Source organism: Pleurodeles waltl, chromosome 8, assembly GCF_031143425.1.
Source record: "Pleurodeles waltl isolate 20211129_DDA chromosome 8, aPleWal1.hap1.20221129, whole genome shotgun sequence".
NCBI classification, from domain to species: Eukaryota; Metazoa; Chordata; class Amphibia; order Caudata; family Salamandridae; genus Pleurodeles; species Pleurodeles waltl.
In genome coordinates this window covers 1,238,496,316-1,238,640,494 of record NC_090447.1, presented here as the reverse complement: position 1 = coordinate 1,238,640,494, position 144,179 = coordinate 1,238,496,316, and positions in this window count along the sequence as shown.

Here is a 144,179-nt window from a genome sequence, read left to right as displayed (position 1 = left end):
GCAGGGGCTGCAAGCCGCGCAGGAGTCTGCTGGCAAAAAGGGGGGGGGGTCAGCCAACATAATTGGGCAGCATTCCGAGGTGTAGCTGCCTCCTATAGCCCCTGGAGCTCTGTGTATCATCTTATCCTTCATCAAGGATTGATGTGGGCAAGTATGCAGTGCAACTTCCGCAAACAGGATCCGTCCTGTAGCAGAAGCTATCAGACAGGGTATATGCGGGGACAAGGGGAGCAGCGCTGTGGTAGTTGGGCAATTTGAAAGCAAGAGTTATGAAGGTATGTGTGGGAGAAAGGTAGGATGTCCAGGTCTTGCAGGGTTAATAGGGAGATGTATGGAAGGAGAAAAGAGCAGGGGAAAGGGAAGAGGGGTAGAAAAGGGAGGGAAGACAGTGGCAACGGACAGAAACAGGAAAAAAGGGGGGGAGACAGAAGGGAGGAAGGGGAGGGAACTGGTATCCAAATAAGAGAAAAGAAAAGAGGGAGAACATCAAATTAAGAATAAATATAGGTGGGAGGGGAGAGGTGGGGAAGGGGTGAGGAAGGAGAGCGAGACCAGACGGACAAGGTGCATGAGGTCCGCTGGGGGACGGCAGTGGCGACGGTGGTACAGTCTAGACGTCAGTGAGGAAGGGAGCCCACACCTGAGCAAAAATGGCGGCCTGGTCCTGGAGGATATAAATGACTCTCTCATGTGCAGCTAAGCAAGTCATCGTCACAATCCATTCCTCGGGCGCAGGGGGAGTTGCGGATCTCCAGTGCCGTAGGATACATATTTTTGCAGTTGCCAAGGCTGTATGCAAAAGCCTTTTTTGTGGTCGCGATAGAGCCGGGAGGGAGGCTGTATCATGCAACAGGAGCAATGAAGGGGGTAAGGGAGTTGGAAGCAACATGGATTCAGTCAGGACATGTTCAACCGCTCTCCATAGAGGCTGTACCGACGGACAGCTACTGAGTACGTGGAGCAGATAACAGCGCAGATCTGCGCAGCACCAACACAACGCATGTGGAAGAAGGCCAGTCCTATGTAGTTTCACCGGGGTCCAGTATCAATTGTGACAGTGTTCAGTCTCCAGAAGTCCACCAAGCCGTTGTCCTGCATTACGTCAGACTGTATGGCATCTCGAGACAGATTCCAGTCTCCACCAATAGTGTACCGGAAAGCTCCAATCTCCGTCAAAAGGCAGTTGATGCGGATACAAAATTGCCTCTTAGGACCTATTGGGGCATAGACAGAACCCACACAAAGTGAAGAGCCTCCTAATTTCAGTTTGGCACATACATATCGCCCCTCCGGGTCGACCCATGATTTGCTGACTGTGAAAGGTAGGCTCTTTTGCAGCAGTATCGTAACACCGCATGTCTCCACAGCACCACTCTGTTCGTCTGGCGGGGAGGGACTAAAGCTGGACAGCACAGTCCCCACAGTCTGTAGGAGAGCATTGCTAAATTGCAGCTTATCAGATTCAAGCCTGGTCAAGTGGGTTTCCTGGAGGAGGCCTATATCCGCCCGCTTCGTGTTGAGATACAAGAGTATTTTCTTCTGCTTAATGAAATGGGTGAGTCCGTTAACGTTCCAAGAGACAACCCGTAGCGGGGTAGGTGAGGCAAGGACCCTGTGTGCGTGCTCTCTGTATAAGTTGGAGGGCTTGTGCGTGACGGAGAAGGCAGGCTATGATCGTTCGGGTGTGGGTGGGTGTGTAGAGTCTCCTAGGGCCCAGCCTGTGAGCTATTTGGAACTCCAAGGGTGGATCGAAGGTGATGCCAGTCAGCTTGGGCAGCGTTTCTCGCAGGAATGCATGAATGTCCGCTCCCTCAATATTTTCAGGAAATCGTAGGAATCAGACGTTGTCCCTCCGGCTCCTGCCCTCCAAGTCTGTCAGCTTACTGCGAAGAAAGAAGAGTTTTTGGTCTCTATCCTGAAAAGAAGCAGCTTGGGCCTCCACTGATGTCACCCTTTGTTCCAACCCTGAAAGCTTGCAATATCCATAGGGATAGATTTCATTTCCGCAGTCAATGCGACCATTGTGACATCCATCCACTCCAACCTGCAGTCAACTGCCGAAATTTCCTGGAGGATACAATCCATGGTGGGTTCCTGGGCTGAGCCCGTCATGGCGTGATATGTGGCAGGTGGCAGCACTGCCGAAGTAGGGGGTGGCCCCTTCGTCTGAAGTAAGGCCTCAGAAAAGCGCAACTGTCTCGCCGGCTTGCCCGAGTTCTTGTTAGACGACCGGCCGCCTGGCATCTCTGGCCCCGTCACAGAGCCTAGCAGCGGTAGTGTGGGGGACCAAGGGTCTCAGGAGTCTTCTCCTGAAGTTGGAGTTGACCAATTTCTGCGTGGCCGGATAGATGGGGTGGGGGGAGGCAGAAGGGCCCCGGCCCCCACAGCAGTGTGACCAGTAAACAGTCCCAGCGAGGCCCGCGGTACAGCCCGTGCTCCGATGAAGGAAGAAGGTCGCAGCCCAGAGATAAAGAGGCGTCTGTCTGCTGCGGAGGGAATGTGACGACAAAGTGATGGCCTCGGTCTCAGCGTGCAGGGGCAAGGGTATCCTGCTAGGTGGAGAACACCAGCTGCCCCATGCGTCGTGTCCTGGGCCGTCTCCTGACAGTACTTGTGGTAAGCGATGTGCCCCTCCGCACCTGGCCCTCACAATGGCAAAAAAAAAAAAGTGATGGACTATATGTGTCGTCCCAGCCGTGCGGTGCCAGACCCCCGAGGGCTCCGGCGAGCCTCCAAGATGACGGCTATGAGACCAGGACCCCGCGTTGCCACTCCATCAGTGTAGTGAATCTGCCAGGCTCCATCCCAGGCAGCTGGGAGAGAACATAAAGTCTGGGAGGTAGTCCAGCGTGGAGTGCTACTCAGGTCGTGGGGGCAGCCTCCTTCCCATGCTCCCTGGCACTGCACCCGACTCAGTTGGAGGCCTTTCCTGCCAGGGCTCCCAATTGTCACAGGTAGCAATGGGCATGCAAGGGTACCGGCTCCAACAAGCGTGTCAGGGTACCCACCACCAAGGAAAGTCCGATGTGCCCATCCGTCCTCTGTCGTGGCCCCTAGCGGCCCACAACCTCTCCCCGTAGCACCAAGGGGCCCCCCGGCCGGGGGGAGGCAGTAGGCACAGGGAGAAAGTGATTGAATTCCCAATGGGGGGGTGGCACCCCACCGGGCCCCCAGCATAGCGCGGGTCCTCTTGTAACACCCGGTGCCAGCCCCTCTTCTGCAGCTGTAAGGGCGGCACCAGGCCTGGTCCGTAATTCAGGCCACAAGGGGTCGAGGATCTGGGCCCCCACCGCAAGCCGCACACCAGCGGCAGAGAATGAAGCTGACCAGGTCGGCAGTGGGGGGCCGCCGATGCGCAGGTGCCTAGAAGTGCTCGTTCTACGCCAGGCCCATTTGGCCGCATTCGGGTGCGCCGGGCTCTAAGAAGCACTGGAGGACGCGGCTCTGGGCTCCGCCCCAGGCTGCTTCAGCACGACACCAATCTATCCGGGATCGCGAGCCCGCAATGCCCCCAGGAAGCGTTGTCACTGCCTCGGCGCCCTCCGGTCGCCTCCACAACCCCGAGAAGAGGCTCCGTGCCCCCACAGCGTCCCCGTCCCCGGCCCAAGCCCATCCGCATCATGGAGCACACGCTTCAGGCGGCCATCATGTCCTGTGACCAGGCCACACCCCCTAGGACTTCTATTAAACACCAAGTGGGTGATGAGAAGCAAAATAGGAGATCCAGAAACGTCTAGATCTGATCTCTCCTAAAGAACTGCAGAAATCTGTGATGAGGAGAAAAGATTGGTGCCAAGTGATCTGTTTTGCTGGGCAAAACATCAAACAGTACATGGAGACTCAGTCCCTGTGTCCTCGGTCCTGTGTAGTTATGAGGGGACCTAGAGGGCTCCCCCGGGCCAAAAAAATATTCAGCCTGTAGGTCCCATAATAATTCTGCGAGAGCCTGCCTAGACCTCTGTGTGTGCCCATGGGATCATGAAAAGTAATTAAAAAACCCTCAAGCACCAGTGAACACAAACAATGACGATTTTACTCACCCTAGACCCCTAATACACACAGCCTATGACCTTTACTGAACCCTTTGCAGGTAGCAGACCTCTTGTGGGCAATCACATGAGTGGCCAAGCTCCTACTATGGACTGCCTTTGCTCTGTGAGCAAGACTTCAAAGAGCGTCCACTCACTTCAGACACCCAAGCCCCCTTAAATGGCAAATCCTCTTCCAGGCACAGGCTTTTCCCTCTGTTGATCTTTTCACAGAGATCTGACTTCTATAAACCTAACCACATTTAGATTGTGAAGCCCTTACTACACATATGCTTCGCTCCATGCACATCTATTCATGTGGTGCCTACTCCTTCCAGAAACCCAAGCCCCTGAGGTAGCCAATCCATACTAAGCACAGCCTTCACCCTGTGCTCAACTCTTCACAGAGAGCCTACTCTCACCAGACACCCAAGTCCCTTTAAGCGGCCCCCTTACTACACAGAGGCTTTACTCTATGCACATCTCTTCATGTAGGGTCCACTCACACCAGGCATTCATTCCCCTTTATGTGGCTGTTAGAAATGGGGACTTTGGCTGGCACTCAGGTTAACCCCTGTCCAAGTAAGGACCCTCACTCTAGTCAGGGTAAGTCACACACAATCCAAATTATCCTGTGCCCACCCTCTGGTAGCTTGGCACTGAGCAGATAGGCTTAACTTAGAAGACAATGTGTAAAGTATTTGTGCAATAAATCACGCACTAACACAGTGCAAACACCACAAAAATACACCACACAGGTTTAGAAAAATATAGAATATTTATCTGAGTAGATTAAGGTCAAAATGATCAAGATTTGATAGTTCAAGTTGAAATATCACTTTTCTAATGATAAGATGAGTTTTAAGTTCTTAAAAGCAACAATGGTCTCTTGCAGCACAAAGTACCTGGTTTGCGTCTAAATTATCCGCACATGACCGCAGAGGAGGAGATGTGTGGAAAACGGGGAGGTGTGCGTCAGTTTCTCCGGGCGCATACAAATGATGCGTCAATGCTTTTCCATTCAGCAAGGACTTTGTGTCGATTTCCGGCGTGCAGGATTGGATCCTCATCGGGTTGCGGGGTATTTGGACGCCCTGGGGACGATGCAGAGAAGTCCTGGGCATGCAGGACAAAGTCACAGGAGCTGTGTCGATCCAGTGGGCGATGCGTGGAAATTTCTGTCACACAGCAGGTGCTGCGTTGATTCCTCTTGCAGGAAGTTGGGCTGCGTCATTCCAGCTCGGTGACTCGTCGATCCGGTAGGCTGTGCATCGAAGTTCCGGTCGCAACGCTGGCACTGCGTCGATCTCCACTCGGGGAGCCAGGCTGCGTCGTTCTGGTCCGGCGATGCAATGATTTTCTCACCGCAGGGCAGGCTGTGCATCGATTCCGGGAGGCTGTGCATCGCTTTTCACCCCACAAGGAGTTCTTTGCAGAGATTAAGGGGGTTATTCTAACTTTGGAGGAGTGTTAATCTGTCCCAAAAGTGACGGTAAAGTGACGGATATACCACCAGCCGTTTTACGAGTTCCATAGGATATAATGGACTCGTAATACGGCTGGTGGTAAATCCGTCACTTTTCCGTCACTTTTGGGACGGATTAACACCTCCTCCAAAGTTAGAATAACCCCCTAAGTCTTTTTGGCCCTGAGTCTTCAGTAAATAGGAGTCAAGCTCAATTTAGGCCCTTGGAGAGCACTTCTCAGTAGAGCCAGAGGTCAGCAAGGCAGCAGTCCTTGACAGCAAAGTAGTCAGGTGAGTCCTTTGGGCAGCCAGGCAGATTTCTCTTAGCAGGTTGCAGGTTCTGGTTCAGAGTTTCTTTTCCAGGAGGTATCTTGTCAAGAAGTGTCTGAGTTGGTAAGCTCAGGGACCCAAATGTGCCTTTGAAGTGGGGGAGACTTTAAAGAGTGGCTTTGAAGTGCACAAGGTCCCCTTTCATTTCCATCCTGTCTGCCAGTGTCCCAGGAGGGGGTTTGGAAGTCCATTGTGTGAGGGCAGGCCACTGTCCTTTGACATGTAAGTGTCAGGCCCTTCACCCCCCCAGCCCAGGAAGACCCATTCACTATGCAGATGTGTGCAGGTGTAAATGAACATCCTTTGTTTGGGGTTGTCTGAGTGAAATGCACAAGGGAGATATCAACTAACCCAGCCAGACGTGGATTGTAAAGCACAGAAGGATTTAAGTGTATGGAAATGCTCACTTTCTAAAAGTGGCATTTCTAAAATAGTAATATTAAATCCAACTTCACCAGTCAGCAGGATTTTGTATTACCATTCTGACCATACTAAATATGACTTTGTTACTCCCACTCAAACAGTATATGAGGGTAGCCCTAATAGTAGCCTATGAAAGGAGCAGGCCTCACAGCAGTGTTAAAAAGAATTTAGGAGTTTTACACTACCAGGACAGATAAACTACACAGGTACATGTCTGCCTTTCACCTGCATAACACTCTGCCCTATGGGTTACCTCGGGCCTACCTTAGGGGCGACATATGTAGAAAAAGGGGAGTTTAAGACTTGGCAAGTACTTTTAAATGCCAAGTCGAATTGGCAGTGAAACTGCACACACAGGCCTTGCTATGGCAGGCCTGAGACATGGTTAAGGGGCTACTTATGTGGGTGGCACAATCAGTGCTGCAGGCCCACTAGTAGCATTTAATCTACAGGTCCTGGGCACATGTAGTGCACTTTACTAGGGACTTACAAGTAAATTAAATAAGCCAATTGGGTATGCCAATGTCTCCATGTTTTAAGGGAAAGATCATATGCACTTTAGCACTGGTTAGCAGTGGTAAAGTGCGCAGAGTCCTAAAACCAGCAAAAACAGTGTCAAAAGTGGAGGGAGGCAGGCAAAAAGTTGAGGGTGACTACCCTAAGGCTGTCAGGTCTGACAGTGCCCATGTGTCTACTATGCACAGCCTTCCTACCATACTCAATTCTTCATGGAGAACCTGCTCCCTCCAGACACTCAAGCCCCACCTAGGTTCGCCGACCCCTACTATACACAGTCTTCACCTAGTGCATGACTGTTTACAGACTGCCCACTTCCCTCAGACGCTTAGGCCTCCTTAGGTAGTCAAGTCCAAATGACACAAAGCCTTCACCATTTGCAGAACTTTTCATGGAGGACCCACTCCCTCCAGAAATAGAACCCCCATTAGGTGATGAAGTCCTTACTATGCACAGCCTTCACCTTGTGCACAACTCTTCACAGAGAGCCCACTCCCTCCAGACACTGAAGCCTCCTTAGGTGGTCAAGCCTCTACTACTCACAGTTTTGTCTTGTACAGAAATCTTGATGGAGAGCCTACTCCCTCCAGACACCCAAGCCCCATTAGCTGGCCAAACCCCTATTACACAGAGTGTTTGCCCTGTAGTGGATCCTTTGTAGGTAGCCGACCTTTTGTGCACGATCAATGAGACATGACTGGCCAAGTTCCTACTATATACAGCCTTTGCCTTGTACAGAACTTTTCATGGTAAAGCCACTCCCTCCAGCCAGACACCCAAACCCCAATAGGTGGACATTTCCTCACTATGCACCTGTACTGATCCTTTTGCGAGTAGCCTACCTCTTGTGCATAATCAATATTGTGTGGGTAGCCAAGTCCTTACTATGCACAGCCTTACCCTTGTAAATAAGTGTCCACAAAGAGCTCACTCCCTTCAGACACCCGCACCCCGTTCACTGGCTAAATTTCTACTATGCACAGTTTTGCCCTGTACAAATGTCCTTGTGGATAATCCACTTCCTTTGCAGCTGTCCGGCCTCTTGTGGGGAATCAACCAAGAATGGGTAGAAGGCCCTTGCTGCGGTTGATATTTGCTCTGTATATAATATCTTAAGAACACACTAATGTGTTTAGACACCAAAGCTCACTAAGGCTCAATGAAACTCCCCTAAGTGTGAAACCTTCAATACGCATTGCTCCAGTCCTTTCTGACATGTTCTGTTGAGGAGCAGGTTGGGGTAGAGTGTTTTTGTTAAAAATGTTAGATTGGTCCTGCATTACTCCTACAGTAACAGTTAAATACCCATAATAAGTTTGCCAGTACAGTACCACTGGAGTACTGATAACAAATGAATAATAGAATTTATTTGAAATCATTTGTATAATTGGGAAGAGGTGTGGGTCTGAGAAGAGCTGTTGTGTTAATAGTGTGTTGCGCACACATATCTAGAACTGGATATATTCCTTTAAGTTGTTAAAGAAGATCCTGATCCCTTCTGCATGCTGTTGTAATTAAAGGGAAAAAGGCAGATTTACAAAGAGATGATGCAACACAGAGCAGGGAAAGTTGCTGTGTTTTGTTGCATAAACTGGAGAAAGCACAAGTGTGCCAAATGTACAAAATGTGGCAAAGTTCTGCTCTCTGCTTGCACTGGCATACTTTCTGCATCCATGCTCCAATGCTTATACTCTTAGTTCAACTTTGTCTGCTTTCTGGCCAGGATAGTTCTATGTTGTAAGGCAATTTTTTCTCTATATGTCTGTTGCAGAATACTCTATTTCACCAGTGTCAGAGAGGAACTCCTGTGTCAGGGAAGAATAGAATGTAGGTGCAAATCCTTGTCTTTAAGTTCTGTAGCTATGGATTTGAGTCACACTCCATGAATGAATGCATGGGAAGACCCTCACACCACCCATAAAGCATCTCCTTGATGCAAACTAACACAAGACTGCACATTGCATGCATTGCATTACTTTTGATTACAAACTAACACAAATTGCAATTTGTGTTTGTTTATAAATACCAAACTGAATGTTGTGTTGAGCCTGCTTTAAAAAAGTATCCCAAACCTGGAGCAATATCTTTATAAATGTGGCACAAATATATTTTTATATGTGTGCTTTTCACTTATACTAAAAACACTGGACTTGCCTTTAATAATTGCATGCAGACAGCTATAGCAGACTATCATGACACATTCACTTATGATATATTCACATAAGCAGACACACATGATAATGATTACATTTTTCAATTCATGAGCCAAGAAAGGCGTTTTTAAAAATAATCTTTTTTTTGTAAACGTTTACATTTTTTTTAGGGGTTTCAACTTAAAAATAAAAAAAGGGATCTGAACTTGGAAAGTAAGCACAAAAAACTATTTCTTCATGGGGCACTGGTGTTCTGAGACCAACTTGTCTCTTGCCCCCACTCTCTGCTCTCTAATTAAACCATATTGCTACTCTGCTCTCTAATAAAAACCATATTGCTACACCTGCTGCAATAAAGGATCATGTGCTGGTAAGCGCGATTCATTTTGGTGTAGTCCTGCAGCGCTTGGTATGGGACACTATCCCCTCATGAAATGAAGGGTCGAAGCCTTGAAGGGGATGCCTCCTGTGGTTCTCGTTGGCGCTCTGCTCTAACAAGGTGTATGGGGTGGCTTGCCCACATGTGCTTCCACATACCTGAAGTGCCATGGGAGTTCTTCTTTGAAGTACCACTTGATAAGCTCTTGTCACAAGTGGTATATGTGATGGTCTTGGTTGAGACCTTCTCCCCCGGAGAGATCATGAAGAACTGTTAGACCAGAGACTCTGTGGTGGCACTAGTATTCTCCTACTGCTCCTCCTGTATCTCTCTCATCTCCACATGCCATATTTGGAGGAAGTGAAACCCCACAAAGGTTGAAAAAAAATGCAGAAATATTAGAAGGGCCCAGACAAGATGGAACCACACCCAAGTGCTAGTCCCAAATGAGGTTGAAATGGTGGCATTGTCCTGGAAATGGAGAAATACAGTGATTTAAACCAATCAGAAATCTTTTGAAGCCTGGCCTTCATTTAGCCCTACCCCAAAGCCTATGGCTAGCCAATTCAATATCTGCACTGTCTTGTGAGCAAAAGGGATTGGCTGCAAGCCCTGTCACCACAGATGGACAATTTCTGCAGTGAATGGGCTTTTTTTCAGGGAAAGGGGACCTGGAACCTAGTTTTTGAACCCAAAACAATTCCAGTTTCGAGAATCCTGTTATGGGGTTCACTTCGATGGACACAAAGTGGACAACAGAAATAAACATTCTTTCATCTCTGACTTTTTTTAATTGGACCTTCAAGTTATTCTCAAACATACCTTATAGGAAATTTCAAGGACTCTGGGTCTCTTTAAACTTGGATTCTCAAAATGTCTTCAAACATGGGTTTGAGGGCAGTTAAAAGATGTCAGGTTTGAGAACCCAGGTATGGGGTTTAGGAACCTGATGATCAACATAATTTTGAAATAAAAAAAAGATTAGGAGAGGTCTCTGGGGGTCAGGAGATGATTTAACTTTCTCTTATAGCTCCCTAAATTTTCGTCTTCTTTATTTTTTTGTGTTACAGGGATGGAGGCCGAGCCATACATCCTGTAACGGCTGCAAAATAACATTTTTTCTGGTGCCCAAAAATTTGGAGATTTTGGGGCTGTAGGCCCAGCTTTGGGTCTGTGGCTCTGGAATGGATAATGGGGAAAAAAGCTCCCTCATCCAATGCGTTTTCTCTATTTTTTTAATTGAGGCTTCTAACTGTCCTTCATTCTGAGTTTGAAGACCAAGATATGTTTAAAGTGTTAACTTTTCAATGCTCACATGGCATATTTTTTTATCGGTAATATCTACTTTCATGCAAACAATTTTTGAAAAGTGTGCTGGAAAAAACAGCGAGATGAAATCCACAGGTTCATATGTAAATGTCACATGAAACTTCCCGCCAAATTATGAGTGATACAATTATTTGAAATGATTCGTCGAACAGTGTTATCAGCAATCCCAAAGAACACATTTATGCGTATTAAATGGTCAATTTCGTATATTAGCTAAGGGAAAAGAGGCACATTAACACTGACTGACATAGTTTGGTCAATTTATTTGGTTCGTAAACAAAGCAGCTTTACTATGAGTGCAACATTTGCGAGTCCGATTTAACTTGCAAGCCAGTACCCGGATGTATCTGGCCAATAGGTTTCCTGAATTAACATTCAAAATCTGACTCGGCAGTGAGTCATATATGTACACATTTTAGAGATTTTATTTCACCAAATAAAAAAAATAATACTTGGGCTGAAAGTTAGGTAATGGTCTGAGTTTCCTATGAATCTAGCCATCAGTTTTTGATACCGAGATCAGGAAAAATCCCTTCTGGGATTTGAATGGGAAACAGAACCGTTGCTCCTACCACAATAGCTTTTGTCTTTTCACCAAGCGGAATATGCACATACATTTTAATGAGTAAATGTAGTGCATGTTTTATTTCATTTTATGTAGATTCGTCACAAAGGGCAAACACTATTTATAATGAAATCAACATTTTATTTGGAATCCTCTACCATGTCCACAAAGTCACTGTCATTAACTGTTGCATTTGGGCACACAACACAGAGTTGCATATACTCAAAAAGTATCTGTCGGTTTTTAAAAATGAAGCAGGCTTTAGGGGTTCTCCTTCCCTCCGCAGGCACTTCCCTCGGAATGCAGCGAAAACCGCTTCTGCTCTTTCCTTTTGATATCAGGGTGTAAATCTGCTCTCGCCTGGAGACTGACCACATGCCTTGACATGCTCATATTAAAGTGATTACTTCTGTCTGAGAATCTGCACTCTCACTTAGACAGGGCAAAGTTCAACGTCTAAATACAGACCGAGTGCATAAAGGTTAACTTGTTAAAGAAATGAACAACCAATCTCTCACGTGATTTTTGTACAAATTGTGGCAAAAAGTAGCACCAAGGGAAGAATGGCGAACAGCAGTGTAGCTGAAGGACGTCATGCATGTGGTTTTACTTAGGCTGAAAAACTCTAGGCACTGCATATTATGGATCTTTCCCTAGGCACTGCATCTCACGCCTATGTTAACACATTCATAAGGCTCCTTCTTGTGTACTTCATCAATGTTGTTCTTGGTTTGGAATCAGTGCTGGAATTAGAAAAGTTTACTCCTGGAACCCATAAATTGTCGTTCAGGGTGTGGCACGGGAAAGGGATTGTGCTCACAAATGGCGGAGCTTGAAACACAGAATCAGACAGTCGACTTATACATTTATTTTAAAACAATCTACTGCAAAGAAATTGTCAATATGGACATATGTGGCACTAAAACTATTCTAACAGACTTAATATGCCACAAAGAGGCTGCATTTTGAAATATCCTACAGTGTTAATATACCTGCTGCAGATATCTGTGCATGCCCAGCAATTGTTCGGGGCTTATAACAGCAGTAAGAGAACTCTAGTGGTTAGTGCAGTTCTTGGGGGGTTCACTGTTGTCACAGTTTTGACTCATATAGTCACAAAATGGCTAGATGTGTCAGCTGCAAAGCACATCGTGTAACATGCAGGACATAGATTTGTATTTTATGTAGATTGGTAAGTGGGCTAGTGTTTCTGACACTGAGATCATTTTGTTACTTCCAGTACATAAGTTGCAATCCTTCTAATATAGCACTGTGATGTTTTTACCCACATCAAGGAGGTGGTTGCAAACTGTAAGTCATGGAATATAGGGCCAGATGTACGAAAGGATTTTACCCATTCTGTGTCTATGGGGAAAAGCTTTCGTACATATGGCCCATAATCCTTGTTGTTTTCTTTCTCAATCTTTTGTAATTCTAAGATTGTAAAGAATGGTTCCTTTAGGAAGTAATGAAGTCTCTTTAGTACAGACAATTGCAATCATTGTGTTACATTTTATACCTTGACTTTTTCTTTCCCCTGACCATTCACTCTTAACATATGTGAACAATGTCTAAAATCTGCCTCAGAGTCATAGTTTCTCTAAAGTACTTGTGCAGTGATAAGCAGCATGCCCTAGTTTCCTTGGTATCAAGTTGGTAGACTTCAGATGACTCCCAACCAAGATGATAGTTGAACAATAGAAGTGCTGCTAACACTTTAAATCAGGCCTTTGTTTTGGGGCTGGTTGGAAGTAAAAATATAACCCCTCACCCCCTTCACTGCTTGGAGGTTGCTGCTTGTAATGGAATGAAGGCAACGTGCGGACGTTGGTTAATTAGGCTCCTGTGTCTGAAAATGACACCAGGACAAATTCATTATGTTTCCATGCATCAGCTGGATCTCAGAAATAGCTGCTGCAACCAGGTTCTGGCAGGATCCCATTACTTTACAGCACTGCTAGAATTGTATATTGTGCTTTAACACACAGAAGGTGGGTGAGAGATCTTAGGAGCCCTGTTCTTTTGAAAGAGGTGCACCACATTCACAGAGACACCAGAGACATTTGATATAGGATTGGACCAGTTTCTGAAATTTGCCAAGTTGACGAGGATAGTCAAAGAAATATGGGTGGATTTCCCAGTAACCTCAGAAGAGACACGGCCAAGAGCATTAGGGGTCCTACTGGACATGGGTGTCAGCAAAAACAATAGTGTCTCAACTTCGTTAGGCCTTCAGAAAGAAAAAAGAAAAGTAACCCCAAGGAAAAGATCAAGTGGGAGGAGGACCTGCAGGAATCCCTTACCAATAGTGAATGGGACCGGACATGTCCACAAGTCCAAAGAATATCTAGGAGCCTCCCCTTATAACTGATACAATTTTAAGTCCTACACAATATTTACGCAGCTGGGCAATGTGTTTGCTCAAGGTGTGGGAGGGGAGAGACTATTGGATGGCAATAGCTCAGCAACTCAGATGTGACTGGTATCTACAATGAAATATCAATCAAACATTGCTTCCTACTCATAATTCCTCACCCTAAAGCCAGAGAGTAAGCAACATATTTTGACACTGGGACTGCAATTTTATGTCAAGACCGGAGGCTTTATTATACATTCTTTTCTTACTTTATTTTCAATAGCAGCAGTCAAGAACTACAGCTCCCAAAAGGATTAGCAACAGGCTAGCCAATGGGAGCAAAACAGAAACCATCACTAAGCCAATCAGCACAATACATTGACCACAGAGACTACCCTTGACTGCAAGCAGCCCTCTTTTCTTGCTGCTCGCAGTCAGGATAAGTACTCTTTTTTAGTCTTCCGTATTTACTGCCTGTGATATAATATAGTAGTGTTTATTTAGTTCATATTTGTGCATATTTATATTTATTGCCTGTTGATACGCGTTGCGAGCGCTTTATACTGCCCCCCCCACACACTTTAGTTTTCTTGTTTGGGGACAGCGCGCGCTCTAACTGTCACGCGTTTGAATTTACCGGAGTGGCTGCGTTCTGTCAGCGCGCTTCATTTCTTAGTGCGTCTGACAGACGGGAGTGCTCCCCTGCCCTCTCCGCTCCTCGCGCAGCTCTTCTCAGTCACGAGCGGCTCCTCGGGACACCGCTTTCATCCGGATTTAAGCCTTCCGGCTCTGTGCTTCTTTCTGATGTCGCTTCCTTCTGCCGGAAGCAAATTCTGAACAGTCAGCCTTTCGGCCCGGCTTTCTTCGTCGTCCCCGCCCTCGGGGAGGAGCTACATTGCATTGTAGAGAGCGTGTTGCTCTCATTAACCCCTGCCTGCCCAGCAGTTTTTTCTCTTCCAACAATCGATTTTCTTTGCTTTTCAAGGGTTTATTATTATTATTATTATTGTTTATTCTATATTTATTATGGAGCTGGATAGTTCCCCCTTGATGCCGGATTTCAATGAGGATGAGGAATCCTTTTAACAGGATTTAATTAATTTTATTCAATCTTCTGTGAAACATGCTTTAAAAGCATCAATGGACAAAATGTCAAAAAACATTGAAAATTCTGTAATGTCCATGGTGTCCAATTCTATGGCCCGTTCTGCGGGGGAAGGCAAAAAACGAAAAATAACTATATCTAAATCCGGTAAAGGCGCGCAAACGGAAAGTGAGCTTGCCTCACATCAGACTGAGGACTCGATTCCTCCCAGGCCTCCTGCGAAGGAGGGGAATATCTCTAAAAAACCGGTGTCGCAATTAATATGTAAATCAAAAACTAAGCATATTTCTGCACCAAAAAAGATTGTTATTTCAAAAATATTGGACACAGATGATGAGGACATGGACGATTTATCACAATCTGATAATCCTGATGATGCGTTTTCCCCATCCTCTCCTCCCCCAAAACGTATTAAACTTTCTTCCAGTATGCCTTCTTCCAGTGTTGTTGATTCAGAGGGTGTCCCCATGTTCGATCCGTCCCTGATACAACATCCCAACTCCACCGAGTGGCTCCCTTTGGACCACATGGGTGAATATATTTCTTCTTGCTTGTGTCTACCCTTGGACAAACAGACACGGTCGAAACTAAAATCAGAGTGTCCTAGACCGTCGTTGGATTCCAACATAACTGTAACTCCGGCTATCGACCAGTCACTCATTATGTTTTTTACCAAATTCGGTAAGGATCCCTGCAAGGGGGTGGACAAGGCCTGGACCACGTGCCAGGATAAACTCCTGGACGTGGTTGGTCCCCTCGCAAGAATATTTGATTTAGCTGAATCAGCCAGATTGGAAGATTCTCCAATCGATCCCTCGGATCTGTCCCTTTGGACACAAAGAGCCTTCTGTCTTTTGGGAAATGCGAATTCGTCAATCATTCATGAGAGACGTAAGGGTCTCCTCCTAAGGATGGACCCTAAGCTGGCTAACTTGGCTACTGTGGATCCCGGCATCCAGGCCGATGGTAAACTTTTCGGTGATTCGTTCATCAAAGACCTTAGCTGTTTCGTTTCTATGTTCTCGTCTCTGGACAAGGCCCAGCAATCATTAAAGAAGGTCTTTAACCAACGGGTTTTTGCCCGGGCCGGTAGAGGTAGGAGCCACTTTACCGGCCGCACATACCGAAATCAAGGCTCAAGAGGCTATTCCAACTCCTTCGGTATCTACTCCCAGGAATTGAAACCCCACTTCTATCCCCAAAGATCAAGGGGCTTCTGCAATTGTGGACAACGCTACTCCAAGATGCCCAATAACCAATGTAAGCCAACTTTCTGGCCTTCCCGTGGGAGGTCGGCTACGTTTTTTCCGTCAAAAATGGAAGTCGATTTCTTCAGACCCATGGGTTCTAAGCACTGGTCAGGGATATTGTATCGAACTCCTCTCTCCTCCTTTCCAGTCCCATCTACCTCCGTTCCCAAGATTTTCTCTCGAAATGTCCTCTCTCATTTCTTCAGAAGTTCAATCCCTTCTAGACAAAAAGGCCATTCATTCTTGCACTCCAGACCCTTCCGGCTTTATCAGCTCTCTCTTTCTCGTTCACAAAAAGAACAAGAAGCTAAGACCATTAATCAACCTAAAATCATTCAATCAATTTGTCGTCTATCCACACTTCAAGATGGAAACTATCATCCATCTCAGGGATATTTTACTTCAATTCGATTGGTTGATCTGACTAGATTTGCAGGATGCGTATCTAACCATTCCTATTCATCCTTCTCACAAAAAATTCTTACAATTCAATTGGAATTCAAAAACATATCATTTTTCCTCCCTTCCTTTCGGTCTATCTTCGGCACCTTGGTGCTTCACGAAACTGATGAAACCCGTTGTGGCTTACCTTCGATCTCTGGGCATCAGACTTATTATTTACCTCGACGATATCCTTATCATGCACCAAAGCAGATTTTCCCTTCTGTCTCATCTTCATTCAACAACCATGCTCCTGTCGGAACTGGGTTTCCTTATAAATCACGAAAAATCCATGGTGATTCCTTCCCAACAAATAGAATTTCTAGGCTTCCAGATAGATTCTGTTTCGGCCATTCTTCTCCTTCCTCTTTCCAAGGTTGCCGCAATCAAAAGAGAGTTGGCCATAACACTTCAAAAAGACGCTATTTCCCTCAGATCTCTTGCAAGGGTCGTAGGCCTTCTCTCCTCTTCGATCCAGGCCATTTTCCCAGGGCCTCTACATTACCGTGCACTACAGCGTCTCAAAATTCTTCATCTTCGGCGAGGTTTGGCCTTTTCCGACCTCGTGTCTCTAGATCAAGAATCTCAAATGGAAATTCAATGGTGGATATCCCATTTAGAGGCCTGGAACGGCAGATCCATCTTCCCATCTGTGCCCGATCTTGTGTTAGAATCAGATGCAAGTCTCACGGGCTGGGGCGCCAGCTGTGGTCCGATATCGACTGGCGGTATATGGTCCGCAGAGGAGTCCAAATTGCACATAAACTGTTTAGAGCTTCTTGCAGGCTCCTTTGCGATCAGAAGTTTTACAAAAAACAGGGCGCGAAGCTCCATCCTACTCCGCATGGACAACATTTCCGCCATACGATACATCAACCACTTAGGAGGGACCAGGTCCAGGCCGTCGCTCTTCTGGCCAAGAGCCTCTGGGAATTCTGTCTTTCTCACAAATTTTCCCTTCTAGCCGAACATATCCCAGGGTCCTTGAATTCCACTGCAGATTTGCATTCTCGCCATCTCATGGACTCCAGCGATTGGAAACTACACCGGTCAGTTTTTCTTCAAATCTCAAGGAAATGGGGTCCTTTCCATGTGGATCTCTTTGCGTCCTGACTCAATACTCAGCTTCCACATTTCTTCAGTTGGCGTCCGGATCCTCTGGCCATCGCTACGGACGCTTTCCTCCAAGATTGGTCCCGGACTCTCAATTATGCCTTTCCTCCTTTTTTTTCTAATAAACAGAGTCTTGAACCAGGTCAGACGTCAAAATGCATCTCTTGTCCTGATAGTTCCCTTCTGGCAATCCCAGGTTTGGTTTCCACCTCTTCTCGAACTAATGGTAGATTTTCCAGTTTTGCTTCCGACGTTTCCGTCCCTTCTCCTGGACCCTTTCGGTCATCCCCACAATCTAATTCTCAACAACTCTCTAACCCTTTCAGCTTGGAACATCTCCGGCCTACCCAACAGTCCTTCCCTATTTCGTCAGAAGCTTCGGAGTTCATTAACATTAACAACGCATGGGCACCTGGCACAAGGCGAGCTTACAGATCAGCTTGGGCTCTTTGGTCAAGCTGGTGTATGGGAAAATGTGCCAATCCCTTTTCAACAGATTTAAATTTAATTATCAATTTTCTAGCGGCCCAGGCGGGTATGGGTAAATCTTATCAGACAATAAACCTTTACAGATCTGCTATATCCATGAACCACTCAAATATTGACGGCAAACCAATCGGAGTTCATCCCTTGATTTGTCGTCTCTTAAAAGGTGTGAAACTCTCCAGACCTCCGACCCCCAAATATTCCCATGTCTGGGACGTTTCCCTAGTTTTGAATCTTCTTCTCTCCTGGCCAGACAACTCAAGTCTTTCTCTTAAAATGCTTTCTGCCAAACTAACTATGTTGTTATGTTTAATTTCAATTAAACGGGTATCGGATGTTAAATCCTTAGACGTGTCCGCCCGGCAGTTCTTACCCTCGGGTGTTCTATTCCATATTTCCAAATGCACCAAAACCAATTTACAGTCTGTCTTCTATCCTTTCTTTCCTGATAAACCAAAACTGTGTGTGAGTCTTTGTCTAAAAGAATATGAAAAAAGAACTGATAACCTGAGAATGTCCTCTTCCAATCAACTTTTGATTTCCTTTCGCAAACCACACAATCCGGTGGCTTCTGCAACTTTGGCCCGGTGGGTTAAATGGATTATGTCCATCGCGGGTATTGATATTTCTGTTTTTGGAGCCCATTCTTCTAGGGGAGCTATGGCCTCAAAGGCTTTCTCTCTGGGGTCTAGTTTGGAGGACATTCTCAGGTCAGCAGATTGGACTAATGACAATGTTTTCAAAACCTTCTATTGTAAACCTATTAGAACTTCCTCTTCATTTGTTATCGACAAGCTTTAAACTTGCATAATAGAGCCTCCGGTCTTGACATAAAATGTAGATTTTCCTAGTAATTTATGACGGAAAGTCTTAATTTTATTAAAGACACGGAGGCGAATATTATCCCACCGCAGTACTTATACTAACACGTATTTTTCTTTCTCCCTCCAGCGACTCCTGCATTGCCTCCAGCTTCGGGATAACGCCGTTGGTTTCATCTCCTCCTTTGTCAATGGGAAACCCCAGGATTCTGCTTTCCAACCTCCTCAAGATCAACTTCCTTCTTCAACGTCATCCTGGTTTATTGCTGGTGTTCAAGACCTTTGTTCCGCTTCCCTCGCTCTAGCAATTGTTGGACTTATCTACCCATTGCTTTATGACTCTATTTGACTTGCTCGTCTAAGAAAAGAGGGCTGCTTGCAGTCAAGGGTAGTCTCTATGGTTCATGGATTGTGCTGATTGGCTTAGTGTTGGTTTCTGTTTTGCTCCCATTGGATAGCCTGTTGCTAGTCCTTTTGGGAGCTGTAGTTCTTGACTGCTGCTATTGAAAATAAAGTAAGAAAAGAATGCATAATATTCGCCTCCGTGTCTTTAATAAAATTAAGACTTTCCGTCATAAATTACTAGGAAAATCTACATTGTATGTGTAACTCAGTCAATAGCAGCAAGGCAACTGACCTTTAGCTCTACAACCCTGAATGCACCTGATCTCATCTGATCTTGGAAGCTAAGCAGGGTTGATACTTGGATTCGAGACCAAGACAACAGAAGCAAAGGTCTATAGTGAATCTCCATGACTTACTCACTGTAAACTAACTCTAAATTGTCATGATTCTGTGAAGATCTATACACCCTGAGCCCAACCACTGAATCCAGCTTGATTTTGTTTTGTGAAAATTTAAAATAAAAACATTAAAATGCTTTGAAAAGCAAATTCTGAAAAGGAGGCAGAATGCTTTGAAACACAAATTCTAAATAGGAAGCAGAAGATGCCAGCAAGATGAATATGCAAATTAAGCACTCACTGCGGTCAGAAGTTCAAACAGCAAAAAACCTACAAGGCCATCTTAGCGTCTTTTGATTTTTCTGAGGCCCATGCATTGTGTACAATTAAAGTGGTATAACAACATCATCTGTTATTGACAGTGATCAGAAATTTAAAAATTGTGGCATTATGTCCTATAGGAAAAACAAAATTTGATTCCAAAGTGCCCTACCACACATTGTTAAAAATATTAGATTGGGTCCCCTCAGTAATGACGAGGCCACAAGGCCAATTATAGCTGCCTTTGCCCCATATCGAAATATACAAAATTTAGCAGCATCTGATCTGCACCCATTATGCAATGATTTAGTTAGATTATAAACACGCTTAACACAATTTGTAATGCAAACATTGAACACTTGGCCAGCATGGGCTGCCAACCTGGTGACTATTAATGCTATTATGGGTAAGGTGCCAACCAAACAGGAGGAAATTCCATTTTGAATTGGTCAAAAAAAAAATCAGCTGGAAGCAAGGTTTCCCTATACGGGACCCCGAGATAAACACAGAATTCTCATTATGTGCTTTCCCTTTAGGATGGTACCCTCTATTGATGATTGTGCTACTTGGGGCACAGTATTTGCTGCAATATATATCATAACTCATGGTAGACCCTTGCTTGCGATTCTGCTGGAGCTGTTAAAACAAATGCAAAACATGGCGTGCCTGGTGGCAAAAATAGACATCGCTCGATTATGGAAATAGCCTACACCCTCGTCGCTATTGGTGTGCCAAACTGGTGTTGACTGGAGTGCAAAACAAGAAAAAACAATCTATGAATCACGCGAATGTCCGCAGAAGCATGACAAAGTGTCAGGGAAATGGCAGGCTTACCACAGGTTGATGCTGCAAGTGGGTTTATCTCAGCGAGAGGCACGGCATATGTTGCTATAGAGCTGAATAATCATCATTTAACACATGAAATAAAAAAAAATTGCTTGCTGTAAATGTTGAAATACAGGGAGTGCAGAATTATTAGGCAAGTTGTATTTTTGAGGATTAATTTTATTATTGAACAACAACCATGTTCTCAATGAACCCAAAAAACTCATTAATATCAAAGCTGAATATTTTTGGAAGTAGTTTTTAGTTTGTTTTTAGTTTTAGCTATGTTAGGGGGATATCTGTGTGTGCAGGTGACTATTACTGTGCATAATTATTAGGCAACTTAACAAAAAAAAATATATACCCATTTCAATTATTTATTATTACCAGTGAAACCAATATAACATCTCAACATTCACAAATATACATTTCTGACATTCAAAAACAAAACAAAAACAAATCAGTGACCAATATAGCCACCTTTCTTTGCAAGGACACTCAAAAGCCTGCCATCCATGGATTCTCTCAGTGTTTTGATCTGTTCACCATCAACATTGCGTGCAGCAGCAACCACAGCCTCCCAGACACTGTTCAGAGAGGTGTACTGTTTTCCCTCCTTGTAAATCTCCCATTTGATGATGGACCACAGGTTCTCAGTGGGGTTCAGATCAGGTGAACAAGGAGGCCATGTCATTAGATTTCCTTCTTTTATACCCTTTCTTGCCAGCCACGCTGTGGAGTACTTGGACGCGTGTGATGGAGCATTGTCCTGCATGAGAATCATGTTTTTCTTGAAGGATGCAGACTTCTTCCTGTACCACTGCTTGAAGAAGGTGTCTTCCAGGAACTGGCAGTAGGACTGGGAGTTGAGCTTGACTCCATCCTCAACCCGAAAAGGCCCCACAAGCTCATCTTTGATGATACCAGCCCAAACCAGTACTCCACCTCCACCTTGCTGGCGTCTGAGTCGGACTGGAGCTCTCTGCCCTTTACCAATCCAGCCACGGGCCCATCCATCTGGCCCATCAAGACTCACTCTATTTCATCAGTCCATAAAACCTTAGAAAAATCAGTCTTGAGATATTTCTTGGCCCAGTCTTGACGTTTCAGCTTGTGTGTCTTGTTCAGTGGTGGTCGTCTTTCAGCCTTTCTTACCTTGGCCATGTCTCTGAGTATTGCACACCTTGTGCTTTTGGGCACTCCAGTGATGTTGCAGCTCTGAAATATGGCCAAACTGGTGGCAAGTGGCATCGTGGCAGCTGCACGCTTGACTTTTCTCAGTTCATGGGCAGTTATTTTGCGCCTTGGTTTTTCCACACGCTGTAAAGTTGGTTATTAAATAAAAAAACAAATACAAAACAAATACGGGGCTGCCTCTGCCCTGGACTTAAGGATGAAATTAACTGTTAATTGTGCCACAGTATTCTACATTATCGTAGGAAACATAAAAGAGGAAGCAGCAGCATTGGTGGTTTGCCAACCTCTCAAGCAAGTTCCTTTGATAGCTCAAGAACGTGAGCTACCAAAGATAATTGCCGAGATTTATATGTGTATAGGTTGCAATAATTTGGGGGCCAGACCAAATAAGCCACAGCTTAAAGGTAATCCTTTGAAGGATAATGCCAAGCAAGCTCAGGAGAAACCAAAATCAAATCAAGATAAAATCAAATCACGGGGAGAATCTCCACAGCCAGGCAGATCTGAGAAACATTATAATTTACATAACCATGATAATTTGAAACAGCCTGACAGGTATTAGTATACTGAAACATACCGTTCTTGTTCCTTTTAGGATTCAGCAGACAAACGGTCAGAGAGAACAGGGCAGTCAGAGCGCAGACAAGAGGAGTATGTGAAACCAAAAACACTCATCTGATATCATCATAAAGAAGGAAGACAAACTTCCTCAACAAAAACCCAAAATCAAAAAGAAGAAGGTTGCAGGAATTTCAGTGCAATGTGGCACACATATTGAGAATTTTACTGCGGAACTGGACGTGGGCAGTGATTCTGCTGGACAGCGAGGCAGAGATCACAATAGTTTACCAGAATCTTCAAGAGTTTCTGGATGTGTAAGTAACTAACAACTACATAGAAGTTGAAACCCCAGATATGCGAGTCATCCCTCCAGAATGAGTTTACAAATTAAACATACAAATTGAGGGGGACATAATGCGCACAATTAAAGTAATTCTCTGGGAAATATTAACACTTAGCTATGACATTCTCTTGGCTAAAAAAGATTGGCCACAGAGCTTGTTAAAACTCTTCTACAAGAGGAAGTTGTTATTTTACTGTCTTTCTCAGTCCTTGTCAGAGAGCAAGTAAAGCTAGTGTATGGTGGAGATTAGACTCTTGCACAAGCCCAGGCACTATACCACAACAACGTGGACTGGGATAGGGACTCTCCTTATCATGTAATACCGATAATGGCCAGTCCGCAAGTGCGACCACAATACCCCATAAAACATGAAACAGCCCTGTGAGGGAAATTCTCTCACAGCTTGAGTACTATGCAGTAATTGAACCCCTTGTTTCTTCTATGAACAATCCTTTGTCCCCATTAGTAAAACTGGATCATTCATATAGAATAGTCTTAGATTATAGTCAGTTAAATAGTCACATACACACATTTGCAATACAAAACTCACATAGTACAGCACTAAGGAGCAACATTGTCCTAAAAAAATAAAATACAAAACAACCTTACATATTTCCAACGGTTTTCTCTGCCAAAACATCGAGCTTGATAGCAACAATCTAACTGCTTTTTCCACCCTCCGCTCTTAGGGCCAATTTCGCTGCCTTCGCCAAGGATATAAGAACAGTCTAGGACTGTTCTCTGCCTGTGTAACATTGATATTGCATGATATTGATCTAGAAGCATTGTCTTATGCAGATGACATATATCTGACGGATGATGACTCAAATACACATATAGCCAGAGTAGAGCACACTGAATTGTGATTTGTTGAATATGTTTAAAACATATGCTTAAGAAAACAAAAATTGCTTTTCTCAGTGTTCTATTTTTGAGATATGAGCTTTCAGATGAAGGGAAGAGTTTGACACCACACTTCCTAGAGACGTATGCACAATTACAACCACCAAACATCATCAACAAATTACAATCCTTGTTAAGATTATTTAATTTTAGCACAACGTACATACCAGATTATGCACAAAAGCATAAAACCACGTTCTGACTTAATTCGTACAGATTTTTCAAACAAACATTAAACACCGGAGCACACACAAATACTCAAATCATCACAGGCTAACATGCTTAAAGCAAAATATTTACAGACATGTGAAAAGATAACAAATATGGTCATCCAGATAACTCTGGGTGCCACTGGTTTTACCTGTGTCACATTCAATGAAGGTGACACAGTGCCGATTGCATCCAAATCACCTTTATATTCCAATGCTGAAATGTGTTTTGCATCCACTGAACAAATACTGACTGCAGTTCAGATGGCAGTCATTAAGGAAAGACCACTGGCTCTGGAAAAATGCATTGTTCTCGTAACTCCAGTTCCAGCCTTAGAGGCTGTCACAAAGAATAGTAGTCCAAATTCAAAAGCCTTACATCCATGAAGGATACAATGGGCCACTTCCTTGACTGCCACTGATGTAGACTATGTATGTGACCCTAAATTGCAAACTCACAAGCTTCTCCAATACAAACTGGAGTACCCCATGCCCATTAACATTATGCCTCTTGATCAGTATAAATACATTAATTACACTGATGGGTCAGTTCAACTTGCTGTAGGTACCAAACATCAATACTCTGCGGCTTGCGCTGCTGTTTATGGACTAATGAGGGATGGAATAGTTCACCCTCAACAAACATTCACGCAGTCCCTTGGGGATTGCACTGCACAACTAGCTGAGCTAAAAGCAATGATTTTGGCACTGGAACATACAGGTCGTGAATTCCCAACACTTATAGTGTGTGATTCGTAATATTGTGTCCAGTTATGAAAATCTGCATTACTGGCACCTTAATGGATTCAGGGACTCTAAATAAAACACTATCAAGCATAAAGTGCTTTGGGGAAGGTTGCAGAACTCAAAGACAAACTGCCATGGGTTCATGTAATATCTACATTGGGCAACAAAGTATTGGAATACACGTAATAGGAAGTTCACTGACATATGAAGCAGCCAAATCTGCTGTTGATAGTGCAACTGTAGCTCCGATTGTTCGCTCCCATACGAAGGTGGATGAAATACTGCCAGCTGTGAACACCTCAGCTGATGGCACCCCTTTACTAAAAGAACATCTGGCAAAATATTCTTACCAATTAGGTGCCCAAAACATTCCTTATGTAACTATTCCAGGGGTGGGTGATCATGTGACCTCCAACCAAGACCATAGGCTACAATTAATTCACGCAGCTCATGAAGGTGTTGCTTTTGCCCACGCTGGTGTAGCACTACAATTTCCTAATTACAAATATGCAAAGAAGTTTATCCTCACCTGTGACATCTGCCAACAAATTAAAGGTTCCCGGTAAAGCACCTACTGCAGGCACCCCTCTTAGTTTCCGACACGCCTATACAGTGTGTGTACCTAGACAGTTGTGCTCCCTTGAATTCTGATGGTGCATACAAATACACTCTACTTGATGTACATTCTTGATCTAGATTCCTTTGGGTGTGGCCACAACAATCAGCTGACACTCAAACTGTTGTTTAAGATTTGCAAGTCTTTGTTGGGATATATGCAGTAGTTGCATTCCACTCGGACCATGGCCCTGCTTTTGCCTCCAAAGCAAACAGGGATACCATTGGAACCCTGGGTGTAGCTGTGCATTGTTTTTCTTCCTCCCATCATCCCAAAGGAAATTCAATAGTGGAGAGAAAGAACAGAGGTTTAAAATAATCCTTAACAGCTAGAGCATTAGGTTCAGGTCGTAGTTGGATCCATCACCTTTGTAGAGTCCAGACAGCATTAAATAATCTGTCTAGGAGATCTTTGGCTGGACGTACCCCATATGAAGTCCTGTTTGGCATTCCAATGTATCTCCCTGATCTTGATGATCCTGGTGCAGTGGCAGCAGAAACTCATTTTGACATAAATGAACATCTCACTGTCGTACAGAAACTCCAAGACTTCCGAGATGCCCATTCTACTACACATACCACTGATGTGGGAAAGAGGAATTCACCAGTATCTACAGGTTGGAATCCAAAAGTTGAGGATCTAGTTGGAGAAAAGATTGCAGTGAGAAAAGAATTTGGCCCATCATACTGCGCACCGGTGCCAGTCCTTGGAATTCTAGGCACCAGCACTGTCATCTTGTCACCACTTGCTGGTTGTAAAGAAAATCGCTTTTTCTCCCTTGGTCAAGTCAAACTGTGTCATTTGGCTGATCCTACACAGTAGACCTCGAGGATTCCTAGGTAGTTCTCTATCCCCTCCATCCCCTTTCACCACCGTACAGGAAATACCTCTTCAAGTATTAAATACCACTGAAATTATTTCACCTAGGCTGGGGAGTGTAGAGAATTAAGTTTTATAGATTCAGATTACTGCTACATGCACCAGAAATGCACTAGAAATACGTCTAGAGTCTCCAACTACTTCTCAAAACAACAGAGTTGTTTATGATGAACCACCTTTAGAGGTATCTACCAGTTCCCTATCAACTGCAGCGGCTCCTGTCTTAGCACAGAATGCTTCTGGGTACTTTGTTAACACTGACAAATTCTCTTAAGACTCTACTGAAGCTTCTCCTCATGGTGTACATACGATTTTTCACTGGCTTAAACACACTTACCTGGTCCATCTGTGGTTCTATCTGTCAATTACACTCACCTTGCTTGCTCTCTCATTGTGGATTGGATTTGTGATTATCTTCTTTTGCTTATAAATGAGCATTTTCTTCCTGAACGCTCTGCTGTTGAACTGGTAGATGAAGTACTGAAGCCTCATTTTTCTTCCCACAAAGTACGAAGAGGCTTGTCCCTAGTGAACATTTCTGCTGTTCAAGTTCCTAATGGGATTGTTTGGGATAAGGTTCCATATGATAGATTTGGTCCTACAGAAACTATTCAGATTCCATATGTTTTAAAATTTCTATGGACGATATCACAACACCATGGGTTGTGTCTGATGATTGGAATGTGAAAACAGTCTCATCAATGCTTTCTGAGCTTAAATACTGTTCTGTACTTAAAAGGGAAGATATGTACATGAACTCTGCAAATTATGGAGAAATGCATTGCGCACCATTACCTACACAGAGCTAGTACTCCACATACAATTTTTAATTTTACACAATGGGAACACTGTCCAACTCTACCAGTGGGGGGTTCTAAAACATATTCAAACAAATTTATATACTTTTCTGAGCATGATGTTACTGATCCAGTATCTTATTATTCCAAATTTCCTTTCTCTAAAGTGAGGAAAAACATGCTGACCGCTACTAAATTCATTTAGTCAGTAGTTCCCAACTAGCGAAAAGGGTTTTGAATATTGGAAAGAAACAATTGATTTATCATTGGGGAACAAAAGATTGGCAAATACAGGGTATGGATGCCTTATTTAAAGCATGCCTGATTTCATTACAGATGATTTTTCTTAATGACACTATTCAACAGACAACTTGCCTAGGTTTGGCAAAATGAAAGACATGAATGTGCCCAGTATCCCTCAATTGCCAAATTTTACGTTTGGCAACATTTGGTAAATTACATAGAAAATCAGCTCAATGGTATGGTCAGAAATGGTATATTTAATTCAACATTTTCAGGGCCCAATGGTTGGTTATTGCGACCAGTGGACACAAATGGTTGTCATGCACATTTTATTATCTCTTTACAGGGTTTTGAAGCAAGCAGATTGGACCCACGTTATTTTGAGAAACAACATGCAGGGATTTTCACTACATACAGCATATAGAAATTATGTCAGCAATGGTTGCAATATTCCAACTTGACAGCTGTAAAAGAGCACCTCTCTCTCTTCTCTGATGATATGGACTGGCAAGATTTCTTGTTAGGTCCTAGATCACCACGTTCCAAAAGATTCTTCTATGCAATATACGATCAAATCTTTTGCAAATGTAAGCTGCTGCTCGTTTAAGACACATAGACCAGGCACATTTAGAGAAAGCATTAGTCGTTGTCGATAATAGGATGAAGACATTGTCCAGTCGCATCTACACACTTAACAACATTGTGCCATCTGCAATTGTTATCATACAAAATTAAATGTTTTTACTATATGGGCAGAGTCAGCTTGGATCCACATGGCAGCTGAGTTGGACATTGCAAGTTCTGATATCGTGCCATGTTCCCTGGAAGCACATGAACTCAAAAGATTTATTCTTGTGCTTCAATCTAACATGCAGACAATAGATAATGACAAAGAATGATGCAATGTACACAGTGCTTAATACGAAAAGTTGCCTCTCACAGTAGCTGAAACACCATCAGCAGTGTGGTTGGTACATGGGGTTCTCTCCCTGCCTGCCTCCATGTTTCAATTCAGATTGTGTCTGAAACATTTTCTGTCAGGCAGATTTGAAGCTTTAGGGAGAGTTTTATACATGAGGGGTGGGATCTGCCTTTCGATTACAAATGCATGAGTGGGGAAAAGGAATTGTTTCTCAATGGTAGTGATTGTGAAACCTCTGTAAGCCACTCAATGATTTGTAAACAGGTGACATGGCATGGTGTATGGAATATGTTGGTGGCTAACGTAGCTTGTTATTGAAGGTAGATCCCGTACCCGTGATACACCTAGTGTTTCAGTTACTTTCAAATTGAACTTTTGAAATGTTGAGTGATCAAGGCTGCTATGGGTTGAGAGCAGGTGACCCGTATGTGATTTCCGTTTCCCAAATAGTGACCTGCTGTGGTAACATGCTATTTCCCCACACATATGCGATTAGAATAGCGAGTTTGTAGCCTTCAATCCCTAATTTTTATGTTAACTTCGACAAGCTATGCTGACTAAAAGCACTATTGTTTCAAAAATATGTGGCACTTAAATCTGCCCGTGAAACATTTGAATTGCAAATGGCGAGTTCATCCTCTGAAATACAGTTGCTTTTAAATACCGACTTTCCAAGGCACTTCAGTGAACTTGTGAGCCACATTTGTAATGCTTCTAACACTGCAGGTGTTGTGCACTTTTTTAAAGCCATTAGGTCAGCACTTTCCAGACTGTCTCTGGAGTAATTTCATCCTTTATACACTCCCTGTTTTTGGATGTTTTTGGAGGCATACAGTTTGTATTGACATTGATTGTTGGTATTTTACTACTACTGTTTTCGCTCCACAATGGATGTCCCATTTCAAAGCCAAATGGTGTGTTGTAAGTGCACGATACAGCACTTTGGAGTATCTTTGTTAAAGGAACTAAATGACAACTGCTTTTTGCCTTTTCGACCAATATGGTTCTACTGTGTGCAGCTTGTATTCTGCTGTGTATGGTACCCTTTTGACTGCACACTGGATGTGTGTCTTGCACAGCAATTGATATCATCTACGGACATGGTTCTTGTAATGCTCCCATGGAGGGTTAATTTCTGGAGTTGTCCTATGAGACTATGGTTGCTTCAAGATGCCTTTTATGAGCCATCTTATATGAATATGAATGCCACGGTCCCAATTTTTCATCGGGCTCAACATTTGTGGGCATTGCGCAAGATGCTACTTCCTCTGTAGAGTCTGAAGCTTTGGATCATGTATGTTCCTTCAATTTGCTCACTGAGGCTTTGATAGTTCTGCTGTCTGCTGATGCAGGATCCTACTTGATCACCCCTTCCATTGATGTTTTGGATGACATCATGGCTGCCTCCAATGTCTTTTAACTTGGCCTTTGTTTTTCAGGAAGTTGACTATTTTTAATTGGCTCCCTTACTTGTTTGTTCTTCTTGTTGGTGTGAACATTTTAGGTTGTAGACGGTTTATTATTTGTAGTATTTTAAATTGGCTATTAGGACTTGTCTTCTCCAACTAGCAAGGGAAGTGTGTCATGATGACCTCTAGAACCCTAGTAGATCACCCCTGTTTCAGCTCTGTTTTACAGTTCAATATTTTATTCATTTTAGCAATCATTTTTACATATTTTTTATCAGCTTGCATTTATTCTATGAAAATGAAAGCTGCTTGTCTAGTTAAACTTTGTACTTTCTGTCCAAGGTTAAAGAACACTGTACACGATATGGTAGGTGTGTTGCCCGTTTGGGAGGCAGCTTCTAACACATAGACACAGCACTACATTGGAACTGTAATTCCAAAACAGTATGGTTTATTTTATAAATGGTGCACAGACTTGGGTGTGCAGAGGGCATTCTGGCCACCACTATCCTGGGACGCTACCCTGCGACATGCAGCTCAGCTAATGCTGATCTATCAACCTCCTTAGAGGATTCCATCTACATCACTGACTAACTCCTGACACAGTTGCCAGGCATGGGGTTGTGGCTAATCCTGTAAATCGGGCCAAGCAAAAGGGTACACCTGCTTTGCTTTCATCGTAAACATAGTGTTAGGTAGAAACCTCTAGAACATCTAGAACCTCTTACATCGTGGATGGATTCTTTATCTTTTTAATCATGTTTGTAATGCTGATTACCTTGCTTTGTTTCATTTACCCAATTGTTACAGCTCACTCTTTATATGCAAGATTATGATTGTTTCAATGAATGTATTGAAAACTCATCCTGCATCATGTGCATTTTGCCTTGGGATGTGTGAGTAATAATATGAAAGGGTACGATCTCTTTCCACAGCTTTCCTGGGGAATCAGAGTGTCATCTTCAGGTTGCCATAATCACCCTCCATTCCGGTAGGTTTGGGGGTTCAGGTGTGGCATTGCAAGCTAGCCAGGAGTTAGGCTGAGGGCTACTAATGGTGTGGATGGACTCAGTCTCCCACACTCTGACATTCTGCCATCCTAAACGTGCAGTTCTATTACTATGCTAGAAACCATGTAACACCATGGCTGCTTTCAATGATGTGAGTGTATAATATGGGTGATAGCACTATTATGCTTCTACATTAATACAAATATGGTGTGAACAGTCAGTGGCTTATGTTCTACTGCCGTGCAAGTTTGTAATAGACGGCTCAGTGCCATGCCATTGTGTTTAGAGCCAAAAAAGCAGGCACATACATGAGTGATTATGAGACTGGCATCACATTTCACTTGAGTGAGATCTGGCCCTGCAGTTGGAGCTGGCTCTTTGGAACTGGAGAACTAGGTTTGAATCCTGGCATCAGCTCAACACGCAGGGATCCTGGACAAATCACTTAATCCCTCATACTTAAACATTTGCTTATGTAAAGCACTCTAGGGCCAGATTCAAGGTAAACAAAACAGCAAAAAAATAAGAAAATGCAGGCTGGTAGAGTGCATGCTTCAATGACCCACTCCCTCAGAAATGTAGGACAGAAGTTTCATCACAAGTCATTTGACTGTGGCAAAGTCTTAGGCCCATATTTATACCTTTTTAGCGCCGAGTTTATGTCATTTTTTGACGCAAAAGCGGCACAAACTTACAAAATACAATTGTGTTTTGTAAGTTTGTGCCGCTTTTGCGTCAAAAAGTGGCGCTAAAAAAGTCTAAATATGGGTCTTATTGTGTATATAGATCTTAGACTTCGTGCATTCGATTGGGTAATATTGCTGATTATATTTTCACAACACAATATTTGTGAATGTCCAAAAAATTGCAAATCTGTGTACTTTGCAGGTTTTGGCCAAGTGCATTGGTGTTGGGCTATTGTTTGTGCACCCAGACTGAAAAAACCGAAGGGGCATATTTATACTCTGTTTGCGCCAGATTTGTGTCTTTTTTTCACGCAAATTCAGCGCAAACTTAACTCCATATTTATACTTTGGTCTTAGTGTGTATATAGATCTTAGACTTTGTGTATTCGATTGGGTAATATTGCTGATTATATTTTCACAACACAATCTTTGTGAATGTCAAATAAATTGCAAATCTGTGTACTTTGCAGGTTTTGGCCAAGTGCATTGGTGTTGGGCTATTGTAAAACACATAAGGGGCATATTTATACTCTGTTTGCGCTGGATTTGCGTCATTTTTTTTAACGCAAATTCGGCGCAAACTTAACTCCATATTTATACTTTGGCGCTAGACCCGTCTAGCACCAAATTTATGGAGTTAAAGTCATTTTTTTACAGTGGAAACCTACCTTGCGTTAATGACATGCAAGGTAGGCGTTCCCGGGCAAACAATGACTCAAAGGCATTTGGGCCTTATTTATACTCCTGTGCAAAAATGACGCACAGGAGGGGGAGGGCTTTAAAAAATTACTCTAAACCGGTTTAGAGTCATTTTTTAACGCTTGGGTCAGGGCAGGCGTTAAGGGGCCTGTGGGCTCATTTTCATGGTCTATGACCATGGAAGCAGTCTACAGGTGCCCTTCCCTGCCCCCAGGGACACCCCCTGCCACCCTCTCCCACCCCTGGAGGACACCCATTGATGGGGGAACCCACCTACGGTAAGTAGAGGTAAGTATTTTTTTTTACGTAGAAGTGGCATGGGGGGCCTTACTTGGGCCCCCCTACATTCCACCCTGCCCAGTGGCCATACCCAGGGGACAGAAGTCCCCTGGGCATGTCCATTGGGCAGAGGGCATGACTCCTGTCTTTGCTAAGACTGGAGTCATTTCCATGGGGGTTGTGCGTCAAAAAATGATGCTAGTCAGGTTAGAGCCAACATTTTTTACTCTAACCTGACTTGCACCATTCTTTGGCGCACAACCCCCAGTCTTCCCTACGCCTCCGCTGCCCGGTTACCATCATTAATTTTGACGCTAACCAAGCTGCAGCGCCGGCTACCATCATTCCATAAATGGCGCGTTGGAATGGCGGTAGCCGTCGTTATACTTTTTGACGTTGCGTCAAAAAGAATAAATATGGGCCTAAGTGACCTGAAGAACCTCTAACACTTGCAGCTGGCCTTGAAGGACTGAGGATCCTCGATAGTTGTTCCTGATATGTCAGAGGTATTTCTAAATAATTGTATGGTTTGTGTAGCTATGGAATGTTGGCTGCTGTGTTATGTTATATTAAAGTTGCTTCTATTGCGCATGACTCATCCCAAAGGGGTGTCTCAGCTTAGTAGCTATAAAATGACAAAAGCAGCAATACCATTAAAAGAGAAAGGTTTTAAGTAATTTCCTAAATCTAAGATTGACGAAAGGAAGTTGGAAGAGCATTTCAACATAAAGGGGTCACATGAGAGAAGGATCTTCGTCCCGTCCTGATTTTATTAACACTGGTAACAGTAAGGAATCCTTTGTCACGAGAGTGCAGATTTCTGTTGGACAGTAGGGGACAAGTCTTGAGGATAAATAGTGTGGTCCCTTGCCGGTGAGAGCCTTATGTGTGATACAGCAGATTTTCAAGGTAATCCTTTTATGGACCTGAAGCCAGTGAAGGGGATGCAGTAAAGGAGTGGCTGATGTCCTTGCTGGAACACTGTATAATAGGCGAGCCGCCGTATTTTGTACTACCTGTAACTTAGCAAGGATTCATTTATGGAAGCAAACAAGGCATTTCCACAATCCAGGCAGCTCACAATTAGTGATTCAACCAATGTCTTCCTAGTAGAAGGAAGAAGGGGAAAACCCCGTCTTAGCAGGCAATGTAGATGGAAACAAAAACCCATAGTTTTCTGAACATGCTCAGCCACGGAGAGAGATTGATCCAAATAGATGTCTAAATTCTTTTCAACGCTTTACCATGCTTGTAGGGTTGGGTGGAGTGCCAAGTTCCAGAGGCCACAAACTTGGTCTCCAGAGGTGAGATGCCTTTACAAATAACATGATCTCTGTACTACTTACGTTGAGCTGGACACAGTTCAACGTCATCCATTCCTCAATTGCCCTGAGGCCCAAGCCAAAGAGTTCCTTTACTTTAGATGGCTTCCCGTCAAAAGATAGCTGTAACTGAGTATCATCAGCATAAGAATACATTTCTAATCCATATTGTCTGACCAGCATGGGCAGGGTGGAAGTGTATTTAGAAGGTAGGACATGTACTGATATGTTTTACTTGTCCTAACAGTGATATACTACCAAATTCGTTTTTCACTGTTGCAAGGCCTAGTTTTCTCATAGGTTAACATAGGGGCTGCCATTGAATAACTTTTAAGTGTAGTTTCCCTTTGGGAGCAGATAGAGATCTGGAGTTTGGGGTCTCTGAACTCACAATTTGAAAACATATCTTTTTGTAAAGTTGTTTTTTAAATTGGTGTTTGAAAATGCCACATTTAGAAAGTGGGCATTTTCTTGCTTAAACCATTCTGTGCCTCTGCCTGCTTGTGTATTTCACATCTCGGTCAGACTGACAGTTGGGCTGTTTTGAATTCCCTCTAGACAGTGACACAAAGAGAGCTGGGGTGTAGCCTGCATATCCTGAAGGGCCATCCGGGCTAGAGTGGAGGGAGGAGTGGTCACTTACACCTGAAAGGGCTGTACCTGCCCTCACACAATGCAGTCTCCGACCCCCTGGAGTATGTCTGGGGCCATGCCTGGGCATGGCAGGATCTTGTGAACAATAGAACAGAGACTTTCCTTTGAAGAATGCCTACTTCAAAGGCAGAAATGGGTAGAAGTTGTGGACCCAAAACCCCAGACTTTTAGAATCTTTCTGGATCAAGAGGAGCCTCTGCAAGGAGAAGAGCTGGATGAGGAGTACTGCCCCTTTGCTGTGTGTGCTTTGCTGGGTTGGCCACAGTTGCTGCTTCTGCCTTAAAAGAGAGCAAAGGGTGAACTTTGCTGTGTATCCTGCTTGAAAGAGTTCTCCAAGGGCTTGGAGTAGAGCTTGCCACCTATTGGAAGTCTCAACGACACCAAAGACTTGAGTTTCATCTGCCTACAGCACTGGGAACTGTGTGTTTTGTGCTGTTCAGGAAGAAAAACCACTACGCCACCGCCAACGACGTCCCTGGCCGGCTCTGTGACCTGCTAACGCCGCACGGAGCCACACTGCCTTGCTTCACACCGCAACCCTGGTCTCACCGATGCCACCATCTGATGCCGCAATTGAGCAGCTGCTTGCACCGTAACCTGTGGGCCCGCACTACGGCATCGCCTTGCTCACACCACAGCCTGGGCATCCCCGACACCGCTGCCTGCACTGTGGCCTGTGGACACCGCTCATGAGGTACACGAAGCACCATCCAGTTCCGCACCGCAGCCGACACCAGGACCATCGACTCCAGAGTTGTCACCAGACATCCCTGTCTGCAGCACGACCCATGGACGCCGCACGGAGTCCGTCCTGCGCTGCACCGCTGACTTGGGCCTAACAACGTCAGTGCTTCAGCAATGACACCTCTGCTGCCTGCACGATGACCTGGTGACACTGTATGTCACATCACCCCGCTTCACACCGCAGCCCTCGTCTCACGGACGATGCTGGATGCTGTCACTGAGCCGCTGCCTGCACTGTGACCTGTGAGCACCGCACATCTCACCTCCCCACCTCACACCACAGCCCTGACACCATCCACACCAGCGCTCCTGACTTCATCAGCCTGGAGTTCGATCTGCAATGCGTGTGATTTGAAGCGCCCGACGACCACTGCACAAAAACAATCCTTCGAGGCAGGGGCAATACCAACCCTTGCTAGAGTAGTGGTGCATGGTGCCAGCCTGACTGGAAGGATGTAGAAATTTATGAACATAGGAGAGGAGTGGAGGTCAAGGGAATGATGCTGCCAGGATTCTGTACAAGTGTGAACTAGGCAGGTGCTCAGTGCTCGCAGATTTAAGGCATGATTGTCAACTCATAATGTCACTCACTCTTAAAAAGGATTATGATGAAATAAGGAATAAGCTATCTGATTTTAAAAGTACAATGCTGTGCATGTCAAAATTATTTTGTAGAGAGTACCACCAATCATTGTTTTTTATCTTCTTTCTTAAGCACCCCAGGGCAAGAGTGCATCTGGGGACAGGCCGGCTGTCACCAGCACCACGGTGAGTGTGACTGGTTCCACCACCAGTGCTGTGGCTGTGGCCAATGGTTCTGCTGCCCTTGTAAGTAATGTTTATTCCCCACTACTAAATTATGCTCTTGTGCATACTTACTAGCTTTTTCATGTTGGGTGTTGTTTGTTATCCCTTCATTTGCCTGTGTTTTTTTCAATATAACTTGTTTTCACTGGCTGGCTTCCTCCTCTGTAACTTTAATCAGCTGCTCCTAAGCTTTCATAAGCTTCCCCTTGCCCCTCTTACACGTTTCTTGTGTAGTACTAAGGGTGGATAACATTTTTGGTAACATAAATAGGATCACACAGCGAGGCCCAAGTAGTACTCAAGTCACCATGTTGGTGGTGTTTTTTTTTTATTAGTCAAAACGTACAGGGGCATAGACAGAGTTGTACTTATAGTCAAGAGGACCCCCATTGTTGTCTTATACTATTGATATCCATGTCACTGCAGCTTGGCAAAAAATAAATACCACAATCAATACCATACATCTTTTGCATTCTCTTTTATCCCTTACCCAATTGTAACCTTACCTTATGCCCTTCTCTTATTCCAGAATCCTTCTAATTCTGATTCTTTTTTATCCCTCAATTAGTTGGAAAAGATCCTGGTTGACATAATGGCTACCTGTTTTTTTATAATATTGTCAAGCATTAAGTAACACACATCTCCCAAAGTAATTACTTTCAGAATAAGATACTGATAGATAGCTAACCTAACTGTGGTGGGGTATTGCTGTTGCACATTGTGCAAAATAAATACTTAGGTGGCTATCTGGTGTCAGAAATTGGTGCATTGTGTTTTTACCAGGTGCACAGACTACCAATAGCAAACTCAGTGAGGTGCAGGCAGTCCAGTAAGATGGAGAGGTCCCAGTGGTGGCCGGCACATAAGGTAAGTCACCTTTCTTTCTTATTGACAATACTGTATTAGTTCAGCGACACAGATATAACGCCAATGTTAGAAATGGGGTCTTTGGTTGGCAGTCAGGTTGCCTCTGTCCAAGCTAGGACTTTCATTCTATTGAGGGTAAAGGAGAAACATAACTGGTTAACCCCTGCGCACCCCCTACGTAGCAGGAAGGCTTAACCCAGAGGCAATGTGTAATGTACTTGTTCCAACACACACAGTAATACAATGAAACATTACAAAATGGACACCACACAGGTGTAGAAAAATAGTAAACATGTATCTAAATATAACAAGACCAACATATGATAAAAATCCAGAATACACAATTAAAAATATGACTTTAGCAATTAAAAACACAAAAATAGTACCTAGAGGCACAAATGCTGCAATCTGATGTTAAAGCTGCTTTGTGGCAGAGTCGTTTCTCACAATGTGACACCACTGGTGCCATTTACGTAGTCACACGGACCGCCAGGTACAGTACCTTAGCAAAAAGTGTGGAAAACAGGTCAGTGCACGGAGTTGGGAAGCAAGGCATTGCTGGATCTGATGTGGCATCTGTTCCGGTGCTGCGGGGCGAAGGAGAGGAGGTGTCACAAAGAGGCGTTGGGTCCTTGCAGCAGAGCGATGGAGGAGAGGCGGCGTCGGTTGTGAGGAGTCGGTCCCTTGGTACCTCTGGCAAAGTCTAAGACTGGCGAAGTCACAATGTTGCGGGGCGACCTCATGGGGTCGCGATCACGTCACAGGGTCATGGGCGCTGCAAAGGAGTCAGGTGTTATGAATGTTGGGTGTGTAACACTCCAACACACAGGTTCATGATAACATCAGCGGCTGCAGCGACGTTGGACCTACATTGACGGTAGGGTCATCACGCCTCAGCGAGGTCCAAGGACCCAGGTGTAGGCGGCATCACAGGCTTAGTGCAGCGGTTCCTTAGCGAAGTTGCACAGAGTCGTCAGGCGTGGTTTCACAGAATGTTCACCAGAAATACACTTCCAGGGAGCCAGGAACTGGAATGGCACCCTCTGGCAAGCTGGAGTCCACAGCATGCAGACTCAGAGACTGGTTGGTGAAGACTTTGCTGTCCCTGAGGCTTCAAAAAGAGGAGGCAAGCTCAGTCCAAGCCCTTGGAAATACCTCTCAAGCAGGAATAAACAACACATTCCATTCTTTGTCCCCTTTCACAGGCAGAAGCTGCAACTGCAGGATAGCCCAAAAAAGCACAGTCACTGGCAGGGGCAGCACTTTTCCTCAGCTCTTTAGCTCTTCTCCTGGCAGAGGTTCCTCATGAATCCTTGAAGTAATCGAAAGTCTGGGGTTTTGGGTCCAATACTCATACCCCTTTAAGCCTTTGAAGTTACCCAACTTCAAAGAAAAGTCTCTGTTGTTTACAGGAACCTGCCTTGCCCAGGCCCAGCTCCAGACACACACCAGAGGGTTGGAGACTGCTTTGTGTGAGGGCAGGCACAGCCCTTTCAGGTGTAACTGACCATTCCTCCCTCCAGCCTCGCCCACAAGGCCCATCGGGATATGTAGGTTACACCCCAGCACCCTTTGAGTCACTCTCTAGTGGAGGTGCACAAACAGCCCAACTGTCAGTCTGGTCCAGACAAGGAACCCACAAACAGGCAGAGTCATAGAATGGTTTAAGCAAGAAAATGCCTACTTTCTAAAAGTGGCATTTTCAAACTAACATTCTAAAAACCAACTTCACTAAAATATATATTTTAAAATTGTGAGTTCAGAAGCCCCAAACTCCGCATTTCTATCTGCTCTCAAAGGGAAACTGCACTTTAAGGATATTTAAAGGCGGCCCCCATGTTAACCTATGAGAGAGATAGGCCTTGCAACAGTGAAAAACGAATTTGGCAGTATTTCACTGTTAGGACATGTAAAAACACACCAGCACATGTCCTACCTTTAACATACACTGCACACTGCCCATGGGGCTACCTAGGGCCTACCTTAGGGGATGTATAAAATGAGAAGGTTTGGGCTTGACAAGTGGGTACACTTTTCAAGTTGAATTGGCAGTTTAAAACTACACACACAGACAATGCAGTGGCAGGTCTGAGCCATGTTTACAGGTCTACTGCTGTGGATGGCACAATCAATGCTGCAGGCCAACTAGTAGCATTTGATTTATAGGCCCTAGGCACCTCTAGTGGACTTCACTAGGGACTTACTAGTAAATCAAGTATGCCAATTATGGAAAAGCCAATTGCACATACAATTTCACATAGGAAGCACTTGCACTTCAGCACTGGTCAGCGGTTGTAAAGTTCCCAGACTCCAGCACACAGCAACAACCTGGGAAGTAGAGGCAAAAAGTTAGGGGAGACAACGCCAAGGATGCCAGGTCTAGCACCACCCATCACCTAGAGTCCAATCTGCAATGCACAAACCAAAGAAAAGGTTTGTTCCCCAGTGCCCATCAGTCTGTTTTTCTGTCCCAGCCTATCTAAAAAAGTAAATTATATCTTGGCATGTGATATCTATCTGTGCCACATTTCCCTGCCCATGTGAAGTTTTTTTTCATGTTTTCCATCACAGATTGAGGGGTCAAATATTTTTCACCCCGTCAATCAATGTGACAGAGAAGAAAAATAACTGAACATGATCATTGTGACACCCAACTTTTCCATAGATAAACCTCTTTCTAGCCCAATCCCTATAACTTACTTCCCTCTGCACTCATTTTCCCCAATGCCAAATGTAGGTTTTATTATTTCATGAGAATGATCTGTGTTAGAGGCCTGGATGTAATGCAGGACCAAGAGCTTGCAGATGGGATACTCTGTGACAAATAAAATATTGCATTTGCTGTACTACAGCTAATCATATTCTTCAATCACTGTCTACTGTAATACAGTGGTCCATCTGCCAGACGCTATAAGCCTAAGCCTATAACATAAAGTTTGGATGTAGGAAAGTAGAATGGAAGAGGGAGTTGGAGGGGAAGACCAGGATCAGTGGAATTATAAGTTCATAACTTGCTATAGCTGCACTGCACCAAAAACATGCTGGGGAGTAGGCAGACTCGCCAGCATGGCTGCGTTCATGTTGCATGGTCAAGTGTTAATTGTACAGCATATGAGATATGCATATATATGCCTTGCTCATTACTGGCAGGTAATTCGTTTTTAACACACATAAAGTGTCTGTTCAGTTTCAATATGAAACAATTGAAACCAAAATAACATTTTGAACTAATTATGTTGGTGCTCTGGGCTGGCTTAATTATTCCTTTACATCAGTGATATGATGTGATGCATGAGCAGGAAAACTTGGCCCATGTTGTGTGACTACTATATCATCAATCATCACATCCAATTCCAAATCAAATTTCAATGGCCCTAGAGGAACGGCAGTGTTCTGCTATTGTGCTGTGACACTATAGACAGGATAGACATGTGTTTGAGCTGAGCAACATAATTGGAGTTTTTTTTATTTTGTTCCTCTTACGTCCTTGATATACCTACTCCTGCTGCTGGAGCTGGGGACTCCCAGCAATTAGAGCTGGTCCCAACATGGCAGAAGATAGCTGCTTGGTTGCAGAAGCAGAGGTTAGAGACAGTGGCAGCAGAATATCGTTGTTTAGTGGCTCTGAAGGAAGAAGAAGAAGAGGCACAAACCTTAAGTACTGCAGGGTGCCAACCAGGCCCCCTCCAACTCAGCCACTCTACCTCCAACTGTAGCCAGGGTTCACTGCCACCCTTACACCACCAGCCTCCTCTCCTCCTTAAACTCATCAACAACACACCTCCTCTACTACTTCCTTCAAGAGCTAGCGCACCTGAGATGTGAAACAGGCCAGCTCATAAGTGTCTGAAAGGGTCTGTGGGTGGGTGTGTGAGTGTCTGAGTGGGGCTGTGAGTGGGTGCATGACTGTCTGAATGGGTGTGTGAGTGTGGCAATTTTTGTTTTTGCTTTTTTCTCATATTCCCAAATTTGTCACTATGCTAAAGAGGGGCGGCACTGAGCATTACAAGGGATTCGCAAATTCCCAAGTCATGAAAATAAAAACCTAGTCCTAATTTTAAAATTCATAACCTGTTACTGTAACCAATTAGCTATATAATTCATCGGGGCAGAGTACGTCTATCTTGAGCCCTAATGCCACCTTTCAAACACTTTTTCACCACATTTCGGCCTCTGAGACCATTCCCCGTTATAGAAAATAGTGGCTACAACTTTCAGATCAGGTTGCGGCCAGTCAATGTGAGTGTTTCTGTGACAAAAGACTTCTCAGTTACGCCGCAAGTGGATCCGCGCAGGTCCACGCCGCCAGATATACAACTTTGATTTTCTTTTAATATTTCAAAAACTACTGAACAGATTTACAGCAAGTAATAAAAAGCATTCTTTCTGGACCAAAAGCTACTATACTGCCAAATTTGGGGTCATTCTGTCCAGCTGTTCGGGCTGTAGTTGTGTTTAGAATCCCTATAGGAATTTTATAGAAAATGCACCCTTTTGGCCCCCCTTATTTATGAAGATCCGTCAAACAGTGCCAAAGATATAGGCGTCAAAAACGCTTTTCCTATGGTCCTAACTAAAACTACCTATTTGAGACCACCAGTATATAATGTGTGTATATATATATATATATATATATATATATATATATATATATATATATATACACATAATCCAAAATAGATGGAACAATCTCCACCAGACGGCTGCACTTATCCCTTAATCGTCTCCAAATCGTGAAAACAAAGCAAAGTTCGAAGTTTAAAATTTAATTTCATCAGTTTTATTCCATGTACTGGTGTCACAGTTTCCTGCACAGAATGTCAACGCGTTTCGGCAAACACCTTCTGCTGGACCATATATATACACTGAAAAAACAAACGTTACAGGGACGTTATAGTTAGGAAATAGAATTTTAAAAAACATAGAAATTCACTTAAAAAAAACAAAAGTTACAGGGAAGTTATAGTTAGGCTCACATTCTAAACATACAAAACCATAGAAATTCACCTTGGGTCCATGTGCAGTGGGGTTTGGTCACAGGGCGTGGCCTGTGGTCAGTCCCTGCGGCCAACCCCTATAAATGAGTGCATGAGAGTGTGATTAGGTCTGCAAAAACCTGCTTGAGGGTGTGACTGGGGCTGCAAATGGGTGCATCAGTCTGTGACCGGATCTGTGAATGGGTGGGTGAGGGTATGACTTGGTCTCCGAATCTGTGCGAAGGGTGTCAGTGGGTCTGCGAATAGGTGCTTGAGGGTGTCACTGGGTCTGTGAATGGGTACATGATATTGTGAGTGGGTCTGTGAATGGGTGCGTCAAGGTGTGAGTGGATCTGCAAATGGGTAGGTGACAGTATGAGTGGGTCTGCGAATGAGTGCTTCAGGGTGTGAGCAGATATGCAAATGGGTGCTTCAGGGTCTGAGTGAATCTGTGAATGTGTGTTTGAGGGTGTCAATGGGTCTGTAAATGAGTGTGTGTTATTTTGAATGCATCTGAGAATGGGTGCACAAAGGTGTGACTGAGTCTGTGAATGAGTGCATGAGTTTGTGAGTTCATCTATAAGTATAAGAATTACACTATTAATAACTCTGTCAATAGTTTCTTTATTGAAGCCCATATTTGAGAATGAATTGTAACATTACACGGGGGCCCCGCTCTGTTAGTTGAGGCGTATTTGTGGATATCACACGTCTTTAAAAAAATTCATTTTAAGGTCATAACTTGACCCCCCAACTCTCATACATCTTACCCTTGGGGTCAGGGTACCTCCACCCTAACTCCTTATGTCATTTTTCACTACAAATATCAACCCCAGGGACCGTCACCGGTAACATAAAATGGAGGATCCAACTTTCTACTCAGGTTGTGGCCAGCCAATCACAGCATTCCTATTATCTCGCTCATTCGTGAATACGCCATGATAGCCTCCAAAACATTGCAAAACTTTTGCTACCTCATATATCAAAATTTCTATTCCCTTTAATATCTCCTAAACTACTGAATGGATGTACACTAAATAACCGAAAGCATAATCTGCGTACCAGAAACTAGCTTTCTGCCAAAATTGGTGTAATTCGGTCAAGTGATTTGGGCTGTAGTTGCGTTCAAATGTCTTATGGGAATTAACATGGGAAATGCAACTTTTTTGACCCCCCCCCTCCCCTGTATTTTTTCATGGCCACCACTTGATGGGTCACCCAAAAACTTTCTGTGTGCAACAAGAATTACTGGGGCACTTTTTTTAGAAAATTTTGTAAAGATTTACCAAACAGTGCCAAAGATATAGGCAAGTCAAAAATGCTTTTTTCTATGGAAACATGGTTCTAACCATAACTGACCTACTGGCGTATATATATATATATATATATATATATATATACACACACACATTGTTAATAGGGACATATATACTTAATCAGACTGTAAGGAACTCACACTTTCCATGCTTGAAATTTGTCCACAGCTTTGAAACATTTCCTATGCTTTCACACAGTAAGAGTGTGAAAACCTTGTGGGTTGTTAAACTGAGCACTAATATGTGACATTGAAGACATACTAAGCACTATGAAGTAAACATCAATCAGGATGTATAAATGGGCTACATGAATAAATAAAATATGAAAAACAAAAAATATCATGTTTTGTGGGAAGCTCAACTGAACTGTTGTAATTTGTTATATGCCTGTATAAGTATAGACTAATCCAAGGTCTGTATAGACTTAGGCCCAAATTTAGGAAGGCCTAGCGCCACATTAGCATAAAAAAAAATTACGCTAATGTGGCGTTAGGCGTGCACTTTGCCACCCTTTGCGCTACATCATGCAAGCATCAGTCTACAAGATTTCATTGCACCATTTTTGGCATCATTTTTAATGCCTGCTGAAAGCAGGCGTTAAAAGGGCGTACCCATTGGAATTAATGGGCCTCCTTGCACTTTGCTCCACTAGCGTCAACTATCCCATTTTAAATGTGTTACAAAACTATTCTGAGCAGTTTAATTCGAGACGTTTTCAAAGGAGGCTGATGTGTGATGTGTGGTAGCATGTGGCTGGATCCCTGCTTTTGCGTAGTAAACTCTAGCAGTGCAATATGTAACATACTTCGTGGCTCAACAGACCATTATGGATATTCAAGGAAAATTAGTTCAGAAGAAACAGCAAACAACAAAATCAAGTTATTCTTTTTTATTGTATAGGTGGTGGCTGTAATTCTGCTTAAGCGATCTGCCTTACAAGACAACTGTACTATATCACTGCTCTAGGGTAATTTTGTCATTTTTAGGTCAGGCCTAAATGCTAAAAACTGTCTCACCCGTCTCATGCACTAGAAACAGTATAAAATAAAACTAGATTTACAACTCACAAAGGTTCATAGGTTTTCCATTGGTCTGTTCAACTGTCATTCACATCTTCTTCTACCCACTACAGCATATATATCATGATGGCAATGGGTCAGGCCACTTTAGTCTGTGTCTGTCTTATACTGGGAGTGGCAGCAGTTTCCCTATCTAAAAAAGTATTCTTCAGTGACAAGGTAGCTTTGTCAAATACTTTTCCTTTCCATTTGTGTCCTTCTCTTATTTGTTTTCGTTATTCTCATGTCTTTAAATTAATTTTCCTCTTACGTTATTTCAAAGACAATGGTACCTTTTCTTTGCTCCAACAAGATTCATATTTGCCTGTGTTGTGCATTAAAAAAGGTTGTATGTCTCTTCTAAGAATACCTGTCTTCTAGGAAGAACTTTATACATATGTTTACATCTTTTTATTGCAAGCGCGTGGCTGCCGATTTTAAATGGCATATTTTCTTTTCTTTTTGATGCATATAGTTGCATGAACTAAATATAACTATTGCAGCAGCTTACCATGGCCAGACCTATTGGCTTTGATAGTGCTTGTCTTACATGTCAGGCGCGCAGTCACAACTAGAGCGTGCAATAAAATATCCTTGTTCTGTACATTATTTTCTGGATGTGAAACACAACAGGCTCTAATCGTCAATGGAATCCTCAGCACCTGGGCACGACTGATGTAAACACAATTGTGTGCTGCTAGTGGCAGAAAGTACACACTATAAATACATATCGCATAAAGAATTAGACACGTTTTTAATGAGTCTTTCTTCCTTTATGAGGCTGCGACTCAAATGCTGTGCAGCTTTGGCAGCCGTGGATTTAAGAACATGTTAAAAATGTAGTGTGAATTTAAAGGGCTTAATATTTCAGTTCTTTTACTTTGCCCAGATCAAACTCCATGGCTTGCAGCCCAACCCTTTTGAGGTAAGCTTATGCTATAATACATCCTGGCCTCTTATAACAGCTAAACACAAGGTTTGGGTAATTAGATGCAGAGTCTTCTCAATTAGCTGCAGAAATCTTTCGTGGGCGTGTAGCTCTTTTGAATTTTGGGTCTGTAACTGGCACTTTAATCTTGGATGGCTTAACTTGGACGCCAGCTTGAACTGAGCAACAGAAAAGTGAATGGCGTGGGCTCTAGAGACCCTATCATCTTTCCTCCATTCTGCACATCCCCTTCTTTATCCCTTAAACCTATTCTCTGCCTCCACTTTATGTAACCATAATTATATATCGTTGCCAATTTCCGGTTTCGGCCTAGTCTCTCTTCCTTGAAATACATCTTAATTCTGTAAGCCAGATATCACTTGCCTCTTGTTGTGCTATCACGTTTCTGATCCCCACGACATTTCTATAGCGATTACAGGGCTTACGTTTCTCTATCCTCTTGTGTCCTTTCTTGTTGAAGTGATCCCTTTTTGGATGCACTTGCTATCTTTTTTTTTCTCACTATTACACCTGGTGTGACTAGACTCACAGCACCTGCCAGGTAGGTTCGTCACAGTTGGATGCCATAATATTGTCATTCAATTCACGAAACACTGCTCTTAAAAACACTCCTTTACCCTCTGTCCACATTTCTTTTCCCACCTGGCTAATCGGCAGATTGCCATTTTATCATAAATATTGTTATGCTTGACGCATTTAAAAGGGATACTCCTTTAATTCACTTTAGATTTTCAGGCTGTATTCTCTCACTGTTTTGTTATTTGAGTATAGCAGCTCTAACGTTTAGATTGAATGGGAATTATCCTTGTATCTTTGCTAAATTGAAATTTATACAGAAGAAAACCACCTAGAGCTCAATCCACTGAACATTCAGAGAGAAAAAGACATTATGCTAGATTGTGTGCAGTAATCACTTGATCATCTCCCTCTTGTACTTACAAGAGGAGGATGGTGGGTGGCTTTTGAGATGAGTCATGGTGAGTGGTAAGAATATATAAGTATGCAAGCATGGATGAGATTTATGATGTGCAAACCTAGGGGGTTCTGTTCTTGTTACTTACCACTGATTGTGAATCCTTCCTCATTATAGGAGTATGTTTTCCATTCCTCTCCTTCCTTCCTTCCATTAGGTGCTACAGGAACATCTGTCGTGCTTGTAGACAGGAATGGATTTGTATCTGCAGTGCTTTTGCTTCCAACGTTACAGTGGATATTTGCCAGTAATTTTCATTACTTTGACTCCTGGGGTTCCACATCATAGTCCTAAATTACCTATCCATTCTCTTCCCTTTATTTAGGTGCTACAGGAACCTTTCTTGTACTTGGAGTCAGGAAGGAATTTGTGTCTACAGTGCTTTTGCCTACAGTGTTATGGGTGGGGCAAAGGTAGGCATCATGTGCAAGTTTCTGTTTCTTGTCTTTTGTTAAAGGTTTAATAGGGTAAGCAAGGACACTCTTTATGGGCTGGGGCAGGACCTCAATATTCAAGGACTGGGGCGAGGAAGATGGACGGGCAGATAATAGCATACACACTGTAGGAGATGGATAAGATGCTTCTTTTCCATTATCAAGCCATTTCCTTGAGTACCACCAACAATATATCCGCATAGGAGACCCCATCATGACCCATGCCATTCATACCTATGTCATGCGATCTAATCCTGTGGTAACCTATAGCAAGTAGGGATATCTTTCTTGGTAGGAGAGCGAATAGAGGGCATGGAACCAGGGTAGGGGAGGGAGGCTGTATATAAATTCGCATGGGTATGAAGGTGTGTTATTTGTGCCTTGTGATGTGGTCAGCACACTCTCTCCTTTTCTCACTCATTAGTTACCTCTGGTGGATCTTTGCTTCGCAGCAAGTGCGTGTGTAATGTTTAAGTAGCATGGTCTGAATCCTGGCAAGAGTTCGTTGGGCATACAGTGGTTCAATTACTGTGATAAGTGCACCTCTGCAGTAGTCTCTTTGTCAATATCTAATAAGAGGGTCGAGTGCGACATCGTTGTCGAGCAAAGTGCTCTAATAAGGCCTGTAAGTTCCTTAAAGGCCCATGTTGAGAGGCAGCTATGAATGTGTGGTGCGATGGGGCGTGAGCGGCCAGTGGCTGTCAGTCTTTGGTGGTGGGCTTAAAGAAATGTTTCCAGATTGCATCAAATGTCGACATGCATACATTCAGTGTATCTATGCCCCTTTTACAGTCATGCCCTTGAAACAATTGGAGTGTGTTGGCACCGCAAGGTTTTTCAAAGTTGCAGAATGAACAGTTTAGCTACAGAGAATGGTGGAGAGCTATAACCTCTTAGCCGCGTTCAGTTCAGGGGTGTCTTTCATGGCTGCCTCCCATGTTGCTATGTACATAATGCCATGATAGTACTGTAGCGCGCATGATGGGGTTGGGCATTTCATTTGTTACTTTGGCATTACAATTAAAAAAGGTTTTTGAGGATCCCCATCAGACTACAGCAGGTACTTCTCGATATCGACTCCTAACTGATCATTCCCACAGCTTGGCAGTATTTGAGCTATATAGGTCAGTTGGGGGCCGGGTAATACGAAGACGTATGTGTTATGCGTTATCCCTCAGCCACCGTTGTTGCATGTAGCTTGGCGGACTTAATTATGGGCTTAGCTTCCTCTAACATACATTTCTTAATCACAGACTCAGTTTACCATGCTGTGGCTTTAGGGATCCTCGATGGGAGTATTTCAAAGATGTAGGTGAATCTTGGCACCACTGTAATTTTCAAAACCTGGACTCTATCCCTAAATGATGGTTGCAGGGGGCAGCTGCAAACATAGTCCCCCGATGTCTTTTGTGTAATTTGTGGATATTGGCAGCTAATTCCCAGTTGATTAGCATGCCTAATTACTGCAAGTTCAGTGGTACTCGTTTGAAGGGGTATTTTCCAAATAATACTTTAGTGGTAGCAATGGACATCAGGAGTGCTTCACCTTTACTCCAGTTAATCGTAAAACCAAAGAACACTGGGAGCTCATCAGTTATATGCACGATAGTCGGTATCACGATCAATGGAGTGTCAGGGGGATGTCACCCGCAAAGAGTAGGATTTTTTAATGGTCCTACACGAGTTTCAATGCCTTTCACTCTAAATATTTGTAGTTTGCAGCTGCCAGTGATTCGGGTGCCATTATGAAAAGGAGGAGGGATAATGGGCACCTCTGGCGTGTGCCTCATAAAATCAGCAATGTTTGCCAGTGGAGGCCTTTAAAGGCTAGTAAAGCAATAAGGTTCACATATCACTGGATTTCGGAGATGACATTTCTTCCTAATCCATTCCTTTCAAGTGTTCTGAAAAAGATAGCCCCGCTGCAAATGGTTAACTAATGTTCTTAGGTTGTCACATTGGTACCAGCAGTGCACAAATCTCACCTATGTGGGGAGTATTAGGTCCATTATCAATGCGCTTAGTCTTCTAGTGTGTACATTCGCTTACATGTTGATGACAGTGTTAAGCAGCAATATTAGCCTAAACTGAAGCACCACAGGTGGTGTTTCCCGGGTGGGTGGGTGGGTGGATGGGTGGATAAAACCTCCAAGTCATTGCAGATGGCAGGGATAGCAGGCATGGATTCCTTGTGTTTCAACTGCAAGTCTGCCAACCTTTCCCCCATTCAGTGAATTTGAACTGGGAAGTAAGATATGTATTGAATTACTATTTAGCGTTGGTGAGGTTTTGAAGGAGTTGAGAGTTAGGGGAGGCCTTACCTCTGAGGTCCCTAACAGTCCAAATGATATTTCTTCTTCATTCCGGGCCTTCAATGTTTGCAGTGTTGAGTTTCTCATCATGTTACCCCTGACACATGTCTTACTGGCACTTAACCCTCATTATCTTGGAAATGTTGCCAGGGAAGGGTGTCTCATAAGGGAGAAATGGCGCACAAAGTACTTTAAGGTACATTGATTCAACACATAAATCTACAACAGTGCACTACAGTGGGGATTACACCCTCAAAAACCCCTACATTGATTGGGCTAGTCAATCAATTAAATATTCAAACAATACTGTGGCACTCGGTCAAATTTCAGTTATCAATAATACTTCCAACAGTTTCTTCAATATCACATTCTGTACAATAATACATCATTAGTAAAACCCAAGAAAGGCATTGACACCGCTATACCTAACGTTAGACAAAAATCTTCACTTAATATCTAATTCCTATCTTAATTCCTTAGTATATACTCCCCTCACATAAACATTTTAATAACTAAATCAAATGAATTCCACCAAAGTTTTTTATTACAAATACAAATCATATCATCTCCCCTCTCATGTATTCTGTGTCTTTCCACACTGCTCATCAGAGACAGTAGTGAGTCCATGTAGTAAGCCACACGATAGTTCCTCATTGGCATTCTTTGTCCATTGGTTTTACTAATGATGTATCATTGTACAGAATGTGATATTGAAGAAACTGTTGGAAGTATTATTGATAACTGAAATTTGACCAACGAGTGCCACAGTATTGTTTGAATATTTAACTCATTATCTTGGAGAAACTCTGTGAAGTGGAATTGTAATGTTGTCTTTTCTTCCAGTTATCTATGTTTATGTGCCATTGTTCTGTATGGTATATTGCCAAGTCTCAGTCACAAATAGTCATATCAGTGCATGCCACTGAAAGGTGTTGGGCTAAGGCCATGGTGAAGAAAAAAAATCTATGCACATGCAGATGCCATGAACACATGATTCAAAAGTGTAATCACTTTCTTGGGGGTGCGTAATTTGCCATATGTCTATCAGTATGTGGCCATCTGTCAGATCCTTAACTATACCTAGATCAACCCTTCTGCCTAGGTCTGTTCTACTGGACCTTTCCAGAACAGGGGTAAGTGTAATATTCTAATCGCCCTGATCGCCAGTTTGCATTTGCCAAATTCAAAAAGTGTTCTAGACATCTTTACAAAAAGATTATTCATACCCTTTGGTTATGTTTATGAAGCTTACTACTACAAGTGATTTCTGAATTCTGGGTAGAGAACTTGACACAGACATATATCCATGTGGTGTCCGTCCAGGTCTTCAAGACTGTTAGCAGTAGGATTTTTTTGATCAAGATCAAAACATCCCCTATTCTCATGTGTAAAATAGTTTTGTTGGTCTGCATCAATGAGCATCGAATTGCATTCATAGAGTGCCTTTGCAACCCAGTTACATCTTACTTTAGCAGTGATGGAAATGGCCCTTTTTGCAGGGTTATCCCCACTCTTTTTGCCCCTTTCCTCCTATTGTTTCTGGCCTGTTTTTGTTGGCTTTAAGACTCTGGGCACTTTACCACTGCTAACCAGTGCTAAAGTGCATAATGCTCTCTGTGTAAAGTGTACTGTTGATTGGTTTATCCAAGACTGGCATATTTGATTTATTGGTAAGTCCCTAGTAAAGTGCACTAGAGGTGCCCCGGGCCTGTACATCAAATGCTACTAGTGGGCCTGCAGCACTGGTTGTGCCACCCACATTAGTAGCCCTGTAAACATGGCTCAGACCTGCCACTGCAGTGTCTGTGTGCAGTTTTAAACCACCAATTCGACTTGGCAAGTGTACCCACTTGCCAGGCATCAACCTTCCCTTTTACTACATGTAAGGCACCCCTACGTTAGGCCCTAGGTAGTCCCATGGGCAGGGTCCAGTGTATGTTTAAGGTAGTATATTTACTAGTGTGTTTTATATGTCCTAACAGTGAAATACTGCCAAATTCAATTTTCACTGTGCAAGGCCTAGCTCTCTCATAATTGAACATGGGGGCTGCCTTTAAATATCCTTAAAGCGCAAATTCCCTTTGGGAGCAGATAAAAAATGTGGAGTTTAGGGTTTCTGAACTCACAATTAAAAAATACATCTTTTAGTGAAGTTGGTTTTTAAATTGTCTGTTTGAAAATACCACTTTTAGAAAGTAGGTATTTTCTTGCTTATACCATTCTGTGAATCTGCCTGTTTGTGGATTGTCTGTCTAGGTCAGTTTGACAGTTAGGCTGTTTTGCACCTCTCTAGACAGTGACACAAAAGGGGGTGGGGTGTAGCCTGCATATCCTAATGAGCCATCTGAGCTAGAGAGGAGGGAGGAGCGGTCGTTCACACCTGAAAGGACTGTGCCTGCCCTCACACAATGCAGTCTCCGACCTCCTGGTGTGCGTCTGGGGCCCGGCCTGGGCAAGGAAGGATCTTGCAAACACTTGAGACTTTGCTTTGAAGTTTGCCAACTTCAAAGGCAGAACTGGGTATAAGAAGAAGACCCAAAACCCCAGTCTTTTAGAATCTTTCTGGAATCAAGAGGAACCTCTGCCCAGGAGAAGAGTTGAAGAAGGAGTACTGTCCCTTTGCTGCGTTGCTTTGCTGGACTGGCCTGCTGGTGCTGCTTCTGCCTCATAAAGAGTGCAAAGGGTGAACTTTGATGTGTGTCCTGCTTGAGAAAGTTCTCCAAGGGCTTGGAGTAGAGCTTGCCTCCTGTTGGAAGTCTCAAGGACACCAAAGACTTCAGTTTCCTCGACCTGCAGCACTGGGAACTGTGTGTTTTCTTCTGCTCAAGAGGAGAAACTACTGCGACGCCGCCAATGACGCCGCTGACCTGCACCGTGACCTGCCACCGCCGCACGGAGTCGCATTGCCCCACTTTGCATCGCGACCCTGGTCTCACCGGATTACTTCACCGAGTCGCTGCTCGCACCGCGACCTGTGGGCCCTGCACTCCGGCTTCGCCTGCTCACACCGCAGCCTGGGCATCCCCGACGACAACGCTCCTGCTGACACCGCCGCCGCTGCCTGCATCATGGCTTGTGGACACCACTCGTGAAGTACACAAAGCACCGTCCCGTCCCACACCGCAGCCCGGGTCTACCAGCGCCAGCATCATCGACTCGTGTGTCGTCACCAGGCATCCTGCCTGCACCATGGCCTGTGGACACCGCTTGTGAGCGTCTCAAATCACCGTCCCGTCCCGCACCGCACCGCTGGCCTGGGCCTACTGACGACATCGCTTCAGCAACGACGATGCCTATGCCTGCACCCTGACCTGTGGACATCGCATGTCGCACCGCCCTGCTTCACGCGCAGCCATGGTCTCACCGACGCCACTGCATGCCGTCACCGAGCCGCTGCGTGCACCGTGACCTGAGGGCACCGCACGTCACATCGTCCCTCTTCGCACCGCAGCCCCGACACCATCCATGCCGGCGCACCTGACTTCATCAGCCTGGAGTTCGATCTGCAATGCATGTGACCTCAAGGGCCCGACGCCGCCTGCACCGACTCCGGAACGGACACTGCGACGTTAGCGACCCCACTCTCCGGAGCTCACCGCGAGGATCACGATGCCCTGCAAATCCAAGGTACTGTTTGCGGGTCTTCCCGACACCGTAGCTGGCCCGCAACGCCGCGGCCGGCCTGAACTGTTGGTTTTGTTGAACACAACGTTGTGATAGCCCCAGGTGGCGCTATTGCCTTCAAGGAGCTATATTTTTTGAGTAAATCTTGCGGAATTCATATTTTTATTACTGTATGTTGGATTTTTATCATATTTGGTCTTATTTTATATAGATACATATTGGCTATTTTTCTAAAACTGGTGTGGTGTCCTTTTGTAGTGTTTTCACTTACTACTGTGTGTTATGTGCAAATGCTTTACACATTGCTTCTGAGATAAGGGATATTGGTGGTTGGGAAAGTGGGGGAGGGTAGTGAGTCTGGTCAGGATCTAAGGTAAGTATCAAGTATCAAGACAGCACCAGAACACTCTAAACCTTGACCAACAGTGATCTTGAGTAAGTAATAAGCCAAAACAATAAATGCCACCCGGAGCAAAATGCTCAGGTTGCTTCCCCCCAGGACCTGCCCTGAAGTTGAAATGAACATTTAAACATCAACAGCAGGTATGTGTATAAGGACCTATACTTGTTGCAGAGCCTGTTATACAAACCTTGCGGACAACAGTGTCAGTATTCACCACATTCTATGTCTCATACACTGCCTGCACATCATCCGGACCTGCATGTCCAGCATGAACTGAAACTCAAACCAGCCAAGACAGAATTCCTGTAATTTCCACTAACAACAAGTAAGAAACAGTACAAACCTGGCTCGATGACCTGAAGCTTCATGCCTTCGAATCCCAACTTTCATTTAATGTTTAGTCACTTGGATTCTCCCTGGACACCAAACTCAGTCTCAAGGAACACATCCCCAAAAAAACAAAGCTGGCTTGGTGCCAACTCTCTCTTCTAAGGAAAGTGTAGCTGTTTCTTCTAGAAAGAGACTTTAGAAATGCTGTTCAAGCCTTTGTACTCTTGCATCTGGATTGTGGGAATGCCCTGCTCTATGGCCTCCCAGACTCCACACTGGCACCCCATATGGGCTTTCTACATGCCACAGCCTGTCTCATCCAGGGCCTTAAGAAATATTATCACATCATCCCCATCCTGATAGAACTCCACTGACTCACATTGCTGGTTCGCACCATTTTCAAAACTGACTACATAATTTACAAAGCCATCATGTTAATCTCTGCTGGTGCCTGGTATATCTGCATGCAGCTAGGACACCATAACACTGAAGTCTAAATAATGTAAAAAAGGAAAAACAAAGCAGCAGGCCTTTTCCATCTATGCCCCTAGAATCTGAAACAACATCTGATATCCATCCGGATTGCCTAGCTCTGCTTCAAGTTAAGAAAGAATTGAATACTTCTCTTTTTCAAGCACAATTAGGCCCTGATTATGAGTTTGGCGGGCAGTGGAGGCCGCCCGCCAAACTCTTTTTGCCTTCAGGCCACCTGTGTGGCCTGAACCCCGCTGGCCCTATTAGGTGTTCACCCCAGGGCCTTAACATTGACACTGGCTGCTAAGGGAGCCGGCGCCAATGTGGTGGTGCGGCGGGTGCAGCAGCACCCGTCGTGCATTCCACTGCCCGTAATTCGGGCAGTGGAATGCGCGATGGGGCTGTGCATGGGGCCCCTGTACTGCCCATGCCAAGGGCATGGGCAGTGCAGGGGTCCCCAGGGCCCCCGACATCCCTGTTCCACCAGCCTTTCCATGGCAGTGCAAACTGTCATGGAATAGGCTGGTGGAATGGGGACTTGTAATCCCCAGGGCAGTGCAGCAACGGCGTCAGTGGCCTGACCGCGGCGGCTCCGCCACGGTCATAATGTGTTGGTCGAACGCCAGCCTGTTGGTGGTGGGTCCGCCATCGCGAGTCTGGTGGTCATGAGACTGCTGGACTTGTAATATGAGGGTGTAAATCACAATGCATTAGCTATGCACAACCAAGGGCCAGATGTAGGAAGGAAGCAATTTGCGAGTTGCAAATTGCGAGTCCTTCCGACTCGCAATTTGCAACTCGCAAATTGCTATGCAGTACGGTGTCTCAGACACCGACTGCAACTCGCTATGGGGTCGCAATGACCCACCTCATGAATATTCATGAGGTGGGTCGCAAATTGCGGCCCCATAGCGAGTATAGGCACTTGCTAACATGGAGGCCTGCTGTAGTCAGCAGGCCTCCATGTTAGCGACCTGCTTTTCAATAAAGCAGTTTTTTTTTTTTTTTAAATGTAGCCCGTTTTCCCTAAGGGAAAACGAGCTGCATTTCAAAAAATCCGAAACCTTTTGTTTCGGTTTTTTCAGGGCAGGGAGTGGTCCCTTGGACCACTCCCTGCCCTGAAAAAATATTTTGGGGTCCATTCACAAAGGGGAAGGGGTCCCATGGGGACCCCTTCCCGTTTGCGAATGGGTTACCATCCACTTCAAGTGGATGGTAACTGCGACTCCATTTGCGACCGCATAAGCGGTCACAAATGGAATTGCATACCATTGCGAATCGCAAATAGGAAGGGAACATCCCTTCCTATTTGCGATTCGGAAATGCATTTTGCGAGTCGGTAACGACTCGCAAAATGCATTTCTGCATAGGAAACACGCATTTGCGAGTCGCAAACGGCAAATTTTGCCGTTTGCGACTCGCAAAGTGCTTCCTACATCTGGCCCCAAGCCCCTTCTCCTAAACCTGGTTGCCTTTATGCTTGTCTTTGACCCAGTACAGTGTTCCACTGACTTTTGACTAGGTTTGTGCTGTAAAAATAGTAATTACTAGAAGAAGAAGCTAAGTCAATGATGCCTGCGTTTCTGGGATATTTGTAGCTGTTGGAAGGCCTTTGCATCACATGTCAATTATGTGTGGGACAGGGGCTTCCCGTACTCTATGTAGTGTGTGGAATGTGTACAGGCAGAGATAGGGTTATATCCATTGCGTAGGCCTCCAGATCATCCAGGAATTTTTGAGGTCCTCTGAATAAAAGCAAATTCCTGTTCTTTCAATCAGTCATGATGAGAATAGTCACCATTTCCAATAGGTCATACCAAATGTCATATTTCATCAGTTGTGGGCATAGGGCCAGATCATTTCTCATTTTTAAGTTAGTCTCTTGGGAGAAGTCTTCATAGGTGTAGATCTTATGGTTGCTGGCACCATGAGTATCTGTCTGCTATGTTGATGTCTCAAAAGGTACTACAAGATGTGTCTTGAGGTCCTATTCCATGGGGATGTTTCAATCATACTCTGTGGGCTCTCTGGAACTCCAGTGGGAGTGAATAGGTTATACCTATGTCAGAATAGGCACAGGAAACGTAGCTTGTCATTTTCCAAGTTTCCTGAAATGTTTACATTGTTGCAGTGTTCTACGTCAGCAGTTTTAGTTTTCAATTGCTAGAGTTCCTCCTCCCAGTCTGGCATATTGTGATTTTATCTAGATGATCATTCACAGATGCCTGCCTAAGTGCACACCATTTAGTCTGATCTGGAATGACGAGATGTCCTCCTGCGTGGACTTGGTTTGCTCTGGGACTCCATCCCCAGGCCTAGGGGGTCATGGTATCCCTACTCAGCCCCCCTATGTCCTTTTTACCTTATTTTCTAGGACTTGGCACAGAGTCCTGGGTCCTAAGGTGGCTGCCGCCACCTTGGCATTGATGTGGTGGCAGCCAATCAGATTTCACCATGAGATTTGTCAGCCAGGGGATCCTCGGCAGCATGAAATAATAACATTTTTGTTGAGCATTAATTGCTCAAAAACTACTGTACAGATTTACACCAATTTGTTTGTTGGAGTTTCCTAGAAAAAGCACAAAAAGTGTATCAGGGGAGGGTGTACAGCGAAGAGGGCATACTCCTTGAGGGAGATGAGGTGAAGTCTGGATCTAAGTCCACCTTTAAGAAGTGCACTTGCTAGCTGTCTTGTGGAGACGTTCTACTTTGCCTGCTTCCTCTCATCCTGCCACGTTTTCATGAGGTCCCCCTGATTGTTACCTCCACCTCCAATGGATTGTCATGATCTGTGTACTCCTGGCAGGTGGATCCCATCTTTGCTCCACTGAATTTTTAAGCAGGCAGACCATGTAGTTATTTTTAATGGTGAACAACAATGGTAGCTATAAGGTCTGTCTCTCGTCAGTGAATGTCCTCTTCCACTTGAGTGGGACTGTCTGTCTCTTGAATCTTTAGGCACTGCGTGGTATCCTGTTAGTTAGGCAGTTCAATGTTAAGAGGACAAAGTCTAGGGTGTGTTCTGTATTTAGGTGTTTGGAGTTTAAGGGGGTCATTACAACATTGGCGGTAAAGGCGCTTACCGCCGTGCAGAAGACCGCCATTACACCGCAGCTGCGGCGGTATTCTGCCACAGCTATTATGACACACATCCCGGAATCCGCCGAAATTCAGACACCCACACAACACTGCCACACCAAAGGTCAGTGATAAACTAGCGGAAACAAATCCTCCACGCCAACAGAAACACGCCCATGCTATTACGACCCACGAATCCACGCGGCGGTCTTTCAACCGCGGTATTCCATTGGCGGTACACACCGCCGCGCTCAAAATACACACACATCTCCAAAACACTGCCACATTGTACAATTACAAATACACACACCTGATTCACATACACACACCACTCCCACACACCCAACACAATATAAAACAGAGACCCACATCACCCACAAACCCCTACGACCAAAAAATCACGAACGAAGGCCAGAGAGAGAGCACAGAATAGACAACCCCATCACACAGAGGCACACAACACCATCACCCACACAACATCCACGCACAAAACACCACACACCACTACACCCACCACACTCATCACCACATACACCACCCCACACATCACACACACCACCCCATGTCACGCCAAAGACACCCCCGCTTCTCCGAGGAGGAGCTCAGGGTCATGGTGGAGGAAATCGTCCGGGTAGAGCCACAGCTATTTGGCTCACAGGTACAGCACACATCAATAGCCAGGAAGATGGAGTTATGGCGCAGAATAGTGGACAGGGTGAACGCCGTGGGACAGCACCCAAGAAATAGGGAGGACATCAGGAAGAGGTGGAACGACCTACGGGGGAAGGTGCGTTCAACGGTCTCCAGGCACAACATCGCGGTACAGTGGACTGGCGGCGGACCCCCACCTCCTCCCCCACAACTAACAACATGGGAGGAGCAAGTCTTGACCAACATGCATCCAGAGGGCCTCGGAGGAGTCGGTGGAGGATGGGACACTGGTAAGTCAAATCTTAACTATCATATCCCCCACCCTACCTGCATGATATCACACACCCTCACACCCTCCCCTATCACTCCAAATCCTCACTAATCTACCCATAACACAAACCACCCATCCCAACACCAAGCCCTGCATGACACAACTAAGCATGGACACCCCTCACTAAAGCATGCCCACTGCACATACCTAGAACACACCTTCAACCATCATCACACAAACCCACACACAGGAATGCTTGCACTGGGGTACACGCTCACCCACCCATTGCACACCATTACACACACACATGCAATAATCATGCTCTTATGCCCCTGCAGGAACACGAAGGACCGTCACCACACCAGAGGGTCCAGACAACACCACTCCACCCCCAGAAGAGGCCGACAGTGACGAGAGCAGCTCTGCCCTACTGGATCCTGATGACCAGCCCGGACCATCGTGGGCCTCGGGACAGTCGCTTCCCCTTGCACAGGCACAGCCCAACACCGACCTTCCACCCTCTGGTAACACCAGCACAGCACCCACCCAGCGGGCCCAATCCTCCGTACCCAGGACAGGTCAATCAGCGGTGTGTCCACCACTATAGGGAACCCAGGATAACCCGCCACCCCAACAACAACAAGGACCTGGGGGCAGTGGTAGTGGGCACACGGTCCAGGGGACGGAGGCACTGGAACACAGGGGAACTGAGAGGGCTGCTGTGCGACAGGGGACGGACAGGCCAAGGGATCCCACTCTCCACGAGGCCCTATCCTCCATCATGGGAGCATACCACCACTCCCAGGAGACGAGGGCCACGGTCCTGGACAAGTTGCAGGAGACCCTGCGCCTGCAGGACGAACTGTATTTGGGGTTCAGGGAGGAGCTCAGGACCATCAGCTCTGCTCTGGGCACCATTGTAGGGGTGCTGAAGGACATACAGCAGACCTTGAGGGACACCTTGGCACTCCAAGGGGCCCCTGACACTAGCCAGGATGATGAACTGCCCACCACCTCCGCCGGCGCTAGTGGACAGGACGCCCCGCCACAGGACCAACACACCAGCACCCCACCCCCTGCAGATGGACAACCACCACGCAAGCGGGCCCTGAGATCCAGGAACAGGACAGAGCAAGATGGCAAGACCCCGCCAGGAAATTAGACCACCCTGATTGTCACCCCACTGTCCCACTTTGTTACCCTGTCCATACTTAAACTGCACCAGCTCCACTTCCTATGCCCAGATGGGCAGTGCACCTGTGAGACTAATAGACTGGACTCTGCCATGGACATTCCTCCGCCATCACCCATCCTCATTTTACAAACCCCTCACATTTCAGAAGACTTCAATAAACACCCTTGAAACACAAAACAATCTGGAGTCAGTCTGTGATTTACTAAATATGTATTATCAATGACAGTGTCATAATGGGTTTACCATTGTAAGGCTAACATATCTAAGTCACACATCACAAGCACTTGAAGGATGCAAGCAGTTGACACGTAGGTAACCACACCTGTGAAACCGTAATGGAAAGGTACAACTCAGTTTCCAAATAGTGATTGAAATCGAGAAACAGGATAGAGGTAGACGTGTGAAAGTTAATGTAATGGTAAAAATGAATATGTTCTCACCTGTGTCTCACTGGAAATATTGCTGTATGACTGACTCCCTGTTGTCGTTGTCTTCTTCCTCAGCATCATCCTCATCACTGTCCACAGGCTCCACAGACTCCACAGCTGCTACAACACCGTCATCTGGATCATCCTCCTGCAGAAAAGGCACCTGGCGTCGCAATGCCAAATTAAGGAGCATGGAGCAGGTGATGATGATGTCGCACACCTTCTTCGGTGAGTAGAATAGGGAACAACTTGTCATATGGAGGCACCTGAACCTGGCCTTCAGGAGGCCGAAGGTGCGTTCGATCACCCTCCTAGTCCGCCCATGGGCCTCATTGTACCGTTCCTCTGCCCTGGTCCTGGGATTCCTCACTGGGGTCAATAGCCAGGACAGGTTGGGGTAACCAGAGTCCCCCAATAGCCATACACGGTGCCTGTGGAGTTGACCCATCATATCTGGGATGCTGCTATTCCGCAGGATGTAGGCGTCATGCACTGAGCCAGGGAACATAGCATTTACCTGCGAGATGTACTGGTCTGCCAAACAGACCATCTGGACATTCATGGAATGATAACTCTTCCTGTAGCGGTACACCTGTTCACTCCTGTTGGGGGGGACCAGAGCTACATGGGTCCCATCAATGGCACCAATGACAATGGGAATATGTCCAAGGGCATAGAAGTCACCTTTCACTGTAGGCAAATCCTCCACCTGAGGGAAAATGATGTATCTCCTTACGTGTTTCAGCAGGGCAGACAACACTCTGGACAACACGTTGGAAAACATAGGGCGGGACATCCCTGATGCCATGGCCACTGTTGTCTGAAAAGAGCCACTTGCAAGGAAATGGAGCACTGACAGCACCTGCACGTCAGGGGGGATTCCAGTCGGATGGCGGATTGGTGACATCAGGTCTGGCTCCAACTGGGTACATAGTTCCTGGATTGTGGCACGGTCAAACCGGTAGGTGACGATGACATGTCTGTCTTCCATTGTCAACAGGTCCACCAGCGGTCGGTACACCGGAGGATTCCGCCATCTTCTCATATGTCCCAGCTGACGGTGCCTACGAAGGACAACAGCGACGAACCAGTCATTATTCCTCCAGGTATGTCCCCACAGTTACACACAAGACTACACCACTCACAAAACCCTTCCTGTATGTGTGTTGAGTGTAGGCCTAGCTATGTGTGACGCACAGGTAAATGAAGCCATGTGGGCCCCTGAAATGGCAGCTGCCTGACCTCTAAACTGGGACAATTGGATTGTGGGGTAACAGCGCTGGCGTTGCACACCGTCGCGGTAGGCGGTCGTAGACCGCGGCACAATGCTGCATTGGTTAACATTGGACCCTATGGGTCCCAGGAGCCAATGAACAGGTGCGCCGGTGGTGATGATGCGCCCAGCCGCGGACGTCACCGCCGCGGACATCACCACCGCGGACGTCACCGCCATTTTCTATCTGTTCAATCACTAGATACCTGACCTTCGACAGGAGAGGACCTACACTGCAAGTGCTGCTGTGATCTCGGTCTGGAAGCGACGATGGCTGCTGCGTCTGGGGAAAGGGCCCCTGCCTTCACTGCACAGTAGTTGGCAAAACTGGTAGACGGGGTCCTCCCCCAGTACACGCTACTCTACGGTCCTCCAGACCAACACGTTAGTACACAGGGAGCACGTTGTATGGGCTAGGCCTGGGTGGAGAGGACTGGTTGGAAGAGGGAAGGGGGCAGAGTTCAGGGAACATTAATGCATGTGCCAAATGGCAAGGGTAGGGAGGGGGGACACTTACACCTTTGGTGCAGTTGGTAATGGCTTCTCTTCTTCCCTTGTGCATGTCATGTAGGTCAGCGCCCACCAGAAGAGGGACATTTGGCGTGCCATCGCCAAGGAGGTCCGGACCCTGGGGGCCCCCCAGAGACGGGGCACCCACTGCCGTAAGAGATGGGAGGACATTCGCCGCTGCAGCAAGAAGACGGCGGAGGCTCAGCTGGGGATGGCCTCCCAACGTGGGAGGGGTGCCCGTCGCACCATGACCCCCCTGATGTTCCGGATCCTGGCGGTGGCCTACCCAGAGTTGGATGGGCGCTTGAGGGCATCACAGCAGACACAAGGGGGTGAGTACAACCTCATTCTGCTGACTTTGCGTGTAGTGGAGGGGTCTGGGTGGGGGAGGTGGGCTGTGGGTGTCCCTAGGCCAGTGCGAGTTAGGTAGGCAAGGCCCCTCCGTAATGTAGGCCATGTGGCACTCTACCCCACCTCAGCAGAGTGCCAAGTCGAGGTACAGTTGTCCCTGTGGCATACATGTGCGCAGATGTCCACCATTGCCATGTAGGCCATATCCCAGAAATTGCATTTGCAGAGGGCAGGAGCACGGCGTAATGCAGGGGGCTGCTGCGTCTGTCTTGTCCACCAACGGTAGCGGTAATCCATGCACTAAAACTCTCTTTCTTCTGTCTCCCCCCCCTTTTTCTGCTCTCCCTGTCCTTTTGTACATCAGCATCAACAGGCGGAGGTACAGTGGCACCGGAGCACGAGGGAGCTGCATCCCACATGGCCATGGAGGGCCACACCACAGACTCTGAATGCACCAGTGGGACGGAGGGCTAGGGGAGCTTCACGTCGGCCACCGGATCACCAAGCAGCGACACAGACTTGTCTGCCGATGGGGGCTCCCTTGTGGTGGCGGCACCATCTGTGCCCCACACCTCTACAGGTACAGCCGCCACCTCCCCTACCAGCCCCGCCCTCCGAGCAGCCCCTCAGTGTTCGCGCTGTGCCTGCTCACCCAGGAGGGTGGGCATCACCTTCGCCCCAGGAACCTCAGGCCCTGCCCCAGTTACCCCTGCTGCCCTCAGTGAGGAGGCCATTGACCTCCTCAGGTCACTCACTGTTGGGCAGTCTACCATTGTGAATGACATCCAGGGTGTAGAACGAGAGTTGCAACACGGTAATGCATTCCTGGAGGGCATTCATTCTGGTCAGGCTGTCCTTCAGCGAACCCTGCAATCTCTGGCCTCAGCACTGATGGCAGCCATTGTCCCTGTCTCTCGCCTCCCCCCTCCAACTTCCTCCGCCCAGACCCAATCTCCTGTACCCCAGCCCATCCCAAGCACACCTACAGACCAGCATGCACACAAGTCATCACACCCAAGTAGCTCAAGCAAACATAGGCACCACACACACCACAGGCACTCACGCAAGCCTCACCCACGTACAGACACAGCAACATCCACTGCCTCCACTGTGTCCCCCTCCTCCTCTTCTCCCTCCTCCCTCCCAGTCTCGTCTACACACACACCTGCATGCACCACATCTACAGGCACCATGAATCGCACAAGGACACCCAGCACCACAAGCCGCTCACCTGCACTCACCACCTCCACTGCCATTTACACGTCCCCTGTGTCCTCTCCCAGTGTGTCTGTGACGCCCCCTCCCAAAGTACACAAACGCCGGCAATCACTCACCCAACATCCATCCACCTCACGACAGCCTCCAGTACCTGCACCTGCACCCAAAACACCTAAAGTGACACCTCCGACAACCACCTCCTCTTCCTCCACTCCCAGACCCCCTCCAACTACCCATCCCAGTGTTCGTCAGAAACTGTCCCTCTGTAAAGTTGACCTTTTTGCCCCCACCCCACCTCCTCCAATTCATCAGTCCCGTCGTAGCGCCTCAGCCAAAAAGCCTCCAATACCAGTGGTGCCTCTTCAAGGGCAGGCAGTAGGACCCGGAGCCAAGGCACTGGCAGCCCACCCCCTGTAAAGGCTCTAAAATTGGAGAATGGACGACGGGACCGTGTTAAGACTCCTGGTGGGAAAACAACTGACATGGGTTCCAAGGGGATTGGAGAGTCAGCTGTGACTCCACCAAAGGTGGGGAAGGGCCAGAGGAAGTCTGCCCAGCCTGTTGTGAGTGTCATGGCGGAGAAGTGCCCCATCATTTCTGGCGGTCGACACACAACCGCCAGCACTGTCGTCACTGGTCAGGAGACCACCGCCAGAGTCACAGCCCAGGAGGGCACAAGTATCGTCACTGGTCCAGAGACCACTGTCAGAGTCACAGCCCAGGAGGGCCCAAGTATCATCACTGGTCCAGAGACCACCGCCAGAGTCACAGCCCAGGAGGGCCCAAGTATCGTCACTGGTCAGGAGACCACCGCCGGAGTCACAGCCCAGGAGGGCCCAAGTATCGTCACTGGTCCAGAGACCACCGCCAGAGTCACAGCCCAGGAGGGCCCAAGTATCGTCACTGGTCAGGAGACCACCGCCGGAGTCACAGCCCAGGAGGGCCCAAGTATCGTCACTGGTCCAGAGACCACCGCCAGAGTCACAGCCCAGGAGGGCCCAAGTATCGTCACTGGTCAGGAGACCACCGCCGGAGTCAGTGCCCAGGAGGGCACAAGTATCGTCACTGGTCAGGAGACCACCGCCGGAGTCAGTGCCCTGGAGGACCCCGGCTGCCACAGCCCCGCTGGGCAATGATGGAACGTCATGCCACACACCAATGCCTAGTGTAGAGAACGTCATGCCACACACCAATGTCCGTAGCAGAACCGCCATGTCAAAGCACCGCTGAACAGGGCAAAGACCGCCATGTCAAAGCACCGCTGAACAGGGCAAAGACCGCCATGTCAAAGCACCGCTGAACAGGGCAAAGACCACCATGTCAAAGCACCTCTGAACAGGGCAAAGACCGCCATGGCAAAGCACCGTTGAACAGGGCAAGCACCGGGTAGGAATGAATGGGCCGCCACATCAGGCATCCTTATCCCATGTGCAGCTGGGACAGTGACAGCACAGGAACTTTCACGGGGAGACTCATACAGTCTGGGCACCATTCCCCCCCAGTACCACTAGAAACCTGCATCTACTTGAGTGACTGTGGCTTTGCACTCCCCAGGATGGCACAGTGGGCACCCCACCCACTGTAGAGACTTGAGAGACTGTGGCTTTGCACTCCCCAGGATGGCACAGTGGGCACCCCACCCACTGTAGAGACTTGAGTGACTGTGGCTTTGCACTCCCCAGGATGGCACAGTGGGCACCCCACCCACTGTAGAGACTTGAGTGACTGTGGCTTTGCACTCCCCAGGATGGCACAGTGGGCACCCCACCCACTGTAGAGACTTGAGAGACTGTGGCTTTGCACTCCCCAGGATGGCACAGTGGGCACCCCACCCACTTGTGAGACTTGAGAGACTGTGGCTTTGCACTCCCCAGGATACATCAATGGGCATGGAGCCCTGTCGTGGATCTGGCTTTGCAGTCATCCGGCTGAGGTGCCCCCCCTTCCCTTCCCCCTGAGGTGCCTGTAGTATTTCTATCTGATGCCCCGGCAGTGTTCTCTCCGATTGTGGTCAGGTATCCTTTGTGGGCCTCGCCCATGCATTTTTGGACTGTTGGTGCATGGACATTGTTGTGTACATATCTGCACTACTTCTCGTATTGTATATAATTATGACTGATTTTCAAATAATATATCTGTATATTTTTGTGTGACATGTATATTGCCACATTACAATGTTTGACTGAATTTTGCATTGTCTTTTCATTCTTCCGGGGGGATTGTGGGTTGTTACTGTGATTTTTGTGAATGCATTGGTGTGTATGTTTTAATATGCGAGGGTGGGGGTGTTTGGTGGGTGTCCCCCTAACTTTTGCCTCCCCCATCCCCTATGTCGTAGGTGCAGTACTCACCGTTGTCTTCGGCGCCTACGTAGCTGTTGGTAGTAGAGGAGCAGAAACACAAGGACAGGTAGTATTTGTAGTTCCGGCTCCATGGAGTCCTCGTTCCTCGTGGGATGTGTTCAGGTGAGTGTTTTCCCATAGCAAAAGCTGTTTCCGCCGTGTTTTTATCCACGGAGAATCCGCCCCGGAAAAGGTGGCGGATTGGCGGGTTGTAATACTGTGGGCGGTACATTGTCTCCCGCCTGTCTGTTGGCGGTGACCGCTGCGCTGCTTGTTTGCACCGCCGTGGCGGGCGGTGTGTTAAAGTGGCTGTCTTTGTTGGCGGTTTCCGCCAGGGTCATAATTCCCTTTTTTGGTCCATCCGCCTGTTTGCAGTATTTCTGCAGCTTTAACACCATCCGCCAGGGTTGTAATGACCCCCTAATTGTGTATCAGGTATTTATGATTTGGGTCATGTGTGTGGTGTTTTGCTATTCTCTTCCCTTCTGAGTGCGCCACCCCATGGAGGAGATGCTCAGTCTGTTGGCCAAACTGTCCACAGCCAGTGCACAGAACTCCCCAAACAGGTGTAATTTAATTGGTAGAAGGCTCCATGTATGGATCCATACATCCTACTATTGGGTGGTGATTTTTACACAAATGTATTGAATACCATCTGAGTGAAATATTCCACATAGGAAGAAATCTATATATGCGGAAATGTCTGCATGTAGATTTCCCCTGGCTGAAGCTAGTTATCCTGTCAGTAGAGGAGGGAGTTACTATTCATTTACTTAACCCTTGCTATGATTCAATTTCATGCATGTTAGCTTCACCTAAGAACACAGAGTTGGTTGCATTAAGATGCATGTAAGGTATATCCTTTTCACTGTTAAGAATAAATGCAACACCTTAAACCCAGCTTTTTAAGATATTTCATCTTAGCTTTAGATATCCATTTTGACTTCCAGATGTCAGTGTCCAGCTGAGTGGCAAGTCAGAGCAGTAAGATTCAGTGTCTCTGTTTTCTCTCTTATCCCATTCCCCTTCCCCCTATTTGTGCTATTGGCCAACATAGTCTTATTGGTTGAGGTTAGTTTTGGATGCTATGAGAGACTGAAGTGTTTGTAGTTCCCACTGGATCCCGAATACAAGCTTAGTGGTTTCTGACACTGGCCCATGTCACTTTCTAGAGACTGAAGATAACCAAATTACAGGGAAATGGTGTCTGTACAAGTGCTTTCATCTCCTGCCATTCTTATGTCCAATCTCTACTGGGGAAAATATTAGGAATGTATATCAATCATGCTCTATCTCACCCAATTCTTCAATTTACCTTAAAACACTGCAAGCAGAGAAAAGGCGGGAACACTCAGCAGTTTATTTGTTAACCTAAGCAGCTATATATAATAGAGCGGCTGCAGAGCTGCCCCCAGTTCTCTTGAAAAAAACTGTGAGGAACATTACAAAAGGGAAGAGGGAGAGTTTCATGTGGTGAGGGAAGGTGGCAGAACACCAAGTAATACTTTGAGTTTTGAAGATGACAATGCTGTGAGGGAAGTGAGTGTTGGTGGTAGTAAACTAGGTAGGAGATATAGGTTGTGGAGTAGGTTACAAGAGACTATATTTTATTTTGAGACCAGTATGTGGAAGAATGCTAAGCTCCAGGAGCTCATTTCTAGTTCACGTTCTACAAGATAAATGTGTGGTAATTGGAATTACCTCACAGGTATTCTGTCCTGAAAAGATACAGCTATGCTAGATTTCTGAAAACCATATATAGCACACTACATCATTACATCATTCAACAAAGTGGATGGTTACCTCTAATAAGAAACTGGTCCTGAAAAAGCTTGCAGTAAAGACATCACATCACATTAGTCTCTGTTTATGGTTCAAAATGTCTAAATAGAGGAGTCATACTACAACTTCTGGTTAAAGCAAAATCATACTTTCTTGAGTGGTACGTTTTGTGAGTGAGGTGACTAAGAGTTGCAAGAGACACAGTATGCATGTTCTGTCATCTTTGCATTTCTACTAACTCTACTCGTCTTCCTCTGCACTGAGGACAGTGGAAACCATCCAGGCTGAGGAATGAGTGAGTATGTGAAGCCAGGAGGACCTGTTGTCAATTCCATCCATGATTAGGTCTCTCCTAAAATAGTTCACCAAATATCAGCCCCAGATTTTAAAGCTTGCTTCTTACATCACAGTGCAATCTGTACCACTTTGAAGGTGTGTAAAGCAAGAAGTTATTTTGTTAAGCGTGCTGAATCTATTTATGATGGCAAGGAGTTTGCTAAGTCACATAATCAACCTAAACCTTTATTTGTATTTGATTACTGTTGCACACCTAGACTAAGACTAAAATAGAAAAGCAGGTTCCTGAGGCTGTCTTCACCTGTGTGGCAAAAGAGAGTTCATTATGAAATCTGACCCCCATATTCCGGGCCTGCATCATAGCGGCAGTGGAGAACCAAGTTCCAAGGCTAGCAGGCCCTGGACCAAAGGGAAGGAGAACAGCAAAAAAATAGGACCCTTGTTTTAGTGGTGTCTAGCTTGTGCCATCTCTGTTTCATCTAGTCTGCCATTCGCAACAGACAAGATTGAAATTCTGGTTGTAAATTGCAGCTGTCCTCAGGAAAGGACAGCAGAAGCTGAATATTGTCCGCCTAAGACGCTACCTTTAACTCCAAAAGCTGAATAATGTCTGCCAAATGGAGCCATGTAGACATTAAAAAGGATCAGGATTAAGGCAGACTCCTGCGGGATACCAAATGGAAGAGGCTTGGAAGAGGATAGGAATGGAGAGAGACAAACAGGTTGGGCTTGATCTGATAGATATAACTGCATTCATTGCACTGCCGAACCTCCAATGCTGCATCTAGATAACCGCTGAAGCAATGTACAGCGTGAGACAGTATCAAAAGGGGCAGACAAATCAAGTAGAATCATTATGGCTGCCTGCCCATGATCCAGGCTTAGAGGGTCTGATTTAGATCTTGGAGGAGGGGTTACTCTGTCACAATGGTGACAGATATCCCATCTGCTGACATCTAAATCCAATCGGAGATAAAGGGATCTAGATTTTGGCGGACGGTGTATCTGTCACTGTTGTGATGGCATAACCCCTCCGCTGAGATCTAAATCAGGCCCTTAATTTGATAATCTCAGAGACTTCCAATAATGCTGATTCAGTACTGTGACAAACCACACTGAGACTCATGAAGAAGATTATTATCTTCTGGAAACTGGATAAGCTGACAATTTACAGCTTTTCCCAATAAGTTAGAAAGAACTGGTAGCAGAGAAATATGCCTAAAGTTGGAGAAGACCTCAGGGTCTGCAGAAGTCTATTTCAAGAGAGGTAGTAAATAGGCACCTTTCCAGCAGTTAGGGACCCTCGCTTGACACCGGGAGTTGTTCAACAAAGGATTGATAGTGTGTCCGACCGTAGATGAAACAACAGGTGGGCAAATATCCAGTGGGGATCCAGAGCGGCAATTCACAATGAGTAAAGCAGAATCCATTCATCAAATAGAGTGAAAGGGGGTAAATGAAGGGCCAGAGGAACACAAGGGAAGGCAGGGTTCACTGATTGAAGCAGCGGAAACCGCCTCCTGCAACTCTGGGTAGATGTTTTCAATTGTTTCCTGGAAAAACAGCAAGAGATTCTTGCAGAGCTCCATCAATGCCAGAATAGTCCAACAACAGGCTTTAGGGGACAAAAACGAATTAGCAATTTTAAAAATCTCTCTTGGGCCTATTAGAGTATTCCCTGATTTGATTAGAGAAAATCAGATTGGGATTTGCAAATAGCCACAATGTACTCTCTAAGGGCCTGTTTATATGCCCGTTTCTGATTGGCCTCATAATCCTTCCTCCACCGCTGCTCCAGATTCTTACAGTTCCATAGGTATATTTTTCTACAATAAAGTTTAATACATATGTGACACTGCTGACAGACCTGGTTTTGGGCCACAGAGTCTCCACTCAATAATATAACAATGGCATATTATTTCAGGATCAGTTGTCATCTGAATCTGAAATGCATCAAATCTGAAATACTTTCGAATATAATGTCTTCAAAGCAGAGTGCTTGCTTATTTCACCTTTTATTGCTTATTAATTGGTAATTTCTTGGCTGAAAGTTATAGACACAGTAGCAGTGGAGTTTGCTAAGTCTATGGGATTCCTATTGGATTCCATTGGATTCTGTTTGCCTTGTTGAAGGGGTTTGGAAATCTGATAATATTTTTCCCATTTTCAAATCACTTAATTCACTACTATATCCACTTTAAAAAGAGACATCTTACCCACAATTCCGAAACTTGGAAGTTAGTTTGCTTCCAAAGCTGTCATTGTGAGATGTCCCAGTAACTTGAGCTCTAAGGGATCATTGATACCAAGGTTAACAGTAGGACAGGAAGGCCGAAGTCACCAGGGATTACAATTGGTTCCCTTGGGGTCCCCCTTGTATAGGAAGAATTACCAGGAGAATCAGTAATTCTCGGTTAAATTCCTCTTTTCTCACTGGAGTTTCACGTGTTACTATTGTTACTGCTGCTACTGCTGCTACTGACCCATTCAAATTAAGGGTCTCTTGTAATCAGGACCTAGGGCGGTTCTCACTGTGAGCTGCTGACAGCAGATATTATCAGAACGAGAAAAATCACAAATTCTTTCCAGGGCATTTTGAACTTCAGGCTTTCTAAATCCTGTTTTGGCCTGGTTAAGTAAGAAATGTTTTGGTTTGCATTACATTCAATGCGGCTTAGTGGACAAATATTGCGCATATAGGGAACTGTTTTTGACCCCCTTGGTGACGGGTTCAGGTCCCCTGGGGTTACAAAAATGAGTACCACTGTGTTGTGAGTAGTATATATAGCTATACCTTCACTCATCAAACTAGAAAGTGACAGTTGCCCCGCCCCCTCGGAAATGACGTCACATCCGTTACAAGGACTTCCAGTGCCCATGAGAGCCCACCCTGGAACTGATGTAGGTGTAGGGGTGTTAGGTGGGTTGTGACATCATGGGGTCACGTGTTAGTCATGTGCCAGGGTTCTAGCCCCTGTGTCTAGGTCTATGGGCTGTGGAAAATGGAGGCCTATGCTGGTGTGCACCCTGTTTCTGCGCCTAAGAGTACAAGTCTGGAAATGTCCGACAGTCAGGTCCATGTGGCTGCTGGGGTGCCTCCTCACAGGGCAGAGTACTGGAAATGTAAGGTCAAACCTCCACACTGTTGGCTAATCCAAAAAGAGGGGCATGGCAAATGTTGCATAGGTCATGACACATGGTTTGCGTTACGTGTAATCCCTCAACGTATCAGAGCCATCAAGGAAAGCATGTGAATGCTATGTGTTGTAGAGGAGTACACCCTTTTTGAATCACTGAATACATATAAGGAGCCGGCTAGAGCCGTGTGGAGAACCGTGAACCATAGCTGAAATAGGTTGTTAGGGCATTATGAAGAGATACAATCCTCTCACCAGAAAAGCCGCCTCCTCAGGGGCCCAGAACACTATCAATAGATGTTATTGGACCCTAACACCTTTGGTGTTGAATGGCAATGCACAGCCAGTTGCCTCTAAAGATGGGGGTTCCGACGTTACCGGATTTTAAGAGGAACTTTGCCATCGGTTTGAAAAGCTCAGCCTCAAGGATTTGCCACAACTGATATCCCCTATTAAGCCTGACAGCAGCGGCAGCGAAGCCTCGAAAGTCAAATTAAATGATGGAATGAACTTCATCGACACTGAAGATGATGAAGACAGTATAGCACCACCAAATTCTCCCGGCTATGAAGATATTGGCTTTCAGGAGGACCCTGATCCTGAGGTAGTCGTCGTACAGCAGGCAAGTGTAAACTCCGACGCCGCTTATACATCAATGGACTCGCAAGATTTCAGAGTAGCCGCAGAGTGTAACGAAAATGATGAGGTTAGTAAAAAACCAAAAAGCTCTATAGATACTTATCGTGTATACACTGATATCATACTTTTAACTAATAGTTTGTCTTTTTCTTTCAGTTTGAACAGTAGAAAACAACTGCAAAAAGAGTTGCACTAGAGGGGTCTGCGCCAAAGGTTAACAATGTAAATTTTTACTGCTTATGCTGTTCCAGACAGGCTGATAGTATTAGAAGCCAGAACAAAGAGCTGCATAAGAAATGTGTTTGCACCTACAATAGCACAGATTTTGAAAGGGAAACTCCAGGTGTACCATATGACGCCATATGGCCTGTTAAAGGTTTTCTGGCGACCGTTGTGAACACATGTATTAAACGTGACTAATATAACCTCTATTATGGACATAAAATTAACAAACCACAGCAGGAGGCTCACGAGTGTCTAAACGAGTTGGACACAGCAAGAACAGTTAAACACATATGTAGCAGGCTAGACCCGCACAAAGTATATAAGTTGTTAAGGGTGGTGTACGGGTTGTCCACAGTGAGGAAATATGTCCACACTGATATGATTAAGGTCTTGGCAGAAGCAGTCAATGAGATACGATACGCGGGCGAGCCCTGCTCAAAACTCGAACGTATGCAGGGGATGTGTACCTATTTTGACAAAAGACTGATAGAAAGGGTCATAGAAAGACAAATGTGTGTTATTTATTATAACAATAGAAGAATGGGGTCTTTAGCCCCACGAAAGTTGTTTTAAAAAATACAGAGGTCGAGGGTAGCGGGCCATAACTGTGTTATTTAACGTTAGATACTTACTCACTTTTACGACGAAAATCAGAGTTTCGCTGTGCAGTATGTCTATGAGTTACACCCTGGATACATATGCATTGCCAGAATGGTATATGTGCTGCTTAAAGAAAGAATAGCTGAAATACACCCTGTAACTCTACAGTATCTGAACATTTCTTAACCGGCAGCTACGGGGCTGTGTGACATTACTGAATGTATAACCAGATGGTGTATCAACGCGTGGATGCCTACAACGGATAAATACTGGAGCTTGTACAAAGGGTGTATGTGTGAGTTAAGACTTTTGGCGACGACCACGTTACGCACAGCTTTGGAGCTTCTGACCAATGATTATTTAACAAATAAGGGTTTTATATTGTCAAGTCTAGAGCTGTGCGAGCTTGTGAATGCTATTGGTATCCTGAGTGTACAAAGTTATAAGATGGGTGAGAGGGAAGTTGTGTCTCGAGCTATCAAATGTATATCTATAAAAATAGCAAAATCTAGTGATGCTGAGACTGAGTAGCGGTGGGGGTCCTACTAATCTATGTAGCGGGTGTCATACTATATACAAGTAGTAAAAAGTCAACATGTTGTACGGTAATGCCACCTATAAGACCAATAGCTAGAAACTGTAAAGTATGTTGTGTTTATGCTGTGCTGATATTCTTTAATATTAATAAAATGGCCTCACACAAAACATTTGTCTTTCATTTCATGGCTTGTAAGAGCTGAGAAAATGTCAGATGGCGGGGGGTTAAGGAAGCTTTATTACGATACAAGTGGTGTCAGTAGCTTTGGGGGTACCGACGCACTGTTTAGAAGGGCTCTAGTTGAAAATGAGGCGGTAAACAGAGCCCAGGTGAAGACGTGGTTATCTGGGGAAGAGGCGTATTCACTCCATAAGCTCGCCCAGAAGCGGTTTAGGAGAAGACCTACAATCGTTAATGCTCAAGTAGATTATCAATGGCAGGCAGATATAATCAGTCTTCAAGATTTAGCAAAACACAATAACGGTGCTCGATATATATTTGCGGTCATAGATGTCTTATCTAAGTACGCATGCGCAAAAGCCTTATTCGATAAAAGTGGGAGCAGTGTGACCAACACCTTTACAGCCATCTTCAGGAAAGGACGAGCACCTGCAAAAATTACAAACAGATGCTGGAAAAGATTTTTTAAACAGAAAGTTTCAGAAATTACTAAAACAGTGCAATATTAAACATTTTGTAATGCACACTGAGGTAAAAGCTGCTGTTATAGAACGTTTTAACTGAACCTTAAAGTCTAAGATGTGGAGATATTTTACGGCCTATAACACGTACCGATACATGGATGTTCCAGGCTTTTATAGACATTAATAACGCCACTTACCACAGAACCATCAAAATGGCACCTGTAAATGTAACATCAAATAACTCGTTAAAGGTGTGGAGAACTGTGTACTGTGGATCGCCGCAGGTATAAATAAGCCGCTTTTAAAAGAAGGCGACCATGTTAGGGTTTCAAAATTAAAAGGGGTCTTTACGAAGGATTACCAACAGACTTTTAGTGACAAGATGTTTATAATGGAAAGTGTGGAGCTTAATGAGTATGTATATATTTACTGGCTAAAGGACTATGATGGGGAAAAGGTGTCAGGCGTCTTTTACAAGGAGGAGCTACAGAAGGTACCTGATGATCCACACAGGGTGTATCGAGTTGAAAAGATTCTGATAAGGAGAGGTAGCAACGCAAACCAACAGGTTTTTATCAGATGGCGAGGGTGGTCCGAGAAATTTTACAGTTGGGTGTTGGCCAGTTCCGTGCAGGTTGTGTGAGTACGGCCGTGTGTTGGTGTAGACGCCAAGATGGAGACAACAACTTTTTATATTACGCTGCTGTCCAACGCCTCAAAGGACAAGTTCCCGGACAATCAAATTTCTAATTATACAGTGAAATTGTCAAAACCCGTAGACCTGAAAGGGGATTGGAAGGTAGCCCAAACAGAAATCCAATACTCCAGAACATGGAATACTTAGGCCAAATTTAATATAAAACATGAGCAGGACCCTTTGAGGATCCACGCAGGATTTCTTCAAGGCTATTACCCAACTGTCTCCTCGGTGGTCGACGCTATCAACAAATCTATAGGCAACATTGAAACGTATACGAATGTTCATCTAGTGGTAGATAATGTTAGAGGGAAGGTGATTCTTAAAGCTCCAAATTGAGATAAAGTGTTTAACTGTTCAGGTAAATTAAGAAGGGTTTTAGGGACAGTACAACATTACAGAAGTCAAATAGAACTAGACCAGTCGTGCCCCATATTAACAGCAGTTTCTATACACTCTACGTGTATGGCGACATCGTAGAGTCTCAGAGGATAGGGGATAGTTATTTGCCGTTGCTAAGATGGGTCCAGGTGCAGGGTGAAAATAACACAATGGTTTATATACAATACAACAAACCTGACTAAGTGTCAGTTTCTAAAAACCATTTTGACACCATTACGATCATGATCTACGACGATCAGGCGGAGCCGGTATCCTTTAAAAATGGGAAAGTTATTGTTAAGCTTCATTTAAGACTGCGACAGCGACTATTAACGAGTCATCATGGTGATTATGAAAACATTCAGTGGCCCCTGTGTATAGGGATTATTACAGAAGCCAGTCTGAATATGGAGCCCCACTGCAGTACTTTCAAGGGCCCCCTGTTATGAACAGGGCCTGTTTGGGGGGGTTTCTTCCGTAGTTTGTTTAGAAGAGCTATGCCGTTCTTGAGAAGAGGCTATGAAATTGCCAAACCGGACCGTCAGAGCGGCATCTACGAACATTGCGCAGGACGTTGTTGGTTCCGTGATGTCGGCGGTTGTCGAAAGTATGAATAAAGAGTCTCAAGAAGGAGCGGGGTTGGTGTACAAGTCTCGTACATGCTTTAAAAGGAAGAGCGGTGTTTCAAAGCGCAGGGGTCCGTCTGCCCCTTATAAAAAAAACACGCCAGTCTTCAAAAACTGCTCAGAAACTAAGATCAGCAAGTAGGAAGGGAGCTACGTAGAAAAAGAATAGAAGGGGCACTAACGTAAATATTTTTTAAAAAGCTGAACACTGTGCAAACATGACCTTCATACATTATGCATTGGGTAAATGCGCTAAATCGTAGTTAGACCTGTTTTCCCTAAAACCCACGCAGACTAGCATCGAAAATAGTTTTTTCATGGAGGTATTACCGCTAGCCGCTTTAACGCCTTTGGTGCCAATAGAGTTTAAAGTGTCAGGGTCCACGAATATGTATCTGGGTCTCAACAATACGCTGCTGCACCTCATCTGTAAAGTTGTAAAAGCGGATGGTTCCATCATAGAGAATGACGCTAAAGTTGTGATGATTGCTTATCCCGTAGCAACCATGTTTAATTAGGTGGACATCACCATCGGGGATCGGCTTATCACGCAGAGTGATAACATATACGCGTATAGGACATACATTGAGAGTATTCTGAATTGCAGCAGTGATGACCTGGACACTCAGCTTTCAGCAGTACTCTTCTACAAAGATACTTATGTTTATTTAGAAGCTACGGCATTGGATGGGCACAATCAGGGTTTTGTAGAAAAGAGCAAACTTCGCCACCGGCAGTAGGCAGTTTGATCCTCCTAGGCCTCATTCATTCAGACATTTTCTACCAAGATAAACTACTCGTCAATGGTATCAATCTTAAGATCAAACTAACCCGCAACAAGGACTCATTCTGTCTCATCAGTGGGGATGCGGAACAGTGTAAACTTGTTATGCTGTCCGACAGTTTGTTTGTAAAGAGAGTTAAAGTGTCACCAAGTGTCAGTCTGACTCCTGCAGAGGCCCTACAGCTATCAAATGCCAAGTACGCCGTGGAATGAGTGGCTCTGAAGATATTCAGCATACCCACTGGTACCCGATTAACCCAACAGCAAAATGTATTTCTGGGTCAACTACTGAAACTTATTATCATAGGGTTTGTGGACAACACCACTTTTAGCAGTCTGTTTACCTCAAACCCTTTAAATTTCAAACATTACGACGTCAACTACACTGCAATGGTACACGAGGGTGCTGTGATTCCTGCAAAGCTGTACACGCCTCTTTTGAAATATCTAATTTTATCAGGGAAACTCTCGGCCTGGTGTCGATAACAGGAAAACATCTGAGGGACTCAGGAGTTGTCATATCAAGAGAAGGATATGGGGCAGGCTACACCCTTTTCGCTTTTGATCTGATGCCCGACATAGAAGATGGGGATCACTATAATCTGATAAAAAACAGAAATCTAACAGCTGAAATATGTTTTAGTCAACCCTTGGCTACCAATGTGAACATGGTTTTATTTGCGGTGTTTGAGTGTCATTCAGGTCAACCACGCCCGTCAGATTATGTTTGACTATCTTTAAAACATTGCACAATAGACACTGTACAGATACGTGAGTTCCTATGCAGGCATATATATGCGAAGAATACTTTTTAGATGTTTTCCCAAGTGACGGGCTACTCTTGGAAATGGGCGTAGAAAGACCTTGATCACTAGTCTTCAACACAGATCCCCATTACAAGGGTGGAACACACTGGTTGGGAATGTTTTTGGATAATGACAGGTTACAGTGTTTTACAGTTCAGCAGCTTTCCTAGAGCATAGCTTCTATACAAAAAATGTATTCAAGTATCTAAAGAAAGCTGCTGTTAGGGTAGAGTATAAAAAGATGCAGGTGCAGGATCCTCTAGCAATCACATGTGGGGAGCACTGTATGTATTTTATTAGTAAAATGTCTGAGGGTATAACATTTAGGAATTTTCTAAATTTGTATTTGAACGATCTAGTAAACCATGATAGTATCGTTGTGAAATATGTAAAAGAAAACGCGAGGTCTACTTCACGCTCTGTTCAAACAGAATACGCCATTTGTCAAAAGTGTAAGGCCTTGTAATGCACATGTACGTGTAACTTTAAATGTCTACAATAAAATAATTTAAGCTGAATATCAGACTATACATTTTTACTCAGCCGACAAAACACACATAATTTTTTTTTTTATGTTAATATATGACATAAGAGTGATGAAATGATTAAAAAGTGTTCATTACACATAATTTTAGTACAAGCAATAAGTATCCAAACATACTAATGAAAATAAATGCTGAAAGAAAAACAGTCAATATATCAACTGTTGTAAAACTATACACACAGACATTGTAAAACAAAATAGGGAGGATCACAAGTATCACACATTTAACGACAGTTTCCTTTTTGACAACGACCTTTTAGCCACCGAAGGTAGGGGTGTCAGGCTCTATGAGGGGGGATAGTTGTGGGGTAGGCGGTGGTTTCAAAACAAATGCTGATGGTGTACTTGGAGGGCTGTAAGTAGGATCCTTCAAACTTTCAAGCAGCCTACAGTGTTTGAAATTACTAACAAGTGTACAAGGAACGTTGAGCTCTGCAGCGGCCTGTAGAAACTGGTCCCATCCTCTAGGCACTTTCTGGAGTGGTAGAGCTTTGGGGTGTGTGAAACCTTTGATGAGGTCGTACATATGAGACACAACAACTGGCTGGCCTTTGTAGAGGAATTCACCCCGTTCATTCCAAGAGGTTAGATCTTTAGAAGCAGCCATGGTGTTTAGTAACATTTGCACTGCATCTCTGTACCTCTGACTTACATTTTTTAAAAGTTCTTCAACAAAAACGTCTGAGAACGGGGATGTTGGGACCGACGGCTGGTGGGGCTGTTGATCCTGAAGCACTGCAGAGGCTGGGGGTGGCGGATCAGATTCTTGGGAATATAGAGTCAATGTTTTTTTTTCAGAAGTCCATTGCTTAAAGTTTTGTAGGAAGTTGAGAAGAGCTCTGGAGTAAAGATCGGCTTTGTCGTAAGGTTTTAAATCAGTCCTGTTTAAAATGTTTTTAATTTCAGCATATAGGCGTAGTGTTTCATTTTTTCGTATATCCCAAGCGTCGCTCGTAGAAGGGACCAACTGTTCCAGTTGTTAACGCGGCACCAGGTACATCTTTTGGGCATAATCCATCAGTTCCTGGTTAGGAGATTTGTAATTAAAGGTAGCCCTATGCCCAGGAGCCCTCCTATAAAGCTGCCTGACTGTTTTACATGTTTTTTCCTAGAAATGAGGGACACCCTTTTATTGCTAAGCTTTTTGATAAGGGTACGCCTCTTCTTCAGCATGCGGAACTGAATCTCTGATATAGGAATGTTGCCTTTTAGGGTGTTTAGGGTGATTTCTGAAAGGGCTGACACTAAGTCGTCCGAAGCCGGGCAAAGGATAGCTTTTCTTTTTTGGGGGATAGCTGTGACCAGCATTTTTAGGAGTGCTAATTTATGGCGAACATGTGCAGACATGGTCAACACCTTATATTATAAGGTTTAGAAAGTAAATGTTACAAGAGTCTTTTTAGCGATTCTTTCTATACGCCTGCGGTCTGGTTTTAGGGGTGTAAGCTACGGGGAGAGCTGGTGGGAAAATATAAGCACGTAGTCTGTAGTCTTCTAGAGTCTTGGGTTTTAAGTCTACCAACAGGTACCCGTGAGGTTTAGCGGTGGCGTTGTTAAAGGCTTCTAAGAAAAACTCAGTGTTTCCAGGGTTCATCTACTTAGCGATGATCGATATTTGTGGTTTGTCCCTGGGGTTTTTAAATAAAACAAGGTATGAGGTGTTCAGAGTTATAGAACGACTGCTCTTACCCTTTTAAAACAAGTTCTGCACAATGTAACACATGCTTAGGTTACGATGGTGTGCGTATTGGGTAAAAGCTTTTTCTATCTCTGGATGATCCCCACCCTCATGCATGAGATCGTCTACAATCACCATGTTTACGAAGTGTGTAGGTAACAGTGCATCATCGTTGAGATTACCAGGTATGTCTTCTATAAATTTGATGTGCGGGAACCTTAGGGATAGTTCCGTATAAAGATGTTGCCAACATGAATAAAGCCATACAATATTCTTTGGGTTTTGGGATAGAACATAGGGTGCATTTTCTAACAACTTCTTTATAAAATAACTTTTACCACAATTTGAGGGCCCTGCTAGAATGCAGGAGACTGGATGCTGCAAGCGGGTGTCCATAGTCTTGGTGATTCGAGAGTCTTATGCCCTTTTAATAACCATACAGTAGGGTTTTGTAGTCCTCAGTCAGGACTCTTTTATCAAACACTACACGTAATGTTTTAAGTAAAGGCTGGGTTGTGATTTCCTACCGCTTTTTTGATCGCACTATGCTAGGCTGATGTACAACAATCGTTTTATTATTTTCACGGGTGTCAGACATAACGTATTCGCTCACCAGATCCTTAAGACTGTCAAAATTGATTTTTACTGTATTGTTAACATTTAAGGTGATACCTTTAACTTTCATACACACAGTATTGTTTGATGTTTTATACGACTAGGTTTTAGGGCCTGATGAGGTGAACTCCACTATGTGTTTGCCCTTTTGAGGTACGCTGGTCAAATTCCCTAGATAATCACCTAATGGTGGGTCTTCATCACCTACTTTACTCACAAATATAACAGAGTCTGTATCATGATACAGACACCTGTCCTGCAGTTTATCTAGCACTCTGTAAAGCTCTAAACGGGCATGAGCGGTTGTGAAACATGCTATGAAGATGTTTATATTGTTACACGTTGTGGGGTACTCTTTAGGGTACTTCCAAGACAGAACGGCCGTCTCATCATTGATAAACTCGCAACTGGACACCTCATAACCGGGGGCAAAAAGGTACTCAAACAACTCATCAGGATCTGTTATTATGGTCATGTTTGACAGGTTTGTACGCTGTGCGCATTTCCCCCATGAGGAGTTTAGGAATAGTTTGGCTAACTGGCGGTGGGCAAGGTTGACCTCAATCAATTCGGGTCTCAAGCGTATACCCTTGTGAGTGTAGTAGTCATCCATGTACTTTTGTTTAGAGGGCTCATCAACACACCACTCAGAAAACCCCAAAGCCTCCTGTTTGTCTCTTAGAAACAGGTTGATATAGTTAGAAAGGAGTTGTGTATTTTACTAAGCTTTTCTCTAGAGCTTTTTGTACCTCAGTGCTACACCAAGTACCGGTCAGTATCCTTTGCTCTTCACTGTGACTTTTCAGCGCATGTACGGCATATTGGGAACATTAGGTTACCGTCGACTCTGTAAGGTAGTACAGGGAAGTAAAGACGGCGGGGTGGGTAGATTTGGCACTTAATGAGCCCAAAGTATTCGGCAATGGGCTTAAAGTCCCGGTATATGATGGTTGGGTGCCCTACAGGGTATAACTTCTGCTTGTTCACAAACGGATAGTTGTAATAGTGTATTTTCTCACCATCACCCACAGCCCTGTACAGCTATATAACGTTTGTACGCCACCAAATAAGGCGACACGGGCTCCATAGGCTCCGGTAACTGGTGACTTTTAATGAAAGACATGAGCTCAACATTTGTTGTTAACATCTCTAACTATTCATGCTCCCAAAGGGTTCTCATAACAAAGCCGCAGTTTTTAACATATAGCACCTTCTTCAGAGTACGACGGTGTAAGTGCTCAAACTTGGTGCCCAACAGCCTGTTAAACTCATGGGGTTTGTAACAGCGAGGAAAACTATGGTAAAAACACCTGTTGTTTCCAAAGGCAGTTGGCACACCGTAAATTATGGCATAACCGTCAAGATAATGAGGCCCCAAGTGTTTTTCACCACCATGTAATGCGTGTTGAATGGCTATGTTTTCTATGCCCGAGATATACATGAGCCATTGGATCGAGGGGGTTGAATAACGCTTCTGTTTATCATTATATAGGTTTGGCGGTACTAGGGTGATGCTGTACGGTTTCAAAAATATATGTTTGTAAATATACATACACATGGAAGCCAGCATGATATTCTGGAAAAGGTCTATGTCTTCTACAGTCTATGTCATCTGGGGCGTGTTGGGCTTCAAATACTTCACCTTTTTGGTCATTTCCACCACTACATATCTGAAAAGGTTGCAGGCTTTTCGCAAGATCATTACATTGGCCTGACAGTACGCTTTCAACTTGGTTTGAAAATGAAAGTTATTTTCACGGTTTTCACCGTAACATTGTAAAAAGCTCTCTTTCTCAACAGGCATCGTATCCTCGACACCATAGCTGGAGGGTGGTGGCATGGGACCCTCATAATTCTGGTTGGCCCATGTGTTGAAAAAGGGGGGGAAATAATCTTTGCAGCCTGGGAAACCAAAGGTTTTGGGTAATTTATTCAATTTCATGGGTAGAAAATTTAGGGTATCGATGAACCTTATTTGAAAAGGCACAGCCGTTAACAGCATCAATTTGGAGCCCTGGGTTATGAGTTCTACAGCCATCTTTTCACAAACCATGGCCTGTAATAAAGAAGGAGTCGTATGCTTTAGAGTTATGAGCCAGCATAGTATACCCTTTGAATTTAGGCTGCAGGAAAGTGGTGAGGAAGTCGCTCACGCACATGCTTCCTTCAAACTCCCAGTTGTCATCGAAAGTTAGATGATGAGCATAAATATAATTACGCTGGTGTACACCTGTCTCCTGCATACACTCTATATCAAGCACTATGAATGCTTCAGTTTTGGTCTGAGGTCGCCATTTAACAATGTAACACTTGTGCTCTGCCCTAGTCTGAAACTAGACCGTACACCTGGGACATTTCATGCCTTTACATTTATGCTGATAGAAGACATAACACCTGCAAGCCCTACAGTCTGTTTTAGGTAAGCAACGGCCAAGTCTGGTGTGTATGCTCAAGCAGTTTTGCGTGTGACAAAACAGATTACTGAACCTTCTACTCAGCGACCTCAATACAACCATCTCTCTGACACATTTCACAGTGCATTTCACACTGATGAGTTGTCTGTGTGTTGTAGATATGGTCGCAGTGGGTGCATACGTACTTGGCTCCTAGAAAACCCTTCAGGTTCAAAATACCATAAAAGTGTTTTTCATGATCGAGAACATAAATGGTCTTGTTTTTTGCACGCTCCCCTGTTGTGAAGTACTTCCAGGAACCATTGTGGTAATGAACTTTCACCGTAACGGCAAAATAGTTCTCAAAAAGCCCTAGGTCCCCGAAAATGACCATTCTGTCAAGTGGTATTTCAAAAGCCCTGTGGGCTTCAACAGCTCTTGACATAATATGAGTATCGAGCGTAGTACGATCCAACAGTAACCCCACTATGCTGGCAGCCAGACAGGTGTTGGTTGCGCCTGTGTTAAAATTGAGCAACCATCATTGTTTCTTACCAATGACCTGACTATACAAGATGCTCTTTAAAGGTCTGGAAACACCACCTTGCGGCCCTGGCAATGAGGGCTATAACTCTAAAGGTCCCGGATGCTACTATTTCTGCCTTACTCTGCAACAGGTTACAGAGATTCTCTAGAAATTCCATAGCGTCAAACACATCCCTGGGTGTTCCACGTGTGAACAAAGGACTGTCAATACCCTTCCCCTGGAAATGCAGTTGGAAGTAATCATTAGGACCCACATCGTATAACAACCTTTCTATTAGTGTTTGTACAGCATGGTGGATGGCTAAAACAACGTGATCAGAGGAATTTATACGGTCTAAGTTAACAAACCAGAATTCCTCATAGTGTTCTGCAGCGATAAACTGCTTTATGATACGACTGTACCTTCTAACACTTTCTAAAAACACAGGTTTTGAATCCTCAGCTTGAGGATCACAGAGGCAGGTGGGGTATCTTGAGTGTCATTCTGGGGTAACGGACCAAGGATTTGTGCTGGTGTGCTTTTAAGCCTCCTTGTAACACATAGTTTGGCTTTCTTTAATTCCCTTACTAGGCATCTACACTGTCTAGCGCTTCTAGCCCACTTCTGCTTATTACAAGACCACCTGTTTTTAGGTACGCGCCCATAGCCTATTTGAGCAGCATGTCTTGTATTTACTGGCTGTGTGCCTGCAACTTTACCCACGTCAACAATGGCTAAGGACCCATCAGGGTGCTGGGGGACTACAGGACTCTGAACACTGTCCCTTGAGGTCCTAAAACAACCTATGTTTGTACTGTTCTCTCCAGAGTTCATGTCTTGAGGCCTAGCAGGGTATTGGATTTTGAGGCTTTTAAGGCTTTGTTGGGTGGTTCAATCGACCTTTCTTTTTGTGTGCGCGTAAGAGCCATAGAGCCTTAGTGAGTATGTCTAGGTTTTTTTTTTATATTTAGACGTATGGACACCCTTATTATGAAAAGCGGATCCTACACTCCTTAGGGGCGACACGGTTGCCTAGTCACGCCGGTATATTGTTTATGTTTGCAGCGGCTGATTCACAAGCTAGGACCACCTCCCTTCTACACCTTTCTAGCCACAGGATTAATGCTCTCTGGGAGGGTCTGGAGGACACAGTATTGCCCCCCTCCTTCCCCAGTTTTGAGGTCTTGAGGTTCAGGCGTGATTTTAGTTTCAAAACAGCCTGTTGTCTTTCTTTCAGATATGTTTCCAAAACCCTGTTGGGGGCCATTCCACAATATTTTGTTCCACTACATTTGTCGTTAGCTGGGTGGTGCATATTACCCCTAGACACCCCTATGACATGATCACTGTTAACCGCAATAAGCCCTTTTTGAATAGGTGGGTCGGGTCAAAAAAACAGGGCCCCAATGTGAACACCCTGGTGCTTCGGAGGCCTAATCCTCGCTAGACAGAGTCCAATACTCAGATTTTGTGAACAGCTACCGCCTGAACTGCTGCCTGGGTATGTTGAGGAGGGGGAAGACCAGTGCGCGTATGCACTTGATGTCGGGCTGGTGGGGTAGTACGCCCCCAGGGGTGTAACTGGTGACATCAGATATGAGGATGTTAATTGTTGGTCATAATAACTCAAGGCCTCCGAGGTGTAGGAATCGCTGTGGCCAGGTGCTTGTGATTGAGGGCCGGTTGATTGCAGCCCTTCACTGGTTGCATTAGAAGTGTCACTGGACGTTACTACGGCTGCTGGTTCAGAACTCTCTACCAAACCCGCTAATGGCCTGAGAAGTCCAACACAACCAGAATAAGGATCCTCTATGGGGTGATCATTTTCCAATTGTGTGCCCGTAGACTAGGGGGGCTAGTTATACAGGGTGTTGGTGCTATGGTGGTGATAGGCCCCTCTATATTAAGCTCCTCAGACGTTAAGCATTTAGAACTCAGAGGGTTTTGTGGGACAGTCTGAGCCTTAACAGTATTTTTAAAAGACAGGTCTAAAGGAGTGGACTGTAGCTCAGGGGCCGCCACCTTCTTCTTGCGGTTCTTTAAAGACAGCTGATTTATTTTAGGCTTGTTGCACTGATTAGGGTCCCATTCATTTGTTCTACACGTTACATGGTGTTGCGTATCTGAGGCTGTAAGTGCTCCACTGTCAGAGTGTCCAGACCCTTGCATATATGTAGTTCCTGTAGAAGTGTTCACGGTTCTGGGCATAGCCTTTATTACTTAGGATGTGGTGTAGTTAAGGGCTGTACCTGGTCTATGACAGCTGTCTGTAGAGCCGCTGCGCGGTTTGTCCTGGTGCTCTACGTTGATCACGGATTCTCCTGAAGTCTTTGTGTTTTGAACAGTCACCGTGTTGTCCTTTAAAGGCGCTGCCGTCCGCTTAGCCTTATCGCTGCCTCCTCTAGAGCTCTTTTGTGCTGACTCTATGATTTAAAGATAACAAAATACATATTAGTTATTGCTATAGCAGTGATATCCTAGAGGTAAAACAGGTTTCAGAGACAATGAGGATTGAATTAATCTGGCTCTACAGTTTCTAAAACGCACCTGCTGTGTTCCGATGTGAGGGGCCTTTCTTTATCGGGGGACTCTCCTTAGGCCATGGGGACTTCCTTTTACAGAAGATCTTTTTACCGATCCCGACCACATTCTGCATTAAGGGCATATGGTTCACTTATACCACCTGGACGTCTGGAGAGAAAAAAAAATGTGTCACATTTATAATACAATACACTGACTATACATGCTCCCTGAGGGGTGCCTTCTACATGTTTTGTTTTTTTAGGTTTTCACAGCATTTACACAAGGACTCATTTTATTGCTCACTAAAGCTGCACCCTGAGCCAGTGTGCCTGGGCCATCTTGAGCATTGAGGATTGTTGTAGAGCACCAACCGCCAGCTGTAGTTCAGCATCATAGCCTGTAAAAGCACACAAACATAGGAAACCAATGGCAAAAATAAAATAAAAAAATAACAATTCTGACAGCTTTGTTTAGGATGGATGCTGACAATTTGTTTCTAAACTATAAATCTCTAGATACACATACCTTGTTGCATGGCACCCATTTCCTCTGAGGACAGCTTTAGCTCTTGGGGATCTTACGTATAGAAGAGACACAGATGACTTTTAGACCCTATTTTTTTACGCTACATTCATAATTACAGACCAGACATTCATTTTTAAATTATATACCAAGCGTGCACAATATACTGCTGAAACCATAACTCAACATCCTATAATCAATCAATCCTAGAGCCACCGCAGGTGAGTAAAACCACCCAAAATAAGCGTAAAGGTCTAATTACAAATGTCTTTTACACTAATTGCTCAGAACTATAAGCGCATAGTTTGAATACATGTTCCACATACTTTCAGAGGTATATACTAATGCATGTTGTATTTCACAATAATTTTTATATACACATTTTAAAATAAAAATTCATTTTAAGCAAGCTCTCTCAAGTTGCTGTTAAGTATTGTATCAAACCAGACATAGGTTCTGAAAGTACAATACAAAAAAAGAAAATTGGTCACATTTCTCAAACACCCTAGCTATTTATAAAAACAAAAAGCCACATGGGTGCGCTGATGCATAACATAAGATCTAGGAAACTCTAAATATGACCTTATTTGAATGGTTCCAGAACGTTCACAGCAATATTAACAAACATTACTATATCATTTACAGTTCTGGTATTATCACACAATTACAATAATTATAAATAATATACCACACAACACATTACAATTTGAAGCAATAAGCTAAATGTACTGTATATATCTATATCTATATCTATAAATATATATGTATATATAGAGAGAGAGAGATAGAGATAGATAGATAGATAGATAGATAGATAGATAGATAGATAGATAGATAGATAGATAGATAGATAGATGGATAGAGATATATACACACACACACACAAATGGCATTGCTGCCTGATCCCAGGATCCAGCCCATGTTTTTCCCTCACTCCCCATACTCTCAGCCATATGGGGCAGGGCTGTGGGCCTGCCTTGCTAGGAAGGAAGGAGGGGGGAGGGGACAACTGAGGCACAGCCCTTGCTCCTCAACACACGTGGAGTTCCTGCTGGTCTCCTCAAGCCCATGGATACCACTAGTGCCCACACGTCTGAGGGACCCCATTTTCTCTCAAAAAGGTATGTAAAGGGGCCCATTGTGGGGCCCCCACCACAGCTGTCTAGTATTTAACCCCACTCCAGGGGGTACAACTAAAAGAGAAACTCATGCCAGCCCCTACAGGGAATTAAATTATATATTTAGACCCCTACTATAGGGTAAGCTGTGGGTGTGTGTTATAGCAGGGGGGTGGGGTGGGGGCAGAGGCCCGACTGATCACTGTCGAGGTCCCTGTCCACCATTACAAATGATCTGTTAGTGCTGGTAGGAGTCTCCGACTAGCCCTAACAATTCGTATATAATAGCGGGCGGGGACCCGGACAACGCTCTGCCCAAGTCCTTCCCCCGGCTCTGACAGGCCTCTATGTAAGGGCGGCCGCTGGCCCGTGCTGTGCGCTGTCCGGGTCCCAGGCCGCCTGTAAAGAAGGCGGGAGGCAGCGTTGCGGTGTAGCAGGTAAGCTTTAATGACCGAGCTCTCCTCTAATGCGGTGTCTTCTTCCTCTGTCAGCAAGCAACTGCCAGAGGGAAGAATCATCGCTAACATTCTAGGCTCGCGGCAACGATCACACATCTAGCCGCGAGCCACATCATAACACATCCCCCTCCGTTACCACTCACAAAAAGTACCACAAATAAATAACAGGAAAGAACTCTAACAAAATAAGAAACTACAAGGTAAAACAAAAGAAAATCTATACACAGAGTAAATACCCTAGCAAGAAGCTTTATGTTACATAGTCATTCAAGAACCCTGGAGGTCTCCTACATCTGGTAGCCCTAGGAAACCCAACAGATCTAGGTGACACAGTACTTGGAACACAAGTAGAGGCTCCCATGGAATCTGAACAGGTATTAGGAGCATCCATAATCACCTCACTCCTCCCAACCGCAGCATCACCACTTCCACAACCAAACTGTTTCATCTCGCCACCACTAGGACCATTCACATCTTCATCTTTCATCAACATATAACCACTACAATCATCACCCCTCCTTGCACATCCACCCTCCAATGCAAAGAAAATTTTGCGACACGCCTGAAATTCCAACGTTGCCCATTATTAAGCAAGACATGCCACTTGTGAACTTGATGAACTCTAAACGGACCTAAGAATTTGCTAAACCCTTGTCTCACTCTACCAGATTTGATTTTTACCCAATCACCTGGTTTAATTCTCGCATCATCATTCCCTGTCTCATTGGCTGTGTCTCCATTGAATGCGCCACCACCTCCCAACAACCCCTCCATCCATGCAGGTCCGAGTTTGCTGACAGGTTTCCTACCTCTCATATCAACAAACGGTACTCTGCCCGATGTTGTGTTTTCTGTGGTTCGATATCCCCACACTAACTCTGAGATCACCAAACCAGCATCCAAATCATTGACCACAGCCAATTGCAGACCACCCTTAAGATTAGCTCGTTCCACAATACCATTATCACGAGGATTGTACAACGCTGTACGAGCGTGCCTTATGCCACACAAGTCAAAAAACTCTTTCATCTCCACAGACGTTAACTGTGTACCATTATCGGTAATCAACACCGATGGAAATCCCTCCTCAGTGAAAATTTCTCTCAGTACACTTATGGTAGCAGATGTTTTAACTTCACCCATAAACTTGACGATAAGCCATTTGGAGTATACATCCACCATAACCATGGCAAAATTCCTTCCCCTGCCGATGCCGGACAAAGGTCCGATAAAGTCCAGGCAAACACTATGCCAAGGTTTGCCAGGGTCAGTTATATTACCACTAACCAACTGTTCTCCCACTCTCAACCGTTTCTCACTCTGAACACACTCAGAACATCTCTCTACCCATCTCACCACATCATCATCCATACCGGGCCACCAAAATTCCATTCTCAAACTTCTCTTGGTAATCGTTTGGCCAAGATGACCCTCATGTGCAATATCAAACAAGCGTTTGTGCACCCCCACAGGCGGAACAACCCTTTCACCCCGCAGAATCATTCTTCCATCAACTTCAGAAAGCTCATCCACCACCAAATTGAAAGGCCGTACAGATGCCGGGAGAGTACTGTCTCTTCTCCCACCTTTCCTTATTAAATCAATGACCCGCAACAAAACTTCATCTGCTTTCATAGCCAAATCCCAATCAGTTTCTTTCACTGCTCCCTTACACCAATGCACAACCTCACCCACAGATGCAACAGCTCCTTCTTGTTCATGCTCTAAAACATTATCTCCATCTACTGTCTGCCACTCAAGAGCCAGACGAGAAAGACAGTCCTCTTGCACATTCTTCCAACCAGGAATGTACTCAATCTTGTAATTAAATTCTTGCAAACGGGAAGCCAACCTAGCCAGTCTTGCTGACCCTTTACCAGTCCCACCTGGTGACAAAATCTTTAGCAATGGTTTATGATCAGAACGCAATGTGATGGTACTACCCCATATATATGCGCGAAAATACTCCACACCCCATGCCGCAGCCAATGTTTCACGCTCAATAACAGCATAATGTCTCTCAGCAGAAGATAAAGTCCGAGAAGCAAAGGCAACCGTCTTCTCTACAGACCCATGCATTTGAGATAAGACGGCACCAATGCCCACAGCGCTTGCATCCACCGTGATTATTGTTCTTCTCTTTGTGTCGAAAGGCACTAGAATGCCAGCATTGCATACATCATCCTTAATCAACTGAAAACACTGGCATTGCTCTCCTCCCCAGACAAAACTAGCTCCTTTGCGCAAAAGTACTTTTAAGCAATCTGTCTTGCTAGCGAAGTTCTTGACAAATTTGGAATAATACTCAACCAATCCCAAAAAGGATCGCAATTGGTCCATGTCTTTAGGAGCTGGAGCCGACCTAATTGCCTCCAACAGGTCTTTCTTCGGCTTTACACCATCTTGCGACAGTGAGTGACCAAGATACTCCACCTCTGTCATCAAAAATTGAAATTTTTAACGGCGCAAAGTCAAACCAGATTGCAACAATCTGTCCAGAAGCATCTTCAGGGTTATATTATGACTTTCAATAGATTCACCAAACACTAGAATGTCATCTTGGAAGAAAAGGATATTGTCCAACCCTCTGAAAATTTGGTTCATCATCCTTTGGAAAACACTAGCGGCAGACGCCAGTCCGAACGGCATCCGAGTGAACTGAAATGTGCCCTCCATGGTGATGAAAGCAGTGAGGGCCTTAGAACCAGGATGAAGTCTAATCTGATGCGTGCTTCAAGTCCAATTTTGAAAAGAATTTAGCATCCTTCATTAGTAGAACCAATTCATTAATATTCGGCAAAGGAAAATTGTCTGTAACAATATTCTGGTTTAACCCTCTCAAATCTACACAGAACCTCAACTTGCCTTCTCTCTTCTTAGAAATCACTACAGGCGACAACCATGCTGAGGCCTCCACCGGTTCAATTACCCCACTGTCTAGCATTTCATTCAAGAGCTCCTTTACACCCTCTCTTACCGAGACTGGAACCTTTCTAACCTTGTGCTGCACAGGAACAGCACCGGGCTTCAACCTAATCTCGTGAACATAGCCTCTCAACTCTCCCATCCCCTCTCTGAATACCCCTTTAGCTCCATTCAATATACCAGCAAGAGAAACATCTTCGATTGCAGCTACCTGACTAGGGGCACACGGATTGATGACTATGCGAAGATCATACTGATGTTGCCAACCCAAAATAGGCGGACCAGACTCTGCCATATACACTTTGCTTAAGACCTTTCTCCCTTTGAACCCTATTTCAGTGAGCATATAACCTATAATGTCTATCTGCTCACCCTGATACCCGCTGGGATTGATGTCCTTCGGCAATAGTCTTGTTGAAGGCCACATTTGGAGAAATAAATCCTTAGGAACTATTGTATATAAGGAGCCGGAATCCACCATTAGTTCTACAGACACATTCTTGACAGTAAATTCTGCCTTTGGTCTCTGCATTCTTTCTGCTCTCACCCCTGCCTTGTCCAACCCAGAAACACACAACACCCTTCCGAACTTGTCACCTACGGACACATCGCCTGACGCATCACCAACCATGGCCACCTTCCCCTTTGAATGCTCTTTTTCCCTACACATTCTCGCAAAATGCCCTTTGCGCCCGCACCTAAGGCACTCTTTCCCTAGGGCAAAGTAATTCTTTGACTCAGAAGTATGATACTTGCTCCCACACTTGTTGCACTTCCCATTTTTAGATCCACTAAGCCTTTCCCAGGACGATTTACTCGTCACAGCTACATCACCCTGAACGGAAGATACTTCTTCGGAAGCCCTAACTTCTCTCCTCTCCATTTGTTTCATACAAAACTCTGACTCCTCAACCACCTTGGCAATTTCTATAGCATCCTTCAGCTTTGGGTCCTTCGCTGCCCACAATCTTTCCTGCATTTTCTTGCTCCTACACTGTACTATGAGCTGGTCCCGAATCAACTCCTCTGTCATCGGCCCAAATCTGCATTTGACAGAAAGCTCTCTTAATCGAGTGACGAATTCGTCCACAGACTCACCATCCCTTTGAGGTTGTGTGTAAAACTTAAATCTTTGCATCACTACATTCTCAGTCTTGGCAAACCTTAATTCTAGTCTCCGCCTTGCTTCCAAAAACACATCATCTATGGGTTGACCAGACTGATCAACAGCTTTAGGCAAGTACTTAAAGACATGCTGACCTTCATTGCCTAGGGAACTAAGTAAGATAGCTTTTTTTCTACTGGATGAGAATCCTAACCCATGTAAGGCTTCAAGATAATTATCGAATATATCTATCCACTCCTCCCAAAATATCGGCGGATTCCCAGGTTGCACCAAAAATAGAGGTGGAGAGTGCACAGCAGCGGCTGACATATCCATTGTGTGAATCTGTGCTCAGTTTGGTAAATTTGGTATGAAGATATGCTCAGGAGAAACCCAAAAACCCAAAAATTAGTGTTCCTCCAGGTATTTGCCAAGATAAAACAATGTAGCAAACAGCAGGTTACAGGTGCCTATCACGGTAGAAGACCCGTGAAATGGTGAGCAGTTCGTCGTGGCCAGAATCTATTTTAAGGGGAGTTTTCCCAACTCCCTAAGATGGCCGCCACCACACGAAGCAGTTCGTCATGTGCAAAATCCAATTGACCGACTGTTTTCATAAAACACTCAAAGATGGCCGCCACCAGTTTACTAGAACGCCTGTGATGTCATCGCGATGTTGACAGCAAATCAGCCACACTCTCGTGACCGAGGCCGATGCAGTCGTACCTCCAAACTAAGCCGGACTGCAAACTGTAAATATATTGGCTGGCGCTGGAAAGACATAAAACGGCAGGCGCTGGTAATTACGCCCTTTCGTTATGCCGCGTCTGCGATCCCACTGCAAAACGATGTACGCGATGTTCGCAGCATCCGCATCAAGAGGAAAGCGACCTGCTTGCTGACATCTCGTCGCCAAAAATGTAAAGAAGGCGGGAGGCAGCGTTGCGGTGTAGCAGGTAAGCTTTAATGACCGAGCTCTCCTCTAACGCGGTGTCTTCTTCCCCTGTCAGCAAGCAACTGCCAGAGGGAAGAATCATCGCTAACATTCTAGGCTCGCGGCAACGATCACACATCTAGCCGCGAGCCACATCATAACACCGCCCTTACATACGGGCCTGTTATGTCCGTGATCTCCAGCCACGGCCCTAACTGTGCATTTTGTCATGGAGGCCTGGGGACCCAGGATGTGTGCGGCCCGGGTCCCCATGCCCCCATTAAAAAATGCAGAGCTAGGGCCGGGGTTGAAGTCCCGGCCCTAACAACACTTTGTAATGGCCGCCATTACAGATGCGCATTTAGGGCCGGGTTTGGTGTCCCGACATTAACCACATTTTTTGTAATGGCGGCCTAGGGGACACGGGCTGCGCGCGCCCCTGGTCCCCTGACCGCCATTACATATGTTTTACTGCACTTGTCAGGGCTTGCTTTTATTAATCCATGCAGCTAACCATATATACATATAGTTCTGTTCTTTGCAGCTTACATATTAGCCCTCTGTGCTACTTTATGGCAAGTCGGCCTCTAGACAAAACACCCTTCTTTCTCTCTTTGTAGCATAAACATTCATTACAAGTGGTATCCCAACATTATAAATTCTTCCTGAAGGCTAGACGCCCATGAAAGTTTTCAGTATGCCCATTGTGCGGGTGGCTTTTTGGCTGCATAGAGCCAACGCAGGCATGCTTGCACCATGGTCCAAGGGTGTCTACATTGCATGCAGGATTGTTTTTGTGCAGGAATGCAGCACACATAGAAAGAGAAAAACACGAGGAGAAATAAACATATTTCTCCTCATTGCACCTTCCCTAGGGAGACATAAGATTTTGGCACATCCCCAGGTTTACAAGCTGTTGTAAATCTTGGAATGCGTCCAAATCCATGGGTTTTGCCTGGGAACACCCACCGCAACGTTCATGGAATGCCTTCCTAATGCAGAGCAAGGCAACTCAGCAATTTGCGCTGCCTTACCTTACTCCATTTCTATGAGGCAATTCAAAGCCACGCAAAGTGGCTTTGCGTGGCCTCGTAGATATGGTTAAAAGGTTTGTGTCACTGTTGTGTCACTCAAAGTGACACAACTGCAGTGCCAACCTCTCAGAAATATGCCCCTTAGTTTTTTCTTTCTTTTTGTATTATTGTCATACAGCAATATTGTAGTTTTATGTTTTTTGTATTCTTTTAGGTGTTTTTTTATACTAATGTTGTGCTGTGCCCACAGAACCAGTTCTTGGCACTGGTATTGCTTAAAGAAACACCAAAAACACCACACAATAAAACTAAAACAGATAAATTCACGGGATGCACTGATTGTCTGCTTAGATGTTAAAAAGATCTCATGATTGGTTGTTGCCCTGAGGTTTTGTGTGATGTATTTGTAATTAGTTGCAGGTGCTTTGTGAGTGGTGCCTGTAGGGTGCTGTTACTTTTCTTCATTAGTTTTTTAGTGTTAGCCCAAGACCTTTTTTTTATTTAAAAAAAATATATTTTTATTTTTTATATATATATCTATATATAGTATATATATATATATATTACTACTGGTGGTTGCAGTAGGTAGTGATAGTTAGGTCCTAGTTTCCGTAGGAAAAGTGTTTTTTCTTTTGCTAATAACTTTGATAATGTTTAACAAATCTTCATGAAATTTTCAAAACTAGTTTGCCACCCCCTTCAACTGCTGTCTGGAAAGTTTCAGGTTGATTCGTCGAGTGGGGTCCGAGCAAAAAAGAGGGTCTCAAAATGTGTTTTTCCCCATACAACTTCCTATTGGTAGTTTAGACACTGCTACAGCCTGAACCACTGAGCGGAATTACACCACATAAGGCAGAAAGCTAAATTGTGCTCCAGAGAAGAGTGTGTTTTGTGATTTGCTGTAAATCTGTTCAGTAGTTTTCGAGTTATGAAAGACAAAAAATTACATCTCTTTAGAGAGGGGGATCTACCACATATCCACCGGTGTGGATCCGTGGGCCAACTGCAATGCCGTGATTGACTAGCCATAACCTCAGAGAAAAGCTGCTGCTGCCATTTTGTAGATCCGGATTTGGTCAGAGGGGATAAAAGGTAAACGTGATAGAAAGGGTCTTGGTAGAGGTACCCTGACACCATGGGACTGATGGAGGGGTCTGTGAGGGACCCCTCTTGGGCAAGAAAATGCCCCAAAACATATTTTTTTGGGGTGTGCGAGGATCAGTGGATTCCCACTAATATTCATGAGGTAAGTTGATTTGCAACACTTTAGGAATCGCATGGCAAACTTTTACGTTTTCTTATATTATGAATTGCAATTTCCTAATTAATTCAGTAAGAATCACAATCAGGAAACTGCAATAACAAAATTTTGTACATGTGACCCTTTGTCACTTTCTAGCTAGGTGTGAATAGCTAATCCTATGTTTAAAAACTTTGCTAGAAAAACAGACATTTGAGATGAGCAGATTAACCAATTGTACACATTTACATTTCTTTCTGGTAGCAGGTTAGGCTACCTTAAAGAGAAAGCTTGTTTCTTCTTCAGCTTCCTCTCCCTTCTCTCACTTCACAGTAAAGAGATCCTTTTTCTCTCCATTCGACCAGCGTGAATTTAGCCATTCAGGAACGGTTATGTTTTATATTAAAAAGTATAGGAACAGTTTTGACTAATTTAATAAAGCTTTGGCATGTTGCTCCCCTGTTCCCTTGTCCACTTCGACCTCTGCATGTAAGAGATTTACCAATCAAAGCTGATATGCAACACTACATTACCAAGGACAACTTTATCAACCAGCATATATCCCTGCCTTGCTTGCTTGAATTATAATGGAGAAGTAAAAAACCCTGCTTACAACACCATTAGAACATGAAGAGAAATTATCTTTAAGGATTTTGCATTATGTGACACAACCAGTGGCATCTGTACAATCAGGGGCCCGTGTGGCAAAAACTACATTGGTCAGACTGAGGAAACTTGAAACATGAATAAATCAACAAAGGGTCATCAAGGTTTTGCGTCGCCCTAGAGCCACAAAAGGGGGCGCTAGTGTGACGCAAAACCTAAATTAGATTTATCAAGCCATGCAAGGCCACCTTGCATGACCCTGCATAGCTTGATAAATCTAGAGCAACGCAGTCAACGCAAGTCGCTGCCTTGCTTTAATCTGTGACAAGAGTCGCATGGGTGTTCCCATGCATCCACCCACGGATTTCGGCGCATTTCCAGATGTACCATTAGTGTTATACCTGGGAATGATTCAAAATACTGCACCTCCCCGGGTGAGGTGTAAAATGGAGAAATATATTTTTTCCTCTTTCTACATGTGCTGCATACTGCATCAAACATAGAACGAGGAAAATGCCTCTCAGGATAGTTTTTGTGCAGGAAGGTGTCTCTTTCTGCACAAAACCAATCCTGCCTACATTGCAGGCATCCTTGCACCAAGGATGTAATGGTGCCTGCATTGGTGCAATGCAGCCAAAAGTGTGCTAGTGCTAGGAAAAGACAGAAATGTGCTGTAAAATGGCAAATGCGGCTCATTCCTGCCCTTTCCCTTTCATGCAGCGCAGCAAGCCACTGTGTGAAAGATTGATAAATCTGCCCCAAAGTCTTTATTGGAAAACAAAACAAGTATGACAAAGTCAAAAGGCTGCAGCCTGTTAGACCTGACAGCCTTAGGATGCTCAACCCCAAAATTTTTGCCTGCCTTCCTCCGTTTTTCTGACCCTGTGGTGTTAGGACTCTGTGCACTTTACCACTGCTGACCAGTGTTAACAAGTGCATGCGCTCTTTCCCCTAAACATGGTAACATTGGTTCCTACCCAATTGGCATATTTAATTTACTTGTATGTCCCTACTAAAGTGCTCTAGAGGTGATTAGGACCTCCGCGTAACCATACCTTAGGTCTGCCATTGCAAGACCTGAATGTGCAGTGTCACTTCCACTTGTCAAAAAACTACTTGTCAAGCCTTAAATTCTTCTTTTTCTACATGTAAGTCACCCCTAAGGTAGGCCCTAGGTAACTGATAGGACAAGGTGCTATGTAAGGAAATGGCAGGACATGTACCTATGTGTTTTACATGTCCTGGTAGTAATAAACTCACAAATTCATTTTCCACTACTGTGAGGCCTGCTTCTCTCATAGATTAGCATTAGAACTGCCCTCATATACTATTAAGTTGTAGATTCTGATCTGGAAGAAGTAGCCCTGTCATATTTAGTATTGCCAGAATAGTAATAGAAAATCCTGCTGACTGGTGAAGCTGGATTTAATCTTACTATTTTAGACATGCCACTTTTAGAAAGTGTGCTTTTCTCTGCACTTACAGTCATCTGTGCCTTACAGCTCTGTCTCCAGTCCTGGTCTGGTCTGTGCTGGTTGACAGCTCCCCTTGTGAATGCCACCCAGTTGCGACTGGCGGGGGGTCAAAGCGGCGGGCGGCAGGAACTAAACAAAACAAAAAAATATATATATATAAAACATACATTCAGCGTACTGCCGCACCCCAGCTCTCTGCTGCACTGCGGGCACAGTCTCCCAGCCTGCCCTGTGGCCAATCATGAAGCTGCTCAGAGCAGCATTATGATTGGCTGGAGCGCCCTGGCTGGGCGCAACCAAGGCAAAGTGTGAGCCTGGACCTGCTCTCTCCAACCCAGCAACACAGTACCGGGTTGGAGAGAGCCCTGTGCGCATATGTGTTTGGCCGGCCTGTGCACGGAGGGGAATGCTTAGTGCACTGCCCTCTATGACTGTCATCCCCCCCAAGGGCCCCCTTTAAAAATAAAACTATAATAAACATTGTTTATTAACATTTTATTTTTAAAGGTTTGCAGCTGCTGCTGCTGGCGGGCGGCGATGCTCCTCTGCCATAGTGGAGGAGCCAGCCCTGGTTCCACCCAGACAGCCATAAACACAGGACACTCAGTCTCATCTGCATTCATCTGCATACTGAATGGGTCTCCCTGGGCAGGAAGGGTAGAGGGGCTCTCCCCTACATTTCAAAAGCCAGTGGCATGCCCTCACACAATGGACTGATAAACCCCCACAGGGATGCTGGCAGACAGGACTGGGCTGAAATGGGAACTTGTGCACTTCAAACCCACTCTTTGAAGTTTCCCGCAGTTCATAGGCTTTTTTGGGTATATAAACTGGGTCTCTGACCCCAACAAATAGGACACTTCTGGATCTACACCTGAACTCTGTCAGAGGAACTGCCTGGCTGCCCAAAGGACTCATCTGAATTGCTTTGCTGAGAAGGACTGCTGCCGAGCTGCTGCCCTGCTGCCTGCTGGCCTCTGACTGTGCTGGAAGGACTCTGCCTTCCCCAAAAGTGCTCTCCACAGGCTTGGATTAAACTTGCCTTCTATTTTGAAGTCTCAGGGACAGCAAAGATTTCACCTACTAGCTTTTAGCTAGTTTCCGGAATTCAGCGACGCCAGGAATGACTTCAGCTATGCCAGCACCAACACCGCAGCCTGCTCCTGCTCTGTGGACATCGCTGTACGCAATGACCATGGCATGCAACACAAGTCTGTCATTGCTGTGACACCGCTGACGTCATGCAGGGTCATCGCAACACTACAAAGTCGACACATCATGTATTGAACAACTGGAGCCATTGACCCCGCTGGGTCAGAAGGAACAGACGCATCACCACCGACGCTGCACCAGCTCCACCTGCAACCGGATGGAACCGACGCCTCACTTCCGCATGCCTCGCAGTGCCGAACCAACTCATCTCCCCAGATGCCGTAAGGGACTGATGCCACACCGGCCCTAGTGATGCCTCATCTGTGCCTGGGGGTCTGTGTGACTCCGTGACCGGCGGCTGTAGCCTCTGATTATTGGGAACGACTCCGTCAAAGACGCCCTGATAGCCCCCGTTGGAGATATTGTGTTTCTAAACGCTTTAGTGGGATTTAATCTTTAAAAATTCATAACTATGCTTATATACATTGGATTTGCGTTGTTTCAACAGTATTTTAATCAGATACATATCTATTTTTCCAAACCTGTGTGGTGTATTTTTGTGGTGTCTTCACTGTGTTACTGTATGAGTTATTACAAACATACTTTACACATTGCCTTCTAAGTTAAGCCTGCCTGATCTGCGCCAAGCTACCAGAAGGTGAGCACAGGATAATTTGGGTTGTGTTGCGACTTACCCTGAGGACTGTGGTCCCTACTTGGACAAGGGTGCAAATCTCTGTCAACTAGAGACCCAATTTCTAATAACAAGATTTTAAACCAGAATGTTTGCAGGGAATGGGAATTAATGTTAATAAGGAAAAATGTGATTTTGGAACAGGCAGAATTGAAAATCTGGGCATGTATTTTTATGATCAGGGAGTAGAACCTTGCCCAGGTTTGACTGAAGAGATTGTCAATGCTTAATGTCTCACTGACAGAGAATACATTGCTTCATTTTTAGGGCTGCTTGAATACTACTCCATGTTTACTCAGACTTTTGGCCCTAGTACTATAATTATGAAAAACTGCTTAAAAACGAAAATGTGTTGCTATGGGGCAAAAGATGCAACATGATGCTGAATGTGTTTAAAGATAAAAGTGTGTCTGGAAGGATTCTGAAAGCTTATGATTAGGGCCACTGACGTTTTGTGATTTTGCAACTGCAGTTTTTCCATATAATTATAGATTTACTGCGTTTACCACATAATTCATCATCTACTGCATCATCTGCATATTTTAAGAAAAAAATGTTTCTATCTCAAACGCCTCAAAAGTCATTTACAAAATGGCGTCATGTTTTCTGCATAGTGGAAAGTCCCTCACAATAGTTGACTGGCCACATTACTGTTGCTTATTGCCCTATGTGGCTATCATACTGTAACTAATGAGGTGAACCTTTTGCCTAGCTAGTGCTAAAATGTGTAAAAATTACAAAATATTTCCTGCCTGACACATAATTTGGTCCTCCGTTGCTGCATAATGTCTGTGGCCCTACAGATGATACTAATGCCATCTGTTTTGTCATAGAAGATTCCAGTATATATGGTATAGGTAGTAGTCTGCCTCAGGAAGATGGAGAGGAGGACAGAACTACAGAGTTTACAGAACCTTATATCAAGATAAAAGGCAAAATTTTGTTATTGAAACATGACTTTTAACATGTTGCATGGCCATAAAAAATGTAAGGATTTTGTGTGAGGGAGGAAATCTATGCTGGCCACTGATCACAAGCTGTTGGCATATAGATTAAAAAGGAATGTGGCTAAAGATCAAATGCCCAGGATTGCAAGATGGGTCAAAATTGTTCCATTATTACCTTGAAGTGTTCACATTCCGTGGGAAGAATGCCTTAGCAGACCATTTGTTAAGGGCACCAGTGACATGTAAGGAGGAAGTTGAAGAGCATAAGGATGAAGAATCTTTGATTACAGTCATCAATGTGATGAGGTCAATGGTATAACAGAGGGAGAGTAGTTTGATGCTTTACAAATAGAGGAAATTGTGAACTTGGTAACGAACAATGGCCGTGTCCATGGTGTAAACCTCTTCCAACTAGAGACCCAGCGTCTAAAACAACCCATGCCAGACCAAGTGGCTTTGATAATGTGTGTTTTTCATTGTTTTGGAATTGTACATTTGTAATATTAGTTGTTTTATTGCAATTCTTCTGGTTGTTGTGCACTCAGCGTCTCTTGCACGCTTTGACTTGTGAAGAAGATTTCCACTTCTGGTGGGGAGACCGCCGTGCATCAATGGCATTTGTAGCGACTCGTTGCAGTGAATAAACGTCACCCTTTGAAACATTTGCCGATTATGCCGCCAAGTAGAAAATTTGCGAAAAATTTGACTGTAGTTCACGTCTGGTGTAACGCACGGTAGTGTACAAATTAACCCAACCAGCATCCTATTATTTTGAGGTGCCACAGAGATTTGCATTATATCTCACTGAAATACCGGCCAACTGCACATTTTTACTTCAAATCCGCTTTTAGCTCGTCGTGCAGCTTTCATTCATTACACTTGAGATGCCAAGGCAATTAAGGGTGGCAATGAAGTGTGAGCTGAGCTGTTGTCAGAAGCAGAACGCAACGACATTTCAGATGTTTAGTCCCTGCTTTCGGAAACACATTTTATGTGATTGAGCTCACGCTGGCTCGTAAAAATTAATGATCTATCCGGTTCTGTCGCCCAGAAAGACGTGTCTCCCAAAAGTTTATGAAAATATAGTATTTGGTCGATAAAAAAGGACTCTCTCATAGTGGAGACACAAGGCGGTAAGCGCGCGGTTAAACAAAGAGCCACAACATGGATTCTCCATAAAAATGTGCATGCACTTGTGAGATGGAATAATGACCTGCATAACAGCAAACGGCAAATACCATTTCATTTGTCAAAGAAAACGCACACTCATTTATGTCCCAGACATTCATTTCAGAGAAGTGAAGAAGTGTTTGGTAGGATTAAGATTAAGAAGGCCTTACGACCAGGCGTGAACACTGAGGGGCATATTTATACTCCGTTAGCGCCGATTGTTCGTCAAAAAATTTGACGCACAATCAGCGCAAACGTTGCCCCATATTTAAACTCTGACGCCCGAGCCCGCACATGACAAAAATCCGCCGTGTGCGTCATTTTTTGGATGCGGCAACCCACCCTGCGTTAATGATATGCAGGGTAGGCGTTCCCGTCCAAAAAACGACGCAAACGGCCGTGCGTCGTATTTATGCTTCCGGGCAAAAATGATTCTCGGCCGGGAGGCGGAGCAAAAAAATGACGCACAACCCGATTTGCATCAAAATTTAACGCCTGGGTCAGGGCAGGCGTTAAAATGGGGCAAACACACCTGTATTTAACCAGAACACACAGAACAAACAGCAGAGCAGCAGAGCAGCAGAGCAGCAACAGGGAGACATGGAGGTGATTTTTATCCAGCGTGCACGTAGACGCAGAGCCCTGCAGCAACAACAGCAGCTACAACAACACCAGCAGGGACCCCAAAGGCAGCGCAGAAGGCATGAGAGGATATTCTGCCCAAGAACAACCCTGCATGGCCTCAGGGAACACGACATCATACAGAGGTACCGGTTGAACTGGCAGGCCATTCAGCAGCTGCTGCGCAACATTGAACCGCAGTTGGCCCCCACTTTAGTGACACCCCGCACCATCCCAACAGAAACAAAGCTGCTTGCCGTACTTCACCTGCTGGCAAGTGGCTCGTTTCAAACAACTGGTGCCCTGGTTGGCGGAATATCACAACCATCATTCTCCGCATTTCTGCCAAAAGTACTGGATGCCATCATTCGCGTGACACCCCGCCACATCTGCTTCCCTAACACACTGCAGAAGCAGCAGGAAACAAAACAGGGGTTCTACGCCATCAGTGGCTTCCCACACGTCCTTGGTGCAATCGACTGCACACACGTACGCCTTGTGCCACCTGCTGCAACAGAACACCTCTACTGCAACAGGAAGCACACACATTCAATCAACGTGCAGGCCATAGTCGATCACCAGGGATTGATCAGCAACATTGTGGCTAAATATCCTGGGAGTGTACATGACTCATTCATCTTCCGTCACAGCACCATCAACCAACACTTCCAGGATGGACGGTATGGCAATGGACTACTTGTTGGTAAGTACAGAAACCTACTTATATACACACTGCACAGCAACCCTCTAGGACACACAACACATACACCACAACAGCAACATCTAGACAGGAACACACTGAGGTCCTTACATCACTAGCCATGTTTCTTAAGTCACCATTGAACCTGTCAAACATCGGAATTTACTGTACAGCCTAATGTGAAGACATTAATGAGTGTGGTTGCCTAAATGACACCTTGCAAATTGTAGGTGTCACAATGACCTTTACATTAATACATTGCATAAGTTTCAAGGTATGGGATGTACAGGGTACTTTGATATGAACGTGTTAACAACACTTCCAAATTTAAATGTGCATGGAACTATCATCTCACCCTCAGTAAAGACACACGGACACCTGTATCACAAGTCACAATGCTAGGGAGGGAACACTGTACTGCAAATCCCAAAACATATTGATGACAAACGGTTAGCAGACAAACACTTGCTCAGCCAAGGAAACAACACAATGCAGATGGTATAGCCTACAAGTATAGGATGTCACATCAGTACACAAAAGAGTCACAGACAACACAAGACAACTACTGCCATTAAAGGTCTTTTCAATAGTGCCAGCTACATCAACATGATCCCATTCTGTGTTTTTCTTTCAGCTGATCAGGGGTATGGCATCCAGCCATGGCTAATGACACCATTTGGGAACCTGAGTACTGCTGCAGAGCGGGCATACAACGACGCCCATAAGAGGACACGCAGCATTGTCGAGCGCACCTTTGGGATCCTAAAGTCAAAGTTCCGCTGCCTTGACATCACTGGCGGTAGCCTACTATATTCCCCCGAGATGGTCTGTAGGATCATACTCACATGTGCAATATTGCACAACATTTGTGTAAAAAGGAACATTCCCCTCCTCAAACCAGACCCATACATGCCTGAAGATGAAGAAGAGGAAGATGCTGGCGTGCAACAGGAGGGGGAACAACCAAACACGGCTGCTGGAGTGCGCAGGCGCCAACACATTGTAAATAATTTCTTTTCATAATTATCACCATCACCACTTAATGCACTATTGTAAATAAACACTGATAACAAACACCACATCATGGTCTGGCCTATTCATTTCTGCCCACCTTTAGCTTGGAATATCTGAAGAAGAATGTCATCTCATTGAGCAATAATTATATAACAATCATGACACAAAAATATACACCACAAATGTAATGGCCACCATACAATGGGCAAATACACATACAATGTAAATGACAGACATCCTGTACAGTTCACCTTTGAAGGGCAATACCTGAGGACAACACATATGACTCACATACATGTAGTAAACATGGATCATCGCAGCAGATGGCACACAACTAAAACACCATCACTCAACTAGGGGAAAACAGGCCTCATACATCAGGCAGTTCTCATGCTAATGCTTCAGGAACAGGAATGTAGGACTAGACTCTTGCCAACAGTAATTCAAACTACTTACTATCATTGCAATGACCATCTGTCACTAGAGTTACACATAAGCAGAACATACACAGCACAAGTGCTACACCTATGACAAGTATCCAGCACATCACATCCCATCTACATGTCAGCCCTTTTCTAAAAACATTACACACACTTGCAGCTGCTTACACCCCACCTGTCTGAAGAGGTCCCTGGAATGCAGATTTGTGTACACTGAGATTCCCTCATCTACAACCACACTCTCACAAGAGTCATCCAGTGTGCCACACCCTTTACTATGCCTACCATTGTCATACTACCATCTCAATGCATGGAACTCAGCTCATATAATACACTGGCTTGGAGTTTATAAGGCCTGGTATCACCTGTAGATTGATTCTTCTGTGAAAGGTACTGTAGGCTATTTATCAGCAAATCCCATCTGACAGGACTAGTGAGACACAGATGGAGGCCACACCAGTGATCCCCTCCATGCACACCACCCAAATGTACATGCCCCGTCCCTGCTGATGCCTCCTACTGCATCCATGTTGGAATTTGAGCCATTACATCATTAAGCTTTGACACTATTGTTGCCGTAGAAAACTTTATCAGGGTTCATGTGTCACCTTCAAAACAACACAGGACATACACAGTGTGACATCTCAACTGTGTACTGCTCCCTCTGACCAGTCCTAGTCAGAACACGTGATCATGTAATTACTGAAAGAACTTGCTCCTGATTGACCCAGCATCCTGTCAGCCTGACTGGCACCTGTCCGTGGGTCACTCTACAGATACCTGGGGTCCACCTATGGACCACACGTGCAGTCCAAAACCTCTTGTACCTCAGACACTAATTTGTCATTAGCCTCATCAATGTATACTCAAATACATAGTATTGCATCATCTGACTGTTATTTGCATCCGATTTGTGACAGTGTCCTTGAATAGCCAAATCTTGGCCCTTCCGTTGTCTGGCCCTCATTAATGCCTAAACTACAAAGTGTGACAGTGGACCAGGACCATAGTGTATGATGGTGTAAATGGCCTCCATCAAAACCAGCAACCTCGGATAATGTCCATGAAAAGGTAACACATATGAGGACCCTGACTGTTCAAATGCTGAGTAACATTTTTCAAATGATAAAGATGAGTCGTGTGTTGAATACCAGCCATTTCCTTCTGCACAGAGGCTATGATGTTTCCTGATACATTACCATCCACAGTGGCCAACTGGAGTAGAAATGTTGCGATGACACATGCCGGATCCAGACACCTGAGACATTCTCTCACTCAGCACACCAAGGTTGTCCAGTTGAAAGTCTCATTACACGTTTTCAGTGACAGGGTGGGACCATCCACGTGTAGGTGACCATGTCCTCAAAGGCTTCTCTCAAATTGTGCTATAAACAATACCCAATTGAAACAAGATTAGCTGCCACTAACTCATGCCGTGACCTGGAAGTTACAGTGACAACATACACCCTGACAGTTGACACTGGATCAATATTTGATCACACACATAAACATGTACCATCCAATCAACAAATTATTTGCAAGCAGCCAATCACAGTAGTGTCCCAGTTGTAACCTAGCAGGAAGAATGAAACATGTCACTAAACCAGGTAATGCATAAAGGGCCACATACATCAACAACCTATTTGCCATCAGGACATGAGGAATGTTGAGATTTAGCAAAAAATATCAATGCAAAATGGTATGTCAGATGTCTCCAAAGAATCAATAGGGCAAACGTCAAATGGGCAAATGGGATTACAGAATGGCAAACAGGGAATCATACACTATTTGCTTCCATGAGCCTGCTGCTGCAGGTTTAGCATTACTGAATTTGGGAAACCCTTGGATAAATTTGCAAGTCTGGAAGAGCAAACCCTAGGGTGCTGGGGGCCTAAGTCCACCTCTACTGCCCCCCAAATAGACATTATATATGCACATGTGAATCAGACACATGCATAAGGCGCATGTGTGGCCTACATGTCAAAAGGAAAACACATTTAAGATACATTAACTCGGAATTAGGACATGGTTACCCCCTTAAAAAGTGTAGGCGACAATTGCACTACCTATTTGGCCTTTATATAAGTTTGATTACCGTGATAAATGTGGACACATTTTTACTAAGGTATACATCCTGGTATACCATTCATATTTTGAAATTAGCCATCAGCAATTACCCACATATGTGTACAATTATGAGTAATATCCATTCTGACCAATCATTACTATTGCACTGTGAATACCTTCTATACATCCTATAAGAGACATTTGCCATAGCTAACCCCAAATGTGTATCACTTTAGCACCGTTTGGTCATGACAAAATTCTTTTCACAATTTGACAACTGAAAGACATATTTGTCATAATGCGTCATATTTCCACGCATACAGCTTGTGCGTCATAATTTTTGACGCATAGGAGTGCAGATAATGCTGAGTCAAAAAAATATCCTACAAATATATATAATACTATCCAGCATTACATGGCCACCATTTTTTTCCATAATGCGTCATATTTCCACGCATACAGCTTGTGCGTCATAATTTTTGACGCACAGGAGTGCAGATAATGCAGAGTCAAAATTAATTTTCATATTTAGATATCATAATTGCCAGCGGCTTAATTTTCAACTCTAGAACTGTAAAATAAGCCTCAAACAAATATAATGGACCAATGATGAAAAAATGTTTGACTCTGCATTATGTGCACTCCTATGCGTCAAAAAATATGACGCACAATCTGTATGCGTGAAAAAATGACGCATAGCGGGAAAAAATAGGCAGCCATTTTATGCAGGATGTGATGTAATAGGATATCCTGTTTACAGAATCTGTACAGTGGGTGTACTTTCACTTTCACTTTGCATTCTCAGATTATTCTAGACTGTGTGGCTGTGTGGAAAGTGTTGTCCTGTGTATTAGTGCTTTTGTGTCCAGTGTACCTTCTCAATTGTGCTTTTGTCATCATTGTCTTGTTGTTGAATACTGTCTGAGTCTGTGTTGTATTATTTTGTCAAGTCCAGTGTTTCATTTATTGTCTGTGGGAGTCTGTTGTGGGTAGTGTAATATAGGGGTTAGTTGGGCTCTTCTTCTTAAGTTTTCTTTGTTTTTCACTACTCTACCTTTCCCCATTTCCCCCTTTTCCTTTTTCTCCAACTTTTTCACCTTTGTCAGTGCTGACATGTCTGGTAGGCCACGGCTTGCCAGGATGGGTGAGGAGGAATTGGGGGGATTTATATGGCTTGTTTGCCATTTCCTCCCACTCATGCTGGAGGCTGGGGGGAAGGGTGATACAGGGGTATCACACGGAGGCCCGTAAAGTCCGGTGGGGGAAGGTGCGCCATCACTTGGTCCGTGTCTATGGTAGCCTAAGGAATGAGCATCAACTTAAGCACCGCTGGGCTGATCTGATATCCAGGGAGCAAGATCTGCTGGACCACCTGGGAATCAGGATTGGTGGCCATGTTGGTGAGTACACATCAATTACATGTCCACAATTTAAAGCTGTATGGCGACATGTGATGATTGTTACCCAATCTGCCAGATAAGTAGCTGACTGTGTGTAATGCTAGGGAAACCTACTGGGTAATTGATGCACAATGTGAAGGAAGACAAATGCTAGCAGTCAGATAGCTCATGTTTTCTACACATACCGGTTGCCTGTAGCAGTATGTAATGTAGTGCTGCCTTTGTGTCAGACAAGCAACACGTTAATGACTCACTTAGAACTCTACAGGTCACAATAGCCAGTGAAAAATGGATGTTGAAACATCCAACCTACATATGTAGACGCCATAGCTAGACTGACATTTGTAAACCCAACATGATGCTATAAATGAGTGCTGCCTTCACGTCAATTGAAGTTAGCAATGTTGTCCACACATATGTCACATGTGTGTCTGGTTGGTGTGTGGAGAAAATGACCACATAGGCTGTTTGAGTTTGAGAGGTCATGCAGTCCTCAAGTAACCAGCTTTTGGATGTCTCTCTTGGATGCACATGATGAGATGAATGCACCCCTATATTGTTGGGGCATACTAATGGAGGTGCATCTTTGACACCACATGACTGTCCAGGCCACTGCATGTGTGTAGTAGGGTGTGTAACTGTAGCAGGACACTCATCCAATGTAAATGTTTCTCAAGAATAATTCCATGCAGTATGAGCACGTGTGAAAGTGTTTCATTACGCATGTCATATTCTCACATTGTATTTGTAATTGCAATTGTTTGTCAGTGCACGGATTCTGAGTATATACTTCCTTCCATGCTTTACAGGTGGACCTGCACCGTACACTGTGGGAGAGGTGGCTCATTTTGCGGACCCCGACACCTACAGTGAGTGTTGCATGTGTGCTATTTTTAATGTTTGCTGGTGATGCATGATGGACTACTGTGTGCTCAACAGAATTCAAGGTTTGATGCGCTGCCCATTCATTAGTATTGTTCCATTAGTGGGATTTCAATTATCACTTCAGTTTGAGTATACCTATGCTTATCCATTTCTCAGATTTTGGGTCTGTAGGCCATTCCAGTAGGGTCCGCTATGGGGAATGGGGTGAGTCATGTGGAATACACTGGTTAATGTAAGAGTTGCTCTGGGACTTGTCTCGGACTGAGTCTGCATTTCAGACTGACATTCTCCCAGATAGCTTCTGCAAAAGGCTTGTCTGAAATATGCTGCTTCCCTAGTTAACGATGGACTGAGTACACTGTAGGTTGGATCTTCCGGGGGCATGTACTTCCACAAGTTGAACTAGAAGTGTGTGGGACTAGAGTGCAATGGCCTAGGTGTACATTCTACTCATGATCATGGGTGTTCTTGCTCCTCTGTGTGTGCGGTAAAATATGCCTCACTGGTAGTATGTGATGTTGGCCTAAGTCAGTACATTTTGACATGTGTGGACCTTGGATAGGACAAGGTTTAGCTGACTCCAATTTGTTGCTAGGCCTTTACTGGTGTTGTGTGTGTGGAGGCAAAAACTTGTTGAGCTTTCTAGACACTCCTGGGTGTGCATTGATTATGGGATTGTTGGTTGTTCTTCCCACCCCACCCTCAAAGACTGCCATGTGTTTGGGAATATGGTACCTAGGACTGTAGCAACCAGTATGTTACACATACTTGTGACCATTTGCAACTTTGTTTTGAACCTAGTGTACACACTCGGTTATGGCACATGAGTTCTATACTAGCAAAAACAATTACAAATGGCAGATATTGAGGGTTGTGATTGTTATCACATAGACTGACATATGTAGTGAAGGCAGTAGGCGGAGGAGGTGCAACCATAATGTCAGCTGCATTACCAATTATTTTGATGAGAAGTTTAGGCTGATGTCACCCATCATGTAGAGACATGTATATGCTAGGTGTGAGATGCCCTTTTGTATGTAGGCTTTCCATGTAATTCCTCTGAGACTTTCAATGATCTATGTGGTGAAATTAGCTGTTACAACTACAGTAAAAGTAATTTCCAATTGACCCATTGTGCTATTCCACCCAATGCATTTCCTATGGTAAATAGTTGCCCTTTCTCTTCACAGCTGCAAACATGAGTGCCGCACAGAGGCATGATTTTGAAAGGCGGGCAATGAGATACCGGCACATCCTGCAGGTGCAGTCGGGTTTCCGACGGATGGCCCGAAAATACCAGGCGGATCGGGCCTCCGGAGCATGGTGGGCCTCACCACAGGGTGGCCCAACGTTGCCCACTACAGCCACCACCACCACATCCACCAGTTCTCCCCAAGTGGCCCCAGCAACGGCGGGGACAGTTGTCCCTGCCTCTGCAGCACGACCTGGACCCAGCAATTTCAGAGTTGCAGGACAGTCCAGTGGGCTACTAACAACTCCCACACCGAGCACCTCTGCCAGCACACAGACAGCAGCAGCACCTCCTATTGACCCTGCGGCATTCCAGGCTTTAGACAGGAAAATGGACAAGTTCATTCGGAAGGTGGACAAGCTGAGCCAGGATGTGGCGTACATTAAGAAGCGGGTTAGGTCCATCAGGCGGACCCTACGGAGGGCCAACCTCTAGGACTTATTTGATTCATTTAAATGTATCCCTCCCCTCTCTCCTCTTTCCTTTTTATCATGATAGGTGGGTTTTGGGGATTAGTGTTAGGTTAGTATAGGTTGTTAGCTTAGTTAGTGTTAGGGAAGAGGGTGGGGGGTCCTTATTCTTTCTATTTTTCATTTTTGAGTGTGTTGGTGGGTGGGTGGGGGTCAACGTTGGGATTCCTGTCTGTTTAGAAATAATTTATTTTTTAAAAACAATTACAAAAAATAAAACATAAAAAATATATGATTGTTTAGGATAGTATAGTATGTGTGTAGGTTAGTATGTGTTGTCCTGCATGTGTCCTGTCTCATAATGGTGGGTGGGGGGTTGATGTTTAGATCGATTCGTTATATGTGTAGAGTAAGTTTAGATTAGGTTAGTTAGGGACAGTTGTGGGTTAGGAGTAGTCAGGTTAGATTAGTGTAGGTATGACTTTTCCCTTAGTTGCCTCTGGTGTGAATACATATGAATAAATATATAGTTAACCCTTTGCATTATGTGTTAACTGCTACTTGATCAGGGCCTTGACATCAGTGTAGGTGATTGTTTTTCTATGACATTTGGGTGCTATGCTACACACCGAAGAAAAAAGAGGTTTAACAAGGCAGCTACCCCTGTGCTAACTTGGTAAGTATCCACCATTTGATAGAACCACCATTAGTAGTTTACATGGATCACCAAGGAATTGTGTTGATGAGTATGTATTCTACATCACAAAGTGTGCTTCCAGACTTGGTATTGTGGGTAATTTATTAGGTCGGACTGCAGTGTCATGTTCAGGGACATCTTTGTAGATGAGGTGTTGTTAACACTCTTGTCTTGTTGTCTTCATTGCTGATATAGATCATGTGTGCAAAAATTCAGCATGACTTCCCTTCATGGAAGTATACTCAGAAAGGGTGATTGATGCTGTGTTTAGTTGTGTTTGCTTAGATTATACTGCATAATTTCATGTTTTAGTATTGCATGGTGCCTACATTTATCAGCCACCATTAGTTGACTTTGATTGCTATAGATGGAGCATTATTCTGACCAACACAGCATGATTGTGTGTGGTTTGTCCCTTCATCAGTTATTCTCCTCAGGATGGTCAGGCTATGATGCAATCCTGCCCACTGCACAGATGTATCAGACTACATGATGTCAGGACAGTTGTATTGACAAGCTACATGGTTGTCACACAGGCACTTTAGAGTTATCTTCTGCACAGTTGATGTGTCAAATAACACAGAGACATATTAGGTGGGCAAGTGCTATTTATTGATAGGTGCTGTAGTGCAAAATGTACATTGTCCATGTTTGCTGAGTCCGTTCTGGTGCATTCTTACATGGTGATCCTACAGAAGGGGTGTGGATGATGCTCCTGACATGCTGGGGTGATGTTACAGGCAGTGCAGAGGGACAGGATTTGCCGATTAGTAGGAGAGAGACATTCCCTGGCAATGCTGACAAGTCATACAGTGGTTAGCAGAACAGTCATTGAGTATAGTTGTAGTGAGACTGGCATTTGACAAAACGTAGGACCTTGGTCAAAGTAGGCCATGGTGCAGGGACTAGTGCTTCCAGGTACTCTTCCGTGTGAATGTGATCTGTTCCATGTCTTCTTCTTCTGATGTGTGTGTTGCCTGCTTTGTCCTTGTTGTTGTTGGTTGTGAAGGGGCAACACACACCTCAGTGTTAGAAGACGTGGAGTCAGACAACCCGGTGGCTGCTCCCTGTGAAGGTCTTAAGGGCAGTACTGCAGCAAGGAGGGCCTGCTGGTTTTTGAGAATAGCAGCTACATCACGATGGTAGGCAGCCAGGTCGGCCCTGAGGGAGTCATGATTGCATTTGTGCATGCAGTGGAAAGTTTGAGGTGTGAGGTGTTGTGGCAACTCCCTTACTGCAGTTCCTTTACAGTTTCTTGTAGTCCATGCAGTATGGATGTTAGGGCTTGCATAGCTGCTGCCTGATCTGCAGATGACATCATGCACGAGCGCACCCCCTCAAGGCTGGCTGCCATATTTTGCATCCCCACCCGCACCTCCTTGGCCAGCTCCCGCTGTACTCCAACTACAGTTCTTTCAAAGCTGGTGCCAGTGTCGTCAGAGCCCTCAGCTGTGTAGGAGCTGGCAGGTCTTGCAATTGGGGTGGTGGGTGGTTCTTCTGTGATGGCTGCTTGTTCTGTGCTCCTCCTTGTGACTGAAGGTGAGGTCTGGATGGTTTCAAGGACCTTTTGGATGGTCTCCTGGGGAATGTTTATGGGCTCGTCATCCATGTCATCAGGGAAATCAGGGACAGGCATATCGGCAGGAGATCCATGTCCCTCTGCAATGAAACAGGGTACAATTAGTGTGTCTGTGTTGTGACAATTTTGCCGTAACATGCCAGCCTTTTGATGAATTTACTTTGTTTGTTATAGGCCTATGGCCCACCTGTGTGTCACATGTATGATATAGAGTTATCTGACTTGTCTGCCTAATCGCCTCTAGGTGTTGCTTTGTACCAAATAGGGAATAGCCATCTTTTTGTCCTACTTCACCCTCTGTGTATATCTATTCTTATGGTGAGACCTTTCACTGCCTGAGGGTGTTGTGATTGCCCTGGCAGCACACTTGCCTCTCAGGACCTGCCCCACTCCCTGATTGTTCACATTGACTTAATTGTAAATGACATGTGGCATATCCTATGCATGGCAATGTTAGGATGTGATATGGATGTAGACATTGTTAATGTGTCCAGCTGATGTTGGGTAATGTGTGTTTAATTGGATTGCCCTGTTTATCGTATCAATGTCCTATATGGTCCTCTGACTGTGCAGGTGTATTACAGTGACCAGTTGCATGTGTCCCCTCCTCAATGCTGTTGTCTGAGCAGTATGACATTTGTGATGTTGCCTTGTTAGCCAGGCACGTGAAGGACCCTGACATATGCTGCATGTGTGTGTCCTTAGTGCTGTGTGGCTCCTACTGCTGTTTACTTTGGCTGATGTATGTGACAACTATGGGCATTGACATATGAGTGTACTGGGGCCTTTGTCTTGTTTCAGGAGATAGTTGCAGATGTCATCCTCACCCAATAATTTAGGTATGTATGTTCCATGGGGAGGTTACTGCCATTGGCTACTTGTGCTGCACAGAGATCAGAGGTGGTAGTGTCAACTGTTGTCGCAGTTCCATTGCAGTTGTTGTTTTGGCTACCGGATTACTGATAGGGACCTAGTTGATGTAGGAGATATTTTGGCTGACGAGTGCCAGGATGTAAGTTTGAGGTAGTGGCCTTCCCACCTGTCGAGGCTTTCCCTTAGCTCCATTGTTGTCATGACAGGATGCCCCCATGGGACTGTTGTTGGTGTTGTGTAATGTCGTGCCCCAGCTTCTGTATGTGCAGGGCATGCCCCCCTGCTGTGCCCCTTTACCCATGCCACTCCATGTATATGCTGACTTACATGCAATGTGTTGTGGTATTTCCCCCCGCTTACAGTCAACATTATTGCATTATAATTCCCCATGCGACTTACCCTGCATGTGCGTTGTCTCGTGGTAGTCTGCACTGTCCTGTCCTTGAATCCCTGTGACGATCTCCTCAGGGATGACGGCTGCAACCATCTCCTCCATGTGTTCCAGGGCCTCCTGGTGTGCTGGACTCCCCCCTCCAGTCTGCAGTGCTGCCTTCCTGTTCCTGGCCATTTTTTCCTTTGTCCTACGTTTGCAGTCATGCCAGCGTTTCTTACACTCAGTGACTGTTCTGCGTACTTCAGCCACACTGTTGATCTTGTCAACAATTTGTTGCCATATGGCCTCTCTCCTGCTGATTGGCAACTTAGAGGTGATGAACAGTTGGTGCTGGTGATCCGTCACCTCTTTAACCAGGATTTCCTGCTCCTCTGCACTGAAGCGACACTTTCTTTTTTTTCTATATATGTCCTGGTTCCTGTATAGATCATCCTGGCTGGTTCCTGGTCTGCTGTCATCTTCCTGGGGTCTGTAGTGGCATCTGGGATCCATTTTGGCTCTCCTCTGCTTAAAGGGCAGTGTTCGCGGGTATTTTTGACGCTATTGCGTAAAAAAAAATGGCGCTTTCCGGGTTGCGCTGTCGTAAATCGCCCCACAGTCATTTACGTCGCGTTAACGTCGTTTTCCTTTCCGACTTGACGCCGCGATGTGCGTAAAAAAAATGACTCCCACCGGTTGGTTGCGCCGCCGTGCGTCAAAGTATAAATTTGACGCCCGCACAGCGCATCGAAATGGCGTTAGCCGGCGGTAAAATTTTTAGCGCAAAACTGCACTGGCACAGCTTTGCGTCAAAAAGTATAAATATGGCCCTGAGACTGTTAACTCAGCAGAAGACATTTGAGCTAATAGTGAACACAAAGGAGCCAGTTCACAAACTGTACTTTATAGGATACGTTTTAAATTTAAAAATATTACTGAGTTTGGTAAAAGTGTAGTAACACAATAAAAATAAACCTTGCTTCCCGATCTTTTCCTCCTCTCTCCATCCAGCTTTCCGCACATAGCATAGGTGAAACATTGTTTCCGGGTTCATTGTATGAGACAGGTGGTAATATTCTCACTGCTTGCCACAGATTTTGTTGAATTTCCGAGGATATCTCCTAGCAATATTGATCAAATCTTTTTGCTTGGCACATCAGTCCATTCCAGATCACCAGTTTCAAGCTAGAGGGTTGTGCAGTGCCTCTCTTGGCTATCAAAGCCGCAAACCCCACCAGCATTTTCAAGGATTAGCCTGCCCGATTTATTTAAAATCTTAGCGAGGGTAGCACCTATGTGGGTCTAATACTGGACACTCCTAGAACATTGCCACACATGTCGCAGCACCATGATTCCAATGAAGAGCTAAGAGCAAAAGCCTTCCAGCCGCGTGATCCAACCAGCGTCCCTTCCAAATATGGGTTTGTTGAGACATGCACCCATTCCTGCCAGTGAACCAGGTGGCTGCCATCCACAACAAGAATATCACTCTAGTGACCTCTGGGAAGGTGAGAGGGAGCAGTCAACCGTATAGGTAGTCCATCACCCCGTCTAGACTGAGACCAGACAACTCAAGTTGGTATGTCCTGTCGTTCCACCCACCAGATAGCCTATCATTAACCACCGGGAGGTGAGATGCCCAGTCGTTCACGCAGACTGCCACCACACTAAGACCACAGTTGTCTACCTAGTACCAACACAGTGGGTCTGGGAGATCCAGGGAGAGCACTCACTCCACAGAAAAGACCAAAACATCACTGGCATCTCGTTGAACCACACCGAGATCTGGAATGGGAGGTTCTGCTGGACATAAAAGAAACAGGCGAGCATCATCCTTTTAATCAAAGCAACCCTGCCCAGGATATTAAAGGGGAGGTTTTGCCATGCAGCTGGGCTTGTTTTGGTCTCTTTATGAGAGCGTGTGAGCTCCGGTATGGTAGATATGTTGACTAGTAAGCGTTTAAAGCCCAAGTGGTGAACGCGTATATCGGACTGCCAATCAGGTGATGCTAGGTCCCCACATAAAGGAATAAGGTGTGACTTCCCCCTGTTTACTCAGAGTCCGGAGGCATCCTCAAAAGTTGCCCCGGGGTCAGCAAGAAAAGTAGGATATCATCTGCATATAATGAAGTCTGTCCTCAAACGCTTCACTCCATCTCCACCCCCACATCTGTGCATCACATTGGATTATTCAGCCAAGGGTTCAATGGCAAGAGCAAAGAGGAGTATCCTTGTGGGGTCCTGAGCTGGATTGGTAATTTGCGGGAGAGCACACCATTGACAAAGACTTGAGCTGTCGATCAATGTAGAAGAGTCACCAGGGTACGGAAACAAGGACTGAGGCCAATTTGGAGTAGCACTGCGTTGAGATGATGTAAATCAACAGTGCTGAAGGTTTTTACAAAGTCAACAAGTAATAGAGCTGTCTTCTCCCTAATATCTCTGTCATGGGATACAGCCACATGTATCTGACTAATACAGTGTGTACTGCTATTGTCAGGCATAAAACCACATTAATCAGAGTGGATTAAAGAGTGGACTGACTGCAACCTAGTAGCCAAGATCTTGGTGTAAATCGTAATGTCTGTGTTGATTGAGGAGATAGAACAATAGGAGGCACTGTTTATTGATGAGTTATCTGATTTAGAGATTACGACAATGGTTGCTAGGTCCAACTCTGGGGGGAAAAGATCCCTGTTTCCCAGATTCTGTATAGAGTCGAAGAATGTGCGGACTGACAATGTCTTGGAATTTAGAGTAATATTTGAGAGGCAAGTCATCTGGGCCTAGAGCCTTACCAGTTTTCAGGTCCCGGATGGCTGCTCATATTCAATCTTCTGCAGGTGGTGAATCTAGGGTCTTTTGCTGAGATCGTGCAAGATGGGAAAGGGGCACAACAGAGACTGGTAGTGGCTGGGTCAGCTCAGAGGCTGTATAGGTGCTTGAAGTAGTACACGAACTCTGTCACTATAGCGTCCCCATTTGTGATTAAGGACCCTGTGGAGCCTTCGATGGTTGGAATAAGTCAGGTGCAGGTAATTCTGGTGGTCAGCCTACAGAGGAGCCTACTACTTTGATCCCTGTGTTCATGCACTCGTTAAATGGTGTGGCAACACTAGTGGGTATAATGGAAGGCAACGTGATGCAGGCATATCCTATCTAGCTCTAGTTGTCAGGTCAGTCTTTCAGTCACATTTGTCACTGTCTTAATTTCTGATATGAGTATGCAAATTTCAAGTTGCTTAATGTGTTGATGTCTGTCATGATCTTTGTGTTTAAGGTATGTCTCGGTTATTCCCCGAATTGTGGGGTTGCTGGCCGCTCACAGTGAACCAACCCTTCGAACCATTCCCTCATTAATCTCGAAATAGGATTGTAACTCCTCGGACTGATGGTCCACAGACCCATTGTCCATGAGGAATGAGGCATTCAGATGCCACATGGGTCTTTTCTGATATTGTGGGACCCTGAGGCAAAGCAGCAGTGCGTAGTAACATTCTGCATGGTAAACTGGCAAACACCCCGGTTAGGTCTTGGAGGGTCTGTCTATGTAAGTGGGGAGGTATATAAATGCTGAGCAAATTATATAGTTTTCCTTCTAGAGTCTCAACCACTCCCACATAGTGACCCCGAGGGTCCTGGAAAATCGGAGTGACCCCTACAGGAAATGTTTTGTTAAGGTGAATCACCACCCCTCTGGACCCTCAACTAAAGCTGGAGTTATAAATCTAATCATAAACAAACCTGCGCAGGAAGGGGACAGAGAGTACTTAAGACAGAAATGTAAGGATTGCAGTACACTTGATATGGTCTAGTAGGCCCTTTATGTTCTTTGAAATGAGACTAAACACCGTGATGGGATTGGCCTGGGGAATCAAGGCTCAGCAATGGAGTCAGCCACAAACAGTGGAGCAAGGGACACAAGGCATGAGCGGAAGCAATTAGAATGGGAAGAACAAAGCATAGAAAACATAACCCCTATTGATACTCCCAACAACACCAACAGCCACTCGCCACCTCACACTTTTACCCATGGAGCATCTGTCACCCAACACCCTCCAACAACATAAACAGTAAATATGTCAGGGTATTGAGGGGGACCTCGTCCTATGTAAGATTTATAGCTATGAGTCAGAACATAGGTCAAGTGCCATGGGTCCAGGGTCAGTGCATATTGAGGAATAGGGTACTGAGATATTACATTGGGTTTCTGAGGAGGTCCTCCTCATCAGATACACCTGCGTCAGTGGGCTCCAGGGTGACGGCAGGTGTAATGGAAACAAGGGGTCTCTCATCCTCCATCTGGATCCACAGGGGTCCCTCTCTGCGGAGGTAGGAGAGTATCCGTGCCACCCCCACTTACCCTTGGATTTACCACTATTTCAGGTCTGGGAACGGGTAACAGCTAGGCGTGTTGCCCATTCCCAAGCTGCCTTTTGAATGTGAAAGAAGTGAGAACGAGATCCATTAATGATCCACAACTGTGCCTGGAAGAGCAACAGATATTGTAGAGACATCAACCTGAGCTTCTTCTGGACTGCATCAAAGGATTTACTTTGCTGCTGTGTGGATTTAGGGCCTCTATACTAGTTTGGAGGTCTGTCAACTGCCATCTTGGGAATGCCGGTTCAACCGCTGTTGTGATGGTGGTCGGCCGCCGTATTACAAGCCATGCTGGCCAATGGAGCAAAGACCACCTCGGTCCCGCCGGCCCGCCAGGCAGCACAGACTGCCGTGGTCATGAGTCTGCACAAACAGGCCGGCAGAGCCTGTGTTGCTGCCGGACACATTATGAGGTTGCACACCACCAATGAGACCGTGGAGGTCCAACCACCATGTCTCAGAAGGAGGAAACAGGGACTATAAAGGGAGACACTACCTGCAGGCAGCCTTACACGTCTGCTGCAGCCATGGAACCCATCACTCACATCCTGTTGCTGTTGTTCATCATCGATGCAGTGCAAAATCCATGCCGCTGTGGGTGCAACCGACCATAAGTACACACACCTACCTGTGTTAGTAACTGTAATACCAGCTCACCGCACTGTCGTTCACATCATATGGGTGTCACACTACGGGCACCAAGTACACGTCTCATTGTGTACACAGTTAAAATCATACATAAAGATGAGCACATTCACAGCCATAATACGCCCCCTTTGGGCAGGTCACTCACACTGCACTGTAAAACTACACAAAAACACATGGCCACACATCTCAGGCACAGGGATAGTGAAGGCTGCACAACATTTTCTCACGCATCACCAACAACACACCAACATTACATATACAAATACATCTCACATACTCACATTCCTCACAGGCCATGCACTGTCATCACATACAACACACATATGTATGGATGTGGCATGGAAAAAACACCAATACCCTTAAGCAGCCCTGCAATGGACACACACACATCACCCACACAACAGTACAATGGAAGGACAATGGCATGCACACATAGAGAGACACATAGACAAAGAGCACTATGCTAACAATACCTGCACAATAGGGATGGGGGCATCAGGAGCACTCAGGTTAAGGAGGCGGCACTGGGGCACATATTACTTTGCACATGCCCCTCAAGCAACATCTGCATTGGAAATGGCCCTACGTGTGTCAAAGGGACATACAGTACTACACCCAAATGACATGCCCATCTGCAGAATGTGGAAGTGCAAGTCAACAAATCATATACAACTGCATGGGGCAACATCTACAGGAACTAGCTGCAACGTACACACAACTAAATGGAAACATGCACAGGCAAATGCAACCAAAGCTAGCACTACTGAACACACTCCATGTCTGCACAAACCAAACTCAGCCTGACACAGATCAAGTGAATACATAAGCCATATCAGGGAGACAAATCTAACCCCATATATGCTCACATTGGACAACACAAGATGAAATACTCACCACAACAAACAGTACATGATGCCATGACACGATTCTTGCATGAACACCCACATATCTAAACACTCAACACATACCCTTGTCTTTGGGGACAACAGCACTGCGCACAAAGTCACAGCAGCAAAAGGAACAGTAAGCAGGCTGAAATACACACAACAGTAGACACACAACACAAGTCACTCAGGAACAACATAATGGTAGAAAAGGAATTGCAGGACAAAGGTGTACCCAATTTAACAACAACTGGGTTTATTATAATCAATAGAATTAGAACAAAGGCCTTTGGCAAGTCCATTTTTGGTCCATAACAGTGCAGTGTTGTGCCAAAACGTGATTCCTAACTTCCATGAAAACTCCACAGAAAGGGGCATCAGGGGAGCAGGCAGGCACCTTAGGGATCATTCTGGGGGGTGGGAGTCAGATTTGGGAGGGGTGACCTTCTTTTTGGGAGGTGTGTGCTTCTTCTGGGGAGAAAGATATGGGTGCTGGCAGGGGAGGAAGAGGAAGCCTTGGAGGTGAAAGGCAGGGGCTGGGAGGCTGGTGGAGGCCTCCTGGGTTGGGGACAGGCATGGAAGGAAAAGGGGTAAAGTCAAGGTCAAAGATAAAAACTTTCATAGGGATATGAGGAAGGTCATCAGAAGGGGGTCGGGATTAGGAGGTTGAGGGAGTAGTTGTCTGCTGTGTTGGTGTGGACATCAAGGGTGACTGCTTCTGGAAGGTATGCTTGTTTTTTGTGGGTGAATGAGTGCGTTTGTGTGTCTTGGGGGTCTGGAAGGTAGAGGTTCTGGGGGATGGAGTGGTGGATGTGTGTGTGACTGTTGGGGTGGTGACTATGGGTATGCTGGATGTTGTGGAAGTCTATGGTGGTCATTCTGACCTCGGCGGTAAAAGGCGCCTACCGCCGGTCAGAAATCCTCCATAATCCCGCCGCGGTCGCGGAAACCCGCCACGGTCATTCTGACCCGCAGCAGCCAAACCTCAGAAAATCCGACAGCCACAACAGACCGCCAGACCAGCGGTCGGCGGAAAAGTGGAGGTGACAAAACCTCCACCGTCACGCCAACAGAAATACGCCCATGCCATTACGACCCACGAATCCACGCGGCGGTCTTTCAAACGCGGTTTTCCATTGGCGGGACACACCGCCGCGGTCAGAATACACACAAACGAACAAAACTCAGCCACATTGGCCGATTTGAATTCCACACACCTGATACACATACACACACCACTCCCACACACACAATACAATATAAAACACCCACCCACATCACCCACAAACCCCTACGACCAAAAATTCAGAAAGAAGGCCAGAGCGAGACACCACCATCCACAAACTAGCAGCCACAGCCACTCAACACCATCACCCACACAATATCCACACACAAAACAACACACACCACCACACTCAACACACTTAACTACACATACTCCACCCCACACATCATACACACCACCCCATGGCACCCCAAAGACACCCCCGCTTCTCAGACGAAGAACTCAGGGTCATGGTGGAGGAAATCGTTCGGGTAGAGCCCCAGCTGTTCGGCACACAGATCCAATACACCAGCATTGCCCGGAGGACGGAGCTATGGCAGAGGATTGTCGACAGGGTCAACGCTGTGGGACAGCACCCCAGAAATCGGGAAGACATCAGGAAGCGATGGAACAACCTACGGGGGAAGGTGCGTTCCATGGTATCCAGGCACAACATCGCCGTGCAGAAGACTGGCGGAGGACCCCCACCTCAACCCCCACAATTTACAACATGGGAGGAGGAAGTCTTGAACATCCTGCATCCTGACGGCCTCGCAGGAGTCGGCGGAGGAATGGATACTGGTAAGTTGAAGCTTCACTACTGCTTCCCCCCCACCTGCATGCCAAATCATACCCCAACCCTCACCCCCATCCTCGAACCCCACCCTCACCCCCACCCCCATCCTCACCCCCACCCTCACCCCCACCACCATCCTCACCCCCACCACCATCCTCACCCCCACCCCCAGCACACCTATTCCCTGCCAATGTCTCACCATCACAACCCACACATCCCAAAACCTAGGCCTGCATGCGTCCACTAAGCATGGACACCCATCACCAAAGCATGCCCAATGCATATACACATCCCCCCCACAAGCCACCCTCACCAAAGCCCCCACACACGAATGCCAGCACTTGGGGACACGGGAACCCACAGATACACCCATATGCCACACATTGAAACTATAACCATACCTCTATACCCCTGCAGGACCCGACCGTCAACACACCGCCGCGGAGGGCCCAGAATTCTCCACACCCCCCACCCAAGAGGCCGTCAGCGATGACAGCAGCTCTGTCGACCTGGACACTGATGACCAGCCCGGACCATCGGGGACCTCTGGACAGTCGGTTCCCCTCACACAGGCACAGGCCACTACAGACCCAAACCCCTCTGGGAACACCAGCACAGCTCCCACCCAGCGGGCCCATGCCTCGGTCTCCAGGGCGCGTCAATCAGCGGTGTGTCTACCACTACAGGGCACCCAGGATAACCCACCACCCCAACAACAACAGGGACCTGGGGGCAGTGGTAGTGGGCACACCGGCCAGGGGGCAGAGGCCCAGGGAAACAGGGCAACTCGGAGGGCAGCTGTGCGACAGGGGGGGGACGGGCCCAGGGAACCCACTCTCCACGAGGCCCTCACCACCATCATGGGAGCATACAACCGCTCCCAGGAGACGATGGCGACGGTACTGGCCCGGTTCCAGGAGATCCAGGTACTGCAGGAGGAACACTATCGGGGGTACAGGGAGGACATCAGAGCCCTCACCTCCACCCTGGTTACCATGGTAGGGCTGCTGCAGGACCTCATCAACACCAGGACGGACACTCAACAACAACAAAGGGCCCCTGCCACTAGCCTGGACCAAGAACAGCCAACCAACTCCGCCGGCGCTAGTGGACAGGAGGCCCCCGCACAACAGCAGCCCACCAGACCCCCACCTCCTGCAGGAGAAGAACCACCCCGCAAGAGGGCCCTGAGATCTCGCAAGAAGACAGAGTAGGATGTCAAGACCCCCGCCAGCAAAGGATACCACCTGATGTCATCCCACTGTCCCACATTGTCACCCTGTCCATCCTTGAACTGCCCATGCTCCATCTCTCCACAGGCCTCTGGACAATGCACCTGTGTGACTGTTACTCTGGACTCTGCCATGGACATTCCTTCACCATAGCCCCCACCCACTTGAAACCACCCATCCCATTTTGAGCACTGAAATAAACACCTATTTTGCACAAAACTATCTGGAGTCTGGCTGTGATTTCAAAATATTGTAATTGACATGACAGTGCAAATATGTCCTTGTACATAGTGAAGTCAACAAACAGCTGCCACAAAGCTGTAGTCCATGGGGAAACGAAGCACAGGACTCGTAGTGGGGACCCCAGATCTGAAATAGGGAGGGAAAAGCCACAACTCAGTCATCATACACTGGGGCAAATAGACAGGCAGCAGAGATGCAGGAGAGTAGTTCAGATTTACTAAATTATCTTTGAATTGTTACCTGTGTCCTATTGGAAGTACTGTTCAATGATTCTGTCCCTGTTGTCTGTTTCAGCCCCGTCGTCTTCCTCCTCGTCACTCTCCACAGGTTCCACCGCTGCCACAACACCACCGTCTCGACCATCCTCCTGCAGGAAAGGCACCTGGCGGCGCAAAGCCAGGTTGTGAAGCATGCAGCAGGCCACGATGATGTGACACACCTTCTTAGGTGAGTACATTAGGGATCCACCTGTCATATGCAGGCACCTAAACCTGGCCTTTAGGAGGCCAAAGGTGCGTTCGATCACCCTCCTAGTACGCCCATGGGCCTCATTGTACCGTTCCTCTGCCCTGGTCCGGGGATTCCTTACTGGGGTCAGTAGCCACGACAGGTTGGGGTACCCAGAGTCCCCCAACAGCCATACACGGTGTCTCTCTAGCTGTTCCATCACGTAAGGGATGCTGCTATTCCTCAGGATGTAGGCGTCATGCACTGACCCTGGGAATTTGCCATTTACATGCGAGATGTACTGGTCAGCCAAACACACCACCTGGATGTTCATGGAATGGTAACTTTTTCTGTTCCTGTACACCTGCTCCCTGTCTCTTGGGGGAACCATGGGTCCCATCAATGGCACCAATGACGTTGGGAATATGTCCAAGGGTGTAGAAATCACCCTTCACTGTAGCCAATTCGCCCACCTCAGGGAAAATGATGTAGCTCCTCACGTATTTCATCAGGGCAGACAACACTCTGGATAACACCTTCGAAAACATGGGCTGAGACATCCCAGAAGCAATTCCCACTGTTGTCTGAAATGACCCACTTGCCAAGAAATGGAGTACTGACAGGACCTGCACCAGAGGGGGAATCCCTGTGGGTTGGCGGATGGGGGACATCAGGTCGGGCTCCAGCTGGGCACACAGTTCATGTATAGTGGCACGGTCAAGACGGTAGGTCAGGATAATGTGGCGTTCTTCCATTGTCGACAGGTCCACCAGCGGTCAGTACACGCGAGGATTCATCCGTCTCCTCGCCAAACCCAGCGGACGGTGCCTAGGAAGGACAACATGAAGCACACAGTCAAGCAACCCACAGGTACGTACTCACAGCTAGCACAGTAAACGATTCTCTATGCAGTGAATGGCGTGTCTGAGTGGCTATGCAAGGCCTAGGCCTGTGTGACGCAGTTGAAATTGAGCCATGTGGACCCTCGAAATGGCGGCTGCCTGACCTGTGAAGTGTGACAATGGGATGTGAGGTCAATGCGCTGGCGTGGCACACCGCGGCGGTCAGCGGTCGAAGACCGCGGCGCGAAGCCGCATTGGTTAACATTGAAGCCTATGGGTTTCAGGAGCCAATGGCGAAGGGCGCCGGCGGTGGCGGTACGCACCGCCGCGGTACGCACCGCCGCGGACGTGACCGCCATTTTCTGTCTACTTATCCACTTGCGACTTGAACTTTCACAGGAGAGGACCTATACTGCAAGTGTTGCTGTGACCTCGGTCTGGAAGGGACAATGGCTGCTGCGACTGGGGAAAAGGCCCCTGCCTTCACTGGAGAGGAGTTGGAGAAACTTGTGGATGGGGTCCTCCCCCAGTATGCGCTACTCTACGGTCCTCCAGACCAACAAGTGAGTTTAATTCAATATGGATTTGGGGCCACTGGCTGGCTTGGGGGCCTGGCGGGGGGCCTGGCGGGGATGGGGGGGCATGTTGGGCCTGGCGGGGGGCATGGCGGGAGGCCTGGCGGGGATGGGGGGCATGTTGGGGCTGGCGGGGGGCATGGCGGGGGGCCTGGCGGGGATGGGGGGCATGTTGGGGCTGGCGGGGGGCATGGCGGGGGGCCTGGCTGGGATGGGGGGCGTTGGGCCACTGGCAACGAAAATGCAGACAAACTTGAACGTGGTATTTCTCCCTCCCTGTACGTGTCACATAGGTCCGTGCCCATGAGAAGATCGGGATTTGGCGTGCCATCGCCAAGGAAGTCCGGACCCTGGGGGTCCACCATCGACGGGGCACCCACTGCCGCAAGAGGTGGGAGGACATCCGCCGCGGGACCAAGAAGACCGCTGAGTCTCTGCTGGGGATGGCCTCCCAACGTAGGTGGGGTGCCTGCCGTCAACTGACCCCCCTGATGTTCCGGATCCTGGCGGTGGCCTACCCTGATTTGGATGGGCGCGTGAGGGCAGCACAGCAGACACAAGGGGGAGAGTCCAAGCATTATCTACTCTGTTGTCGCGCAGTGGAGGTGTCTGGGTGGGGGAGGAGGGCTGTGGGTCCCCCTAGGCCAGGGCGATATCTGTAGGCTGGGCACCCCCGTAAGCCCCTGTGTCCCCAGCCACCACCCTCAGTAGTGTGTCAGTACAGCCATCACTGGGCCGTGTCATCCATGGGTGCAGTTGTCAACTCTAGGCGTGTAGGGCATGTTCCACGGAATGCGTAGCGGACCCCAAGTGCGCAACTTAGTGCAGGGGGCATCTGTGTCTGTCATGTCCGCTAACTGTACCGGAGATCCATGTACTCAATATCCCTTTATTTCTCTCTCCCCCCCCCTTTTTGTTTGTCTTTCTGTGCTTGTGTGCATCAGCATCATCAGGCGGAGGAGAAGTGGCATCGGGGCAGGAGGGAGCTGCATCTCACATGGCCCAGGAGGGCCATGCCACAGAGTCTGACTGGACCAGTGAGACGGAGGGCGAGGGGAGCTCCACGACGGGGACGACTGGACCCTGCAGCGACACGGACACGCCCTCGGAAGGGAGCTCCCTTGCGGGGGTGGCACCATCCGTGCCCCCCGCCATTACAGGTACAGCCGCCACCCAGCGCACCATCTCCGCCCTCCCAGCAGCCCCTCAGCGTTCGCCCCGTGCCCGCTCTGCCAGGAAGCCGGGCATCTCCTTCGCCCCAGGCACCTCAGGCCCTGCCCCTGTTACCCCCGCTGCCCTCAGTGCGGAGCTCATTGACCTCGTGAGGACGCTCATTGTTGGGCAGACTACCCTTTTGAATGCCATCCAGGGGGTGGAGAGGGAGGTTCATCGCAGCAATGCGTACCTGGAGGGCATTCATTTGGGTCAGGCTGCCCATCAGCGATCGTTCCAGGCTCTGGCCTCAGCACTGACGGCAGCCATTGTCCCTGTCTCCTGCCTCCCTCTACTAACTCCCTCCTCCCAGTCTCTTGTTCCTCTGCCTGTCCCACCCACACCATCAGACCAGCCTGCACACACCTCAACACCCAAGAGAAGCTCATCCAAACATAAGCACCACAGATCACGCAGACATTCACACACGCAACATTCCAATGCAGACATGCCAACAGTCACTACCACCTCTGTGACCCCCACCTCCTCGTATCCCTCCTCCCTCCCTGTGACGTCTACACTCACACCTCCATTCACCTCACCATCAGCCAGTGTTTCCATCACCAGCACACCCTCCAGTCCAGTCCGCACATGTGCAGTCACCACCCCCACTGCCATTTACACGTCCCCTGTGTCCTCTCCCACTGTGTCTGTCACCCCCTCTTCCACACCACACAAACGCAGCCACCCACCCACCCAACAGCCATCCACCTCACGACAGCCTATCCTGCACCTGCACCCAAAGACAGCAAACGTGACTCACCTACAACCACATCCTCTCCCTCCACTCCCATTCCCACTGTACCTACCACTCTCCATTGTCCCAAGAAACTCTTCCTCGCCACTGCTAACTTCTTTCCTGACCCTGAGCCCCCCCCTCCTTCTCGTCGGGGTAAGAAGAGCACCTCATCCACCACCAGCCCTGCAGCCCCCTTGACAAGGGTGCAGGGGTATTGGAGCCCACCAGCCTGCATGTCTGGATCTTCGCCCAGCAGCAAGGGGACAGCCAGCCCACCCCCTGGGAAGAGGAGCAGAAGGCGGAAGGGGCGCCGCAGGAGCCCGGCTTCTACATCCCCCCCGGACACCACCCAGACACAGTCACCAGCCACAGCTCCAAAGGGAGGAAAGGGCCACAGACTCCCGACTAAGGAGGGCAAGGGCAGCAAGTCGGAGAGGTCAGGCTGCAGGCCTGCTGCCCAGGAGGAGCCCACCACCCCCATAGCCGCTGGCCAGGGAGGACCCAGCCCAGCTGGCCAGGAGGGCCCCACCACCCACAGCCCAGGTGGGCATTGAAGGAGCACCATCCCCGCTGCCCAGGAGGGCACCACCAGGCAATGAGCAGTTGGCCATAGACCGGCCGCCGTCTCAAGAACCGCTGAACTGGGCCCCGCCGTCTCAAGAACCGCTGAACTGGGCCCCGCCGTCTCAAGCACCGCTGAACTGGGCCCCGCCGTCTCAAGAACCGCTGAACTGGGCCCCGCCGTCTCAAGCACCGCTGAACTGGGCCCCGCCGTCTCAAGCACCGCTGAACTGGGCCCCGTCGTCTCAAGCACCGCTGAACTGGGCCCCGCCGTCTCAAGAACCGCTGAACTGGGCCCCGCCGTCTCAAGCACCGCTGAACTGGGCCCCGCCGTCTCCAGCACAGCTCCGCTGGGGACCGCCGTCTCAAGAACCGCTGAACTGGGCCCCGCCGTCTCCAGCACCGCTCCGCTGGGGACCGCCGTCTCAAGAACCGCTGAACTGGGCCCGCCGTCTCAAGAACAGCTGAACTGGGCCCCGCCGTCTCAAGCACCGCTGAACTGGGCCCCGCCGTCTCAAGCACCGCTGAACTGGGCCCCGCCGTCTCAAGAACCGCTGAACTGGGCCGCGCCGTCTCAAGCACCGCTGAACTGGGCCCCGCCGTCTCCAGCACAGCTCCGCTGGGGACCGCCGTCTCAAGAACCGCTGAACTGGGCCCCGCCGTCTCCAGCACCGCTCCGCTGGGGACCGCCGTCTCAAGAACCGCTGAACTGGGCCCCGCCGTCTCAAGAACCGCTGAACTGGGCCCCGCCGTCTCAAGCACCGCTGAACTGGGCCCCGCCGTCTCAAGAACCGCTGAACTGGGCCCCGCCGTCTCAAGCACCGCTCCGCTGGGGACCGCCGTCTCAAGAACCGCTGAACTGGGCCCTTCAAGGCAAGACCCGCTGAACTGGGCCCTTCAAGGCAAGAAGCGCTGAACTGGGCCCTTCAAGGCAAGAAGCGCTGAACTGGGCCCTTCAAGGCAAGAACCGCTGGCCCTTTGGCAGACGTGGCAGGGCAGGATCTGTCTCGGGCAGGGCTGCAGGATGTCCTCTGGCCAACATGCCTCCTCCAGTGGCAGTGGAGTCTGTTATGGACTGTTTGGACTGTGGCTTTGCTCTCCCCAGGATGGCCCAGTGGGCAGGCCACCCACTGTATGGACTGTATGGACTGTGGCTTTGCTCTCCCCAGGATGGCCCAGTGGGCAGGCTACCCACTGTATGGACTGTATGGACTGTGGCTTTGCTCTCCCCAGGATGGCCCAGTGGGCAGGCCACCCACTGTATGGAATGTATGGACTGTGGCTTTGCTCTCCCCAGGATGGCCCAGTGGGCAGGCCACCCACTGTATGGACTGTATGGACTGTGGCTTTGCTCTCCCCAGGATGGCCCAGTGGGCAGGCCACCCACTGTATGGACTGTATGGACTGTGGCTTTGCTCTCCCCAGGATGGCCCAGTGGGCAGGCCACCCACTGTATGGACTGTATGGACTGTGGCTTTGCTCTCCCCAGGATGGCCCAGTGGGCAGGCCACCCACTGTATGGACTGTATGGACTGTGGCTTTGCTCTCCCCAGGATGGGCCAGTGGTCATGGAGTCCCCTCGTGGATCTGGCGTCGTGTACTCAAGTGGCTGAGGTGCCCCCCCTTCCCTTCCCCCTGAGGTGCCTGTCCTATTTTCTTTCTGATGCCCCTGCAGTGTTCTCTCCGTGGAGTTCTTGTCGTGGGACTGGGCCTTGCCCCTTTGCACAGGACCCCTGTGGTCCACGGACAGTGGTTGGACTACATTTAGTAGCTGTATATATTTTGTACATAGTTTATTTATTTATTGGGATTACTGGTGTCCATATTTCAATATATCTGCCCGTTTATGATCTCTTCTTTTGGTCTTTGCATTATTTCGGAGGGGGGGGTTTGTGGGTTGTGACAGTGATCTGTGGGAATGCATTGATGTGTGTGTTGTAGTGGGTGTGGGTGGGTGGGTGTGTGCCGGTACTCTTTTCCCTCCCCTGTGTCGTAGGTGCAGTACTCACCGATGTCTTCCGCGCCGCCGGGCGTGCTCCTGGTACAGGAGCAGGTATAGGAGTGCGGGGATGACCTGCAACTCGGGTTCCATACTGCCGGAATCTCGCGTGGAGTGCGTAGAGGTGAGCGTTTTCCCGTTCGTAGTCTGTTTCCACCGTGTTTTTATCGGCGGTGCTCCCGCCCCGGAAAAGGTGGCGGATTGGTGGGTCGTGATAGGGTGGGCGGTACATTGTCTGCCGCCTGGCTGTTGGCGGGGACCGCCGCGCTGTTTGTTTGTTCCGCCGTGGCGGGCGGAGTGTTAATGCGGCGGGCTGTGTTGGCGGTTCCCGCCAGGGTCAGAATTGCATATTTTGGACCCCCGGCCTGTTGGCGGCTTGGCCGCCGCATTATCACCGACCGCCAGGGTCAGAATGAGGGCCTATGTGTCTGTAGTTGTGACGTCTGAGGGTGTGGTGCTTGTGGTGGATGTCTAGGGGTCTGCTGGGGTGGTGTCTGCGGGTATGATGGGTGTGGTGGGTGTGTCACTGACTGTTGGTGTGATGCCTGTTGGCATCCTGGATGCTGTGTGTGTGATGCTGGGGGTGTCTAGGGAAGTTGTGACTGTTGTGTCTGTGGGTGGCTGTTTGCTTGTGTGTTGATGTGTTTTGTGGTGCTTGTGTTGTGTGTTCTCCTCTTGTGTGTTGAAGTGGATGCATGAGTATCTGTATGTTTGCTTTCGCTAGGTAGGGAAAGTGGGGGATTTGAACTGGGAAGAGGGAGGTAGAGGGGGAGGAAGTAGGGGAGTGCTGCTGTCAGTGTGGAGGCCAGAGCCTGAAAAGATTTCTGTAGGCCAGACATTGCACCATGAATACCTTCCAGGAATTCATTGGTCTGTTGTAGCCGACTTGCCAGTCCCTGGATGGCATTCACAATGGCTTTCTGACCCACGGAGATACTTCTCAGGAGGTCAATAGCTTCCTCACTGAAGGCAGCAGGGGTAACAGGGGCTGGGGATGAGGTGCTTGCACCAGAGGAGTCCCCCATCCTCTTGGGTGAGCGGGTACGGCCAACTGGGAGCAACAGGGGGTGGCGGTGATAGAACAGGGAGTGACAGACAAGGATGGTAAAGAAGGATGCCCCGATGGGTCCGCAACGACTAGGGAGTGTCCACTGGAGGAAGAATCCGATGATGATGTTGATGTGGCACTCCCCTTGCCCTCTAGGCCACTGGGTCCCTCCGTATCAGTGGTGTCATGACCCGAGTTCCCATGGCCAGCTGCTTCCCCACTCGGCTGTGCCCAGTCTCGTTCGCTTGCTGGTGCTGATGATGAAAATACAAAGAGAAATAAGGTCATCACACGTCCATGATCACACTTGAACAACAGCTCTGATTAGCATACAGTACCATTATGTCAAGTAGGCCCCAGTAACAAAGTCCACCTAAGTGTCTCATACATGTGCCATACCATATGCATAGTTACCATCTGAACTGTCAACAGTTGCCCACAGGAAAAACAGGAACACAAAGAACTACAATTGCATGGCAGAAGTTGTGTAATGCAAATGGCCATAAAACCATTAGGAGACACCATCAGCCTCAATTTTTTTCCCTATTGGGCAGACTGCTTTCACCTGTTGGCAAACAGTAGTAGAACAATGCAAAATGCATTTTCACAGATCCCATGCAAGATCATGCACACATCTATTTGTCGATAAATCAATTATGGTACTAATACACAGTAAACTTGTCACCCCGTGGGGGGGGTGGGTCTCCAGGCACTGTAATGAAGCTGCATATACCATCCTGCTGGCAGTGGTGGCCGAAGATCCAGGTCTTGAGTTGCTTCCTGAACACAATGAGAGAGGGAGCAGCATGAAGGTGGAGGGATAGGTTGTTCCAGGTCCTGATGGTGAGGTAGGAGAAGGGGCATCCTCTGGTATGCTCAGGGCAGATGTGTGGGACGTGTGCCTGAGTGAGGGTGGCTGAGTGGAGCTCACTCATCGGTTGGTTGAAGTAGAGGAGACTCTTGAGGTAGGCAGGTCCTGTGTTATGGAGGGTCTTGCAAATGTGGGTGGGGAGTTTGAAGTGGCAGTGCTGTTGCATGGGGAACCAGTGGAGATTCCTTAGGTGGAAGGTGATCCTGGTTCTTCTGGGGAGATCAAGGACCAGTCTTGTTGAGGTGTTTTGGATAGTCTGGAGGTGGCTGAGGAGCTGCTGGGAGATTCCGGTGTAGAGAGCGTTGCCACAGTCCAGGCAGCTGGTGATAAGGGTTTGGGTGACGGTCTTCCTGATGTGGAGGAGTAGGCAACGGAAGCTCTTCCAGAGCATTCCGAGGATGTGGAAGCATGAGGAGGAGATGGCATTGACCTGTTGCCCCATAGTGAGTTGGGTGACCAGGATAATTCCTAGGTTGTCTGCTTGGTTCGTAGGTGTGGGTTGGGGTCTGAGGGTCGGTGGCTACCATGAGTCATTCCATGTGAAAGGGTTGCTTCCGAAGATGAGTATTTTGGTCTTGTCAGAGTTCAGTTTGAGGCAGTTGGACTTCATCCATTCTGTTACACCGGTCATGATATTTGGAAAGTTGGCTCTGGTTGCGTCTGAGTCGTCAGAGAGACAGACCAGGTGTGTGTCATTGGTGTATGAGACAATGTGGAGTCCATGGGATCATACTATTTCCGCAAGAGGGGCCGTGTAGGCTTTGAAGAGGGTGGGGCTGAAGGAGGAGCCCTGAGGTATGCCACAAATGATGTCCTTGCCATTGAAGGCGTAGGGAGGGAGGAGGATTCTTTATGTGTGGCCTGAAAGGAAAGAGGTGATCCATTTGAGTGTGATGCCCTGGATGCCTGTTATGTAGAGTCTGGTGATGAGTGTGTGGTGAAAGATGGTGTCAAAGGCGGCAGAGAGATCAAGAAGGATGAGGACCTCTGATCCACCACAGTCAAGGAACCATCTATTGCCATCAGTGGCTGAGATGAGGATGGTCTCTGCTATGGTTTGGGTGGAAGCCGGATTGGGAAGTGTCCAGTAGGTTGTTGAGTTTGAGGTATTCTGTGAGTTGGCGGTTGATGATCTTTTCCAGTATTTTAGTGGGGAATGGAAGGAGCAATATGGGACAATAGTTTTTGGCTGTGGGTTTCTTCAGGAGGGGCTTAACTTCCACATGTTTCCAGGAGTTGAGAACGGTGGCTCTGGAGATGGAGGTGTTGAGTATTTTGGTGAGGGGTTCAGTTTTAGAACTGGTGGGGACAGGGAGGATCCTGAATGTGTGGAAGACATGATGATGAACGTGTCTTCTGTGGAGATTTGTTTCCATTCTGTGAACCGGTGAGGAGAGGTGGGTGAGATGGGATGCGAGGGAGGGCGATGTTGGAGGGCTGGGGGTTGAAGTTGCTGTAGATGTTGATTAGCTTGAAGTGGAAGTAGCCCAATAGTTTGTGGGGCAACAGCTTTGGCAGCAGATGTTAGCCAGGTGGAGAGGTTTGGATGCAGTTTTCGAGGAAGATTGGGGAGATGGTTCTGGATTCTTTGAGGCGATGACCAATGGGATTTCTTTTACCTTGGTCCAACTTCGACGGAGGAGTGAGGGGTGTCTTGAAGTGCCATTGGGTAAAAGGTCGACGGTGAAGTTTATGATGTTATGGTCTGTCCACTTTACCTCAGTGGTGTGGGAGAATTTGATCTGTTACTTGAGGAGAAGATGGGTTCCAGGGTGTGTCCTGCGCAGTGAGTTAGGGAAGTGACTAGCTGAGAGAGGCCTAAGATGCTCATGAGTTCAGTGCAGTTAATGTAATATACTTGGTGGAAGTTGAGGTCCCCTAGGAAGAGGTAGTGGTCGGAGTCTATTGCCAGATAGGTGATGAAGTTTGAAATGTGATTGCTATTCCTCCACTGTGTCTGCTGGGTTTGTCGTGGTGGATCATCTTGTAGCGTGTGGGGGTAGAGATGGCGATGTCTGGAGCGGATGAGGGGTGAGCCAGGTTTCCGTGATGAGTGTAACATATGGGTTGAGGATGTTGGTGGTTTTCCTGATTTTGGTGGCATGTTTGCTAAGGGGTCGAATCCTGAGTAGGATACAGTGGAGGTGGGGCATGTGGTGGTGTCTTGGTGGAACTTATGTCGGAGGTGAAGTGTCATGTGAGGCAGGAGATGGGGCCATGGTGGTTCATGGAGAGGTGATGCAGCAGTAGGGGCTCTGGGTCTGAGGTTCTTGATTTTGTTCAATGAGTAATAATGCCGGGTCGAGGCGCGTGGGGTTCTGGTGATGGGCATGGTCCAGGAGCGGGTGGGCGCAGATAGGCTTGCCTGTGGTGCACCTTTGGCGTAACAGAAGCACGATCACTGCACAGTCGTGCAGCAACTGCTAATAAGTAGGACCTCGGGCAGGGCAAAGGGGAGCGGGCGGCAAAGGGCAGGAAATGGCGGGAGGGAAGGCGAGGCCTGGATCTAGCGGTCACAAACTGGGCACAGAGCAAAGTGAGAGGGAGAAAAACAGAGGCAAAAAAGGACTAAAGGCATCTGGGCAGAAGGGAGACAAAAGGGGCTGGAAGGGTGCAGCATGGCACAGAACGGGTCGAATGGAGGAGTAAGAGGAGGCTACAAAGGCAGGATGCTAAAAAGGCAGGAGGGCAGAAAGAGTCTGAAAGGTACTGAACAGCTCAGAATGGAGTGGATGGAGGAGGAAGAGACTAAAATGGCAGTAGGGCAGAAGGAAAGAAAGAGGCTAAGAGAACACAGAATGGATCGAAGGACAGAGAAGAGGTGCAGAGGGCAGTGCAAGTTGGGAAAAGTGAAGTGACAAGCAGGCACAGCAACAGGAAAGCAGGAGCAAGTATGGGCGCAGAAACTAGCATCTAAGCAGCAGGACGAGTGGTAGGTGGGAGAGCGGTGCAAGGACCTGTCACATACATAAAGACCCAACAAGGAGAACTGATTATACAAAATCATGCCATGTTGATGACAATAGGATAATATCCTGTAGAACGTCACAATGGAAACATATCAACAATGTACACTTCACCAAGTGATATTTGTCCAAATAGAGTCATGGAGGTAGTATTAATGTTGCTCAGATAGCCCACACGTGGCATGGAAATGGACACTGTAGACATCATGTGCAATATATCAGTGAGATATGTCCCCAAAATTCACAACACTATGACTCAGCACGCCCCAGGGTAATCACCACTTATGTCTGACACCCCTTACTATGACAAACTCGGAGTGCATCAGCAGAAGCCATTAGTCCCTTGAATGTTGGAGAGGCCCTGAAATTTGCAAGCACCTGTTGAAGATCCTCAGCATGTTGCTCAATTGGAAGCAACATCACTCTCCACATTTTGGTCATGCAAACTCAGATGTCTGTCTGTAGATGAATGCCTGTACCCAAATACATGTGATATCTACATAACTGCAAGTCACTCCATGATGCATGTCAACAGTCAGGACACAAACCTTACCCATTACACATGTGTAGTGCATCTTTCCGCTTGATGCTACATCAAGGGCATAGATATGTACATTGTGGCTCTAAACTCTAGGCCTATCTGCCATGTCCCTCACTGGTACTGCAGTTGTACATGCCAAATGACATGCTAGGATGGGTGAGGGTATGTGTCAGCCAATACATAATGGTGACACACTCCTGTATGTGGCACAACAAAAATGTAGCCCCATGGTAAATGGCCTATTCCACAAACAATGTGAGAATACAGACATCATCCCATCAACATAGGCAGACCATGCATGAAACTGTAGCTCACAAATGTTTAATACAGAGAAAGGGACACATGCTGACATGTAGACAGAAGGAATGTTGGCAACAGTGATGACACATAAATCATATCAATGGACATTCCCCACTTACCAAGGGAAAGTAGTGATCTATAGCTGCATCCGTAGAACAATATAAGCCCTGTCACATGTATGTTGGACATCTTCACAATACAGACTGCAGTGAGGCACCAGCACCCATCATATGCTGAAGACAACTAGCCTCTGGGTTGCAGATGCCAACATACACATTTACCCAGGCATATGGCAGAGGACATTGATCAATCACCTACTTACCTTTGGCCTGGAACATTTAGGAGTAGTGGTCTGATGCACAGAAATTATACCTGCTACAACAACAAACAGTACTTGATTGATCAATGTACACACCCATATGTCGTCCCTGAAGAGCAAGTGGTTTGTGGATTTCACCCAGTGTGTTCTTGGTCCCTGGAACAATAGGCAAGGCACATCAGTATACAACACATAACATGGCTACACAAATAATCACTCATACTGTGTTACACATGGCTCATCTCTAATTGTCAGGAGGAGCTGTCAGAATAGGAATCAATCACTTGGCAATGGGAGAGCCAGGAATATGACCTGTGCACACCCCCTTGTGGCTGCTGTGCTGCTCTCAAACGCCCATTAAGCTCTAGATAGACCACCACTAGAATGCACGTTATTAGGGGGTTAATGGTCCGATAGGAACTCCGCCCATGTTGGAAGGAAAGCCCCAGCTGAGCCTCCATGAGAATCCAGGCCCAGTGTCTCAGGTCCTTTTTCTGCAGTGGGCGCTCTGCCGGCTGTGAACCTCCAAGGCCCGCACCTTCTTGACGATGGCTTTCCATATTCCCTTCTCTTGATGGGCGTTGACCTGCATGGATGCAAAAGACAAATCAAGAGATCATGTTCATAAGTCTCATCACAAATGGTTGAGTCACATGCATGTCAGCAACATCAAGCTAGAACTTTAATATTTTTCAATACTTCCCAAGTGTGACACATACAAGCCAATAAGTACAGGACCATGACTGCAGACATAAATTTCCCAATCTGCAGAACAACCCATCACCTTGCTCAGTCCCTACAATAACTAAGCAAGCTTGCTAACATCATGTGGGCCATGTTCTAGCAACCTGACTGAGACGTGAGCCACTATGAGACACATCACACCTCTGTGGCTCACCATTGTAGTATATTGCAGGGCACAGATGGCATTTAACAGTAGGACACAGTCCTCCCCCGTCAAAGGTCATTTCTGCGGTCGGGATATCCATTCACTTTTTGAGGGGTTTTTGTGATGCACACATTTGAGTTTGGTCCAGATACATGTTGTGGACACATGTGTGGCAAACCATGGGGGTCACATGTGACCCTTGAGTTATTAGCAGCTGTAATGTGTACTGGTTGCCATGTCTATCCCTTCTAAAATGACTTGTCACATGTTATCATTGACATGCATAATTTATTTAGCAGGGACACAATGACTAACGTTAGAACTCATTTCTGGTCATATATAGGTACCCAGGGAGAGGGATGATGCACCAACCACCTGTCTACCGTCCACTGCCAGACCTTCAGACAAGGGAAGAACCACACATCATACTCCTATATAGTCTGAATTGACAAACAAAAGTGAACTTATGTCATCAATTGGGGCCAGATCTGATGCCAGCTATTAGTTATCCAACCAGCATACCACCCATTGCACAAGCCAGGTCAGTAATGCACTTCCTAGCCACAGGGTCCTTCCAACATACAGTGGCCCTGTCAGCTGGCATGTCCCAACCTATGGTCAGTCTGGTTGTGAAAGATGTCCTCTCAGCAATGTTGAAACACCTAGACAGCTACATCCAGTTTCCCCAACGTGAGAATTTAGCCCAAGTGAAGGCTGACTTTTATGGTTTTGCACACCTGTTGGCTTGGTCCTACCACATGCCAATGAACAAGTATACCACAACAGAAAGAACTTCCATTCCATCAACTTTCAAGTTGTATATTTGGCAGATATGTACATTTTGCAGGTCTGTGCCCATTTTCTGGGTTCAGTCCACAATTCCTTCATTATGCAGAATAGCACTATCCCCCAGCTGATGTCACAACTGTACCCAGAGGGGATCTGGCTGGTTGGTAAGTCACATCTGTGCTGTTTGCGTGTGTGCAATGTCTGATGCCACAATTCTGATAAAAGGAACTTGTTGCACATATGACTCATTCCTTTACAGGACACTCTGCCTATCCTAATCTTCCTTGGTTGTTGACGCCAATAAGGAATCCAACTACGCCAGGAGAAGTCCGCTTCAATGAGGCCCATTTAAGAACACAGCAGGTAGTGGAGCTGGCGTTTGGGCTCCTGAAGGCCAGATTTAGGTATCTGAACTGGGCCGGTGGCTCCCTCCTCTACTCACCCGGAAAAGTGTGTTAGATCACTGAGGCATGCTGCATGCTCCACAACATTGTCCTGCAGAGTACATCCCAGAGGAGGGGCAGACTGCAGTGCCACCAAGTGAGACTCCTGAGATGCCAAATGAGGGTGACCGGAGTGAGAGGAAGGACTTGGGGGAATATCTCATCAATAGCTACTTTTATTGAGTGTAAGTATGTCATGTGATGTAATGACTGTGACCTTTCAAAGAACTGTAGTTAGAATGTGTGGGGTTGAGGTTTTTGGTAAAAACTGGTCAGTTAATACTCTGCAATATTCAAGGCACTTGAAGTGTTAGCCTTTGACATATTCCCACCTTGATGTAGCTACATGGTTTGTGTCAGTCTCATTGCAATGTCATTTCCTTTCCGGATGCTTGCCATATGAATTGTGTATTAGGACTTTTTTAAGCCTATACTCCTTGTTTTGTCTTTGTATAGGGACCTTCACCAGGACATCCTCATGTGGGCATTTCTGAGTTGTGACATTGGCAGGTATATGATGCTGTTCCGACATAGGAAGTGGACATGGATTGTTCCAGGTAATGTAGTTCACAGAGTTGGGGTGTTTGAGACCTGTGCCGAGGCAGCTTAAACAGTGTTTGAGTGGAAGTTGAGAATTGCACATTGTACTTGTTTATTGTGGTGTGTTGATTGCACTATGTGTGTGATCATGTGGACATAACATTTGTTGCAAGCATTGCATTCACCCTTCACACAGGCTAAACATTATTCTTGTATGAACTATATGTAGCTGTGGATGTGTTTCATCATTGCACGCCACAGTGCCTGTGCCACAACACTGGCATATGTTTGGGTCATACCACCAGAGGCAATCAATCAATCAATCAATCAATGACACTTATAAAGCGCGCTACATACCCGTAGGGTCTCAAGGCGCTGGGGGGGGGGGGTGCCGCTACTGCTCGAATAGCCAGGTCTTCAGCTTCTTCCTGAAGGAGAGGTGGTCTTGGGTCAGGCGCAGGTCGGTCGGGAGGGAGTTCCAGTTCTTGGCGGCCAGGTAGGAGAAGGACCTTCCTCCTGTAGTCGCTCTTCGGATGCGGGGGACGGCGGCGAGGGCGTGGTTGGCTGATCGGAGGTGGCGCGTGGGAGCGTAGAAGTTGACTCGGCTGTTGAGGTAGCTCGGGCCTTGGTCGTGTAGGGCTTTGTGTGCGTGGGTGAGGAGGCGGAAGGTGATTCTCTTGTTGACGGGGAGCCAGTGCAGGTCTCTCAGATGTCCGGAGATGTGGCTGGATCGTGGGATGTCGAGGATGAGTCTGGCTGAGGCGTTCTGGATCCGCTGGAGTCTCTTCTGGAGCTTGGCGGTGGTACCGGCGTAGAGGGCGTTACCGTAGTCCAGTCGGCTGGTGACGAGGGCCTGGGTGACGGTCCTCCTGGTCTCGGTGGGGATCCACCAGAAGATCTTCCGAAGTGTGCGTAGGATGTTGAAGCACGCCGAGGAGACGTTGTTGACCTGCCTGGTCATGGAGAGGGAGGAGTCCAGGATGAAGCCCAGGTTGCGTGCATGGTCTGTCGGTTTGGGTGCGGTGCCCAGGGCGGGAGGCCACCAGGAGTCGTCCCAGGCGGAGGGTGAAGAGCCCAGGATGAGAACCTCCGTCTTGTCCGAGTTCAGTTTCAGGTGGCTGGTCGTCATCCACTCGGCTACCTCTTTCATCCCTTCGTGCAGGTTGGCTCTGGCGGCGGCGGGGTCGTTGGTCAGGGAGAGGATCAGCTGGGTGTCGTCGGCGTAGGAGATTATGCTGAGGTTGTGTTTGCGTACGATGGCCGCGAGGGGGCTCATGTAGACGTTGAAGAGGGTGGGGCTCAGAGATGATCCTTGTGGGACGCCGCAGATGACTTCGGAGGCCTCTGACTTGTACGGTGGTAGGCGGACTCTCTGTGTTCTTCCGTCGAGGAAGGAGATGATCCATTCCAGCGCCTTGTCCTTGATTCCGATGTTGCTGAGGCGCCGTACTAGGGTGCGGTGGCAGACCGTGTCGAATGCCGCGGAGAGGTCTAGGAGGATGAGGGCCGCTGTTTCTCCATTGTCCATCAGGGCTCGGATGTCATCGGTGGCGGCGATGAGGGCGGTCTCGGTGCTGTGGTTGGCTCGGAAGCCGGACTGTGAGGGGTCGAGGGATCCGTTCGTCTCGAGGAAGGCGGCCATCTGCTTGTTGACGGTCTTCTCGATGACTTTGGCTGGAAACGGGAGAAGCGAGATGGGGCGGTGATTCTTGAGGTCGGTGGGGTCCGCTGTTGGTTTCTTGAGTAGAGCGCTGAGTTCGGCGTGTTTCCAGCTCTCGGGGAAGATGGTGGTGTCGAAGGATGTGTTGATGATGTCTCGCAGGTGGGGTGCGATGACAGCGTTGGCCTTGTTGAAGACGTGGTGAGGGCAGGGGTCGGTCGGTGATCCGGAGTGGATGGAGTTCATCGTGCGGATGGTGTCTTCGGTGCTGATCGGGGTCCAGGCGTGGAGGGTGGTGGTGGGGGGTGGTTGTTCGGTCATGGTGTGCGTTGGTTGGTTGTTGAAGCTGTTGTGTATGTCCGCGATCTTGTTGTGGAAGTATGAAGCGAGGGAGTTGCAGAGGTCTTGTGATGGGGTGATTTCGTTGTTTCCTGCGCTGGGGTTGGAGAGCTCATTCACGATGTTGAAGAGTTCCTTGCTGTTGTGTGCGTTGTTGTCCAACCGGTCCTTGAATGCTGTTTTCTTGGCGGCGCGGATCAGCTGGTGGTGTTTCCGGGTGGCAAGTTTGTAGGAGGTCCTGTTGTCCGGTGTTGGTTCCCTTTTCCAGACTTTCTCGAGGGCTCGGAGGTTCTTCTTGGAGCACTTGAGTTCGTCGGTGAACCATGGGGCCTTCTTGCTGCCGGGTCTGCTAGGCGGGGTCCTCAGCGGGGCGAGCTCGTCCGCGCAGTTGCTGATCCACTTCGTGAGGTTGTCGGCGGCCTGGCTGGGGTTCGCTGAGCTGGCAGGAGGGTGCTGGCTCAGGGAGGTGGCGAGCTGGTCTGCTGTGATCTTGTTCCAGCTTCTGTGGGCGGCTTGTTGCTGGTGTTGGTGGGTCGTCGTTCTCTTGAAGGTGAAGTGGACGCAGCTGTGGTCCGTCCATTGAAGCTCTGTGGCGTGGCTGAAGAGGATGTCTGTGCTGGATGAGAAGACGGCGTCGAGTGTGTGTCCGGCGAGGTGGGTGGGGGTGGACACCAGTTGCTTGAGTCCCAGGTTGGCGAGGTTGTCGAGCAGGGTGCTGGTGTTGTGGTCGTTGTTGTTCTCCAGATGGTAGTTGAGGTCTCCCAGGAGGATGTAGTCAGCGGAGGGGAGGGCATGCGGGCTGACGAAGTCGGCGATGTCCTCGCTGAATTGCGTGCGTGGACCAGGGGGTCGGTAGATCAGGGTGCCTCTGAGGGTGGTGTTCGGGTTGGTGTGGATCTGGAAGTGCAGGTGTTCGGCGCTGGTCAGGGTGATGTCGTTGGATCATGGCACAGTCATTGGATCATGATAGGCCTGTGATCAGGGACTGTTGTGTACTGCCCTCTGTACCTTAGTTTATGCGATGTTGGATTACTTTGGTTTGGTATGTTATAACCCTTAAGCTGGTGGCACCATTCACTTTTCTGTCAGCCTATTTTACAGGACAATGTCTGACAAGGCCCTTCCTTCCATGGTGTGGGGGGCTGTACCTTGGCATATGTACCTTAACACAGTATAAGTCAGCCATTCCTGGCTCTAACAGTCCAGACATATGGACAGCCTAAGTGCTGTACACTGAAATAAAATGTTTTTTGTGACCTGAAACTTGTAGCAATCTGTTTGCGTGTGTTGCCAGTAATCCTTAGCAGGACCCTATACCTGAAACATATCCCTCCTCACATTAGTATGTTGTGTCTCCCTCATTTGCTTCACATGGTCTTACATCCCTGCATGGCAAAACGGGGCACAAAATCAAGCAGACAATGACTTTGTGATAGGTAGATTTATTGAAAATGTGTGCTTTAAAATTTAATTGGGGCATGGTTGAAAATAACAGCGAAGGGCTCATTCATGGTGGAAGAAATCATTGGAGTAGATGCGACACACTTGTAAGTCCACAGACCAGTGTACTCTTTCCATAGGAAATGGAAGGTGGTTAAAGAACAGTCAATAGAGTGAATATGTGGCACACAAAGGAGGTTCTTTAGGAAGAGGTCATTTGCTGGAAGTGGTAGGTATCTTGCCGTTAGCACCTCCTGGACTCTTTGCTGTGTTTCCCCCTTGCGTGGTGGGGGGGATCTGCTGCTACAGAGGCCGGGGTGTCTGGAGCGGGTTCTTCTCCTGACAGGGCCTCCCTTCCAGTGGTTGGCACTGATGAAGAGTCTGGTGTTGCTGTGCCAAAGGAAGGGGTAGATTGTTTTTGACGATCCCTGATCAGGGTGCTATTAATGTCCTTCAACACCCCTGTTAGGGAGGCCATGTTGGTATTTTGGTCCTCCCACTGTTCACGCATATCCCTATGGATGTCCCTCTGAAGCTGCTTGATCTTCCGGAGTTCTGCAAGTACCAAGCCCATCATGCCTTGGGACTGCTGAAAGATCCCCAAGACGTGGCTGATGAAGTCTTGGCCTGGAGCATCTCCAGTGGCCTCACCCCACTGGCACACAGCATCCTGCTCACACAACCTACAGCCATGGGCCTTGCCACAGAGTGCCCCCTCCCACTGGTTCCAGGACCATCATTGTCCAAGGTGTGGTGGTGTGACTCAAAATCCTGGACTGGGAGGCACAAAATGGTAGACACTGTTCTAGGGACACTGTTGGGGGACAAATGGTTGCCTGTGATGTTGAGGCAACTGGACTGCGAGGTGATGATGTGGCCACAGGGAGTCTCACTGTTGGGGACTGACTAGGTATTCCAAATGGGCCTGAACCGTCCTCCATGTCCAGATGTCCGGGAGTGTCTTCTTCACTGAGGGATTTATCCATGGGGTAGTGACAGTTTCTTCAGTGGCCTCTGTGTGCCCAGTGGCAGCTCAACCTGTTGATGTGAAACCTACAATGATACAGGTTGTATTGTGACATTTACCTCCAAAAGTATATAGTGACAGTTTACAAAGCCCTTGAACATACTTGATTTGCAGGTTATCCTATTGTGACAGGTACCAATGCTATTGGTTGTATTGACCTGAAATTTGTGAAGCATGCCAATTCCATTAAAGGCAAGCTGCTGCTGAATTGTACAGGTCTTTACCACTTGGGAGGATGGGCTGAGAACTACATCTTGTCACCAGTGCAGGCAGAGCAGTGGCTGGGCAGGATGTGGCTTTGTCCATTTTGGGGCAGACCCAGGAGTTTGTTGTATATGTGATTGGAGTCATCATGTGATCAGTGCAGTGTGAATGTGTCTGCTGCCAACACCATTCTGGTGATGCATCTTGAGGCCTTTGGGATAATTTCTTTGCACACTGGGTGATCTGTCCTTCCTGTCCTCAATAGTTTAATCTTGGGTTAGCTGTTCAAGAAGGAGTTAGGTAGCCAGACACATCTCTGGGTTGAGTGTGATCAGTATCTTGGTTCCTCCCAGGTGAGTAAACCTCAATTGAGAGTTAACAGTCAAGGGTTTTTGAACAAGTGACCACTGTTCTGCTATTTAGGGTCACTTGAAGAGTACCTCCTGGGAGTTACAGTCATGTCACTCCTTCTACTTCCCAACACTTGACAATTGGTAACCTCCCGGGAAGTAAACTTCATTTGAGAGTTCACTGACAGATCCATTGAGACAAGTGGACACTGGGCTGTTGATTGTAGTTAGCGGAACAGGGCCCATTAGGCTTTGCAGTCATGTCACTCCCTCTACATCTCAACACTTGACAATTGGCAACCACCAGGGTGAGTGAAATTCATTTGAGAATTTACTAACAGAGACATTGGGGCAAGTGCACAATGGGCTGGTGACTGGAGTTAAGGGAACAGGCCCTCCTGGGAGTTGCAGTCATGTTACTTCCTGTACTACACACAGTATGCAAATGTTATCCTCGAAGGTGAGCACACTTCCATTGAGAGTTGATGAACAAAGGTATTTGAACAAGTGAACACTGGGCTTGTGTTTAGTGTATGAAAGACGCTGGACGTGGCATTCATGTCACTCGCTCTACTTCATACACTTGAGAAATGTCATCCCCGTCGGTAAGTACACTTCATGTGTGAGTTTCAAAACATGTATTTTTGAGAAGAGAACCCTGGACGTGTGGCTGAAGTGACAGTAGGAGAGCCTCCTGTGATTTGAAGTGATGTAATTCCTTGTACTACACACTATACACATGGTATCCTCCCAGGTGAGTACATGTCAATAGCGAGTTAAGGCACAGGGGTCTTTGAACAAGAGAACACTGTGCTGGTGGTTGGAGCTACAGAAACTGGTCCTTCTGCGAGTTGCAGTCATGTCACTTTCTCCAGTACACACACTATATACATGTTATTATCCCCGGTATTTGGTGAAGAGGATACAGGGCTAACTGAGTGGAGTTACAGTAACACTGCCTCCTGGCCTTGGAAGTAATTTCATTCCCTGTACTACACACACTATTCACATGTCATTCTCCCAGATGAGTACACTACAATTGGGAGTTAACAAAGAAGGGTATTTGGTGAAGAGGGCACAGGGCTGGCTGAGTGGAATAACAGTAACAATGCCTCCTAGCCTTGGCAGTCATGTCTGTCCTTGTACCACACACACTATTCATATGTTATTCTCCCAGGTGAATATACTACAATTGGAAGTTAACAAACAAGGGTATTTGGTGAAGGATACACTGGTCTGGTTTTGGAGTAGTAGAACAGTTCCTACTGGGAGATGTAGTAATGTAACTCCCTGTTATACACGCACACTATACACAGATGTTGTCCCCCCAGGTGAGTACACACAATTGTGAGATGCCAGGCAGGGGTCTTTGGACAGGTGGGCACTGGGCTGGTGAGTGGAGTGACAGCAAAGGTGACAAAAGGTTAGCAGTGAGCATGCATGACGTAGCATTTTGGTGACATTTTTATTGTGATTTACCAGACTCCACTCCCCCAGGTATTCCTGTGAAGCCCTCAGTATGCAGAATGGCCAAGACCTTCTCTTCCCACAGATCGAGTTGTGATGGGGCACATGGAAGGCCACCACCAGTCTTTTTGGCCTGCAGCTGGTGCCTGGAGATTAGGGAACAGACCTTGCCCCTCAGGTTATTCCACCTCATGCTAATGTCCTCCATTATGTCCAGGGTGGTGCCTACAGCATTCCCTCTGTCGACTATCCTTTCCTACATTTCCATTTTTCTAGTGAGAGAAATGTGTTTGAGCTCCAAACAATTGTGGCTCTACTTTTATGATTTCATCTGTCATGACTCTTAACTCTTCATCTGTGAAATAAGGATTTTCGGAACGTGACATGGTGGAAAAAAGAACAAAATTTATAGTTAGAAGATTGAAAGTGACTTACTAAAGGGGTTAGTGCAAAAGGGTGTGACTGGACAAAAGAGTGTGTAGGGTGTTGTATGGGACAGTGAAAAAATTGTGCCTAGTGTCTGTGCAGTGTGGGAAAAGAGTCACTCTATCTTGCTAGGTCTTGCAGTGTTAATGCAAAGAATTGTGGTGTGTGAAGGGATGTGTTTTATACTGTCCTTTGCAGGTGTGTACAGTGTGGCAATGTGTGTCAGGTGTGTTGTTTTCAAATCCATCCAATGTGCAGTTGTGTATTATTTTAGTGACCGTGAACAGCTGTGATACTGGCCACCATTGGCTGACGGCCAAGGGTGCCAGCCACTGCGACATTAGGCTTGTAATATGGTCAGTAGTTGGTCGCTGTGCTGTCGGGGCTGGATTTCGGACTGCCTATTTCTGGGTCTTTGCTCCAGTGCTGATATTGCATTTTATGTTGGCGGTTGGTAGTCCTGTGTAACTCATATTACAGAGGTCTGTAAGACTGCCAACAAGGCATTCTTTTCAGGACTGCCAACATGGCGGTCTGGCGGTCTGACCACCAAATTCATAATGAGGTCCTTAGTGTAGTCTGGGAAGATCATAATGTGGGATGATTAAAATAGAAGCTTACTGTGGGTACGTGCTTCTCAGAGGATGGCGTCATGATCATGGAAATTGAGTATTTTGGCTATGATAGGGCATGGAGGGGCTCCTGGGGAGGGCATTGCCCCAGGATACTGTGTGCCCGATCCACAATGAACCAGCTTCTTGCGGGTTACTGTCGGTGGTCACCTTCCTTCTTACACCCCATCATCCAAGCCTCTCTGAGTCAGGAGAGGCAAAATCCTTGCGTGGATGTCAGGGTGGTTAACAGTTTGCTGAAAGCCACCCTGGTGACGCCTGGGGCTGCCTTTGGCCCATGCACACGTGTGCAGATATTCTGGGCAGTCCCTCACAGCTGCCTACATGAGTCACGGGCTGGCACCATATCATAAAAGCATACTGCAAGGCCTGCAACAGTCTTCACCTTCCTCTGGAGCCCAACAGGATGCTCCTTGACTGATAGACTTCAGGCAAGGTCCCTGGAGGCATATAAGGGACTCTTAGATGTATTATGGGGACCCGAGTGGCAGATGGAATGGCATGATGAAGAAGGTCCAGGGAGCAAAATTAAGACATGTCGTAAAAA